The sequence below is a fragment of the Onychomys torridus genome, chromosome X (genome assembly GCF_903995425.1).
Source record: "Onychomys torridus chromosome X, mOncTor1.1, whole genome shotgun sequence".
NCBI lineage: Eukaryota > Metazoa > Chordata > Mammalia > Rodentia > Cricetidae > Onychomys > Onychomys torridus.
Genome location: NC_050466.1, coordinates 90,093,345 through 90,233,481, shown reverse-complemented (window position 1 = coordinate 90,233,481; position 140,137 = coordinate 90,093,345). Strand labels below are relative to the sequence as shown.

At 47.8% G+C, this 140,137-nt stretch overlaps 6 protein-coding genes across 11 annotated transcripts; 2 read left to right on the top strand and 4 right to left on the bottom strand.

Annotated features, from left to right (window-relative positions):
* Positions 1-5,011: 5,011 nt before the first annotated feature.
* Positions 5,012-6,979, bottom strand: Gjb1 (gap junction protein beta 1). Its single transcript, XM_036174744.1, has 2 exons — positions 6,850-6,979; positions 5,012-6,506 (listed from the first exon to the last, which is right to left on the bottom strand). Exon 2 carries the CDS (start codon positions 6,488-6,490, stop codon positions 5,639-5,641), a length of 852 nt encoding a protein of 283 aa, XP_036030637.1. The 5' UTR covers positions 6,491-6,506; positions 6,850-6,979; the 3' UTR covers positions 5,012-5,638.
* A 58,454-nt stretch (positions 6,980-65,433) lies between these two features.
* On the bottom strand, positions 65,434-87,446 carry Nlgn3 (neuroligin 3). Of its 3 annotated transcripts, XM_036174460.1 has the most exons (8): positions 87,296-87,446; positions 84,208-84,857; positions 83,514-83,573; positions 79,557-79,616; positions 77,735-77,884; positions 70,980-71,165; positions 67,858-68,647; positions 65,434-67,189 (listed from the first exon to the last, which is right to left on the bottom strand). In XM_036174460.1, exons 2-8 carry the CDS (start codon positions 84,662-84,664, stop codon positions 66,346-66,348), a joined length of 2,547 nt encoding a protein of 848 aa, XP_036030353.1. In that variant the 5' UTR covers positions 84,665-84,857; positions 87,296-87,446; the 3' UTR covers positions 65,434-66,345. The 3 variants fall into 3 exon arrangements, with proteins under 3 accessions (XP_036030353.1, XP_036030354.1, XP_036030355.1); XM_036174461.1 differs by lacking the exon at positions 83,514-83,573; XM_036174462.1 differs by lacking the exons at positions 79,557-79,616; positions 83,514-83,573 and having other exon boundaries at positions 87,296-87,445.
* A 422-nt stretch (positions 87,447-87,868) lies between these two features.
* On the bottom strand, positions 87,869-113,339 carry Med12 (mediator complex subunit 12). Of its 2 annotated transcripts, none has more exons than XM_036174463.1 (45): positions 113,028-113,339; positions 112,402-112,506; positions 112,008-112,199; positions 111,725-111,884; positions 111,109-111,290; positions 110,838-110,948; positions 110,472-110,726; positions 109,859-110,005; positions 109,441-109,540; positions 109,193-109,329; positions 108,841-108,972; positions 107,939-108,065; positions 106,673-106,902; positions 106,234-106,314; positions 105,961-106,131; positions 105,612-105,756; positions 105,395-105,445; positions 105,005-105,123; positions 104,684-104,827; positions 104,088-104,251; positions 103,734-103,865; positions 103,163-103,390; positions 102,869-103,013; positions 102,573-102,693; positions 102,032-102,133; positions 101,821-101,934; positions 101,425-101,603; positions 101,081-101,260; positions 99,527-99,598; positions 98,982-99,115; positions 98,692-98,853; positions 97,223-97,334; positions 96,966-97,055; positions 96,335-96,444; positions 96,050-96,185; positions 95,366-95,527; positions 93,619-93,996; positions 93,253-93,403; positions 92,912-93,117; positions 92,671-92,748; positions 92,359-92,576; positions 90,436-90,730; positions 89,800-89,964; positions 89,531-89,612; positions 87,869-89,346 (listed from the first exon to the last, which is right to left on the bottom strand). In XM_036174463.1, exons 1-45 carry the CDS (start codon positions 113,124-113,126, stop codon positions 89,303-89,305), a joined length of 6,648 nt encoding a protein of 2,215 aa, XP_036030356.1. In that variant the 5' UTR covers positions 113,127-113,339; the 3' UTR covers positions 87,869-89,302. The 2 variants fall into 2 exon arrangements, with proteins under 2 accessions (XP_036030356.1, XP_036030357.1); XM_036174464.1 differs by having other exon boundaries at positions 89,800-89,871; positions 92,921-93,117.
* A 3,310-nt stretch (positions 113,340-116,649) lies between these two features.
* Il2rg (interleukin 2 receptor subunit gamma) lies at positions 116,650-120,333 on the top strand. Of its 2 annotated transcripts, XM_036174969.1 has the most exons (8): positions 116,650-116,795; positions 116,999-117,137; positions 117,355-117,536; positions 117,740-117,879; positions 118,340-118,502; positions 118,975-119,071; positions 119,263-119,332; positions 119,641-120,333. In XM_036174969.1, the coding sequence occupies exons 1-8, from the start codon at positions 116,681-116,683 to the stop codon at positions 119,824-119,826; spliced, it is 1,092 nt and encodes a 363-aa protein (XP_036030862.1). In that variant the 5' UTR covers positions 116,650-116,680; the 3' UTR covers positions 119,827-120,333. The 2 variants fall into 2 exon arrangements, with proteins under 2 accessions (XP_036030862.1, XP_036030863.1); XM_036174970.1 differs by lacking the exon at positions 119,641-120,333 and having other exon boundaries at positions 118,340-118,398; positions 119,263-119,313.
* A 59-nt stretch (positions 120,334-120,392) lies between these two features.
* Positions 120,393-123,392, top strand: CXHXorf65 (chromosome X CXorf65 homolog). Of its 2 annotated transcripts, XM_036175448.1 has the most exons (7): positions 120,393-120,610; positions 120,699-120,888; positions 121,007-121,093; positions 121,293-121,433; positions 122,415-122,483; positions 122,935-123,098; positions 123,256-123,392. In XM_036175448.1, the coding sequence occupies exons 2-7, from the start codon at positions 120,864-120,866 to the stop codon at positions 123,346-123,348; spliced, it is 579 nt and encodes a 192-aa protein (XP_036031341.1). In that variant the 5' UTR covers positions 120,393-120,610; positions 120,699-120,863; the 3' UTR covers positions 123,349-123,392. The 2 variants fall into 2 exon arrangements, with proteins under 2 accessions (XP_036031341.1, XP_036031340.1); XM_036175447.1 differs by having other exon boundaries at positions 120,393-120,888.
* Positions 123,393-124,491: 1,099 nt separating this feature from the next.
* Foxo4 (forkhead box O4) lies at positions 124,492-130,789 on the bottom strand. Its single transcript, XM_036174491.1, has 3 exons — positions 129,958-130,789; positions 125,570-126,629; positions 124,492-125,294 (listed from the first exon to the last, which is right to left on the bottom strand). Exons 1-3 carry the CDS (start codon positions 130,408-130,410, stop codon positions 125,287-125,289), a joined length of 1,521 nt encoding a protein of 506 aa, XP_036030384.1. The 5' UTR covers positions 130,411-130,789; the 3' UTR covers positions 124,492-125,286.
* Positions 130,790-140,137: the final 9,348 nt, after the last annotated feature.

The window sequence follows — 140,137 nt, the reverse complement described above, 5'->3', positions numbered from 1 at the left end:
TTGTGTGTGTTTTGTTTTGTTTTGTTTTGAGACAGGGTTTCTCTGTGTAGCTTTGTGCCTTTCCTGGAACTCACTCTGTAGCCCAGGTTGGCCTCGAATTCACAGAGACCCGCCTGTCTCTGCCTTCCAAGTGCTGGGATTAAACGTGTGTGCCACCACCGCCCTTTTTTGGGGAATTTTTTGAGACAGGGTTTCTCCATGTAGCCATGGCTGTCCTGAAACTTACTCGGTAGATCAGGCTGGTCTCCAACTCTTAGTTTGAGGTTTCACTCCCCCACTACTTATAGATGGTCTTTCTTTCTTTCTCTTTTATTGTATATATATACACAATGTGTGTGTGTGTGTGCATCTATATGTGTGTGCATTTATGTGTGGGTGCACACACGTGACAGTATGATGATGGAGGTCAGAGGAGGACTCTGAGGCCTTGGCTCTCTTCCTTTACCACGTAGGTCCCAGGAATCAAACTCATGCCGTCAGGCTTGGCAGCAGGCACCTTTAGGCACCTTTACCTGCTAAGCCATCTCACCTGGCCTCTTTCTTTTTCTTTTCCTTTCCTTTTTGAGGCAGGGTATCAGAAAGCCTATGCCAGCCTCAAACTTAATTTGTAGATGAGGCATGATAGTACAGACATGTCCTAACATGCCCAGCTCTTGTAGATATTCTTAGTGTTTTTAGAAAAATTTGTTTTATGTGTTTTGCTTGAGTGTATGTCTGTGCACCACCACATGTGTTCCTGATGCCCATGGAAATCAGAAGAGGGTCTTGGATCTCTTTGAACTGGATGGTGTTATGGACACTTCTGAGCTGCCTCATGGGTGCTGGGAATTGAACCCAGGACCTCTGCAAGAACAAGTGCTCTTAACCACTGAGCATCTCTCCTGCTCTCTTTTTTTCCTTTTATTTATTTTTATTTTCTGTGCATTGGTGTTTCACCCACACGTATGTCTGTGTGAGGGTGTCAGGTCCCCTGGAACTGGAGTTACAGACAGTTGTGAGCCGCCATGTGGGTGCTGGGAATTGAGCCTGGGTCTTCTGGAAGAGCAACCAGTGCTCTTAACCACTGAGTCATCTCTCCAGCCCCCTCCTGATCTCTTATAGATATTGTTTTTGTTTTGAGACAGGGTCTCTTTACATAGTCATGACTGTCCTGGAACTCATTAGTAGACCAGGCTGTCCTTGAACTCACAGAGACCACATGCTTCTATCTCCCCAGTGCTAGGATTAAAGGGGTGCACCACCATGCCATCCTCGCTAAAAGATATTCTTAACCTCTTAAAGAGACACACAAGGCCTGTCACAATCTGGCCAGAGTCTGTCTTTCCCATCTCTGTTTCCGCCGTTCCATTTCTTGAATCCTCCAGGACAGATTGTTTATCTAACTCTGAAGACACCACGCCTTTAAGATGTCTGCCTCCCGCTTTATTCTCCCTCACTTCAATGCCCCAATCCTTTCTTTGCTTGCCCTTTTAGGTTCAGCCTAGCCTAGCCTGGGAATCAAAGGAAGTCCAGATCAGTAGAATTGTGTAGCCCCTGTATACTACAGGTCAGATCTGGCATTTAAATATTGTGGAATCGGTAAATTAAGTGAGCATCCCCCTCTAGCCCCCACTGTGAGCGCCCAGGCTATCTGATTGAGCATCTGAGCCAGTTTGCGGTTGCCATGCCAATTCTCTATGGATACTGCAGCTTGCTCTGCAATCTCAACTCAGTTAGCTGCTGCTTTGACTACTCTCTGTAGTTCAGCTAGCCTCCATCCAGGAATTGACTCTGTCTTTTCCCTGCAGCTGCTGGCACCTCTGCACACAGACACCTCTGAAAGATCATAGATCCCTGCCACCCAACAAACAGCAGATAGGGAGTGCATCACAACCATCTGCTCCTTGGCCTTTCCTGTCCCCAAGTTAGAGCCCTTGAATATTGACCCTTCCATGGGTCGTGACCAAGTTTGGAACATCTCTGGACTTTGTTGTTTGGACTGCTGCCTACTCCCTAGAGAAGCCTTATTTTTGCCAAGATTCTGTTTTGGTTTTCAGACAGGGTCCTTGGTAACTAGCCCAGTTTTGAGGCCTCACTCCTCTTTCCTCAGCCTCCAGAGTGCTGGGATTATAGATGTGTGCCAAACCTGGCCTTGTACCGTCCACTTCTTCTTCCTCTTCCTCCTTCTTTGACAGCATCTCTCTGTAGTCCTGGATGTTCTGGAAGTCACTCTGTAGACCAGGCTGGCCTTGAACTCACAGAGATCTGCCCGTCTTTGTCTCCCCAGAGCTGGGATTAAAGGTGTGTGCCACCACCCGGCTAACAGAGTCAAATTCTGTACATAAGATTCAACCCAGCTGAACTGAATTTGCTCCTTCCTGGTGCCTGGGGAGTTCTAATATGCTTTAAACCCTCCACCTGGGTGCCCTTGAAACTATCTTACTTTTATAATTTGACTTCTTTTAACTTTCTTATTGATTTTTTTTTTCTGACAGGGTCTCATATAGCCCAGGCTGGCCTCAAACTCCCTGTTTAGCTAAGGCTTAAACTTCTGTATCCTTCTTCTAAGATCTGAGATTACAGGTGTATGCCTAACCATTCCTAACTCAATACCCTTATAATTTTTAAAAATTTCTTTTAAATTATCTATTTTATTTTTATTTATGAGCATTGAGGTTTTGTCTGCATGGATGTCTGTGTGAGGGCATCCAATCCCCTGGAACTGGAGTTACAGACAGCTGTGAGCTACCATGTGGGTGCTGGGTATTGAACTCATGACCTCTGGAAGAGCAGCCAATGCTCTTAACCTCTGAGTCATCCCTCCAGTGCCCTCATTACCTTTATATCTATAATCAGTTTTTCAACGCAATTTGTTTAATTCTCAAAAAGAAAAGACCTCGTGAAAGACAGAGCAGTTATTACGCACCCTATATTGCAGGTACAAATACTGAGACCTACAGGTGTGGAAGGGGTCAAGCCCACCGGTGCAAAGCCAGGTCTCCTAACTCTAATACCTCTTCATTACCCAGCTCACTCAGCACATCATGCACTATGGTACATACTAAGCCCTCAGTGTGTTTCTCTCAAATGTAAACATCAGTCCTGGGGCGGTCTTTCCCACTACCTCTTTGAGACTTTGCCTCCACGGCGCTCCCTTCAAGATTCCTTCAGCCTGTTTCCCCCTGGTTAGCAGGACACAAGAATCATGTGTCTTAGCCTCTCTCTGGCCCCTAATGCCTGATGGCTTTGCCGTCCCCACCTTTACCCTGCAGAGGCAGCCTTGATCTAGAATTGGAATCTTCTTTTTCTTCCTTTTCTTTTTAGACAGGCGCTTTCTAGCTAGCCCTGGCTGTCCTGAAACTCTCTATATAGACTAGGCTGGCCTCGAACTCACAGAGATCCACCTGTCTCTGCTTCCCAACTGCTGGGTTAAAGGCGTTCACCTCTACACAGGGCTTGGTAGTAAATTTCTGACCTGATGAGCAGTTTATCATTTCTCACTTGGACGAGGGTATGAGGTCCCCTCAAGGACTAGGAATTGTGGTGTTGGGATGGAACCCAGGGCATATTAGGAACTCACTCTACCAACTGAGCCACATCTCCAACGCCCAGGATGGAATTTTGAGAAAGAAAATCTTTCCCTTGATGGTCTTTTGGACAAAGAGGAGATGGTCTATGCTTGTTGTATTGTGGGAAAAGGGGATGAATTTCCATCGGCAAAGGACTTCTGCAGCCCATATGTCAGTCACATAAGGACCTTCTGATAGAGTGTGATGTCGGTTTCAAAGGAGAAAGGAAATTTCTCCCAGGAAAGGAGTGGTTTTGCTTTTGTTATGAGGCAGGGCCTTACACTGTAGCCCAAGCAGACTTGGCACTATGTACCTCAGGCTGGCCTCTAATTTGCTGCAATCCTCCTGCCTCCACATCCTGAGTGCTAGGATTATAGACAAGTACCCCACTTGTTTCCTCTTTTTATATTTTATGCTTTCTCTTAGAAGGGAAAAATTGATTTCCAGAGGGCAGACGATTCTGGTGAGGTCACACCTGATTTTCTTCATTTCTGGTATTATTTCCTCCATGTTACTCTGAGAGGGAGTGGCCAGTGCTCTGTCCAGCTCAGAGATGGGAAGACTGAGGGGGGAACTTGGACCCTGAGGCACCCTTTGTGTGGGCAGTGGCAGTGGGGGAAAGCCCTGTGAGGGTGGGGAGGGGTCCTTGCGAAACGCGGACACATGTGGGAGGGAGCTGGGAGAGGTGTGGGCACCTCGTTTGCACACTTGCACACCAGTTTGCACACCGGGGAACAGGCTTGGGAAAGGGCACGCCTTGCACATAAGTGACACAGCTAGGATTTGAACTCTGCTTTGTCAAGTGTGAAGTCTGGGACTTTTCCTTCAGTGGTTGACAGGGGGCAGGGGTCCTGGCAAGGGAACTCCTGCTGGGCACACCTGACTTCTGATGGAGTGGGGGGGGGCATGGATTCAGAGAGTAACAAGGGAGGGCCACTGGGGAGATGGAGGAAATAAGGGGCTGTATCCAGAGGAGAGAGAGGTCGAGCGTTTGCAGGGGGTCAGATGCTGAACGCTGAAGGGTTTTAGAAGTACAGGGCAAGGCCTGGCTGAAGGAGCCAGGGAAAGTCTCTCTCTCTCTCTCTCTCTCTCTCTCTCTCTCTCTCTCTCTCCCTCCCTCCCCTCCCCTCCCCTCCCTCTCTCTCTCACCTGAGCCATTTCTGTAGCCTTTCCTGTCTCTCTAGAAGAGGCTTCCATTTATTCTTAAGACAAAAGAAAGGAGGTGTGTGAATTAGATAGCAATAGACCCTAACAATGACAAAGAAATAAGCAAACAAACAAGCCAGAAGAAGCAGAAGCAGACGGACAGACAGCTCTGGCTCCGAGGGTGGCTTTGCCAGGCTCCTTCTGCCCTTTCTTCTTCTCTCCATCAGCAAAATGCCAACCAAGGCCAGCTTATCCAGGGGGAGGTCAGAAAGGAGGGTGCGGGAGAAAGCACTTCAACGGAACACTCACAGCATCTCTTCATTTACTGTAAAATCCTGTTTAATGTGTAACATTTGCCGACAGAGAGGCCTTGGGAACTGGGGACTGGGGGCAGCCCTGAGCAAGCCCCCACTCCAATGTGACTGCCTGCTCCTCCCTCCACAGCGCCCTCCCTCTAGACATGTCCTCCTTTTCCTCAGTGGCAGCCAGCGGCAAGGCAAACGCTGCTTTTCCTTTTCCTGTGCTTGCTCCCCTCCCTCCTCCACCCACAATGCAGAGCCCCTCCTCCACTCAGCTTGCCCACATCCCTCCCCACTGGTGGGACTCTCCAAGTGGGGTACCTGACACCATGGGGGTTAAGATTAGCTTCATAATTGGAAACACCGACACAGCATCTCATCTCTCGTCTCAGGGAGAGGGAGAGGAAGGGGTATAGGCAGAAAGAGCTGCCCACATCCTCAGTAACCTTGAGATGGCTCCCCACTCCCCAGCCGGAGAGTTCGTAGGCAGAAGGCTCTCTGAGGAAGGGGAGTAGCGAGGGAAGGAAGGGTTTTGATGGAGTAATCCCTAGCAGGCAGAGGCCTGCTCACCGGCATAGGAGGAGGAAGGGCAGGCCTGGGCTGGGTGAGGGAGGGGTGGGATGGGAGGTTGCCTGGGACATGGCCTCAGCAGGCTGAGCATCGGTCGCTCTTCTCAGCTAGCCCGGCCCCGGTGCCAGGGCTGCGGCGCAGTATGTCTTTCAGAGAGCCATCCTGCTCGCTCAGCAGCTTGTTGATCTCATTCTGCTTGTATTCAGGTGAGAGGCGGTGGCCGAAGCCCGAACCCTTGCGGGAGGGCGGATTGGAGCGGCGCTGAGCACGGCGGGCACAGGCCCGGATGATGAGGTACACCACCTCCGCCACGTTGAGGATAATGCAGATGCCGGAGGCGGCGAGCATAAAGACAGTGAAGACGGTTTTCTCGGTGGGTCGGGACACGAAGCAGTCCACTGTGTTGGGGCAGGGGTAGGCCTCGCACTTGACCAGCCGCACCATGGCGTACCCGGGGTAGAGTAGATAGAAGACGTACATGAAGACTGCCTCAAACAGCAGCCGGAACACCACGCTGATGACATAGGTCCACCACAGTGTCCCTGAGATGTGCACCTTGTGCCTCTTCACTTCTTCCAGGTGGAGGGGGTCCCCGTGGCCCTCAAGCCTTAGCATTTTCTTTTCTATGTGCTGTTGGTGAGCCACGTGCATTGCAACGAGGAGAGCTGGGGTGGAAACCAAGATAAGCTGCAGGGACCACAGGCGCACGTGGGAGATGGGGAAAAACTGGTCATAGCAGACGCTGTTGCAGCCAGGCTGGAGGGTGTTGCAGATGAAAGAAGACTTCTCATCACCCCACACACTTTCTGCAGCCACCACCAGCACCATGATTCTGAAGATGAAGATGACGGACAGCCATACTCGGCCAATGGCGGTGGAATGCCGATTCACGCCACTGAGCAAGGTGTACAAACCTGTCCAGTTCATCCTGCCTCATTCACACCTGTGAAACAAGAGGCAGGAAGCAAGCTGTCAGGTTAGGGCAGGAAGCTGGGAATAGTTCTGCTGCCTCCCCTGCCCCCATCTCTTCCAAGAGCCGGAAAGCAAGGAGAGTCATAGCTTTCCTCATCAATCCCTCTCGGCACCGGCACCGGCCTTTCCTCCTCATTCGCTTGACTTGACCTCTCTGAGTCCTATCCCCTTTCTTCACATACATCCAGCATTCTTTCCTCTCGAGTCCCTCTCTTGACCAGGCCTATCTTGTTCTGCTATTAGCCAGCTCTTCTGGCTCCCCTCCCCCAGCTCCTTTGCACCTGACTTATGGCAAACCCAGAGAGCCCGGTTACCTCGGGGAGCGCCTATCCTTGAGGCCACCCAGACAGCTCCCCTATGGTCTCATGTCTGTGTAGGGGGAGTGGTCCCTGTGGTCGCGCCTGCGTCCCAATTCATCGCCTCCCGGTGCTGGAGAGTCATATGCTGCTTTATACCCAGTGTCTGTACAATGGGACCTTTGTGGGGCGCTGAACAACACCCTTTAGAATTCAGATCAAACGCCCTGACTTCCGCCCACCCTACACACAGAGCACTTGTGTCCCAGCGCCGGACACCCAGCCTGCACCCACCTGTTCTGTGCCCGCCCGGTCCATCGCCGCACCCGCCCCATGGTCCCACCAGAATAATGGCTCTGGGGGAGGGAGATAGAACACAGACAGGTGCATGTAAGCCAGGACCCCAGCGAGCCAGGAGCCTCTGGACTAAGGCCCTCCTACATATTTCTACCAGGAACAGAATCGGCAGGAGTTCTCCTAGGCTTAGGTCCCCTTCCGGGTATGGATGAGCTAGAAGGGAAGAAACTTAGAGCATGGTGTTTATCAATCCAAAAGTGACTAATCATTTCCCCCATGCACTCTTTCTTTTGACCCATTTAACAATCCTGTTATCCACTCAAGGTCTTATAGCCAACAAGATGAAGTACAAAAGACTCTGAGGCAGGTGACTAGGGTCTTAGGGCAGCAGACTCCTTGCCCTTTTGCAGACGGTGTCAGCCAAAGAAAGAGCTAGCCATTAAAAAAAGAAATGATGGCTAATTTGCTGGCACCTTGAAAAACACAAACCCCAAGGAAGCTGTCCACCAAACTGTGATGGTCTCTCCTTAAACTGCAGGAAAAGGACCCTCTCCAGGGGGTGGGCAGGTGAGCACATGGTGAGAACAAGAGAAAAAAATGATAAAGCCCCCAGGCAAGTAGCAGGTTAGACCGTGGATTATGCAAGGGTCGTGTAGCTTCTGTTTGTGTCCTGATTCTTCACCCAAAGTGACCTTGGGCTATTTACTGACTTTGGATGAGCCTGCTTACTCATCTGTTAATGGCACCCATGCCCAGGGTTGCAGTGGGAGTCAATGGAGATACCTGCTCCAGTTTCTCAAGTGGTTAGCAAGGGGTTAAGAGCTGTCTCTGGAAGAGGAAACAATACTGCCTTGGGCAGCCAAATGGTCTGCCAAGCCCACGATCTCTCCTTTTTCTCTCCAGTACTATGTGGTTGACCTAGAGCGTCTGACATAGAACAGACAGCTCAGCTGCTGCCCTGGCCCCAATGTCAAGTGCATATTGTAACCTCCTTCTTATGAGCATGCCAGTGACTCCAGGGAGGAAATTCTCCTCTCTCCCTCAGGCAGACAAAGAAGGCCTCTCCCCACCTCCCACCACTTCTGCCATTGACGTTGAAAGGAGACTGTGCTGGAAGCAGGGAGCTGGACGAGAGCACCTCCGGCCTGCACCTATAGAAATGCAGCAACATGCAGTGCATTTTCTGCCTTACCCAAGGCACCTCCACAACAGGGGTGGCAGGTGCAGGAAGAAGCCTTGTAATCACTCTGGGTGGCTCTCTGAATTAGAGAGGGAAGAGGTGGGGAAATAGTTACTGGTAATGTTAGGAGTGAGAGAAAAGAAACAGGAAACTGAGGCAGGTGGTCCACACCTGTCTTCCGGCTATCTAGGGTGTGGTGGCTTAGGGAGGAGGGCTCACTTGAGCTCAGAAGCTTTTGACCAAGGCCGGGCATGATGATGTACACCTGTAAGCTCAGCACTTTGAAAGTGGAGGATCAAGAAGTCAGGGCCAGCCTGAGCTACGTTGTGAGTCCAAGCGCGCGCGCGCACACACACACACACACACACACACACACACACACACACACACACACATTTATAAAAACAAACAAACAAAAAGAGTTCTAGATCTTTTAAAGTGCAACTTAGTGAGGTCCAGTCACAAACATAAAGCAGGAGTAGAGGAAGATGTCTACGGGACATTTGTTACTTGTCTACATGATGTTTCTTCATTTAGGTTTTTTTATTATTTAAAAAAAATTTTTTTTTAAGGTCCTGTCAGGCATGGTGACACACATCTTTAATCTCAGCACTCGGGGAGGTAAAGATGGGCAAATTGCTCTGAGTTCAAGGCCAATCTGGTCTACATAGTGAGTTTTAGGGGAGCAAGGGCCACAAAGTGAGACCTCCCCTGTCTCAAAAAACAAAAAGAGCTGGGTGGTGTGGTGGTGCACGCACGTAATCCCAGCACTTGGGAGGCAGAGGCAGGTGGATCTCTGTGAGTTCAAGGCCAGCCTGGTCTACAAAGTGAGTTCCAGGACAGCCTCCAAAGCTACAGAGAAACCCTGTCTCGAAAAAACAAAAACAAAAAACAAACAAAAAACAAAAAAGAGTGGGTTGTGGTGGTGCACACCTCTATTCCCAGCACTCAGGAAGCAGAGACAGGCAAGCTCTCTAATGAATTAGAGGTCTGCCTTGTCTACAGTAAGTTCCAGCACAGCTAGGGCTGCATAGAGAGGCCCTGTTTCAACCATCACCCTACCCCCCAAAAAAATAAAGAAAAGAAGGAGGGAGGGAGGAAAACGTTTTGCCAATAAGATGTTTAACACTTTACATACTAGACAGGGGGCATTTGGGTCAATAGTAAAGGGCTTGCTTTGCAGCCCTGGACATGAGGAGTAACATGGGCTAGCAAGATGGCTCAGTGGGTAAGGGTGCTTGCTGCCAAGCCTGATGACTTGAGTCTGATGCCAGAATCCACATGGTGAAAGGACAGAAGTGGCTTCTGCAAGTTGTCCTGTGACTTGTGCACACACAGGTAATAAAAAAAAAACAAACCAACTCCTGCAAGAATAAGCATTTGCCAAGGATATATTAAATATGTGCCAAGCCCTTGAACATGTACTCTTTCCTGTGAGCCGCAGAACAATCTTGGGGGGCCTTTGCGATGACTAAGCAGACCAAAGCATTTGTCATGCAATCCTGATGACCTGAGGAAAGTACCAACTCCTGAAAGTTGTCCTGTGACTTCCACATGTGCCATGACACTAACGCACCCACACTGACACCCATACACATGGAAATAGGCTAACAACATATAAAAGAAAAAAGTAAGGAACAGCTTTGGGAGGTAGGGTGTTAGACTTTGAGAGAGGGAAGGCTGACATGAGAACTCACATTCTGTTGATAAATTCTTTTTTTCTAACTTTTCAAGTTTTACCTTTCTTCCTCTCCATAAATTCTATGGCATCTTACAGAGTTACCACTTTTGTTCAGGGCTGAGGAGGTTCGAGGCTCCCTTCCCCTCTTTCCTTCCCAGGGTTTCTCTGGCCTCCTGATTTGGCCCATTTTCCTTTTCTCAGGCTGTTCCCATGAACTCCAAAGCAAACTTAGGTGTTCTCTCTCTCTCTCTCTCTCTCTCTCTCTCTCTCTCTCTCTTTTCCCCTCAGAGGTGCCCCATACACCTCCTGACCAACATCAAGTTTCTAGGTCCTTCTAAGAAATTCTCTGCCTCTTACTTTCTTGAATTTTCTGGGACCCTGCCAGTAGCCCCCTTTAGGACCTCTAAGAACCCTTGTGTGGGCACTGGGCTTTCCACTTTTGCTTTGTCAATGTCGACCTCAGTACCTCAAGGGTGCATTCTAAAAACATCCAGGGCAGTGACCTGATTTTGAAATCCAAATTGTTTTCCTGACTTTAGGTTAAAGTCCAGATATTGATATGGTTGGAGTTGCACCAGGCGTGTTCTGCTCTGTGTTTAATTAGACGGGGTTTCTGAGGCCTTGTCAGGCTTTGGATTCAGGTTTGCCCAGTACTTGAGCGTAGTACAAAAGCAGGAGCTCACGGACCATTTTTCAGACCAGGAAGTTGAGGCTCAGAGAGAGAGGTTCACTGGCAATTGCTCTACTGCCAACTAATGGAATCAAATTCCAAATTGATTTTCCTCTGACCCCAAAGCTTTTGAGCAGGGTACTGCTCCTGAGGGTCCCTCTTTGTAAGGAATGTTTGTTATGAGACAGGGCACACAACCCCAAAAGCTGTACTCCTGTGCATGCTGGCATGTGTGCGCATACATGGTACATTTGTTAAATACCTCAGTCTCCCTTCGTGTTCTGTCATCCCTTCCAACTCAGGCCCAGACACCGGGGTTGAGGCTGTGGCTCAATAGGTAGAATGCTTGCCTAGACAGCATGAAGCCCCGGGTTCAATCCCCAGAAGTGGTAGTACATGTAATTTGTTCCCAGCTCTCTGGAGGTGGAAGTAAGGAGGATCAGACGTTCAAAGTCATCCTCAGCTACATAGTAAGTCTAAGGCCAGCCTGGGCTGCCCAAGACTTTGTTTCAAAAACAAACAAACAATAAAAAGAAAAAAAATAACCCAAACTCTATGCTCCATTCCTATCTCACAGGCCACCCATGGTCAGGAAGGGACATGGGCTTTCTGGGAGACTTCCTTCTGAATTTTGGGTTGCTTTCGTCAGGTTGGTGTGGTCGAAGCCAATCTCACCTGGCTCCTTCCCTTTCCCTGCTATCTTCATGCCTCCACCCTGTGGTTCTATAGAATCTCAGGTACTGACTTGGGCTCCACCCTGTCATCCATCTGTTGTGGCTAGGCTTGCTCACCATGACCAGTCTAGTAACTCATTTCTCTCTCTTCCCTCCCTGCTGCAGCCTTTTCAGAAAGCCTCTGCTGACATTCCTTCTCTTGTCGCTGATCAGGTTATTGCTCCTTGCTCCTCCACCATCCACTTCACTTGCTGGTGTTATTTGGGCTCATTGTGGCAGCCATCATTTACAGAATTCGTCCTGTGTATCAGGAATTGCGTGTTCATGAACTCTCTCATCCTCCAAACAACCCCAATTCACACATGTAGCCAGATTAGTCTGGAACTCCCAGTCCTGATGCCTCAAACCTTCAGAGTACTGGGATTGTAGACATATGTCACTCTGCCTGGCAAAGGCTGTGACGTCGTACACAGGTGGTAGACAAGTATTAAAAGTCAGATTGCAAAGCATATTGACCCCTCTTCCCAGCCTGGATCCCTTACCAATGGCTTCTGCCTATTAAAACTTCTCTTGTGGCTGGGCTAGTTGGTACACTCTTTACATCCTAGTACTCACTCAGGAGACAGAGGCAGGAAGATCTGTGAGTTGAGCCCAGACTGGTTTATATAGCAAGTTCAAGGCCAGCTAAGGCTACATAGTGAGACCCTGTCTCAAAAAACAAAACAAAACTTTTGCATATATTCTATTTCCCCACATCTCACTTTCTAAGTCCTCCGGTTCTGACAGCTGGAATGATTTTTGAACAGCTGGGAGCCACCTTTCTAGTCTAATGTCCAACCATCAGTTACCATCAAGTTCAGCTTGAGCTTGCCTGCCCCCTCAAGCAAATGGAAAAGCATACTCCCACATCCTAGGCTCTGTTGGCAGGCCCGTGGCAGATACATGCCTGCTTTACCTTGTAGTCAAGAAAAGAAAGCAGCATGTGGCATTGTCTGACAGTCCTGGGGAACCCTGCATGCCAGAAAATGTCTCAGAAAGGCAAACTTGGCCACCTTATGTTTCCAGTTCTTCAGGTCTGTCTTCCCGGGAATCTAACCTTGTGGGCATGAGCAGAATCTTTGGCTGAGGAAAGCCAGTGAGAAAAGAAGGGACGTGGAGCCTGGAAAGAAGGTAAGAGTTTAAGCAGGCTGGGCACCTAGTGGGAGGACGTCACCCCAGCTCAGAGGAGAGCGCAGAAAGGCCCCGAGTGGCTGAAGTTAGGAGAAGTCAAGACCCAGGCCTCTTCCCAGCCAGCATTTCTACCCCAGCACCATATCAGCACACTGCGGTCCCCCTCCCTCAGTCCCCATACTCCTCACCTCCCTGGCACTACCACACTTGGTTGCAGCTGCCTTTTCCCAGGGAATGTATGCAGGCGTGTCTGCTCAGTGCCACTAGGTACTGTTAAAGCCCAGCCCAGGGGAGGGACAAGCCAGGGACCGGAGCTTGACATGGCCCATAGCCCAAGAGGAAGCAGAGAAACATTAACCAGCCCCACCCCTGTCCCACACACAATCATTAAACAAGATTGATCCCTGAGATCTCAATGGATTTAGACCTAGATATCATGTCCTGTTCCAGAGGAAGAGAAGCATCATTGTCACCAAAATGCCATGTTGGGCTCTATTTGAGGTACTGAACTGCGCTTCGCTGCTTTATACCCTTCAGCTGTGCCCAACTCTTGGCCTTCAGTAGATGCACTGTGTGGGCAAGCAGCAGAGAGAACTTGGTGCTGGATGCTATCTCTTCTAGATCCCAGCCTCTAAAACTATGGATAATTGAGAAGACAAAAACACCTGAGGTCAGAATGGAGGCTGACCTCACTCTCTCCCTATATAGCAAGACCAGGGCACCACTTGCTTACTGTCCATGTATTTAATAGCTGGAGACAGACTGCAGTATTTCCAGTTACATCCCCAAACCATAAAACCTATCTAGAAATTATCTTCTACTCTTGGGGCCAAGGCAGTTGATCCTCAAAGTGTGTCATTTGCAAGGAGGGACTCTTGGCAATCATTTAGGTAAACAGAGAGTGCCAACCATTAACCAAAGGATCCATTTTGTTTTGAGGTCTCTACACTTGAAGGCTCACCTGAGGATCCTGTTTATTCTGCAACCTGGGCCACTGAGGAAACAAGTGAAGAGACAATTTCCTGCCTTCTGGTTTCTGCTAGAAATCAAGCCAGGGCCCCAGCTTCCCTCAGCCAAATCTGAGTTATGCCAGAAATGTCAGCAGCTAAGTCTTTACTAGATACCCACAGGGAAGCCAGCAAAGGCAACATGCTGGGGTCAGGGGACAGAGGAAGAGAGAACATGCTGACTCTTAGAGCATTTATTGGGCTGGAGGTGTGGCCCAGTGTACAGTACTTAGCCTTGGGTTGAATGTCCAACACTGGGTACATCAATGAATAAGCTAACGGAATTTAATAATCTCTTGAGGCTACATGGCCAAGACCAAAATGATTGCTTTGTGTATTCTGGCAACATGGTTCTGAGTCTGACAGTGAGAGAATTCAAAAAGGAAAAGAAGAAGAAAGTAATATAGGGCTGGATGTGATGGCACACACCTTTAGTCCCAGCATTTTGGAGGCAGAGGCAGGCAGCTTGGTCTACAGAGTGAGTTCCATCCAGGACAGCCAAAGCTACACAGAGAAACACACCTGTCAGAATGGCTAAGATAAAAACACAAGTGACAGCTCATGGTGGAGAGGATGTGGAATAAGGGGAACTCTCCTCCACTGCTGGTGGGAGTGCAAACTTGTATAGTCACTATGGAAATCAATATGGAGGGGTCCTCAGAAAATTGGGAATCAGTTTACCTCAAGACCCAGCTATACCACTCTTGGGCATATACCTAAAAGACACTCTATCCTGCTATAAGGACACTTGCTCAACTATGTTCATAGAAGCTTATTCATAATATCCAGAACCTGGAAACAACCTAGATGTCCCTCAACCAAAGAATGGATAAAGGAAATGTGGTACATATACACAATGGAGTATTACTCAGTGGTAAAAAAAATTACAACATGAAATTCTTGGGCAAATGGATGGAACTAGAAAAAAATTATCCTGAGTGAGGTAACCCAGACCCATAAAGACAACATGTTATGTATTAACTCATAAGTGGATATTAGCTGTAAAGTAAAGGATAACTGTGCTACAGTCTACAGACCCAGAGAGGCTAAGTAATAAGGATTCAAGGAGGAAATGCATAGTTCTTCCTGGGAAGAGGAACTAGAAGAGATTTAGTGGGTAGAGTGGGGGTGGGTGGGGATGGGAACAGGAGGGATCAGGTGACAGTGGTGGGAGGTGGAGGGAGAGAATAGGAGGAGAGATGAGTGAATGGGGGGTTTGGGGGACTATGTGGAAACAGTGCAAGGGGAACTCCCTGGAATCTATAAGGTTGACCTTAGTGTGGACTTCTAGTAATGGAGGATACAGAGCCTGAACCAGCCACCTCCTGTAATTAGGCAAGGCTTCTAGTGATGGGACCGGGGCACCAAACCAGCCCCCAAATCTCTGACCTATAATTTGTCCTGCCTGTAAAATGTGCTGGGGTTAAAGGTGGTGCAGAACTTATGGGAGTGGCCAACCAATGACTAGTCTAACTTGAGACTCACCATTCCAGAGGGATCCCATGCCTGACACTGCCTGGATGGCCAGGAACCAAGGCTGGACAGCCCAGAGACCCAGGATAGAACCAAACATGACTGGAGAAAAAAAAGTCAATGAGTTGATTCCTAATAATAATGTTGTATACTCAAGCCGGGCGGTGGTGGCATATGCCTTTAATCCCAGCACTCAGGAGGCAGAGCCAGGTAGAGCTCTGTGAGTTCGAGGCCAGCCTGGGCTACCAAGTGAGTTCCAGAAAAGACACAAAGCTACACAGAGAAACCCTGTCTCAAAAAACCCAATCAATCAATCAATCAATCAATCAATAATAATAATAATAACAAAAATAATAATAATGTTGTATACTCACAGGTCAATTTCTAGCCTAATCGTCATCAGAGGGGCTTCCTCTGGGAGCTGATGGGAAGAACAGATGTACAGGCCCAAAGCCAAACATTATGCAGAGTTGGGGAACCCAAGGAAGAGGGGGGGGGGAGGATTGTAGGAGCCTAAGGGGTTGAGGACACCAGAAAAACATGGCCCACTAAATCAACTAAGCAGGACTCATAGGGGCTCACAGAGGCGGAAGCAACAATCATAAAGCCTGCATGGGTCTGAGCTAGGTCCTCTGTACATACGTTATAGTTGCATACTTGTGGGACTCCTGACAGTGGAAGCAGGGGCTGTATCTGACTCTTTTGCCTGATTTTGAGACCCTTTTCCCCTAACCAGCCTTGATATGAGGGTTTGTGCCTAGTCTTTTTTAAAAAAATTAATTAATTTATTATGTATAGAGTTCTGCCTGCATGTATGCCTGCAGGCCAGAAGAGGGCGCCAGATCTCATTACAGATGGTTGTGAGCCACCATGTGGTTGCTAGGAATTGAACTCAGGACTCTGGAAGAGCAGTCAGTGCTCTTAGCCTCTGAGCCATCTCTCCAGCCTGTGCCTAGTCTTACTGTAACTTGTTATGCCAACTTCAGTTGACGTCCCTGGGAGGCCCGCTCTTTTCTGAAGGCAAACGGAGGAGTGGATCTGGGGGTGAGGGGAGGTGTGTGTGGTGGACTGGGAGGATTGAAGGGGGGGAATCTGTGGTTGGGATGTAAACTATGAGAGAAGAACAAAAAAAGAAAACGAGTAAAAACTGATGTAGTCAGGGAAGGTTTCTTAGATGAGGCAAGGTTTGAGTAGAGACAGGAAAGATAGGAGGGGAAAGAAATGAGAAGATAGAGCTAGAATTCCAAGGAGGAGGAACTGTGTGAGAAAGGCAAAGAACAGAAAGGTGAGCTTTATGCTCACCTGTGGACAGGAAGGAGCTGTCAACCAGTCAGCCAGGGGATTCAGAGCACTGGCAGCATTTAAAGTCAGATAGGAAATTCTTTTAGTGAGTCTTTGCAGAAGCTGGTATATGACGTCTGACGCCAAGCCAGAGTCCTTGGGGCACGATGCCATTTTGATTCTTAGTGATTCTTGCTCAGTTTAGGCTGGAGTGGATGGAAAAAGGACTAAGCGTTTCTTGAGTACTTAGTGGCTGAATGGTAGTGTCCAAAGTGTTTTGCAAGTACTTTTTTTTTTAAGCTGAGGACCGAACCCAGGGCCTTGCACTTGCTAGGCAAGCGCTCTACCACTGAGCTAAATCCCCAACCCGCAAATACTATTTTGAGCCTTAAATTTATTCTATGAAGTAATATACCTATGTTATTGAGGAATTAAGGCTCAGAGAGGTTGAGTAACATATGTAAGCTCTCTTGGCTAGTAAGTAAGAAAGCTGGATTTGAACTCAGGTACTATACCAGAGTTGATGAGCTCTGCAGTTTCAGTTAAGAACTTGGCATTAAGCCGGGTGTCGGCGGCGGCGGCGGCGGCGGCTGCAGCTGTGCATGCCTTTAATCCCAGCACTCGGGAGGCAGAGGCAGGCGGATCTCTGTCAGTTCGAGGCCAGCATGGTCTACAGAGCTAGATCCAGGAAAGGCGCAAAGCTGCACAGAGAAACCCTGTCTCGAAAAATCAAAACAAAGAAACAAACAGAAAACAAAAACAAAAACAAAAAGAACTGGCATTAAGAGGCTAGGAAGATGGCTCAGAGTTTAAGATCACTGGATGGTCTTCTTGAGAACCTGGGTTTGATTCCAGCACCCACATTTTAGCTAACAACCACCTATAACTCTAGTTCCAGAGGATCCAATGTCTTCTTCTGACCTCCATGGGCATCTGGAACTCACATGCTGCACAGAGACATCCAGGCAAAATGCTTATCAATGTAAACTAGTTAACAACAACAACAACAACAACAACAACAACAACAACAACAACATAGATGCCCGTCAACTGAAGAATGGATTAAGAAAATGTGGTACATATACACAGTGGAGTACTACTCAGCAGAGAAAAACAATGATATCAGGAAATTTGCAGGCAAATGGATAGAACTAGAAAATATCATCCTGAGTGAGGTAACCCAAACCCAGAAGGACAAACATGGTATGTACTCACTCATAAGTAGATACTAGATATAAATCAAAGAACAATCCGACTGCAACCCACAGAACCAGGGAGGCTACATAGCAGGGGGGACCCTAGGATGACTGTGGCTTATAATAAGTTTTGGTTTTACTCAATTACTGGGCAAGCCTCAATGAAACATTTCACGATTAGGATAAGAATTTATACTGTATCAATCTGGTAATAGAAAAATAAATTAATAAAAAATAATAACAACAACAATATAATTGATGTAAGGGACTGGAGAGATGGCTCAATTGCTACTCTTCAGAGGACATAAGTTTGGTGCCCATCACCCACATTGGGTGGCTCACAACTCTCTGACACCTAGGCACACATGGCACACACTTCATAGACACACACTCATTAGTAAAATGTAATAACAAATTGAGGCCAGAGAGATGACTCTAAGGTTTAATTTCCAGCACCCACATGCATGCTTGTAGATCTCTGTACTTGGGGTTGGAAGCAGAAGAATCAGGAATCTCATCTCTGTAGTGATGTCCAGGCCTATTAGGGCTATATAGTGAGACTCTGTCTCAACACACACACACACACACACACACACACACACACACACACACACACCCCAAACATACAAAAAAGTGTGAGTAAGAAGCAGTCCCCGATAAGCTAGCAGGAGGGTGAGATAGGCAGAGCAATTCCTAGCCAGGGAATAGCTCCTAAGGGTAGGGTAGGTCTCACAAAAGAAGCAGACCTACTCGTGTTACAGGACACACAGGGGCTGGACATTTCAGGTGACAGGAAGCTCCTGTTAGAGGAGCAGGCAGAATCCCTGGGAAGGACACTCCAGGTCAATTATCAGCACACTCAAGGCTCCTGGGCGATCTGGTAGGGCTTCTTTGAGAGGTTGGTAGTTCTGGGCCACAGGAAGCCTGTTTGAGTAGTTTGTAGCTGTAGAAAAGATATTACTAAAAAACAAATGAGTGGGCCGTTGGTGGCGCACACCTTTAATCCCAGCACTGGGGAGGCAGAGGCAGGCGGATCTCTGTGAGTTCGAGGCCAGCCTGGTCTACAAAGCGAGTTCCAGGAAAGGTGCAAAGCTACACAGAGAAACCCTCTCTCAAAAAACCAAAACAAACAAAAGTACTTTTTTTTTTCCAATACAGGGTCTCTCTGTGTAGCCCTGGCTGTCCTGGAACTCACTCTTTAAACCAGGCTGGCCTGGAACTCAGAGATTCATCTGCCTCTGCTGGGATTAAAGGCATGCACCACCACCCAGTGTAAATAAATATTTTAAAAGATACTGCTATTAGAACAACTTGTCCAAGGCCTGTTAGCCCACGGCTCATTTCCTTACTGAAATGCTGTGCAAGAAAGGAAGGGAGGTGGGAGAAACGAGATGGGAGGAGAAGAACAGCTATGCAGTCTGTCTGTCAGCTCCCTATAAGCAGCTGAATGCAGCTGCTCCCTTGACTCCCCAGCAGAGTTCCTTCTCATAATGAATGTCAGCCTGGTGGTTTCCTGGAGTCCGCTCAAGGTGCTCCTCATTAGATCCTGACACATACAAGGTAAGAGGCCCTTAAGACGACACGCCTGCTGTCTCCAGCACAGCTCCATTGTCGGCCCAAACAAGGGCCCTCATTCCTGTTCCACCCAAGACTTAGACAAAGGATGGAGAAAACTGATCATAGTATATAGGGCATGTCTGACCAGCAACACTGTCATAGTTCAGAGTTCTGAGCTTCATGAACAGTATCAGCAGCCTGGTGAGAGAGATCTGCTCATGGTATCACAGGAGTGTGACCCACTGCCTCAGCAACAGCAATCTCAGATGGCAGGCAGCCACACTGCCTCACATATGGAGTCCATCATCTGGATGTCCCTGGGCTTCATTACCAAACAAAATGAGCCATTTGGGGTGGCTTTGATCAGTGAGATGGTGTTGTACTACAACTCAGGAGTCAAAGGGACAGTTTTCAGTACAAATGACAGTTTTCAATACGCATTGGCAAAAACTTCCTAAGTGGGTCCTATGAGATGAGGGAGATGGTTAACCCAGAAAAATCTACATACCATTTCAATAGTTCCCACCTCAACCCGGCTACTGGGGAAATTGGAAATGGTTGTGTAGTCCTAATTGCTATTGTTATTTATTTATTTATTTACTTGCTTATTTATTTACAAATCCTTTCAAAAGGCTACACAATCACATGGATGAATCTGTGCACCAGAAATTCATATTCTTAGGAGAGAGGCCAGCTGGAGGTAATTGTCAATATTTTTCCAAGGGTTTTTCTAGAGAACTGTGTTAGTCAGTTTCCCATGACTGTGACTAAATACATGAGGTAATCACCTGATAAGAAGGAAAGGTGTATTTTGGCTCTGAGCTGAGGGTCGCTGGGCACACACATGCACACACATACACACATGCAGTAGCACATATGCACACACTAAATCATCAAATAAAATGTACTAAGGAGGAAAGAAAAGACGGGAAATTTGGAACTTCTGAGCTCTTATCATATTATTGCTTAACATGGGCCCTACCAATTATTATCCATATCCTCTTCTTTACACCCATGGGGGAGGGGTGCGTAGAACATGGTAGAACCTGCGGGATGACCCAGCAGGTAGGAACACCGCCCAGATGAAATTCCATGCTAGATTTTCATCCAAGAGAATCAGAAGATAGAATTAGGTAATCAGAGAGAAGAACAAGTCTCAGACCTGGAAAAATGAGGCCAAGTGTCAAACCTGAAGGGTGAGGCCCAAATGACACAGAAGAATTAAGCTTGTTCTATGTTGGTCAACCAACTGATAAGCTGATGTCCTGCCCATGGAGTTGTTAGTAGTTAAAGTCCATTCCCTTCCATTTCCTGTCTTTATGTGACATTCGTTTAAACCTATCTACCTATCTATAAGAGGGGTCACCCCATAGGTTTCTCCCCCCAAAAAAATGTTCTAAGTAGGAATGTACTCATCCACCACCTGCACCTCAAACTAATGATGTAATAGAACATATGGGGCTGTAGAGATGACTTAGCGGTTAAGAGCACGTGTTGCTCTTGCAGAGGACCTGGGTTCGATTCCCAGCACCCATATCCAGCTCATAACCATTTGTAACACTAGTTCCATGGGTTCCAGCGGATCCAAAGCTCCCTTCTGGCCTCCATGGGCACCAGGAATGCATGTAGTAAATAGACTTACATGCAGACAAAACATTCATACGCATAAAAGTAATAAAATGATAATAAAGCATGTTTACTGTTGAAAGAAACTTTGGACTACCCTACTCCCCTCTCAATTAGCCAAGTATGCCAACAGTAACCCACAAATGCCTCATCCAGACTCCCCTAGCCTGAGGAAGAACAAGCCCCATCCCTGCTACTTCCGTGAATCACTCAGTACTTCCAGATCAATAGCCTGCGCAGTACCAACAGCGGCCGTTAGGCCCAGGCCTCCGCTGGCAAACACTGTTTGTGGGAGGGATGGTGTTATGTCCAGACAGAAAACGAGGACAGCCTTCTTCCTGTTCTACCTGCCACAGTCAAGACTGCTGCAAATCTAAGGACTGATTCATAGGGCCTTTCGAGCAACAGAATCTAGGAACTCCATTCCCCTCTGTGCGAAGCTCCCACCCCCTTTCCATACATGTCCATCAGTTATGTCAGGTACAGGGAGCTAGAGTACACTGATGCTGAGGCTTCAGGACAACTCCACCATGGAGGATTCCACCATCTGGTCCAGAGAAGCACCCATGATAGACTTCATCCAACCTCAACTTCCCTCTGTAACACCTTAGTGCCTTCCATAAAGCCAATTCAGCTCTGCCTGGCCTATACAGTGCATGATCACCTCAAAGGGAAATGGAGTATAGCTGTGTATGTCCTCTTTTAACATTCTATATTGGCTTTTTGAGACAGGATCTCACACAGCCCTAGCTGACATTGAACTCGCTGTTTAGTGGAGAGTGATCTAAAGCTCCTGGCCCACCCGCCTTCACCTCCCTAATGCTGGGATACAGGGGAATATTCATCACACCCATCTTCTGCATGCCTTCTTGGTGACGGCCTTGAATTCAGGATCCTTCTGCCTCAGCTTCCCAGGTGCTGGGTTACAGGCATATTCCATCATACCGCCTAGTTACACCTTTTTAGCCTATAGTCCTTATTCTGCTCAGTGCCCCTGACTGGGATAGTACTTCTCTCAGGCCTCCAGGCCATAGACTGTCTCCATCCTTCTACCCCAATCCTGGCCTCACTCTGTGACTAAAGACTGCTTCTCCTCAACGCCCCCTCAACTCTCCCCAGGTGAAAAGCTCTTCTGGTCAGATCCCTAAGGCTCCTGCCCCCTCTGCTCACCCTAGAAGCAGGCTTATCCAGCAGTCTGGTGGGGGGGCCATTTCAGGTATAAAGGGTTTCAGACTCTCTAAAGATACCTCCATTTGTGTAGCTTTTCTTCCACAAAAGACGAAGAAGACTGAGCTGCTCTATTGTCTCCTAAGAAAATGGGTGCTCAGTGGCACTTGGCCTGCCAGTGTGGGGGCGTTCTGCAGAATGTCAAGCAGTTATTGATTTCTGAAGCTTTGCAATAAACATTAACTGCTCTTTGTTGACATTTCACCCCACAGTGGCAGGGCAGGGCTGGGCTGAGCCACACAATGCACTGAGCTTTGGTTCATTCCTAGAGAAACAATATCACCTATGGGACTGGGCTTCGCATATTGACAAGGAAGCCCTCACTGATACCATATGAGTCACAAGCATTTCCGTAGCTACTTCACACCCATCACCAGCTTTTGGGCCTCTTTCTCCGAAGATTAGCTGACACTCTAAATTATGTGATTGTATATGCAGCGCAGAAGTGGGTTTTATGCTTTTTGTTTTGTTTTGTTTTTGTTTTACGAGACAAGGTTTCTCTGTGTAACAGCCTTGGCTGTCCTGGAACTCACTTTGTAGACCAAGGCTGGCCTCGAACTCACAGAGATCTGCCTGCCTCTGCCTCCCAAGTGCTGGCATTAAAGGTGTGCGCCACCACTCCCCCCCCCCCCCCCTCCCCCCCGCCTGTTTTTTTTTTTTTTTTCCCCCAAGGGAACTTCGTTCAGAAGCAAAGTGATGGTACCAATCAGATACAGGACAAGTGAGCAGGTAGCTGCTTGACTTCAAGTACTCGAGGGCAAGCATTGGACTATTTTCTGCAGTTTTTAACAATGACAGGTTTGTCTCTGAGTGTAGCAGAGCCGTTGCTGATGCTGGTGCCCTGAGCTGACACGGACAATCCACCATCAGAAAACCTTTATCACTTGTCTCTCTTCAGCGTCTCAAGGACACCATATGCCATTCCCAGTCTGGGTGGTAACTGAGGCTGGACATCTACCCTTTTTCTTTCCTTTTTGTGGTTCTCAGGCCCCAACTTGGTGTTGAAAAGGGATCCTGAGTCCTTGAGTGTGTTGGGCAAGCCTTCTACCATGGAGTTATTCCCAAGCCTTCTCAGTCACATATTTGAAAGACACTTCTATGCTTGATGTCTCTATTTCTTTTTTTATTATTAAATTTTTTTATTACATTTAGTGTGTGTGTGTGTGTGTGTGTGTGTGTGTGTGTGTGTGTGTGTACCACAGTGCACATGTGGAGGTCAGTGGACAATTTATGGGAGTCAGCTCTCTCTTTCCATTGTGTGGGTCCTGGGAATGAAACCGGCCACAAGGCTCTTTGGAAAGTGCCTTGGTCCACCGCACCATCTCACTGGCCTGAGATGTCTCTGTTTTTTCACCTCCCAGTCATTCTTCAGTTCTGCTCCCACGTGCCGTCTGCTCCCACTTCCGCACTCTACTGAAATCATTTTCGGCAGTCTCCTGCTCACGAGGTCCGATAGTATCTTGAGCATAGGAAACCTCCCAAAGGCCCCCAACCCCCATCCAGAGACACACTTTCTCTAACAAGGCCATAGGGACTCCAACAAAGCCACACCTAATAGTGGCACTCCTTATGAAATTATGGGGGCCAATTAAATTCAAACCACCACAAGGATGAAAATAAAAATAGTCTGTGATAATTCTCCTCCCCAGAGATACTAGGTGTGAAACCTTAAAGGCATTTTGTTTTTGTTTTTGTTTTTTGAGACAGGGTTTCTCTGTGTAGCTTTGCGCCTTTCCTGGAACTCACTTGGTAGCCCAGGCTGGCCTTGAACTCACAGAGATCCTCCTAACTCTGCCTCCCAAGTGCTGGGATTAAAGGCATGAGCCACCACCTCCCGGACCATTTTTTTTTTTCAATAAGAAATATACACACTTAAACTTTAGGGATAGGGATACAGCCCAGTGGTAGGGTACTTGCCTAGGCTCCACATAAGCACCAGTGTCAAAAAAGGAAGTTGTCGTCACATACTGTAAGTTACTCTGCATCTTACTTTTCTCACTTACCATTATATCTTAACCATATTAGAATGTTGTGCTGGCTCGTTTTGTGTCAATTTGACACAAACTAGAGTCATCTGAGAAGAGGGAACTTCAATTAAGAAAATGTCTCCATAAGATCAGCCTGTAGGCAAGCCTGTAGGGCTTTTTCTTAGTTACTTATTGATGGGGGAGGGCCCAGCCCATTGTGGGTGGTGCTATACCTGGGCAGATAGGTGGTCCTGGGTTCTATAAGAAAGCAGGCTGAGCAAGCCAGGGAAGCAATCCAGTAAGCAGCTCCCCTCCATGGCCTCTGCATCAGTTCCTGCCTTCAGGTTCCTGCTCTTTTTAAGTTCCTGTTCTGACTTCCCTAGAAGGCTATGTGGAAGTATAAGCTGAATAAACCCTTTCCACTCCAACTTATTTTTGGTCATGGTGTTTCACCACAGATGTCATTAAATATTTCTCTTAAGCAGGAATTTTAGTGGTTTCTTTTTTTTTTTGTTTTTATTTTTTTTTTTATTTTTGAGGCAGGGTTTCTCAGTATAACATCCCTATCTGTCATAGAACTTGCTTTGTAGACCAGGTTGGTCTTGAACTTGCAGAGATCTGCCTGCCTCTGTCTCCTGAGTATTGCAATTAAAGGTGTGCACAACCATGCCCAGCAATTGCATAGTTTGTTTGTTTCTTTCTTGCTTTTAAAGAGAGTCTTGTTATGTAGCAAAGGCTGGAACTTGTGTCCAGTCTTCCTGTCTCTGAGTGATGAGATTTCAGGTTTGCTGCATGACCAGCTAGTTCCCTATCTTTTTGTCTGGCTACATCTTTCTGATATCATGCTTTCCTTTCACTGTGACACATTGTGTGTGTGTGTGTGTGTGTGTGTGTGTGTGTGTGTGTGTGTGTGTTCGAGCGCGCGCATATGGTTTTTCGAGACAGAGTTTTTCTGTGTAACAGTCCTGGCTGTCCTGGGGGATGCTCACCAATCTAAGACAGAACGCCTGTGTGGCCTGGACAGGTGTCTTCATGATGGGTAATGTGACCTGCTAACGTCCCATGCAACCTAAGTCAGAAGCTCATTTTTTTAGTAAAAGGGGGGAACCTGTAGGGCCTTGAGTGGGCGGGCGGCGTTTTGGATAACTGTTGCGTTGCTTGCAGACCTTGACCTTGATATCCTCCCTATGTTAATTCCCTGCAAGATTCCACCCTCCTGAATGCTTAAGGGAAGCTCCTTGTTTGTGTATTTTGAATTTAGTGCATTAACAGCTTAGATGCAAGATTGTAAAACATCAGAAGCGGGGTTGGGGATTTAGCTCAGTGGTAGAGCGCTGGCCTAGCAAGCACAAGGCCCGGGGTTTGATCCTCAGCTTAAAAAAAAAACAAAAAAAACATCAGAAGCGAACTTCTGCCCTCCGGGGTTCTCCCATTGTGCTGTAAGCCTGTATTTAAGACCTCCCTCCTTCAATAAATGGCATTCGGCATTCAGAAGAAGAAGAAGGAGAAGGAGAAGGAGAAGGAGAAGGAGAAGGAGAAGGAGAAGGAGAAGGAGAAGGAGAAGGAGAAGGAGAAGGAGAAGTCAAGAACATGATGGGGAAACTCACAGAGACAGCTGACCCGTGCTAGTTGGAGGCCACTGACTCTGACAGACAGCTCCGGAACCTGCATGGGACCGACCTAGGCTCGCTGAATGTGGGTGACAGTTGTGTGGCTTGATCTGTTTGTGGGGTCCCTGGCAGCAGGACCAGGACTTATCCCAGGTGCATGAACTGACTTTTTGGAGCCCATTCCCTGTGGTGGGATACCTTGCTCAGCCTTGATACAATGGGGAGGGGCTAGGATCTCCTTCAACTTGGTATGCCAGACTTTGTTGACTACCATGGGAGGCCTTACCCACTCTGAGGAGTGGATGGGGGTAGAGTGGGAGGGAGGTGAGGAGGTGGGAGAAGGGGAGGGAGGGGAAACTGGGGTTGGTATGTAAAATGAAAAAAAATTAATAAATAAATATATTTTAAAAAAAAAACAGTCCTGGCTATCCTGGAACTCACTTTGTAGACCAGGCTGGTCTTGAACTCACTGAGATCCACCTGCCTCTGCCTTCCAAGTGCTGGGATTAAAGGTGTGCATCACCACCACCCGGCTTATGTGACACTTAAATGACAACATTCTGTAGAGTTCCAGTCTTTGTTCTTCCTTTTATACATTTAGGTGGTAGAGAGGATGTGCCAAGGGTTCCTTATTATATCACAGGCTGGAACTCTAATCCTCCTGCCTCAGTTTCCTGAGTGGTAGGATTGCAAGTATATACCACCATATCTAGGTCCTTTTCAACTCTTCCTGAGAGGTCCCATCCACTCTCAGGATTTCAGCTTTTTAAAATTTACTTTCTTTTTTTTATTACTTTTGGAGTGAGTTTTGCTATGTAACCTAGACTGACCTCAAGCCCTTGACCTTCCCCCAGCCTCTTGAATAGTTAGTATTCCAGGCAGACACCACTATTCCAGGTTCAACAAATTTGTGGGAGGGCAGGGAATGGGGCTGCCCATATGCTAGACAAACACTCTGCTATATCAACATCTCTTTTATTTATTATTTGGAGACAAGGGCTGCTTAATTAGCCCAGGCTGGCCTTGAACTCACTCTATAACCCAGGCAAGCCCTGCACATGCCATCTCTCTGCTTCTGCCTCTCAAGCAGCTAGGATTACAAGTCTGTGCCATCAGGTCCAGTTCTCAGATTTTTGTTTGAGACAGGGTCTCATACATCCCAGACTGACTTCCGGTTTGCTGTGTAGGGAAGGGTGGCCTTGAACCACTGATCCTTCTACCTCCACCTCCCAAGTGCTGGAAATATAGGCTTACACACCACCACACCTGGTCAATTCAGTGCTGGGGGTCAAACTCAGGGATGCCTGTATGCTAGGCAAGCCTACCAACTGAGACACATACATTTCCATCCTTTCAGGTCATTTTGAAAGAGAAAATGTCTTGTCATTTTACTTATTGATTTTTTTTCTCTGCTCATTTTTTCTTTACCCTTTAATTTTTTTCGTTTTAAGATTTATTTGTGTTATCTTTATTTATGTGTGTGTGTGTGCGTGTGTGAATACCTCACATGTGTGGGTGCCCTTGGTGGGCAGAGAGTGTTGGACCCCTTGGAGGTGGAGTTAGCAGGTTGCGATGAGATGCTCAATGCGGTGGTGGGAACCGTACTCATGTCCGCTAGAACAGCAGTACACACTCTCAACTGCTGAGCCTTTTCTCCAGCTCCTAAACATGACTGATTGTTTTTGAGACAGGATCTCACATAACTGAGGCCTCGAGCTCAGTATGTAGCTGATGATGGCCTTAGATTCCCGATCTTTCTACCTCTCCAACTCAATGTTAGGATTACAGGCGTGTTCCACTGAGCCTGCCTTGAATTTCACTTTGTTTTTACTAGATGCTGTGCTAGTTTTTCTTTTCTTTTCTTTCTTTCTTTCTTTCTTTCTTTCTTTCTTTCTTTCTTTCTTTCTTTCTTTCTTTCTTTCTTTTTCTTTTTTTTTAGCTGAGGACCAGGGTCTTGGCTTGCTAGGTAAATGCTCTACCACCGAGCTAAATCCCCAACTCCCCTACTTAGTTTTTCAACTCTTACTCTAACAAACACTTGAGGTAAATCAACTCTTTTTTTTTTGTTCTTTTCTTTGGGGGGGGTTGTTTTTGTTTGTTTTAGAAAGTCTCATACAGTTCAGGCTATCCTCAAACTTGTCATGTAGTCAAGGCTGGTTTTGAACTCCCGATCATCAGGTGAATTAGCTCTTAAAGAGGAAAGGTTGGTTTTGGTCTGCAGTTTTAGAAGGTTCAGTGTCACTCTCAGTCTCCAGGGGGCCCTTCACTGTTGTAGCTGGAAATAAGACAGAGAAAGGAGGAGAGGGAGGGAGGGAGGGAGGGAGAGAGAGAGAGAGAATAGGAGCCATCCCATTTCCCCTTTCAGGGCACACTCTCAACAACCGGAAGCCAGGCCTTCCCATGGATAAAGATCATACTACCTTTCAAGGGCACCAAGATGAGGGTCGAGCCTTTAACATACAGGCCTTTGGGAGTACTAAAGACCCAAACTGAAAGAAATATCCAAAAAGTATAGGAGACAAAGCAAAATTGTTCATGTTGATGGGATACAGCATGATGTTTTATTACATTACCCACTGTATGATAATTAAACAGGATATTGAACACATTCATCACTTCATACATTTATCATTTCTTTGCAGTAAAATTATTAATATTCCTGTCTTCTGGAAGTTTTGTTCTGGTTTTGAAATGGGTCTCACTGTGTTACCTAGGCTGGTCTGGAACACATGAACTCAAATATTGTTCCTGGTTCAGCCTCCTTAATAGCCAGGATTACCAGCACCAAGCAATTTTGAAATTTAAAATTTTTTTAAGACAAGGCATGGGGGCTCATGTCTTTAGTCCCAGCATGCAGAAGGCAGAGGCAGGTGGGCAGGTGGATTTCTGTTGAATTCGAGGCAAGCCTGGTCTACACAGAGAGTGTGAGGCCAGCCGAGTCTGAAGAGTAAGACCCTGTCTCACAAAACCAGTCTTTTGAAATGACAAACAAATGGTTGTCCGGAGGCCGGCTTAGCAGGAAGAGGCACTTGCTGAGGAGCCGAATTTGATTCTCAGAGCCACATGGTGGAAAGGGGGAACCCGTTTCCATAAGTTTCCTTCTGACTTCCACACATACAGCACAGCAGACAAATATTCACACACACACACACACACACACACACACACACACACACACACATTGTAAATGAATGTAAAACAAATAAGGGAAAAGAGAAGAAATAAAAACCACCATAACCACAATACTTCAAAGTCATATAAAATAAAAAATCTAATTATACTGTGCCCATTTTATCTTGAGGCAGGATAGGAGAATAGGAGAAAGGAGCCCTCACCCAGGAGTCCTGTGTGTGTGTGTGTGTGTGTGTGTGTGTGTGTGTGTGTGTGTGTGTGTGTATACACACATGCTTGCATATTCTTCTCTCTAACTGACAAACAAGAATTCCAACACAATTAGTGACATTTGCTTAAGGCCTTTCTCCCTTCCCAGTTCTAAACCGGATCTTACCAGAAACCCCACTACAGTAACAAATGTGTCCTAAACCCCTTGTGCAACCCTAGTGGCTTCTGTAATCCCATCCAAATCACCTCTGGAGCCACCCTGTAATATTACAGAAGAGAAAGAATAGAAGGGGAAAGTTTCCCAGCAATCATTTGAGATGTAACATGAGAGCAACCGAATGGTACATATGGCTACTGGTGAGACAATTCACTGACACTCTCCCAAAGAACATTATACCCATACCTGAGTGTCTCTCGGCTCTCCCCTGAGCATTTTGATTTCTTTCTTTTATATATATTTTTCATTTTATGTATGTTTTGCCTGCATGTGCACCATGTGTGTGCAGTACCCGTGGTGGCCAGAAGAGGGCATCAGATTCCCAGAACTGGAGTTCCTGATGGTTGTAAACTGTTAGGTGAGTACCAGAAACCATGTCCTCAAAAGCAGTCACTACTCTTAGCTATTGAACCATCTCTCTAGCATCCCACATCTCTCTTCCTTAATCCCTGTGTTCCAGCCAGTTTATCTGAAATGGGAGCTCCAGGTTCAGTGAGAGACCTTGTCTATGTGTGTGTGTGTGTGTGTGTGTGTGTGTGTGTGTGTGTGTGTGGTGTGTGTATGTATGTATGTATGTATGATGGAAAGTGATTGAAGAAGACAGCCAGTGTTATCCTCTGGCCTCCAATCCATGTATACATATGTGAAAGTGTACACACACACACACACACACACACCACATACTCGAGAACATACAAAGTCTTAGTAAAACTGTGACTCTCCTGTAAGACTTATTCTTTCCCCAAGTGCCTTTCTTTCCACTTTTAATACACCCCAACTTTGCTTCATACTGACTCATCCTGAAATTCCTGTTTGTGTTGAAGACAAGGATCCCTAATTCTAGGTCTCTAAAAGATTAAGGAAGTCCTCAGGCTGCTTCAGGTAACAGAGTATAGCTGTACTTCAGTCCCTGCTGCTGCTGACAATCCCCCCCCCATATGGTTTGCTTTTCATTGGTTTAAAATTTTAATTGTAGAGAGGTGAGGCTAAGGATGTAGTTCACTTGATAGAATATTTGACAGAATGTATGAGGCCCTGGTTTTGATCCCCAGCATTGCGTAAATCTGATGTAATGGTGCAATTTAAAACACTGGAGAGAAGTGGAGACAGGAGGATCAGAATTTCAAGGTCATCCTCAGTTACACAGGGAATTGTTATATAGCAAGTTCAAGGCCCGTCTGGTCTACATGAAACACTGACTCAAAACATCAATTTGGATTTAGGGAGGCTGTGAGGTGGCTCAGCAGGTGAAGGTGCCTGCCACCAAGCCAGACCTGAGTTCAATTTCCCAGACCCACGTGGTGGAAGGAGAAGTCCAGACCCCACAAGCTGTCCTCCAGCCTCAACATGTGCACTGTGACATACACACAAATAAAAATTTATAAAGAATTTTTTTAATTGTGTGTGTACATGTGTGATGGGGTGAATACGTGCTAAGCATTAACTATACAATGATTTTGTTATGTTCTTTTGAGACTGGGTCATATGTAGTCCAGGTTGGTCTCAAAACTAGCTGCATAGTGGATAGACCCTCATCCAGCATGTGCAAAGCCCTCCAGTACTGACAAACAACTCCCTTAAAACATCAAACCAAAGAGTAGATGTGGTGTCTTGTGCCTTTAGTCCTAATACTCAGGAGGCTAAGACAGGATGATCATAATAATTTTGATCTAGGGGCTGGAGAGATGGCTCAGCAGTTAAGGGCACTGGCTGCTCTTCCAGAGGTCCTGAGTTCAATTCCCAGCAACCACATGGTGGCTCACAACCATCAGTAATGAGATCTGGTGCCCTCTTCTGGCATGTAGGCAAAAATGCAGACAGAACACTGTATATACAATAAATAAATAAATCTTTTAAAAAAGTTTGATCTAGCTATCCCAGGCCAGCCAGGGCTACAGAATAAATACTGTCTGAAAAAGAAATAAGTGCTCAAAAAAAAAAAGTGGTCATGTCGCACGCATTTAATCCCAGCACTTAGGAGGCAGAGGCAGCCAAATCTCTGAGTTCCAGGCTAGCCTGGGCTACAGAGTTCCAGGACAGCCAGGGCTACACAGAGAAACCCTGTCTCAAAAAACTAAAACAACAACAACAAAACAAATAAGCAAACAATAGTGTATTTTCTCAAACATTAGCTTCTAAAACTTTGCTTGTCAAGTATATATACTCAAATTTCAATAAACCTACATCTGAGTCCCATTTCAGCAATATGTAAATATGTGATTTTTAAAATTACTTTATCTTTATTCCTCCCTCTATGGAGTGTGGTTTGTGATAGCAGAATATTCACGGTATTATTGAATTCTTTTTGAGACAGTCTCATGTAGCCCAGGAAGTCCTTGAGCTTGCTAAGTAAACGGGGATTATCTTGAATTTAAGTGTGAGGATTATAGGCATGAGATACCTGGTGTAGTCGAATTATTGCGAATTTTTAAAAAAAAATTATTGATGTATGAGTGCAGGCTTGTGTATGCTGTGGTCCATGTGTAGACATCAGAGGACAACTTTGGGGAGGTAGTTCCTGTCTCCCTTCCATGGGCTCTTGAACTCAGGTTATAGGGCAGGTGGGCATCACTGATACCTGCTGTGAACTGTAATGGCATAGTATCTGTAACGGTGAATCTCAGTTGTCAAGTTAAAGAGATGAGCCTCGGGGAATGTCTATATGAAATCAGGTTAAGTGAAGTAGGAAGATTGTGGGTGGCTCCATCCCCTGGGCCGGGACCCTGCACTGCATGAAAAAGGAGAAAGTGAGCTCAGCACATACATTGGTTGCTCTCTTCTTCTTTTCTTCCCCCAAACATTATTAGTTTTTTCATTTAGTTATGCTTTTAATATTCCATGTCTTTTTTTACATTAAAGACTCTTAAAGTTTTTTAGAGTTGCTTATCTAAAGTTCTTTTTTATGTTGCAATTATTTTATTTGTGTGTGTGCGCTCTAGTGTGCCCAAATGTAAAGGTCACTAATCGTGTTGGAATTCTTGCTTGTCAATTAGAGAGAGGAATATGAAAGCAGGTGTACACACACACACACACACACACACACACACACACAGGATTACTAGTTTTAAATATTTTACATTGGATTAGATTTTTGTATATTGTATACAAATTTTGTATACTGATAAAAATTTGAGATTATTTTTGATTATTTTTGTTAGAACATACTGTACATATATTTCTAATCTTGTTCAAGGTATTGTACCTATATAGTTCATTTAACAATGTAATGCAAATTTCTAGTTATTGAAAGTTATTATTACCAACTAATTAGGATATAAAGGAACGCAGGTTAGTTGATAGTCACCTATTACAATGGAACTTGTCAGGTTAGGTATGTTTTCGAGGTCAAACATATGTATTTTAGATAGGTCATCTTCAAACACTTCAGAGATCTACAGAATATGACATTTAAGATGTTTTAATAACAGATTTTTTATTATTTTTATGACAATGAGACATGTCTGTTCCTGGCAGTACCAATCTACTTCAGAGAAGAAGATGGACATCAAAGAAACTCCATATGGAATTTACTTTCTTTGTGGCAAAATTAGCCACCGGGCAAGAAATTGCCCTTACCTCAACTGCTGACAGAATGCTGTCCAAAAAGGACAAGCAGGACACAAAAGAAAGGACTGACCAAACCTTGCCAAGACAAGGTAGGAAGGCTCTTTAGAAAATCCTGCTTCACAGATGAGTCTGTCAGTTCTGCTAAGCCTGTAGGCCAAATATGGATGCCCCAATGTTGCAGAGGAACCTTAAGTGACTGTCCAGGCAGCCAGCTGTGTCTGTCATTTGTCACACTTTTTGGAAGTCACTTGCTTGCACTTCCTGCTTACTCAGGCAATATTATTTCCTTCTTGAGTCTCTGAGGGAGTTGAAGATTATAGTTATAGTTTTCCTTGTTAACAAATTCAGAAAAGAAACTCACTAAAGAAGTGTAAAGTGTGAAGTTTGAAAGACATCTAAAGATAGTTTTCAGTTGGTAGTACAAATTAGGATAGAAAGTGAATTAGGTACAACATTTTGGACTCTCCAAAATAGGATAGATAATGGAGTATTTTCTCTGAATTGGTCAAATGTTTATGGACTAGACATTGTTTTTTTTTTTTTCCAAAGCTGAGAACCGAACCCAGGGCTTTGTGCTTGCTAGGCAAGTGCTCTACCACTGAGCTAAATCCCCAACCCCTGAACTAGACATTGTTAATGTAATTCTTAACTGTATAAATTGTATATAGTTTTTCTTATATTAGTTATAACCTTTTATTGTTTTAGACAAAAAGGGGAAATGTGATATATTGTGTATCCTAATAAAATTTACCTGAAGATCAGAGAACAGAACAAGCCACTAGATTAAACATAGATGCCAGACAATGACGGCATACACCTTTAATCCTAGAATTCAGGAAGCAGAAATCCGTCTGCATCAAAGCCACCCTGGACTACCTGAGATTCACTCAGTCTAGGAGAGAAACAGAGCCAGGCAGTGGTGGCACACGCCTTTAATCCCAGCATTTGAGATCTCACACCTATAATCCCAGTATTTGGGAAGCACACACGACATTAATCCCAGCACTAGGAATGATGCCTGGGTGGAGAAAGGTATATAAAGTGTGAGGAGATAGGAACTAAAGGCTTTTCAGGCCGAGGAGTCGTAGAGGTAAGACATGGCAGTGGCTTATTCCTGTCTTTCTGATCTTTCAGCATTTACCCCAATATCTGGCTCTGGGATTTTTTTTAATTAGAAGACCATTTTAGGTTTTGTCTTACAGGGGTCTCCTAACTACCTTTGTATGATTGATGTTCACAGGGCCAGTCTTGTGCAGGCCTACTGCCTGCCATCTTGACTGTGGATACAGGTGACTAGGTACCATAAGCTCTTGCTGCTGTAACCTTTCCACTGTCATGGACCATAACTTTAAAATGGGGGCCAAAATAAACCCTTTGACCATAAATTGCTTCCCCCCCCCCACAGGGTTTCTCTGTGTAGCTTTGAACCTTTCTTGGAACTCACTCTGTAGACCAGGCTGGCCTCAAACTCACAGTGATCTGCCTGCCTCTGCCTCCCGAGTGCTGGGATTAAAGGTGTGCGCCATCACACCCGGCCATAAATTGCTTTTGTAGGAGCATTTTATCACAGTGAAATTGAAAAGTAACTGAGACAATGTCTGTGGCATGTAATGAGAGTATTCCACAACACTATAAGAAATATGTGCATTTATGCAACTTGAGTTTTGTTGCTGAGGATTGAGTCAGGACCTTATGCATGCTACATATGCCTTCCACCACTAGGCTGCATTTTCAGCCAGTCTCACAAATGTAGTCATTCATTCCTAAGCATTTTGGTAAGCAATTTTGCTTTATTACTTAATGGTATGATCAGGCTTCCAAGATATTATATGTAAACCAGGTCCAATATTTTATCTTTATTGATAAATTAGTACATTTGGACTGAGCTATAATATTTGTACTCTTATGGGATATAGTATGATGGTTTCAATTCTTTTTTTGTTACTCTTTTAAGTTTGTATACAAAATAATGGGTTTCTCAGTGGCACCTTCATACGTGTCTTAGGGTTACTGTTGCTGTGATGAAACCTGTGACCAAAGCCACTTAGGGAGGAAAAAGTTTATCTGGTGTATATATCCAAGTCACAGTCCACTGAAGGAAGTCAGGACAGGAACCCGAGCAGGCCAGGAACCTGGAGACAGGAGCTGATGCAGAGGCTATGGGAGAGTGCTGCTTACTGGCTTGCTCCCCTGGCTTGCTCAGCCTGCTTAATTATAGATCCTAGGACCACCATGGTGAGTGTGGATGGGGCCATCCCTGCCCTGCTTTTTCACAATTAGTGACTGATGTGGACAAAAGGACCACTCATATATGGATAAGTATTTCTATATTTGGCACATATTGGTGTTTAGAATAAGTTTGATGAGTGATAGTGAATCAAAGTGACCAAGGGAGAAAGCACTCATGGCCTTCAAGATGTCCTTAAGCTGTTACCATGAGATTAGAGACATCTTAATTTTTTTTGCTTAAGATTTACTTAATTTATTTTAATGTATAGGAGTATTTTGCCTATATGAATGTGCATCATGTGTGTGCCTGATGCCTGATAAAGTCAGAAGAAGGTGCCAGATTCCCTGGAACTAGAGTTATGGATGGTTGTGAGCCACCCTGTGGGTGTTGGGCAGGAACCCAGAGGCAGGAGCTGATGCAGAGGCCATGGAGGAGTGCTGCTTACTGGCTTGCTCCTCATGGCTCGCTCAGCAACAAGTGCTCTTAGCCAGAGTCATCTCTCCAGCTATTCATAGTCATCCTTTTATCTTGGTGTTATACCAAACAGTATTTCTAGAACTAGAATGGTCCACACTGCAGCTTGAGTGCAAAGCTGTGTCCGGAATGGCCTGAAACAGACCCTGCTACGCAGAGACCAGGAAGCTGCGCCACACACACGCCAAGCACTTGCCATCACCCATCACCATTAATCTTCTGAGGGAAATGATCCAGGCTCTCAGTCAGTATCCCCTTCCCAGGGGAGGATTCTTTTCTGGGTTCTGATAGACTTCTTTAAAGCTCCGGGGAGCTCTATTTCTATCTCCTTTCATGCTTAGTGCCAGTCCCCGCTCTCTCCAGCTACCCATGGTCCCCTGGATGAGGATGGTGGACATGACCACAGTATATGTGAACAAACATGTGGACAGGAATCTTATCTGAATGAAGCATCATAATGAAATGAAGCCCATAGTTTTGTTCAATCATTATACCCTAATGAAAGTTCTGACAGCAAACATTAGAAATTTGATCATAATTGGACCAGTAGATCAAATCGGCTCTAACATCATTCCAGTTTTGAGCTTTTCCATGCATGGAAAAAAAAAGGCCTTATCTGAGCTGTCACCCCTCCTACCTCATCACCCTCTAGCAAATTGTCAGGTTGGAAGTGATTGTGGCTGCTCGGAGGCACATTGTTGGAGATTTGCCAACAAGACTTCTTTCCTCGCAACATGTCGCTGGGTGATCAGCAACAGGAGTCGGTTTTCCTGCATTGCTAATGAGGTGATATTTCAAGATGTGGCTGCAGAGGGCTCATTCCAATAAATACTTGTTAAGTACCCTTTGTGTGCCGGGATCTCAGGGGCTGTGGAGGGTGCAAACACAAGTGAGACAAATCTCATTGGCAAGCAGTTACCCATGTGTGCTTGGGAACATGTGTGCAAAGGGGAGGGGAGAGGAAACACTGACTCACGGTGACTGGACCCCTAATTAGGATGGCGGGTCCTGTCACAAGTGTTATCACCAAAGCTAGTTTCTTTTTCTTTTCTCTTTTGGTGTGTATGGGTATGTGTGGATATTTGTGTTAGAGGACAGTGGTCACCCTTGGGTGCCATTCTTCAGGAGCCACCCCACTTACTTATTAATGTATTTGTGTATGTATTTTTATTTACAGCTTTTTTGAGACAGGGTATCACTATGTAGCTCCTCTGGCTGGCCTGGAACTCACAGAGATCCTCCTGCCTCTGCCTCCTAAGTGAATGCTGGGGTTAAAGGTGTGTGTACACCACTACACTCAGCTCTTGTTTTCATTGTTGTTTGGTTGGTTGGTTTTGGTTTTTTGAAACAGGGTTTTTCTATATAGCCCTGGCTGTCCTGGAACTCGCTCTGCAGGCCAGGCTGGCCTCGAACTCACAAAGATCTGCCTGCCTCTGCCTCCCGAGTGCTAAGATTAAAGTCATGCACCACCATTGCCCAGCTCTTTTTAAAAACATATCTTGGGTTGGGGATTTAGCTCAGTGGTAGAGCGCTTGCCTAGCAAGCGCAAGGCCCTGGGTTCGGTCCTCAGCTCAAAAAAAAAAAAAAAAAAAAAAAAACCAAACAAACAAAAACATATCTTTAAAGATTATTTATTTTAAATTTGTATGTGTGTGTGTGTGTGTGTGTGTGTGTGTGTGTGTGTGTGTGTGTACAGGTGTACATGGCATTAAATCTGCTGCAGCTGGATTATAGGCAGCCATAAGCCACCCTAAAAATGTGCTGGGAACTGAACTCAAGTCCTCTGGAAGAGTAGCAAATATGCCTAGCCACTGAGCTATCCCTCCAGCCCCTTACCTTATTTTTGAGACAAAAATCTCCTGCCTGAACCTGAGTCTCAAAAGTTACACTAAACTAGCCGGCCAGTGAATCAGTATTCCTGTCTCTACTAACCCAGACCTGGGATTACAAGTGAGCCATTACAGTCAGCTTGTTGTTGTCTTGTTTTGTTTGTTTGTTTGTTTTTTGAGACAGAGTTTCTCTGTGTGATAGCTCTGACTGTTCTGGAACTCAATTTGTAGACCAGGCTGGCCTGGAACTCACAGAGATCCATTTGCCTCTGTATCCATAGTACTGGGATTAAAGATGGTGTGCACCACCAGCTGGCTCTTGTTTGTTTTTTTTAAGAACATTTTTACATTTATTCTGTGATAATTTCATTCATATATGCAATCTCCTTGATCATACTGAACCCTAGTTTCCCTCTCAACACGCTCCTCCCACATTTATGTTCTCTTTTAAAAAAAACCTTTTACCTTTCAGGTGGTGACGATCTCCCTACGAGAACATGCCTCTCGCAAAGGATCTCCTTCATCCCTCTCCAGAAGAGGAAAAGAGGAAATACAAGAAAAAAGCACCTGGTGCAGAGCCCCAATTCCTACTTTATGGATGTGAAATGCCCAGGATGCTGTAAGATCACCATGGTCTTTAGCCATGCACAGACGGTAGTCTGATGTGTTGGCTACTCCACTGTCCTCTGTCAGCCCACAGGCGGAAAAGCAAGGCTGACAGAAGGAGGAAGCAGCATTGGAAAGCACCTGATTCAAGATGAGTGGGAACCAGCCCAATAAACACATTTTGGATATATATATATATATATATATTAAAGATGTATTTATTTATTTTATATATGTGTGTGTTCTGTCTTCATACACACCAGAAGAGGGATTCAGATCCCATTACAGATGGTTATGAGCCACCATATGTTTGCTGGGAATTGAACTTAGGACCTCTGGAAGAGCAGCCAGTGCTCTTAACAGCTGAGTCATCTCTCCAGCCCATATATGCTCTTTTTAAAATGACCCACTGAGTCTAATATGCATAGATGTAGGACCATCCACCAGAGCATGGGCAACCTATTAGTAGTCACCTAGCCAATGAAAACCTGCTCTGTCTTCTCCAGCAGACATCCACTGTCAATAGCTCCCCAGCTGGGCGTGAGCCTCATGAGCCCCTTTTTCATCTTGCTGGAAGGTGGACTCATGCCTGCCTCTTTGACTTAGGTTCTGGAGATCTAACATACGTCCTCATTCTTGTTTTGTTTTTGTTTTTGTTTTTTTTTTTAAGCTGAGGATCGAACCCAGGGCCTTGCGCTTGCTAGGCAAATGCTCTACCACTGAGCTAAATCCCTAACCCGGTCTTACACAACAAACACTTTACTGTCCCGGATTTGTTGTTTTGTCTTCATTTCTAAAGTTTCATTTTATCATTTTTACGTGTGTGTGTGTGTGTGTGTGTGTGTGTGTGTGTGTGTGTGTGTGTACTGTGTGCCTGTGGAGGCCAGAAGAGGTTGTCATATCCCTTGGAGCTGGAGTTATAGGCAGTTGTGAGCTGTGTGATGTAGGTGCTGGCAATTGGATTGCATTACTACTGGAAGAGCATCAAGTGTTCTGAACTGCACTGAGCCATCTCTCCAGTCCCTTGGGTTTGCTTTGTTTGTTCTAAAATATTTATTTATTATATGTGTGCCCGAGTGTATGTCTGGGCACCATGTGTGTGTAGAAACCCTTGGAGGTCAGAAGACTTGTTGGGTCCCCTGGAACTGGAGTTATACACAGTTATTAGCCACCATGTGAGTACTTGGAACTGAACCTGGGCCCTCTAGAAAAGCAGTAAATGCTTTCAAGTGCTGAGCCATCTCTCCAGCTCCTCGCCCAGTGTGGTCTCTTTGTTTTTTAAGTATTTGTGTATCTTTCTTTGATTTGCATGTGTGTGTGAGTGCATGTGTGTGAGTGCCTGTGTGGGTAGGACGGGTGCTCAGGAGCCTGTGGAAATCAGAAGAAGGCATTGGCTTTCCTGGAACTGGAATTACAGGGGAGCAGTAACAGGTGTACAGGTGAACCACCGCGTGGGTACTGGGAACTGAACCTTATGGTTCAGCCATCTCTCCTGCCCCCTGTTTTGATTTTGAGATGGAGTCTTACTGTATTGGAACTTAATATGTAGATCAGGCTGGCCTTGAATTTACAGCGATCTGCCTCCTAAGTGCTGGGCTTAAAAGCACACATTACCATGCCCATCTTGGTTTTTTTTTTTTTTTTTTTTTTTTTTTGTTGTTGTTGGTTGGTTGGTTGGTTGGTTTATTTTGTTTTGTTTTTAATATTTTTTTTTTCTTTTCTGAGACAGGGTCCCATGTATTCCAGGGTAACTTCAAATTAGCTGTGTAGCCAAGGATGATCTTGAATTCTTAATCCCGATGCCTCTATCTCCCAAGTGTTAGGATTACAGCCATGTGCCACAGCCATGACTCATTAATGCTGAGGACTGAGTCCAGGGTTTCATTCGTACTAGGCAAGCATTCTACCAACTGAGCTACATCCCAGACTCACACAGAAATTAATGTTGAGGAGCAGAATTAACTGAAGTCTATACCCTAGTTGTTTTTAGTTGGGCCTTGGGAGATAAGAACTTTGTAGAAGGAAAAAAAAAATCAAAGGAACATCACTCTGAGTTGAGAGAACAGTATGTGAAAAAGCAGTAGAGCATGAAAGTCCACGAGCTATTCAAGGAATACAGAGTGCTGGGCAAGGCTGCCCATAGGGTTTAGGAACATAAAAGGCAGTGGGGCTAATAAGGCATGAAAGGGTGGGTGGGCACCAGACTTTGGAGGAGTTGGAAAGCTTGGCTTGAAATTTGGAAAGTTTATTTAGTAGGCAGGAAGGAAGAGCTACAGTTTCTTATTGGGTAAATGATGCTCTAGGGAGAGTACCTTAGCAGGACAAGCTGGGCTTGGAGGAGGTGAGAGGAAGTCTAGGTAGGTAGGAGGTGGTGTCAGCAATCCAAGCACGAGGTTAGAAAGACCCCATCTAGGGGAGTGGCAACCAGATGGGAAAGAAGTGACAGGGCCAGGAGGATGGCAAGGGGCAATATGAAGCAGTCTGAGGGCAAAGGACACTAGGCTTACCAACACTTGGGAAGTGGACGCAGGAGGATCAGGAGTTTGGGGTCATCCTTGGCTATGTAGTGAGTTTGAGGCCAGCCTGGGTTATAAGAGACCTAGTCTCACCACCACCAGAAACCCCAAATACACCAGTTCTAATGACCCCAAATACACCAGTTCTAATGACCCCAAATACACCAGTTCTAATGACCCCAAATACACTAGTTCCAATGGTCCTAGATTCTAGTAGAGACTTCCAGTTGACAGGCTGTGTGCCTTTATCATCTGAAAAAAAAAAGTGAAGCTTGGGAGAATCCTTATCATTGAGGTCTCTTACAGCTTTCTCTGGATCTTGCTCTGTGTCTGTCTCTCTGTAGCTCAGACAGGTCTTGAACTCATGATCCTCTTGCCTCAACTTTACTAGTACTGAAATTACAGGCAAATTCCACGGCATGTGGCTTGCCATGGGCATTGCTTTTTTGTGGTGCTAGCATTGTGTATGCTAGGCAAGCACTCTATTACTGAGCCACATGCCCAGTCCTCATGTGTGGACACTCTTGTAGGATTAACCGACAAGATTTGACAAAGAATTAGCCAACTAGAAGAATAGAGTGGCAATAATAAGATAGTGGAGCAGCCGTGAGGAAAGCTTCACCCTGTGCCCTATGGGAAAAGATGCTTTCCAGCCATCCCGGTGTGAGGTGTTCAGGGACCACTTAGCTGGCTACAGCAAGGGTGACATAGCAGCTCTGAAGAGAGGTGGGTGGGAAACTTCCATTCGGCAATCAGAAGCTTAACAGCATGCAAACAGATGAGTTCCTAAGAGGCCAGGAGTGTGGAAAAACAAAGAGCAAAGGGTCACAGGCAATGAGAGGCGGTGGGAAGGACAAAGGAGGACGGGCTGCCTGTAAACCTCGGTACAGCTACTTCCATTTTCTGACTCTTCAGTCTCCACGTCTGTAAAATGAGGGGGTTGAAGGATGGAAGTGTTGGGAAGCTTTCAGCTGTGACATCTATGCATAATCAGTTAAGATCGAAGAGTGCTGAATACCATGGAAACCGTAGAAGGGTTTCTAAAAGCAGGCATGAAGAGGTCGCTTACATCCACCGCTGCAGAAGCGGCAGGGACCGAGCAATTAGAGGAAGCCACTGCACCGAACAGTCCTGTTCCCTCCTCATGACCCTGCGGTGGTGAACACTCGACGAAGTCCAGTCCTCCATCCTCCACAGAGGCTCAGCCACAATCTGTCATATCACTGTTATTTCTATAAGGTGATTCACAAATTCCTGGCCCATACTTTCCTCTTATAATTCAATACACATTTCCAACCATTCATTGGATGTGTGTAACAGCCACTGAAGTTTAGCTTACAGCAAAAAGAATGATTTTTTTTTTTTTGAGACAGCGTCTCACTGTACAATCCTGACCACCCTGGAATTCTCTATGTAGATGAGATCTGCCTGCCTCTGCCTCCTGAGTGCTGAGAATAAAGGCATGCACCACAATGCTTGGCAGACTTTTCCCCTCAGTGTGTGTGTGCGCACGCGCAAAAATAAGTACAGGTGCCTATGGAGGCATCAGATCTCTTGGAGCTGGAGTTATGGGTCTTTGTGAGCTGCCTGATACAGGCCCTGGGAACAAAACTCGGCTCCTTTGCCAGAGAAGTATCCATTCTTAACTGCTGCAGCATCTCTTCAGCCCAGATGTTGTTTTCATTTTTGTCATTTTTTTCTATGCCTGCATGCTGACCACTCTCACCTACCACTCCTGTCCACCCTACCCCTCCCTTTTCTTCATTTGGATTTTGTTTTTTAGACAAGGTTTTCCTGTGTGGCCGTGGCTGGCCTTGAACTTACTGAAATCCTCCTTCCTCAGCCTCTCAAGTGTTGGGGTTACAAATGTGTATCATCACTGTGCCCATCTTGTTTTCTTTATTGGTTTTCAGAAACAGTCTTGCTTTGTAGCTCACGCTGCTCTGGAACTTGTCACCTTCCCTTGTCACCATGCCCAGCTGTTTTTTGTTCACTAGGAGCAGCTGAACATGTGTTAAGACTGGTCGCAGGGTATATTTGCTAGACAGGGCGAGCCAGCAGGATTTCAAAAAGAGAGGTTTATTTTTTAAAACGATTTTATTTATTTTTAAAAAAATGTTTTTTGAGACAGGGTTTCTTTGTGTAGCCCTGACTGTCCTGGAACTCATTACACAGACCAGGCTGACCTCAAACTCACAGATCCACCTGCCTCTGCCTCCTGAGTGCTGGGATTAAAGGTGTGTGCTACCACCGCCTGGCTTTATTTTTATTTTATGTGTATGTGTGCTTTGCCTGCATATATGTCTGTGTACCATGTTCATGCCTGGTGCCCAGGGAGGCTAAAAGAAGGCATTAGATTCCCTGACACTAGAATTACAGATTCTTATGAGTCACCATATGGGTGCTGGGAACTGAACCTGTATCCTCTTCAAGACTTCAAGAGCAGCAAATGCTCGTAACTACTGAGCCCATTTCTCTACTACTTCCTTTCCCCCTCCTCCTCTTCCTTTTTTTTTTTTTTTTCTTTTTCGAGACAGGGTTTCTCTGTGTAGCTTTGCGCCTTTCCTGGAACTTGCTTTAGAGACCAGACTGGCCTTGAACTCACAGAGATCCGCCTGGCTCTGCCTCCTGAGTGCCGGGATTAAAGGCGTGCACCACGGCCCGGCTAAAAGTGAGATTTCTATGAACATAAAAGAAAAATAAGATTAATGATTTGGCCAAGGTGAGCCTAGTGGTGCAGACCTTTAATCTTAGTTGCTGAGGAGGCCAAAGAAGGAAGATGGACAGTTTAAAGTCAGACTGGACTATGGAGTTCAAGGTCAGTCATTGCAGCATAGTGTGGTGAGACCCTGTCTCAAAATTAAAGAGGGTGGTTAATATAGTTCAGAGGTAGAGAATTTGCCCAATGTGAGTGAGGCCCTGTATTCATATCCTGATAATATTTTAAAAAATGGTTGAGGGGTTGGGGATTTAGCTCAGTAGTAGAGTGCTTGCGCCCTGGGTTCGGTCCTCAGCTGGGGTGGGGGGGGAGGTTGAAAGCCAGGCATGCATATCTTTATTCCCAACATTGGGGAGGCAGAGGTAGGCAGATCTCTGGGTTTGAGGCCAGCCTGGCCTACAGAGTGAGTTCCAGGACAGCCAGGGCTACACAGGGAAACCCTGTCTTGAAAAAATAAAGAAAAAAAGATTAGTGCAGACAGACTACAAAACCAATTTGGGGCCAGCAGGTAACCTGTTGACATTTCTTTTTCTTTGTGGGACTGGTGATGAAATCCAGAGTCTCCCACAAGATAGGCAAATGTTTACTTACCCCTGAGCTACAACTGGAGCCTAATGTTTTCTTCCTTCCTTCCTTCCTTCCTTCCTTCCTTCCTTCCTTCCTTCCTTCCTTCCTCCCTCCCTCCCTCCCTCCCTCCCTCCCTCCCTCCCTCTCTCTCTCTCTCTTTTGTTTCTTGTTTTTTTTTTTTTCAATACAGGGTTTCTCTGTGTAGCCCTGACTGTCCTGGAACTCACTCTGTACACCAGACTGGCCTCGAACTCATAGAGATCCACCTACCTCTGCCTCCTCACTGCTGGGATTAAAGGTGTGTGCTACCACTGGGCATGAGATTTCTATACACTGGTCTTAAAGGATTGTGTGTGTGTGGGGGGGGGCAATTCTAACTGCTTTCTGCTTTGCAGTTTGCATGGCTGTTTGTCCCAGAGCAGCTTGGGAGATCTGGATGTGCTGGTAAAAGTGTGTGGCTGGGGCCTTCTCTGATGTTCACAGAGCAGCAGGCACTAGAGGTACCCAAATTTGATCTGCTGTGGCCACCAGCCCTTTGAAAACGTAGAGCAAGTCACCCTGCTTCTGCACATAGGACCTTCTTTAGATCCTGCTTTGGAAAAGCAAGGCAACCCAGAGACCCAGTCAGGGTCTGGGCAGTCAGGTTTTAGATCTCAGCGGTACCAAGTCAGGCGGGTGGTAACAATACAGGGAATATCAATTTGGAGAGTGGTAGCTAGATACTGAAGGAAGCAAACAAATGAAGAATTTGGTTAAGACCGACAAAGCGTACAGGACAGCAGGCCCTGGTCCAGCACAGGATGACAAGACTGAGGTAATAAAGTTTGCCAAGAGGCGAGAAAGCAAGCAAAGACTAGACTAGACTCCGGGACCCACAAGAGTGTGCTATAGTTTCCTAGAGAGACACAAGACTTCTCTCTACCGAGCCTGCCAGGCTTGGTGGTTCATACCTATTATCCCAGAATTTAGTAAGCTAAGACATGACCTCAAGTTCACAGCTAGCCTCAGCTACATACATATATCAACACCCTATTTCAAAAGCATCAGTAGGCTAGGGAGGTAGCTCAGTGGTTTTTTGTTGTTGTTTTTTTGTTTTGTTTTGTTTTGAAGACAGGGTCTCTCTATGTAGTTCTGGCTGTCCTGGAACTCACTATGAGACCAGGCTGGCCTTGAACTCATAGCTGAGATTAAAGGCATGCACCACCACACCCAGCGTTCTTTTATTTTTTGATACTATAATTATATTATTTCCCCTTCTCTTTCCTCCCTCCAAACCCTCCTATAAGCTTCCTTGCTCTCTTTTAAATTCGTGGCCTCTTCACATTAATTGTTGTTAGATACATATATGTATATACATATATATTCCTAAATAAATAAGTACAACCTGCTCAATCTAGATAATGTTACTTGTATGTTTTCAGGGATGACCATTTGGTATTGGATAACCAATTGGTGTGCTCTTCCTCAGGGAAGACTTCTTCTCCCACACGGAACATCCCTTAGTTGTCTGTAGTTTTTCGTATAGGATTGAGGCCTCATGGGATTTCTCCTGCCCACATTAGTGTGTCTATAGGTGTCATCCTTGTTCAGTTCACATTTGGGCAGTCATGTTTGTGAGACTTTAGGAGACACAGTTTCACATCAAATTCTTTGTTCCTCTGGCTCCTCTACAGTGATCCCTGAGCTTTAGGTGTGGGAGTTGTCTTGTAGATATATCTGTTAGTATTTGGGCTCAGTGGTTACAAGCACTTGCTGTTCTTCCAGAGAACCTGAGTTCAGTTCCCAGCACTCAGGACCACCTGTAACTCCAGCTCCAGGAGATCTGATGACACGCTCTTCTAGACTCCTGCACACCACCACCACCACCACCCCCCCCCCCCCCCCGTGTGCACATATCCATATAATTCAAAATAAAATAAATCAGCTAGGCAGTGGTGGCGCATGCCTTTAATCCCAGCACTCAGACAGGTGGATCTCTGTGAATTCAAGGCCAGCCTGGTCTACAGAGCGAGTTCCAGGACAGCCAGGACTACACAGAGAAATTCTGTCTTGAAAAACCAAAAAGAATATAATGTAGTAGCTGCGAGTACATGTGAGTAACTGAGTTCCTTAAACAGGAGTTCCTTAAACTCAGCAGCAGTAGTCCAATCAAAATCCCAATAATCCTTCACTGTTCATTCAGTCCCACATAGTTTTTGGTCCTATAGTGTTGGTGACTGAACCCAAGGTCTTGTGTATGCTAGACAAGCCTTCTGCAACTGAGCTACATTCCCAACTCCTCATGTAATTCTCCTTCTGCTTGATCTTCCTTAGTAATGTTGTGAACCCATCAGCTTCTCCATTGGTGTCCAGGAGTGTGGCTCCAAAGTTATTTAAGCAACATTATTAAAAGTTTGCATTATAAAGTACCTAAATCAGCCAGGCGGTAGTGGCGCACACTTTTAATCCCAGCACTCAGGAGGCAGAGGCAGGCGGATCTCTGTGAGTTCGAGGCCAGCCTGGGCTACAAAGCAAGTTCCAGAACAGCCTCCACAGCTACATTGAAACCTGTCTTGAAAAACCAAAAAAAAAAAAAAAAAAAAAAAAGTACTTAAATCAGTTCTATGTATAGGTCTCTGAGATTGTTAAAATTTTAAGAATTTTGTGTGTGGGTTCATGTCATATTAGTGGCATGAAACTGGTTATAGTGGAAGTCTTTAAATCACAGGAATATGTAAACGAAGGTTCCCCTCAGCACTTAGAGATAATAGTGGACCACTCACTGTGGTGGTTTGAAAGAAAATGGCCCCCATAGGGAGTGGCCCTATTAGGAGGTGTGGCTTGTTGGTGTGGGTGTGGCCTTGTCGAAGGAAGTGTGTCACTGTAGGAGTAGGCTTTGAGGTTTCTTTGGCTCAAGCTCCACCCAGTGTGGAACACAGTTCAATTCCTGTTGTCTTCAGGTCAAGATACAGGACGCTCAGCTCTTTCCTAAGCACTATGTCTGCCTGCATGCTGCCATACCCCAGCCATGCTGATAATGGATTAAACCTCTGAAACTGTAAACCAGCCCCAATTAAGTGTTTTCCTTTATAAGAGTCGCCATAGCCATGGTGTCTTTTCACAGTACTAGAAACCCTAACTAACACAACCACCTTTCAGCACACTCTGAGCATTTCCAGCTCCACACAGCACAAACTGCCTCCTCACCTCCCCATATAAAACCTGCTCCACATTCTAGAGTCCTGATCTTTGTGAAAGATGTCACTATATTAGCAGTTTCTCAAGGGGGAAAAATCTTTCAAATTGTTAATAACCCCTTTCTTGATCACTGATCACAGACATCAAGTTATACCCATACTCACTCAGAAATAGTTCCCTAAATGAATCTTCTCTTGTCAGGATCTTATTCTATTTTTGTATTTAGGAATGTGTGTGTATGTGCATGTGCTTGGGGACAACTTGCAAGAGTCTGTTTTCTCTTTCCAGTATGTGGGGTCTAGAGAGTGAACTTAGGTTGTCAGCTTGACAAGTGCTTGGCAGCACAGGCTGCGCCAGCTCACTAGACCTTTACAAAATGATTTCTTGGGTTGGGGATTTAGCTCAGTGGTAGAGCACTTGCCTAGCAAGTGCAAGGCCCTGGGTTCGATCCTCAGCTCAAAAGAAAAATGATTTCTTTATCTTCTTTGTATGGGTCACACCTGCATTGTGCCTGGACACCATGTGCATCCAGTGCCTATGGATGTCAAAGAAAGGAGTCAGAGTCCCTGGAACTAGGGTTACAGACAAGTGTGAATCACCACCTGTGAGCTGCCATGTGGATGTTGGGAATCAAACCTGGGTCTTCTGGAAAAGCAGCCAGCACTCTTAACCACTGAGCCGTCTCGCCTATCCCCACCCCGCTTGCCCCTGACTTTCACAGTTGCAGTAACAGCCTGAGAGACGTGCTTGGGGAGAGTGTTTCCTATATGGTCTTCCTGAAATGCTCAGATGGAATTCAATCACTTGCCAATATAAAGACCACACCTGGCTCTACTTCATGTTTGAGAGAAACCCAAGATCTTCAGCAGTACCCACAAAAGCCTTTCATAGGCTGGCCTCAGGTCTGTTTCAGATGCATGTGTCCCCACTCTTCCTCTCAAATACCGATTTCCCAGGATGAACTGTTCACTGCTCACCAAATAATTAACAGGCACTACTCTTTCACATTGCTGTGCCTTGGACCTTATTATTGCACACTTTGGGCCTAGAAAAAATGTTTCTTATTTAAAGTCCCAGAACAGCACACACACACACACACACACACACACACACACACACACACACACACACATGTGCACATACATTTGTCTATATTTTCTTTTTCAGTTTATTTTTATGAATGTGTGTGTATCTGTGAATGCTGTGTATGTGCCCAAGGAGGCCAGAAAAGGGTGTCAGATCTCCTGAAGTTGGAATTATAGAAGGTTGTGAACTGATTAACATGAGTGCTGGGAACCAAATTTAAGTCCTCTGGAAGAACAGTAAGTACTCTTTTTTTTTAAAGATTTATTTATTTATTATGTATACAATGTTCTGTCTGCATATATGGCTGCAGGCCAGAAGAGGCCACTAGAGCTCATTACAGATGGTTATGAGCCACCATGTGGTTGACTGGGTATTGAACTTAGGACCTTTGGAAGAGCAGTCAGTGCTCTTAACCACTGAGCCATCTCTCCAGCCCAACAGTAAGTACTCTTAAGAAACCCATATCTCAGACTGGAGAGATGGTTCAGCAGTTAAGAGCACTGGCTGCTCTTCCAAAAGTTCTGAGTTCAATTCCCAGTCAACTATATGGTGGCTCACAACCATCTGGAATTAGGTCTGGTTCCCTCTTCTGGCCTGCAGACATACATGTCAGGCAGAACACTGTTATAAACAAATAAAAGTAAACCCATATCTCCAGCCTGTTTTTTTCTTTTCTTACATATATGTATGTATGTAATTCTATTGAATCTTTGGCAATTTCACATCATGCACCCCAGTCCCACTCACCTCCCAGTCCTTCCACATCCTCCCCTCACCCCTGCAGCATTCCCTCAAAAGAAACCCCCCAAAATTAATCAAAAACTAAACAAAACAAAAAGAACACCTCGATCTTCCATCTTTCCAACACCTCTTCATTCATCCTAGTGGCATTGGGAACTGTGGTGTGTCATGAAGTATATACTCTTTTGTCCAATCAGCCCCACCCACACATGTTCATTTCAATGACATTGGTCAAGGCCTCTGGCCTCTGGCACATCATCATCACTAGACCCTCATGGAAACTCCTCTAGGATATCCTGATGTTGCCCTGAGTCAGAGATCCCGTGGTTATCGTTCAGCAGGACCAGTTCCTTCATGCGCTTCAGCAGGCCATAGGTGGGGTAGATGTTAGAGTGGGCCAATGTCTGGGTGGTAGCTGAGCTGGTCAGTCTGGGCCAATAGGACTGCCCCCCTCAGGTGAGGGGCAGAACCAGTTCTAGGTGCATGTCATCTGGGCCAGCTCTCTCACAACCATAGTGAGGGGTGGGGCCATCTCTCCCGAGTGTGGGAGGGGACAGCTCTCCCATCAGGGGTGGGGACAGCTCTCCTGCTGTAGTGTCCAGCAAGGGTCAAGGCCATCTCTCCCAGGGCCATTGAAGGTCAGGGATGGCTCAGCAAAGCTCTCAGATTTCAACACCAGTTATTCCTTTGATCCTCTGTGATAACATGGGCCAAGGACATCATCACAGACCCTAGTTCCAGCAGGAACATGGACCCAGACATGACTGACCTGAACCCCAGCAGAAGCTCGGCACGGACATCACTGTGACCCCAGTGGCAGCACAGGCCAGATCAGTATGGCCTTGGCAGCAGCTAAGCCTTTGGACAACAACATGGTCTCAGATGGCTGTCCAGACTCTGGGCATCCGCACAGTCCCAGGTAGCAACAGGAGCCATGGATGTCAACCTAGCCCCTGGTTGCTGGGCCCCGGACCCAGACATGTTTGTTCGTTCGTTTGTTCGTTTGTTTGTTTATTTGTGTGTGTGTGTGTGTGTGTGTGTGTGTGTGTGTGTGTGTGTCACAGAGCATGAGTGGAAGTCAGAGCACAACATGTAGAGTTGGTTTTCTTCTTCTGGGGATAGGAATCAAGTCTTCAGGGTTGGTGGCAAGTGTCTTTACCTGCCAAGCCATCTTACCACCTCTAGGCTCTCATCATGTAACCTAGGCTGGCCTCCAATTTGTGATCAATATAGTCTTTTTAAATTCTCTCAATACATGAATCTCCCTACCCTGTCCACGTCCCCCCGCCCCCCCCCCCCCCCCCCAGAACGTATCACACAGCATTGTACATGCCTGTTTTACAGGTTTTACTCCTTTACTGGAGTGTACCTTGGCCTGGCACCTGGCATCGAATTTGGAACCTCAGTGCCAAAAAACAGTGTTGAAAAAACAGCTGGAAAGGAGAAATAATGGAGCTGGTCCTTAACTCTAATAACGGGGCTATTTCTGGTCTATTGGATAAAATCCCCTACCTTAGGCACCTATTCTGATGTTCTCAACTCGAGTCCTACCTTGGTGTCTTGCAGAGTACCTCTGTCTTTACAGGAATAATGTATCATCTAGTTCTTGCTAGACTTGTTGACATCTGGCATCTTTTTCTGGAAGCCCAAACCCCATGGCTGGGCCTCTGTCACTGGCTGCCAGATACTGTGATTGCCAACCACCTGCCTGTCTGGGCTCCCTCTGGGCATTCTGCATACCTGAGTGCTTGTTCTACCTGTCAAAACAGCTAACTAGGGTCGCTGCTGCTACTTCTGGAATCTTCTGCTTTACTCTGGCCCAATCCATCTATGTGCTCTTAAATTTCTTTTTTCTTTTCTTTCTTTTTTTTTTTCCCGAGACAGGGTTTCTCTGTGTAGTTTTGGAGCCTGTCCTGGATCTCACTCTGTAGCCCAGGCTGGCCTCGAAACTCACAGAGATCCGCCTGCCTCTGCCTCCCGAGTGCTGGGATTACAGGCGTGAGCCACCACCACCGCCGCTGCCACCACCACCCCCCGGCTAAATTTCTAACTCTTGCTGAGTGATAGTGGTGCATGCCTTTAATCCCAGCATTTGGGAGACAGACGGGCAGATCTCTGTGAGTTTGAGGCCAGCCTGGGCTACAGAGTGAGTTCCAGGACAACCAAGGCTACACAGGGAGGCCCTGTCTTGAAAAAAAAAAAAAAATCTAACTCTGCCTGCTTTCTCTTGTCACAAAATGAGTTCTATTTCTATAACTGTCCAACTAGGAGACTGAGATGAGCATACTGGTTACATCCGTGGGCTCTACATTGTGAATGCCAGTGTTTGAATCTTAACTCTTCTGATTACAACCACTTGTGCGATCTTGGGACAAATCACTTCATCTCTTTGAATCAGAGCCTGGTTATCTGCAAAATGGGCAGGATAGGGCTGGAGAGATGGCTCAGCACCCACTGCAGGTGGCTCTCAACCACTCTACTAGCTCCAGGGCATCTAGTGCCCTCTTCTGGCCTCTACACACACACACACACACACACACACACACACACACACACACACACACACACGTGCATAGGCAGCATACACATACAATCTGACACATTAAAAATAATAAAATAAGTATTTTAAAAATAGGAAGGATAAGCTGGGCTTAGTGGTGCATGCCTTTAATTCCAACACTCAGGAGGCAGAGACAGGCCTGGTCATCTATAGAGTGAATTCCAGGACAGCCAGGGCTACACAGAGAAACTCTGTGTGGAAAAAAAAAGGGCAGGATATAAGCCGGGCAGTGGTGGTGCACACCTTTGATCCCAGTACTCGAGAAGCAGAGCTAGACCGATCTCTGTGAGTTTGAGGCCAGCCTGGGCTGCAGAATGAGTTCCAGGAAAGGCTCCAAAGCCACACAGAGAAACCCTGTCTCAGGAAAAAAAAGGGGGGAGGGACAGGATAATAATACCTATGCCATAAGATCACTGTGAGATTTTATTATTTTATTGTGGTGCTGAGAATTGAACCCAGGGCCTCACACATGCTAGAGCTAGGCAACTGCTATCCACCCAACTACATCCCTAGCTCCACCACGAGAATTGAGTGACACATAGCTAGGCATGGTGGCACAGCTCTGTAATCCCAACATTCAGAGCAGAAGCAGAAGGGTCACAAGGTCCAGGCCAGCCTTCTAAGTTGGCAATATCCTAGGTTGGAAATACTGAACCTACCAAATATCATGGTTCAATATACTATGGAATCCACTATACTGAGGAATGCTGTTCCCCCTGGAAATCACGATCATTCAGTTGATTGGGAGCTGGGCTTCTTCTGCTCACTTCTTCTGCTAACAGTCGTGTTTAGATAAAAGCCACAGCTCTGTCAGTCTCAACAGCTAGACTTAGCCGCTTGTCTCCCATACATCCAACTAGAGACAAGTCAACTGTGGCCACATTGAGAAGTGAAACAAATAAAGGATCCAATGACCCCCAAGTCCATTTTCTGGGGTGCTGACATGAAACTCAAATTTCAATGGAGGGCCTAAGTGGCCCTGTCAAGGTGTGCTCTGGGCTCAGTTTAGCCAACAAAGTGGTCTGATAAATTGCCAGAACTGTATGAAATCTCTTCCAGGTAAACAAGTTCCTCCTCTGGAGGCTATCAGGACTTGACTTTCCCCCTTCTCCCAGCATGGGATTCCCGGGAAATTCCTGTTCTTTCGTGTCCAATGTTTAAATAGTCTGACAACAGAAGAGAGGAGCACAAACATCTTAGTAGAATATTCCAGCTGCCAGGTGATTACACCACAGCCCAGCACCCTGAGAGGGTCACACAGCCTATCATTAGACTGGGAAAAGACAAATTTTATACCATATGTGGAGTGGTTTCTTCCCATTGGATTGTCCAAAAAGGTGTAAATTGAGTCAGCATAAGCTAAGGCTTTGTCCTTAAGGCATACAATACAGTCCCTAGCACGCAGAATAAATATCTCCAGTAACCATCTACTAGCATTGCTGTTTATACATTTCCGGTAGCGAGGACAGGATTAGCACTCAATAAGCATGTGTTGAGAAAGGTGAAGGAATAACAATTCCTGCTAATCCCATGCCCACCATAGGTTGCAAACACCGTAAGGCCTTTGGGTCTGTCATTGTCCTAGTTATTCTTTTCTTTTTTTTCTTTAAATTGCTTTTAGATTTATTTATGTTATGTTATGACTATTTTGCTTACATGCATGTCCGAGCACCACATACATGTCAGATGCCCTCGTAATTCAGAAGAAGGGAAGGTGTTGAATCCCCTGGAACTGGAGTTACAGACACCTGTGAGTGCTATGTGGGTGTTGGGAACTGAACCCTGATCCTCTGCAAAAACAAGTGTTCTTAATCGATGGTCTCTTCGCCACTAGCCCCTTTAAAATTTTTGTGTGAATTGGTGTTTTGCTTGCATGTGCATACAGATCCTGCAGAGGGCATCAGATTCCTTGGAACTGGAGTACCGGGTGACTGGAAGCTGCTATGTAGGTGCTGGGAATTGAACCCAGCTTTTAACCAATGAGTCATCTCTCTGGCCTCTGTTGGGCTATGTCTTCAATCCCACATCTTGAAAAGATGGCTCAGTGTCTAAAGGCACCTTCAACCAGGCCAGACAACCTGAGTTTTATCCTTGCACCCCACATGGTAAAAGGAAAGTACTCCCAAGTTGTCCTCTGACCTCCACACCTGTGCAATGGAACACACACACACACACACACACACACACACACACACACACACACACACAATTAGTAAATATGTAAAATGCATCCAACTCCCTCTAGGAGTTTGCTTGCAGTTGAAAGCTAACGGCTCTGCCGTTCCAATCTGCCTAGAAACATCTAAGAGCGACAACTGCCACACTCATTGTACTTACTGTGATTACCTGCCTCCCAAGGCAGGGCAGTGTTTGGAGAAATGCTTTCAGACCAAGATGAGAAACTGGAAGCAGAAGCTGAGGAGGGCTAGGATTTGTGTCTCCATTTCCTCTTCACCCCAGCAGGGGCAAAAAGCATGCTGCCTCTTTCCTGTTCATTGGCTACATTCCATTCAGAGGTCAGAGGCACAAGCCTGGACAATGCAAATGAGCTGTGGATGGGATTTAACCAAGGGGCTTCTGCAAGGAGAGCAGGGGAAGCTGGTTAAAAAGGAAGGTGCTGGTGCTAATATCTCTTACCACCTTCTCCATGTCCTGGAGCTGCAAAATAGTCTCCTCTCTGGGAGATACCAAAGTGCAAACTCACACACCCCCCCCCCCCACCACCACCACCACTGTATGCTCAAGGTCAGAGCACTTTGCCCACCTTGTGCTTCCAAAGTCTCCAGTCTTTGAGGTGATACTCAGGCTTAGGGGTGTTTACTGCACACCTACTGTGCACAGAGCCTATTGAAATGTAGCTTAAGACTGGTACATTCAGTGAGCTTTACCTGTGGGATATGAAACTTGGCAAAGTGATGAATGCATAAAGAGCAAATGAGACCACAGGAAGCAGCCCAAAGGAGACAAGTGTAGCCAGTCCTTTTACAGAGCTGGCTTCGTTTAACCCAGTCCTGGAAAACCTGCTGTGAGGGTGTGCAGGAACACAGCATGGCTAGGACTCCTGGCTCAGGTGACCATCCATTCTTTCACCTGGGTCCAGGATAGCTTCTTAGCTTGGCCTGGGTTCCCTATTTTCCCATTATTAACTGAAGGCTGCATTCCTCTTTAGGACTGCAATCTCTGTTACGTGCCTGTCACGCATGTCCCCAGAGATCTGCAGGATGCCAGATCAGTAAGCCTCCACCTAACTGCATCTTCCCAGGCTCCTCCCTCAGAGGCTAGCTGCTGGAGCAGGAAGCTGACCTGTCCTGGCAACTCAGTATCTCCCATGACCTGGGGCTGAACTGGAAGCTGAGGCAACCCCCCCCACCAATCTTTTCTCCCTCCCAGCCTCCAACATGTGCAAGAGAAACCTCAAAGGACAATAAGGGGTTAAGTTCCTTGTAAGGAAATGAGCCTCCTTCCGGTGCAGAAAAAGTGTTCTACACACACACACACACACACACACACACACACACACACACACACGTTTGCAATTGCCGAAGCTTCTCTTCAGCGGGGAGGTGGGGGTGAAGGAGGAGGGGGGTGGCGGATGGCGGATGGCGGATGGCGGATGGCGGATGGCGGACAGCAGGGGCGGGGCCGGGAAAGGCCACGGTGCGAAGACAGAGGGATGAGTCATCAAAATGACTGTGGGAAAGAGAGCGGAACTAGTCATCAGAGCTGGGAAAGAGCCGTTTAGTCATTAGACGCAGATCGTGTCAATCACACTTTCTCCACCAATAATCTGGGAGTCTCTTGGGCCTCGGAGACCGGAAAGGGGGTCTTGGGAGGCGGTCTAAAGCCGCTGAGATCCGAAAAGCTCGGGCGCCGGCGCTGGCTGAAGCTCCAGACGCGCGCAGGCCCCTTGGCAGGAAAATGGCGTTTGCCGTCAAGGTCACATGGCCACTTTAAGGCACTAAAACGACTAGCCGAGAACAGTAGGAACTGTTATCATGGGGTCAGATTTTCAGAAGCCGTCTGGATTCCAAGTGTTCTGTTTTTTTTTTTTTCCAGTTCGCAAGCACATTTGTCTTAGTTCCCACACATATTCTATAAACACATCATTCAGCTAGGTGAAGGGGCGGGGTTTTCTCTGCGTTCTTTTTCCTCAGCAAGCTTGAAAAGGGGTGGAGCGAAGCCCAGGCTAGGGTAGTTGCAGAAACTGCAGAAGGACCGCATGTGCCAGACAGAGACATCCACCCAGGTCTTGACAGTTGGGAGAACAGGAAGGGAAGCCAATTCTACCTAGTCCTCTGAATCCCAAAAGGCCCATGTAAGGCTTAATTCCAGGTAGTGAGGTCTAATGTCCGAGCCCTCTCCAGTTTGGAAAAGTTGCTATGATTTGGTGCCCATTTCATTGTATTAGGTAACTTCCTTGAATGGGCACAGTGCAGTTAATTCAAGGTCAGAAATCTTAAAACTTTTCAACTTACAAGATAAAATATGTCAATTTATATAATTTTTGTTGTTGGTCATCTGTTACTGTTTTATGTAATTGCTCGCAAATATTACTTTGGAAAAGTTTCCTCCCTACCCCCACTCCAGGCTGTGGTATTGCACACTTTTAATCCCAGCACCCAGAGGCTGAGGCTGATGGATCTCTGAGTTCGAGGCCAGCCTGATCTACAGAGTACCGGGACAGCCAGGGCTATATTGAGAAACCCCGTCTCAAAAAACAACAACAACAACAAAAATTAAGACGGAGTCTCTCTATTATGCAGCACTGGCTGTCCTGGAACTTTCTTTGTAATCCTTGCTGGCCTTGAACTCACAGAGATCCGCTTGTCTCTGCTAACTGAGTGTTGGGATTAAAGGTATGCACCACCACACAGGGCTCAAAAAGTATCTTAATTAAAGGATAAAAAGAGATTTGTTTACCTCTCGGCTAGTATGGTTAAGGGGCCATTACTCATGGACCCCCGTATTGTGGGGACCAGAAAAGAGTTGGAGCCTATACAAACAAACAAAAACAAAAAGCAGTTATCTAGGAATCAAAACAGTCTAAAGTAAAGATGATTGTTTTTCCTTTTTCTTTCTGCTGCTTTTCAGCACCCTCTGCAATTACATGCCCTCTCTCCATCAGTACTCTAAACTGAGAGCTGTCCCAGAATTCATAAGCAAACAGAAGAATCTGAAAAGCCTAAGCCTGGGATGGCTTATGCCAGAAACCAATTTCAAGAGTAACCGGGAACGGAGAGTGGGAGAGAGTAACGTCTTGCCTAACTTAATCTTGTCGTGCTCAACTCTAGCCATCCCAGTTCAAGCTATTACTCCTGTATGCTATCTAATACCACATTATGAGGCATCACCAAAACAATATGAGTAGTTGTTTTTTTTTTCTTTTTTAAACTGAGACAGGAGCTTTCTTTCTTGTCCAAGCTGGTCTTGAACTTGTGACCTTCCTGCTTCAGTCTCTTAAGTATCTGAGATTGCAGTTGAGCCCTAACGTTTCCGGGTTTCATTTCATTGCTCATTAGGAATCCATTCCGAAATGGGTTTGGAGAGAAAGCAGGGCTGCCATTTCTGTGAAGCTTCCTGAGGCGCTGCTTCTCTTCTCAACCTTTGGTGGGGCTGTAGGAAGTCTAAGTGTAAGTCTAACCCAATTAGGAGGCAACATCCCTTCAGCCTGAGTTCATGGAGAACCAGACCCTTTTGATCACTGTAAAGGCTCAGGGCAGTTTCTCTGGTCTGGCTGAGAGATTTACAGATACTCTTCATCATATGAGAGAGTGTATGTATGGCAAACTCAATCCTGTAGTGCTCCAGAAAAATACACATTCCCAGGGGCATTCTGAGGAAATGGAAACCCTGACAACATAGAAAAGAGCATGCTCGAGGCTCCAAGCAGCACTTGCCCTCTCTCCTTCTTCTGTTCCATTCCCACAGACCCCAAAGAGCATCATTAGGGAAGGAAGCAAGTCTTGTCCCCAGTGCTGGAAAAGCCAGAAAGGTGGCGGCGATATCCCATCTTGGACACCAGGTGGCACTAAATCACAGTAGTTCTGAAAAAAACCCGTCTGGAAAATGGACCTTGAGAGCCCTTGAACTATTTTTTCTACTCCTTGCTCCCCACATGGAACTGGAAAATGAGAAGCCTTTCAGGTGTGATGGATAACCATCCTTCAGGGAGCCACTTCCAGCTGAAGCTTCTTAAGCTCCTTCACCGGGAGTGCTGTATTTTCTCAGCCACCTCTGTCAGAGCTATCCAATTGTTGGAGCACTGATTGCCTGAAATACAGCCATAGTGCCTGCTCTTCCCGCAGACCTGTTTCTCAGCTGCAGGTAAAGACGGGCTGGAGAGATGGCTCAGTGGTTAAGAGCACTGACTGCTCTTCCAGAGGTCCTGAGTTCCATTCCCGGCGACCACATGGCAGCTCAGAATAGCCTGTTCTACCCCACATGAAAGTGAGGCACATACATGGAGACAAAATACTCATACAAATAAAATAATATTCACAATGTTTTTAAATAGAAGAAATGTGATCTTCTAGGAGTGTTTCTCGATGCCTTTGCCCCCTGGAAGGGTGCCAGAAAGTCAGTTGAAGAAACGCAACCATGAGAGCTAATTATTTCTGCTCAAATCCTGCCATTCTCTCCTGTGAAGGAAAGGCAGAATGCTCGTATCTTGGGCATGTTGAGAGTGGTCTAAAACACTGTGATGAGACTGACCGGCCCCACTGCCTCTTCCCATCAAACATGACTACTCCCAGTGCCTCAGTCCCAATTCAGAAACTATCACTTCCGTACTCTTCTACCTGGGATGCTGTCTTCCTCAACCATTCCCTTCCTTAGATCTGTCCTGGAAGCCTTTTTTTTTTTTTTTCCTGTCCCTGAGTCTGATGGACTCCCTACATATTTCTTCTTGTTTTTCTTTTTGAGACTTGCAACCCAGGCTGGGCTTCAACTCATGATCCTCCTGCCTTCTCCTCCAGAGCTTTGGGATTCCAGGTATGTGTCACCACACCCAGGTGGACCTTCCCTCTTCTTAGTGACTAGAACAATGTGTGCCGTGTGCCCTGTTCTTGTACTTTATCTGCTCCACAGAATTCTGAGTTCCCCCGGGGAGGGCAAGGAGCAGGTCTTGTTTATCTTTTTGTACCCTATTCTGATGAAAACAGTGGGGCCCGCTGCACCATCAGAACAGTATGTTATATTTGCGTAGTGCTTACACTTCACAGAGCGAGCACATCCACATACAGTTTCACGTTTAAACCTCCTGACAGTCCTGTGAGGTAGGTGTTATCTTGTTTCGTTTACAGATGAGCAAACAGACAAGTTAAGCAACTTGCCCAGGGTTACCCCTCTGGGAGGAGGCAGAGGCAGCTCTGCATGCATGGTTTCTAAGTTCTGTCTAGTTCTTCCAACTGCCTGTGCCTGAGTTCTTGGCTGGAATTCCTTCTTGGAGTCTGAAACCGTGAGAGCTCATCCTGAGACCTGGGGAGGAGGAGGACATCTAAAGGCCACACGCTGATTTCCTTTCCTTCCTGCTCCCCTGTCCTTCCTCTGCCTATATCCAAAGGTGTTTCAGTGAAATCCTATTTTGATTAAGAATGATTGGCATGAGATGTCCTTGTGGATAAGAAGGGGAAATGTGGGGGTAGAGCAGGCAAGAATGTGAATTCACAGCTGGTGACTAGAGAATTTCCCTCAGCTTGGACAGTAGCAGCTCACCCTATTTTGGTGGTGGTGGTGGTAGTGGGTGGGATAGCATCTCATCTCACTGTGTCACCCAGGCTGACCTTAAACTCAAGATTTTCCTGTCCCAGTCCCCCAAGTCCTGGGTTTGGAAGCATGATCTACCACGCTGGTTCTGCTTGATAATTTTATTTTTTGTAAGATGTATGTGCATGGGTGTGTGCATGTATGTCTGTGCGCTTCTGTTAGGGCATCAGATCCCCTGGAACTGGAGTTACAGATGGTCATGAACCATCATGTGAGTGCTGGGAACCAAACCAGGGAAACTAGTGGGTTGTTTTTATTTTATTTTATTTTGAGCCGAGGACCGAACCCAGGGCCTTGTGCTTGCTAGGCAAGCGCTCTACCACCGAGCTAAATCCCCAACCCGAAACTAGTGCTCTTAATCAGCCCTCACCCCTTTTTAAAGATTTATTTTTATTTGTGTGTGAGAATCTGTTCAGCGGTTGCGAGCCATCTGATGTGGGTGCTGGGAACTGAACTTGGCTTCTCTGTAAGAGCAGTACTCACTTATAACCGCTAGGCCAGCTCTCCACCTCTGCTCAGTAATTTAGTGACTTGAATGAGGTATTGATGGCATACTGTTCAAATTTTAAAAATGAGGGATGTGCCTCAGAGGTAGGGCCCTTGCCTAGCAGTTGCAAAACCCATGGCTCAATCCCCAGCAACTGTAAATGCCATGAAGCTCCTTTCAGAAAACTCCCCAAAGGCCATCATGAAACGAAATGTAAATGTTTAGAACCAAGTTCTAGCTCCAACACTTGGTAGGAGGGCAGTGACTTCTCATCCATCTACGTGCATGCTTTCAAGTGTTGGAGGTGACTGTGTCTCCTCAGTTTTGGGCATTAGCTCCCCAGAGGCTGATCAATTCAGCTCTCCAAGGGGGGAGGGTGCAGCTCTGCTTTCTGTTGTGCACAGTAGGCCATCGAGGATCATTTCTGAGTTTGATCTGGACACTACAGAGAGACATTAGCAACCTGGAGCAAAGTACAGAAAAGAGAGCACAGGGGTGTGAGAGGACTGTGTACCAACTGCTAAAACTGTTTATCCTAAAGAAGAGACGGACAGACTGACAGTGTATTGGTTCCAGGACCAGTTTGCAAATATGCACAGCAGAAGGATTGACCTTGTTTTGCTTGAGAAGAAGGCATCATCCTTAAGAGCGGAGAGTGGGTAATATGGGAAATGGACTTGGACTCATTCCAGTAAAGGACTCCAGAATAGTTTGGGAAGATCCAGTCTGCAATGGTCTGACTTGAGAGAATGAGACTTTCCCTTCCCTGGAATTACTTAAGCAGGGGCAAGATCAGTACTTGGTGAAGAGTTTGGCTCAACTCACAGCATGAACTTGAAATTCAAATAGAGAGACTAAAGGTGAAGGCTACTGTAGCCCTCAGAGAAGGTACCTCTGAACCAGCTGCTTCTTCTGCTTCCAATCTCTCTGCCTCTGGCCCACACAGCCCCTCTGCTCCAGAAATATTTTCCTAAATACTCTCTCATGAGACCTTCCAGATCACATATCACAAGATCTCAGTGAGCCTAGAGGTTATGGGTCAGCTGTTTAATCAGATATTTCACCAGGCTTGCATCAGCCCCATGCAGTGCTAGCTCACTCATGGCCTGACTATCTCTACTGATAGGGACTATTGCCCTTTGAGCAATCCGCTCTAATTGCTCATATTAATATCTTAGGGCACTTGTTTTTCCCCCCATTTTCCCCCCCGAAACCATTGACAATAAATTTCAAAAGACTCTGAGGGGTTGCAATCATGAACTGAAACTTTTATCACAGTTTTTCTTTATTGAAAAAAGGAAAGAGCAGGGCTGCCAATGGAGCTCCCTGGGTATAGAGCTCAGTGAGCATGTATAAGGCCTTGGGTTCCATTCCCAGTGCTGCAGAATCTGGGCACGATGGCGCACACCTGCGTCCCAGGACTCAGGAGGCGGAAGCTGGAGGATCAGAAACTGGAGTCAAATTCCCTACACAGTGAATTTGAAGCCAGCCTGGGCTACATGAAATCCTGTCTCAAAAAGCAAAGAAAAAAAAAAGAAAGAAAGAAAAGGAAAAGAAAGAAAGAAAATGAAAAAAAAACAACCCACAAAACAATACACAGGTAAATAAATATTTTTTAAAAGGCAAAAAGAGCAGCTTTTTAATGCTGAATCCAAATCTGCTAAATCTGCCTTCCTAGAATTCCCACCCATCAGCTCTTGGAGCAGTTGGAGTTGGATCCACAAAACAAATCTACGGTTTCAAGCCAGCACTCAGGAAGCAGAGGCAGGTGGATCTCTGTGAGTTTAAAGCCAGCCTGATCTACATAGAAAATTCCAGGCTACATAGTAAGATCCTGTCTCAAACAAAACAAACCTCCGAGCTGAGCCACCCCCCCCCCCCCCTCCCCCCCCCCCCCCCGCCACCGCTCTCCCATAATGATTTGCCCACATTAGACACATTTTTCCAGGCACTCTCCAGGCTTCTTGCTGTCTGCTCCCCCCCCCCAACTCTTCTCTAAGCACATTTTGTGAGCATCTCTGTTGAAGTCTGGTGCCTCACACTGATAAGGACAAGACAGCACGTGCAAGATGGTCCTCTCATTTTGACAGATATACTCTTATTAATACCGCTGGCATGCTGCCCTTGTGCTGTTATACCTTGGACTTCAGAAAAGGGAATTCACCTCTAAGAAACTTGGTTTGGTAAAACTGACCTAGTGACCGAAGCAGAATCTTTTTGTATACGATCACTTGAGCAGTTAAGAGCCCTCTACATCTACCTTTGCCCACTCCAAAATTTTCTGTCTTGTCCTGAGAATGCTTTGTCTAATTTCAGGCAACCGTGGCCATGACCTTCTCTTCATGGACTTTTCCAGCCTCCCCATTTAAAGGGGATGAGCTGGATGGGGGAATGATCTGTTTTTCCTGACTCTGTACAGGGATGAGCCATCTTTAGCTTTGTGAGTGGTCCCCAAGGAGCCTTGCATTCATTTGCCCTCCACTGGCTCCACATTTGTTGATCTGTAGCTGTGGGGTTCATCTTTCCTCATCCATAACAGGTCGTCCTGAGGCTGAAGAATACATCCATTCCATTTTCTGTGGGGCTTAAAAAAAACACTGCCAGGTGCTCTGCAAATATGCTGTGTGGGCTGTTACTAAGCAGACATGGAGCCCTTCTGAGCGGCCAGAGGCTCCCTGGGGCTAGACTGCTTGCCTGACACTATGTGCTCGCTCAGGTAAGTGTCTTCACCCCTGCTATAGTTATAGAAGATAGCACAGGGACAGCCCTCCAGTCATGGTTACCATTCTTGCATGGGGATTGCAAACCTCTGACCCTTCTCACAAATACAGATCCTAAGACAGTTCTGACCAGCACCCTATACTCAGACACTAATAATTTGTGAGATGTGGGCTCAGGGCTGCTGCTCAGCCATGAGGCCCAGACCATGAAAAAACATGGGTCTAGGATGGCTGTCAGTCATCTTGAAATCCTGTCTGTCTTGGAGATCACCTTGTCCCTTCAGGCCTTTGAAAGGTGTGAGGAGCAACTGAAGCTTCTCACCGGTTGGTCCCTGACTTTGTTCTGGCATCTTGAGTGTGTGAGAAGAAATACCTCTGAATCACCTCCATGAGACAGTCTTCTAATTTAGAGTCTTTCTACTACCAGAGGTCCCAGTGGGAATATCTGAAATGGAGCAACTAAAGGTTAAAGATGAAATACAGACAAAGTGGCCCCAAAAGGTGACGTTATCCATGTTCTCAGAGTGTGAAAGCCACAGCACAGTCCTTCTATTTGGCAGCTGCTGTTTATGGTTTTCGGGGTACCTAGAGCACCCCCTGACTGTACCTCTATCACTTTTTGGTTTTCCCTTCATCTTGTTTCCACTCAGGAGTGCAGCACACAGGCCATGAGAGAACACAGCTCACTCTTTATTCAGAAGTGACATTTTAAAGATGGTCATAGCACACTTGTTACATAGTAGGCATGGCAAACCATCGAATGTTCCTTATCAGCTTCCTTCTTTCTATATTAAAAACACAAAAAAGCAACCTACATTTGGGCATAATGGTACACACCTTCAATGCCAGCACTCGGGAAGCAGAGGCAGGCAGATCTCTGTGAGTTCAAGACCAGCCTAGTCTACGTAGCAAGTTCCAGGATAACCAGGACTACATAGAGAGACCTTGTCTCAAACAAAACAAAACAAACATAAAAAAACAACCTGGGGTTGGAGAGATAGCTCAGTGGTTAAGAGCATGTACTATGATTGCAGAGGACTTGAGTTCAGTTCCTAGCACACTTGACCTATGATTGATAGCTTATAACTACTGCTCCAGGGGATCTGATCTGCACACACACATACACATAAAAATAAAATCTGGGGCTGCAGAGATGGCTCAATAGTTAAGAGCACCTGTTACTCTTGCAGAGGACCTGGGTTCAGTTCTTAGTACCCACATGGTGGCTCACAACCATCCATAACTCCAGTTCCAAGGGATCTGACCCCTTCTTCTGACCTCCATGGGCATCAATCAGGCACACACACGGTGCACATACATACCTATATATATATAGGCAAAACATTCAAACATATAAAATAAAATAAATAAATCTAAAAAATTAAATCTTTAAAAAGAGAACAATTTGCTGGATGTGGTAGTACACACCTTTAATGCCAGCTCTCCAGAGACAAAGACAGGTGGATGGATATCTGTGAGTTCCAGGCCAGCCTGGTCTATACACAGCAAGTTTCAGGCCAGCCAGGGCTACTTAGTAAGATCCTGTCTCAAAAAAAAAAAAAAAAAAAGAAACAAACAAATAAATCAAAATCAAACCAAACAAAGTAAGCCATTCTCAGAGCCTTTGCACTAAAGATCCCACTTTTCTTCAGAGCCTCCCTGCTTTCCCACCAACTTGAAGTATGCCCACCAAAGCTAGGGCTGCTGCTGCTTTGGGATGCTGAACCAGTGCAGGATTAGAGTCCAAGAGGGGATGGCAGGGTCATAAACTATTGGGTCACATTCTAGCTCTCTTTTCTGTTCATTTTTTGTTTTTTTTCTTGACAGTCTTAGGGCTGGAAGGATGGCTTAATGGTTAGCACCTCCCACTCTTGTAGAGAACCTGAGTTAGGTTTCTAGCATCCGTGTCTGGCAGCTTGTAAACACTTGTAACTCCAGCTCTCAGGAATTGGATACCCTCTTCTGGTCTCCAGGGCACCTGCATATGTATGCCATGTGAGCATGCACACACACACACACACACACACACAAAGACAGAGCCTCAAGCATTCCAGGATTGCCTCAAGCTCACTATGTAGCTGAGGATAACCTTGAACTCCTGGTCTTCCCTTTCCTGTTCCTCCTCCTAGGTGGAGGTGGATTGGACTATACGCCACTGGGGTGACTTCTGTTTTAACAGTCACTCTGTGATTACTTCCCAGGTCCTCCCTGATGTTTGTGTTACTATGTGCTAGTGTCTTTGTTTCAGAAAGAATAAAAGAAAGAAGGAAGAGAGGGCCTGAAGCCATCTCCAGTCATGAAATGATTCAAAATGCACCCCCCTCTCATGGCCCTCTGTCCTGTTCCCGTGTGTTGAAGCAGCCATCACCCCGCTCTTGTCCCAGGCAGCACATCAGTGTATTAGTTCTGGGTGTGGATCTTTGTGTACACTACCTTGCACTTGTTCCCTCTGCACACCATCCTGCCTTGTGATGGCTCATCTCCCTATTCTGTCAGGGTCACTTGGAACAATTCTATTCCTGGCTTCTGAGGTATCAGCAACCCTGCCCAGCTGTCACACTTGATGGACAGATTTCAAGTTCAGCCCTTCAAGACACAGAGGACAATAGGAAACCCCACAACGCTAGCTCTACAGGGCCCCTTCTTGAATCCATCCCCTAGAGTTGTCAGGGAGTCACTAGTGACAGTCCCCAAGAGAAATTGATCTCTAATGACTTCTGCTATACCGATTCACATAAAAGAAAACCTGCACCCCTTGAGGGAAGGAGATTGGCCCTTCAGTAAATCAATGGAGGCAGAGGAGGTCACAGGCTGATGCCATGTGTACTGCATTTCCAAAGGAGAAAGAATTTTAGCAGGTCAGAGGTCAAGCCTCCCCCTAGCCACCAGTCCAAGTTGGGGGCAGGTGATGAGCATGGTAGTGATGGCATTGGAGGAGGTGGTGGCAGCAGTGGTGGTGGCCTGGTGGCAGAGGAGGAAGGAAGGATTATTTTTGCTGTTTCATTACAAGGCCCGAGGCGATGACAGGTTTCAGAGCACTGGAGCAGGAGGATGGTACAGCAACATGATTAAGATCAGAGAGGCTTTATGCAGGGGGGCCCAGGGCAAGCAGAGCACAGCCCAGACTTGTAGGAGCTACAAGGCAGGAGGCCCCAGGCTGCTGGAGAATTGTGCTCCTGGGGCTGTTGGGGCAGGCCTGTGCACGGAGGCAGGTTGGGAGTGCTAACTGGATTTTTTTTATTTTTATATCAAGACACTGTGTTTAAAATTTTTACAAAGGACAAACTCCATGGGTTTCCGTTAGTGTTTTAAGAACTTTTCTTAAAAAAAAAAATAGAAGAAAGAAAAGAAAAGAAAAAGCCAACAACAACCAAAAACCAAACCAAAACAAAACCAAAACAAAAACCCAAAACACCGCTGTTTTGAAAGAGAAATGACAGACACCAAGAGACTGTAAATAAAATGGGGCAAACTTCTGATATCATTTCCCCAAGGGCAGAGGCAGAACCCAGATTATATACCCAGAGGCCCAATAAGGTCCTGGCCTCCACAGTACTTAGTTTACCAAACCTAGGCTCCCCTGGTCTAGCCAGGGTGATGCTGCAGTCGTCTATGGGGACACAGAGCCAGTTGGTGCTCTGTCCTTGATGGCCCTCCAACCCCATCCATTGCTAGCCTCTTCCTCCCCATAGTCTTGTTCCCATCTGTTACTGTCTTGGAGGGTCCTTTTCCTTGGTCTGGTTGTATGAACACTGGGAGTCCCCAAACCAGAGAATCCTGATCTTAGAACCCTCCCTTCCAGAGCTGCTTAGCATTCAATGGGCTGGAAAAACATTGGTTCCATTAAAAAAAAAATCAACAAAACAAGACCCAGAGAAAAGACCAAGTCTGGGGGAGGAAGAGCTATCTTGCTCTTTAAAGCTCCCGAGTCTGCAGCTGGTAGAAGGTGCAGTTCCGAGAAGGCAAGCACCAAGGGGGTGTCCGGCTGTGGCTTCCAGGGCCCCAGGAGTGTCTGTCTGGTCACGGTCAGGGAGCTGGCTCCAAGCTGCTGTTCCATAGGCCCTTGGTACCAAGGACTCATATGTGTCCCCCATTTGAAGGGCCTGTTCAGGTTTACTTCTGGATTTGTGTTTTTGTACATGCGGGTGCATGTCCACATCTGTCTGTGTTTGTGCAGATGGGTCTGCTGTAGGGTGTGGGTGCGTGCGTGTACATATATGTGTATGTGTGCATGTGTGTTTGTAGGTCTGGGAGGGAGGGAGGGAGCTGGGAGATGGGTTGTGCTCTGGGCTAGAGCTATACGCGGGTAGTGGAGTGTGAGTGGGGCAGCCCAGTACTGTTGAACCCTGCGGCAAAGGTGTTATAGGGGTGCAAGGTCTGCAGCCCAACCAGGGAGTTGGGAATCATAGTGATGGTGTTGGGGGTCATGAGTGGGATGTCATCAGGGGAGCGCCGCAGGGTCAAGGTGTAGTCGGGCAATGCTGTGAGGCGCAACGTGTCATGGGGTGGGCCAGCCTCACATTCATGGTGAGTGGGACCCAACTGTAATGCTGCCAGCTCCTCTTCTGGAGCAGTTCCCAATTCAGGGGCACCAGTTCCCCTCTGGGGACTAGGCTGCCGCAGGGGCTCCTGGCGCCGTTTGTCCTTACGGTAATAAAGGGCAGCAAAGGCCAACACATTGAGAAACAGGAGGGAGGCCCCCACAGCAATGGTGACACTTAGTTCCGTGGAGTAGTCTCGAGGGTTCTCGACCAGGAGTGGCCCTGCATCCTGGTCCCCGTTCCAGGACCCAGGGGCATTCTCATTGCTGTAGGCAGGTGAGATGGCTGGCCTCTTGGTGCTCCAGGTCTTGCCATTGGGTCTGCGAGTGATATGAGAGCTGTGGGTGGTGTCCGGGGGCGGCACTTTGGTGGTCGTGGATGTATAGTGGAACATGTCATGCAGGTTGTACAGGTGGGGCACCAGGTGTTTCCAAAATGCTACCTTGGTGGCTCGGTAATGATCACGAACCCTTGGTTTCAGCCCGATGTGAAGGTAGAGCTGGTCCCGGGGATTGTATTTGGACCAGGCCACTTCCTCAAAGCGGTTGGCCTTGGTGTGAATGAACTTGGTATCCTGGGGTACCGGCTTGTTGGGATCCCTGAAATACCACATTGAAACCTGGGGTCACCATGCTACCTAGAGAAAGAAAAAGCCTAGCCTCCTTCCTCTCACTCCCACTAGTCTAAAATTTCCCACCGCTTCCATGTTTTTCAGGGTCCCGTCACCTCCCCCACCCCTTTCTTCCCCAGGGCTTGAACTAGTTCCCATGGCAGGCAGCATGAAAACATCCCATTCTTCGCTGAGCTCATCCGCTGCCATCAGGCTATGCTAATGCTTTGTCTTCCCACATGCGATTGAGTATCTATCAGTCCTTTCAGCCCTGTGGAGACTCTTTCCAAACACACGCTCTTCCTCTTTCATATTGCTTTTGACCAGCTAACCTTGAATCCCACAATTCTACCAGTAACGCCTTCCTGCTCAGTCCTGATGCTAACAGAGTTCTGAGCCTCAACACAATTACTGTTTGGTGGTGCTGGGTACCAGAGCCTGGGGTCTGTTAAGCAAGAGTTCTACTATCTCCTTCAACAAAAAAAAAAATTGAAGGAAAATAGCATAGAACCATAACAAGAAGGGGAATAAAGGGGTTAACATGCAAGATTTAGGGAACTGCACAGGAAGGAAGATAATGGAAGAGGTTAGGTAGGAGGAGCAAAGGGGAGAGCATGCTGGGGTCCCAAAGAAGAAGACACCCCATTTTCTCCTTACCCGGTCTTGGCAAAGTTGGTCCAATAGGTCATAACAACAGCGCTGAGCATAACATCATTCTTGGAGAAGTTGCAGGGGAAAAGGTCAGTGGGACCTACCATAGGGACACCAAAAACATAGGGCACTTCATCCCCATGAGCTGCATCTGACCACGCGGGCTTCATGAGGCTCTGGCAGTGATGGTAGAAGGCGTAGAAGTAGGTAGGCGAGCCATATCGGGCGTGCAGATCAGCTGTCACCACTGAAGGTTCCACCCACTGGTGGTCAGTGAAGAGTGCCACCAGTGTTTTACGGCGGGTCTCAGGGTTGTCACGATCTGCCCAGTCTGTGTACATAAACTTGATGGTCTCCCGCAAGGTGTCCTTACCCTCAGGATAGCCATACAGATTGTCCACAAAATTGGAGACAGAGTAGTCAAAGTCAGTGCCAGAGACACCATCCTCAGGGTCCACCACCCCTTCTACAAACTTGAGACCCTCACCCTGGTTGACACCTAGCATGATATCATAATTGAGGAACTCTCCCTGTTCCATAAGGATCTCAGGGTCATCAGGAATGACATCACCATCAATCACAGGGCCAAAGGCCACATGGTAGCGGGCTGGCTGAATGTCCTGTTCTACCAGCTCCTTGGCGCTCTTTTGTCGAAGACAATCCACCATATCCACGGTGTCCAGCACGTTACAGCCCACTTTGTCTGCCAGCAAACTGGTGTACTTCACTGGTTGGTAGTTCACAGCCCAGCTAGATAGAGCAGAGCCACTTTGGATGATGGCCCTCTGGAAAAGCCCTACAGAATATAGGTGGCACCGGGTCAGAGTTGTCATGTCACATATGATCAGAAAACACCCATTATCCTTTGTCACTGAGGTCACCCTGTGCTGTGGATTGGCTAAGAATGAGGAGCTAATCTTTTAGCAAGAAATGACAGGGCAGGGCCATAGTGGGACTGCTGAGCTTTCTTTGATCGCTGAGCCCCATGGAGCCCCCTCCCCACTGTTTCCCAGTCTTGGTACAGGGGCTGGTAACTTGGGGGTTAAGGGAAATGCCAGGGAGAATTAACCCCTTGGGTCCCAGAAATGGGCTTCCTTATGCTCCTTCCTCTCTTTATCACTCGTTGTCTCTCCCTCTTGCTTCCTGCCCAGCTGGGCCCAGTTCTGTGCCAACGTACCACCAGAGAGCTGGCGCTTACACCACAAAGGGGTCTTTTTCATGAGAGATGAGAAATGCAGGCAGGAGAGAGCCCCACATTCTGGGAGTTTAGGGATGAATCCCAAAAGCAAAGGCCCTGGGGTCTGAGAGTCTCCTGGCACGTGCCCTGGCAGTGTGGACCCTGCACAGATCCTCTTTTGCTGAAGCTATGGACATATCACATCCAGATTCCCCATGGCTAGAGGGATTCCCATCCTCCCCCCAATTCAAAAAGAAGACGATTCTTCCAGCTCTCAGAAGAAAGAACTATCTTTCTCTGGCCCCAATGCTCCCAAGGGAGAATTTAGTTCTCAGGTGCGCAGAGCCAATGGAAGGATGCTTTTGCATGAGCAGAGAGAGGGGAAGAAGTATAGATTACTGCTTAAGGGAGAGCCATTTTCCCAGATACTCTCCATGATACATGTATTAGTGCTGGGAATGGAACCCAGAGCATCCCACAGGGTAGGCAAATGCTTTGTCACTGAGCCATACCTCTACCCAGGGGAGCAAATCTTTAAAGAAGCCAGGTCTCTAGAGTCACAGTCCCCCTTAAGATACACAGCACAGTCATTCCAGGAAAGAGTTCCAGTCAGAAGAGGTGCCAGGCCTCTCTTCAGACACAGGCACCCTTACAGCCAGTCATCTCGCCCTCCTCTAGAGGGAAAAAGAGGATTCTTGTTCTCTCTACTGTCACCTAGAAACAGATATTCTTTCTGGTGGTGCTGGAGATGTTACTCAGACCTCCTTCCCTTCATTCATTCACTCATTTGCCCATTCATACTCTCTCTCTCCCTCCCTCTGTGTATGTGTGTGTGTGTGTGTGTGTGTGTGTGTGTGTGTGTGTGTGTGCGTGCGCGCGCGCACACCTCCTTTTTCTAATAAAGTCTTGCTGGAAGCCCTAGCTGGCTTCAAACTCATGGCAATTCTCCTGCCTTAGCCTCCTAGGCCCTGGGCTTGCAGGTATGCACCACCATGCCTGGCTCCTATTCCCTCTCTTTACAGATTCAAGCGGCACATTTTAGTCTTCCTCCAGTGCTGTTTCTGGAGGGGCACAGGGACAGAGCTTCTGACAAAGTGAAGAAGCTTCCTGGTGTTCAGAGACAAGCCTTTTTCATAAGGTCAATCTCAACTATAAAAATGTCTTCTCGCTCACATTTCTCCTCACTTTAGAGAAGGGCACTTATTTCAAGGACAATTTTTCTCCATAGGAAGCTCAGCTTTGCCTTTCAGAGATATACTGTTCTCTATAGTCTAGATAGAAAGAATATTCTCCTGCCTAGCAAAATAGGGTCTATGCAAGCCCTTCAGAAACTCACTGGCAGAGGAACCCACACCAGAAACAGGGGGAAAATGAGGGTTTTTTTCAGTGAGGTGTATAGCCCAGGAGGGAGTCTGTGGTCCAACAACAGTCTGCCTCCCTCAGAGCAGCCCATGTCCCAGGCCAGAGAGTCTCACTTCAGACCCACGTCTCATGCTAGATCACTTCTCCTCCTGTACAGACTTTTTTGCCCCAAGAAAGATAGACAATGAGTGTTTCTTACACCTAGAAACCAATTTTCACCTCAGATTTTGAATCTGAAGTAACAGGCCCTTCATACTGAAAGATTTCCTCACCTACAAGGAACTATTGTCCCTTCAGAGAGAGGCATTCTATTTCCACTCTCTCAAATAAGACTCCTATGTGAGCCGAGCATCATTCTCAGGGTGTGAATGGGGATTCTTTCACATGAGGAGAAGCAGTTCTTCCTGCACAGAATGATTTCCTCTCCACCCCCTCACCCCCTAGGGACACAGAACTGGTGGGAGAGGGTGGGCTGATTCCTCTGGGCATGTCTGGGATATGGAGCCAGGCATTCTGGAGCCTGGGCTACCTGGAGCTCAAGGTGTACCAGCATTAAACTGTTCTATATTGGTCCTCAAGAGCTACTCACCCTCAGAATGATGAGACAGTGTGAGGAGGCTAACACAGGATGCACCAATGCCCGAGCCAAAGACAGTGATTCGACGGGGGTCTCCTCCAAAGAAGGCAATATTCTCACTCACCCAGCGCAGGGCCTGGATTTGGTCAAGGAGCCCATAGTTGCCCTTAGCAGCCTGATCCCCAGTGCTCAGGAAACCTAGATTTAACAAAAGGCATGAGGATAATGAAGGTGAAGGGATGCAGGATTTGGGTTAGGATGGCAGAAATGAATTTGGGAAGATATCACACAAAGAATAAGCATGCAGCCATGTAGTACTTCCCACTTCACTAATGCTAACATAAACCACTGCTTCTTTTTGCAAGGCCCAGCATCACCACTATAGGCAGGGTTAAACCCCCTGCTGCCTGCCCAAGATCCTGTTTGGAAGGAGGGGGCAGAACAGTTGAAGTGGTTGTTTCCTCTAGGCAGAAGAGTTAAACTGCAGGGCTTGCAAATGGCTAGAACTCAGCATTCTCTGCCCTGATGTAGTATCTGGGGATGTGACCCTAACGTCAGGCAAGATACAGTGGAGAAAGGAAGGACCCTGGAGCCAAACAGCCCTTGGTTAAATCCAGCATCTTAGACATGTGGCCTTCGGCAAGTTATTTAAAATCTCTGGGCTGTAGTTTCCTCTTCTGTAAAATGGGGATAAAAATACCTCAAAGGGTTGTAACGAGGATAAAATGAGCATAAGCCAAGCACATGGTAGATCTACAGTTACATTTCTCCATTCGTTCTCTCTCTGGAATGAAGAACCCACAGGCAGCAGTCCCTATGCTCGCCTTGCCCTTCCTGCGCGAATCTGTCCACCTCCAGTTTTTTCCAGGGCTTTGGTATGGCCCCTTCTCCTCACTCTCAGGGCTGCTCTCTCTCATTTCCCTTCCTCCAACACCTAGGCAATCAAAAACTCTAGGGGATGCAGCCCAGCAATCTGTGTTGTTAACAAGCTCTCCAGGTGATGCTGATGCCTGCTAAAGTTGAGAAGCCACTGGGTCAGATCATCTTTTTCATCTGGTGGAGAAATGAGGAAGTCAGTGCGCTGCGTTACCACAGAAACAGGTCTTCCCGCCCACCCACTGGGATTTGCTGCTGAGGAGACTACATGTCACCATGGAGACTACCTTCCCACCCACCTGCTGGGATTTGCTGCTGTGGAGACTTGTTACCATGGAGACTACCTTCCCGCCCACCCGCTGGCTATCCCACAGAGATGTCCTATATCACCCCCTTCCATTTTAGACTGATCCTGCTGTCTCGTCCCTCTATCTCCTCCTTGATCCCTGGGTTCCTTGGAAGGCTTCATCTATCTTCTGCCCTACACTTCTGGAAGGGTCCTTTCCAGGTGGGTGTAATTGCTGTGCTCCTACACCCTGGAAACCCACACTTGGAGCAGTCTTCTTTGAGTGCACAGTTTAAAAGCCTGTTCGCAGCACCTGGAATCAGCTTGGTTCAGGGCCATGCTGGAGGAGCCCACAGCTCACAGAGAGCTGGCTGGCAGTCCTGGCAGTCTGCAGGCAGAAGCTTAATTCAAATAGAGCCAAGCAGGCAGAAACCACATCACTATCTTTCTCAGGTCTTTCTGTACCTAGCTTCTGCAAAAGAAGTCATCTAACCATCTTCAAGGCTGTTATTAATTTCCTTTGGTAAAATTAAGTATGTAGGTAGTTCTTTATTTCCCCCCAGAACCTTGGCGCATGTCTTCCATAACCCCAGGTTCCAGGTGAGGAAAGGAGAGAGGATGAGAGTAAGCTTGAGAACCATGAATGGAAGAACTCTATTCCTTCACATGTGTGTGTGTGTGTGCGGGGTGGGGGGTGGGGGGGGGGGGTGGGAGGATGCAGTGTTTCTGTAGGGGAAGGTCTCATTCAGAAATGCAAGTGACTCCTGTGACTCTTAAAACCTATACTGGGCTGGGGGTGGTGGCAAAAAAAAAAACAAAAACAAAAAACAAACAACCTATGCCAGCCAACGCCCAACTCAGCTTCCTAAGCCTTGAGATCTGTAGCAAAACCTCGCATGTGTCTGTCTTCTCTCCTCCCCCTCCCCTTTATTCTTTCTTCCCTTCCTCTCACTTAGACAATAGCTGATTTGCCTTCAATCTTTGTCAAGGCATTGTTCAGTGAGATATGTTCAAGTTGTCTGCCCTAGTTCTTTCGACATGGTTGGCACACTTCCACGGCACTCAGAAGGCAGAGGCAGGAGACCTTTGAGTTCAAGGCCACATAGAGTGAGTTCAAGGCCAGCCTGGACTACAGGACAAGGCCCTAGGGAGAAAGGGGTGTGGGGGAGACAGAGAGAGAGAGAGACAGAGAGAGAGAGAGAGAGAGAGAGAGAGAGAGAGAGAGAGAGAGAGAGACAGAGAGACAGAGAGACAGAGAGAGACAGAGAGAGACAGAGAGAGATCTGCCTGAAAAAACTGAGTAGAGAGAGGGTTTGGCCATACCTCTGCTCCCTCAAACCTCATGAGCTTCCAGATAAGGAACAGTGAAGTATGTGGCTGGGGCCATGCCATTGATCCTCACTACACAGAGAGTTCTTCTTCAAGTACTATAGCCATGGGCTCAGAAGGTGATGAGTTAAGCATGACTGACCAGGAGTGCACAAAGCCTTTGCAGCCTAGGAGAGAAGCCACTCATTGATAGCTTCCTAGGAATGTGGCCATTCACGGAAACTACGTGAAAATGAAGACTCAAATACCCGACTCCACATGTTGTCAAAATAAATGTGAGTCAGCCTCCTTGAACCCAAGTTTATACTGCAGTATACAGAAGCGGCTTGTCAACAGAAGATGGAGGGATCTGGCAGATGGCATCAAAACTAGGTATTTGTGTCGCTTCAGGACTGTCACTCACCATGTTTTCAGCTTGCCTGGAAGATCCCTGAGCAGTGGTGTGGAATTAACTTCATTCTGAAACCCAGAGCAAAACCTGGCAAGCCATTACATTCTCGGTATATCTATTACTTCTAGGTATATCGGCATCCTCTGTCCTGCTGGGCCCCTTTTTGTTGTGTTGGCTCCAAGCCCAGTGGGAGTGTCTCAAGTATTAGCTACCCCTCTGCTTTGGTGGGTCGGGGGTTGGGGGAGATCTCTATGAATTAACTTGCCCACATTCTCAAGATTCTTAGAGAAGCTTCTTACACGGGCTGGCTGCACTCCGTGCTCAGGAGATGCTGGTGGTGAGAAGGCACGCGGATGTAATAACTGGAGTCCTAAACTGGCCACCTGTTTTTTTTTTTTTTAAACATACTTTGAAAAACAAAACAACAGAGCCTCAGCTACACAGCAAACTCCCCAAGCGGCAGGAACAAACTCATGTTCTACATCTAGTGCCAAGAGACAAAAACATCTTGTATGTACCCAGAAGGCAATCAGTGGCTTATTGATTATAGTTGTGTTCCAGAATAGGCATTGAAGAGTATGTAGGGAGGGGTCAGAAACTCCTGACCAAATCTCAGCTTATAACTCTTTCTAAGTGTAGAGTAATGTTATTTGTATCATTAATTGCTTAAGCTCAAAGATATACTTTTCTGATTATCCAAATGAGATGAGGCTGTAAAGTCAATGATCTTAGTCTGAGTTTCATGGCTGAGCTTCAGGGGGGCGTTGTGAAGTTCTCCTTTTAACTATTTGTGGGCTGAGTGTGGTGATGTATGCCTATAATCCCAGTACTTGGATGCATAGACAGGAGGATCTCAAGTTGAAAGCTGCCTGGGCTACATGTTGGGAGTCTTTTGTTTGTTTGGTTGTTGCTTTTTGTTTTTGAGACAGGGTTTCTCTGTGTAGCCTTGGCTGTCCTGGAACTCTCTCTGTAGATCAGGATGGACTCCAACTCACAGATATCTGCCTGCCTCTTAAAGGTGTGTGCCACCACCATGTGGCAAGACTAGTCTTTAAAAACAAAAAATTATGTGTGTGTGTGTCTGTATTGTTTTGATGAAGAATCCATGGCGCTCATCATAATCTCAGAAGAGTGCAAGGCCTCCTCAAAAGATTACAAATTTCTCACAGAGAAGCCGAAAACAGAGTGACTGAAGAGATGAGGGGTAACCATTAAGAGCAGGACATGACACAGAGTGCTCCCAACCAGCTGCCTTTTATGCAGCCCACAGCTCCTGACTGATACCATGGAGCCCTTGAATCCTGCTGAAATCTAGTGTTTCCTCTCTGCCTCATGTCCCAGTGGTCCCCCAGCCTCTGTTCCTGCATCAGCCACTGTATTCTTTTCCTTCCTTCCACCTGGCTTGCTTTCTTCTCCAGGCTTTCCTTTCTTCCATTCCTCGCTGCTCTGATCATATAGTATTGGCTCATAGTCTTAGTATTCTCTGCACATTCAGGCAGTACAGGAAGACAGGGGAACAGGGAAGAATCACGAAGTCTAAAGCCCATCAGACCATGAAGAGACCAGGGAGGTGCCCTACATGTTCCATAACTAGGGTCCCAGGGAGCCACTGAAGGAGACACAGTCTAAAACATTTTTTCAGGCGTATCATTTTTCCAGAGGTTTGGTATTTTTGTTTTTGTTTTGTTTTGTTTTTGAGACAGAGTATCACTATGTAGCCCTGGCTACACTAGAACTCGATATGTAGACCAGGCTGACTTTGAACTCACAGATCTACCTATCTCTGCCTTCTAAGTGCTGGAATTAAAGGCACACATCACCACACCTAGCCTCATTTCTCCAGATTGACCCCAAACAGGTGTATATCCCATACAGAATTGTGGGTAAGTCAAGAGGAGACTGCCATTGTGTGCATATAACCCTGCCCAGAAGCAAAATGCAGCACCAGGGCTGCTGGGACTGGGACTGGCAAACAATGACGTAGCCAGGAGCAAATTCAAACAAGCTCCTGCCCAGCAACCAGATGCATTACTGATTCAACATCTGGGCCCACAGACCCCCACAGAAACCCTGAGGACATAATCATCCTCCAGGGAAGAAGGTGGCTTCTTCATGCCACTACCAGAATGTGGAACCTGGATGAGCATCTAAAAGACTCACAAACAGGTTGGGGATTTAGCTCAGTGGTAGAGCAGCTTGCCTAGCAAGTGCAAGGCCCTGGGTTCGATCCTCAGCTCTGGCAAGGGGGGGGAGATCTACAAACAGCCTACATCACCCAAACAGCCAGAGTATGTGATGGGTAGGATACATGGTGGTACATGGGGGGATGCTTTGGGAAATACATGTGTATGAGTATGAATAGGTACACATCATGAGGAATAGTGAAGGGATGAATATGAATGTATACATGAGGGAACATGAATGTGGATAGGACAGATATAGGTGTGTGTGTGTGTGTGTGTGTGTGTGTGTGTGTGTGTGTGTGTGTGTGCAGCTCTAGGTACAAGGATGTATGTGTATTTGAGAGGGAAGAGGATGAGCACATGCATATGTATTGGGAATATATTATATGTGGGAAAACTGTGTACATGTGTATCCATCTAGGTAAATGGAGGGAGTTTATTTGGTGTGCATGGGTGAGGGGATATATGTCCAGTGAATGGAATTGTTACCAGTGTGGAAGTAGAGGGTGTGTGTGTGTATGTGTGTGTGTGTGTGTGTGTTTGTAAATTTGTGAGGTAGGGTGTAGTGGACATATAGGAAGTTAAATGCATGCAAGGAGAAAGAATATTGGTTTGTGTTATGTAGAGCAGGAATGAGATAAATGTATGCATATGTGAAGTACATCATGTGTGAAGCGAATGCACAGGTGGGACATGGAGGAGGACACGAGAGTGTGTGTGTGTGTGTGTGTGTGTGTGTGTGTGTGTGTGTGTGTGTAGATGTGTAGGGGTAGTGGAAAGTATATTTATGTATTCCTAAGGTATGTGGAATTTGGGTGTGGATGTACAGAGTCTAGGTGTCTGTGTAAGGTGTCAATATAGGGGCAGCAAACATTGGGACTCTGAGAGTATGTGGTATGTATGGTGTAGCTGTGGATAAAAGATGTGGAGCACAGTAAAGAATGTGTGTGTGTGTATATATATATATATGGAAGGTGAGAAAAATCTGTGTGGGGTGTGGATGTAGAGCATATAGTGTGTGGGTATGTGGATATGTGTGTGAGCGAGACTGTATGAGTCTCGCTCGGTGAGGGTGTGTGTAGGAGTGGATTGGAGCTGTGTGCACATGTGCCTCGGGGAGTGAAAAGTATTTGTATGTGTGGGAGTGGGTGGATGGACGTGATGTGTGTGTGTGTATAAGGGTATGTGGTTAAGGGTGGGTTAGAAGGAATATCTGTGTATGCATAGGTACTTAGGACTGTGTGGCTGGGTGGGTATCCATGAAGATAAGACTCTAGAAAATTAACAGGGCCTACAAAATCCAGCCAAGCAGAGATCTGGTAAAAGAGGCCTGGCTTGAGACTTGGTGTGAAGTTTGAGCCATACGTGATGACCCATGCCCATCATCTCAGCGCTTGAGAGGTGGAAACAGGAAGACCGGGAGTTCAAGACCAGCCTAAGCTACCCAGTCTAATCCCTCCTTTAAAAAAATGTATAAAATTTGAACTGTATCTCCACTGGCATCTAATTATTCTGAAAAAGAAGCTGGTGGGGATGAGATGAGAGAAACCCGCTGGTATTTTGGGCAAGGGTAACAGAACATTACGACTCTGGTTATTAACACCAGCTAGAGCTCCAAGACTGCCTGAGTTAACTTCCCCAGGATTCTTTCCCCTCCCTTCAAAGCCAGCTTTCCTTCTAGGCACCTGGCAGAGAACCATACCTAGCACCCCGACCCGATAGTTGAGGGTGATGACGATAACGTTGCCATAACTTGCAAGAACGCTGCCATCAATCATGTTGCCTGTCCCTTCCATGTAAGAACCTCCGTGGATGTAGACCATGACAGGCTTAGCTCCACTGTCCCGGATGTCTGTAAGGAGAAGGGGTGAGACACAGGCTAGGTAGGATGCCCTTGCTCCCCTACCCCCGCCAGCCCTGGGGGGGGGGGTGCGGGCAGCAAAGCTATTCCAGGTGCCAGGACACCACTGCCATCCCTGAGGGCAGGACTCATGGGGCTGCTAGGCCCAGAGTTGAAGTATTGGCCAGAGAGAGCTGAACTTGTATAATGTTTGTAAAGATTTGGGTTTCTAGCACCTCCCAACTGAAGATGACCATATGGGCATAATTCATCTGGGCCTGGGTGGCCACGGCTGGCTTCTGGAATAACAAGGAATAAAGGGCTTGGTGGTTCCTTAGCAGCATCAGGTGAGTTCCTGCCCTGCACACCCAGGAGTCCTGGGACCTGACATGGCTTTAGAAAGCAGGAGCTGGGGAGCCCTGAAAACCCCCAGGACTAGACCAGTTACATGGAAAAACGGCCATTGGCAGCAGCTGGATCCCCCCCAAGTGCAGACAGAGACAAGAAGGGTGGGGGAAGGGGGTGGCACAGGGAGAGAACAGGAAGGTGGGGAAGGGGGCATAGTGAATGGTAGAGATGGGGTGGGGGAACCTTATAGACAGGGTTTCTTAACCACGTGCCCATATCCCCCATTCTTCCTGGGCAAACTTAGCTGGAAACACTGGGGTGGAGCAGAACTTGGCATGAGAAAGCCTCCCCAGCCAGAGTTAAGATGTAGGAGAAGTCTCCACCCAGGCCAGTGCCGGGGTGGGGGTGGGGAGCTCACCGAGGGGTGCTTCCAAACCCAGTCAGCATGGTGTTGGGTTGGAGCAGTCAAGAGAAGGCTCCAGGCCCGACCTTGACTTGCCTGTCACCTGTCAGTCTGTGAGCTGGCCCACTCTCTGCCACACCGGCACAGCCCTGCCGGTCACCAGTGGATCCCCTGAACTGCCTGGCCCCTCCAGGGCCTCCAAAGGGGTGGGCCCAGAGCATGGGTGGAGAAGGGGATGCTCTCTGCTGCAGCACAAACAATCTCGTTATCCCAAGGAGGAAGGCTGGTCCCATTACTACCCGAGATACTTAGTTCATCTACTGATGGCTGTGGTATCTGGGCCTCAGTCTGGCTGGTTAAGTCACAGTTTTTCTGGTTCTGTTCCCAACCTACTGCAACCTCTGGCTCTGTGGCTGTCTTTCTTTTGGGGGAGAAAGCTCAGGAAGTGTTAGCCTTGAATGTCCCTGTCTTGCCCTTTGGTGTGCCCTACAGGGCCACTCTCCCAGGAGCTAGGCTCCTCATGAGACCCAGAAGTCTCCTTAGTGAATCCCAGGCATCCTCTCACCATCCAGCTTACTTTGTGCCTATTCCCACCCTGCCTGGCCCTGCTTGCTCTTCACCATTTCTGATGCCACATATGGGCAGGTGCCCATGGATCATAGAAGATGGGAGAGGGTCAGGGGCCAGGGCCAGGAAGACACCCTCCCTATGGATCTACTTATGGCCAGTCCCCTGCTCCTGCCAGCCGTGTCCATTACCCCAGAAGTCCCAGTGGCCAATGAGGCCAAAGACGAAGGAACAGCCCAGCGGCCTTGTACAGGAACGGAAACACACCAACGGACGGACAGACAGACAGACGGGGCTTCTCCCCATTGAGAAGGGGAGGGGCTCTGTGCCATGCACCAGCCGCCGCGCCCTGCAGCCCCCAAATACCTTCATCTTCATCCCCGTCATTATCCGCTAAGTCCTCGCCCTGTTTCTTAGCGCCGGATCCTGGGGACCAGACACGGGGAGACACAACAGCACAGAACAGAGAACAAAACAGAGAGAGAATTCAAAAACAGCATGACTGCAGTGCGGCCCAGCAAGCCAGCTCTGGGCCTGGGCCCAGCACAGGCAGGAGGGATGGCAAGAACTGAGGGAATGGGTGGGCTGAGGCCCAGACCTTCATCAGGATGATGGTGTTGCAGGCCTCTGCTGTGCTGACCGCCCTGCACCTCCCTGCCCCGCCTCCCTGTCCCCAACCAAGTTCATTCAGTTAGGAAGGAGGTAGCAGCAGGTGGGCTGGGGAAGTGAGCCAGAGGCCCACTTGCAGAAACTTCATTCTGGATGGAAGGGCTGCATGTATAGACACAGGCAGGCTGAGCTGGAGGGCAGGGATAGGTACTGAAGGTGAAAGGTGACAATGCCAGCATCCGCGGATATCTATGTAACATACTTAAGGCAGAGGTGATTACCAGAGACCCCAGGTCTGAGCTCCCAAGTCCCAGTGGGCAGATTCGAGCCGGGCCTCAGCTGACCCTGATTCCCACAGGAAAAGAGGGGAGATGAAATTTTTCCTCGGGCCTTGTTCACTGGGCGCCCCCCCCCTGCTCTTGATAATGGCAAATAGGGCTTCTGCCCACAGGAACCAGCTTTAAGAGCAGCAAGTGTTGCTCTAGGAGAGAGCCAGAGGGGGAGGGAAGGAGAAGGGAATGGAGGGAGAGAGGGAGAGAGAGAGAGAGAGAAAGAGAGAAATGGTTCCTACCATATACTGAGTATCTACCACATGCCAGACATTCTACTTCTGCTGTACTGTTTGATCCTTACATCCCAATGAGGTAGGCATCATCTTTATTCCTCTTTCACTGATGGGGAAACTGAGGTTCAGAGAGGTAAAGTGACTTGCTCAGGATCACACAGCTAGGAAATACTAGAAGTGTGAATCAAACCCAGGTCCGCTTGACTCCAAAGCCTTATGGTCTTTCCACTGCATCATGCCACCTTTTGGGGGGAGGGAAAGGGAAGGAAGAAGTAGATGGGAGAAGAGCTGGAGGGTGAAAGGAGGGGAGAGAAAAGAGACCAGAGGAGGAAGGAAGGTATTTTGGATCTAGGGGGTAGGTTGGCATCCCTTCTCCTTCCTGCTCTGAGGAGACTAGAAGGACATTTTGGATCGATCTGCCACCCAGTTGCTGGTCACTGTCAAAATGGAAGTAATCGTGCTGACATCCCACACCTTACCCTCTTGCTTCCATGATCACAGATCCCTTGAACCTGGAGCAAGCAAATGGCCCTCTTTCTCTGTTGGTCTGCACTCTGGTAACTGAATATCCTTATAGTTATTGATCAAAACAGGAGCTGCTCTCATACTACAAGGTGGTCTTTCAACTTGGGCAAAAGCCCAGCTGTAAGAGAGACAGCCTCTGGCTTCCTGAACTTTCAGGGGTGCCTACTGTCTTAACATGTTAGCTCGACACCTCCCAGTCTTGCCCTCAGAATCTCAATGAGACATGGCCACACAGTGGATCCGCCACCAAACAGAATCACTCATTCCTAAACATAAATTCCTTTCCTCTCCACGGAGGTAGAGCTGGGGAAGATCCTTCCCAGGACATCCTTCACTTCTGGGGGCTCCTTCTATGTTGCTCTGAGGGTACTTGGCTTGATACATCACCTCAGCCTTGTCCCAGCCTCCCCTGAACAGATCCCTCTGCACCTTCAGCATGTCCTTGATGAACAATTCCTTGCTACCATGGGCTTTACCAGGCACCACCCACAGACATGGTGCCATGTAGGATCCCACATAGGCCACCCCAGCTGACCTGTACATTAAACACACACACACACACACACACACACACACACACACACACACACACACACACACTGTGTATCCAAAGAGGCAAGATTCATAACGTTTTCAAATGGCTAACAGGCCAGGATGGGGAACTAATTTGAACAGTTAAACAAATGCTCCCTCCTATCCTATCTCAAGCCCACTTCCCAGAGGGGCCTATGGACTTAAGGAACCCAGTAGAACTGTAGTGCCAGCCTAGAAGCTTCTTCTGAACAATGATTAGATTCCATTCACAGCCTAACAGCACCTTGCCCATCATCCACAATTACAGTTGGCAAAATAGTCACACTGCATGGTGGCTCCCAGTCAGCAATCTGGCCAAAATCTCAGCATGAGCTTGGCCTGCCCTAAGCTCTTACTGGAGCCCTGAAAGATCTTTCTTCCTAAGCAGTGGCTTATACCAATGTATCTCTTCCTCACCCCACTGCATCCCACTAAGTAGTAACTCATGAGAGCAGCTTTGAAACCCTTTCCCTGAATACACAGATAGGTTAATGGAAGGCTACAGCCAGGATGGTCTTTCTGCCTTCCCATGTGGAAATGGAGGTTCTTAGAAGAAGAAAAAAAAAAAGACTGACCTCTGAGTCTGAACTATATAAGGAGTTCATGGCCAGCCCAAGCTGCATAGCAAGACCCTAGTTCCAAAACCAAAACAAAACACAGCAAAGCAAGGAAAAATGAAAGAGAATCAAAAGAGTGGCATATGAGTTGGCAGCAGAGGCCAGGAGTCAGTCAAGGGTTGTGCTCCCTAGACAAGTAAGTGTTCTTGCTCAGGCTGTACTACTGAAATCCTTCATTTGCATGAGAGCCTGTGCGTGCTTCCTACTGCATGTGAGGGCCTGGGCTGGACGTGAAGAGAGGTAAAAACAGTAAAAACTGTTCGCAAGCCTGACTCCATGCTCCAGCATGCAGCAAAAGCCCTCCACATACGAGCTTTTGAATGTGCTGATTCTGCGGCAGTCCTTAGAGATTCTCATTCAGTAAGGATCGTTCCATCCCAGGAATTCTGATGACATGGGAGAAACCCTGCCCTAGAGTATCAAAGGAAAAGAAAGGCCGAGCTTGCCAAAGGCTTGTAAGGGTCGAGTTATGGTTGTCCTTGTCCCTTAGGCTGTTACCAGAGCCGAGTGGCCCAACCCAGCTGCATCGGATCTATGTTTTAGGGAGGTGGGATTGGCCAGGCGGCAGTTGCCTCCATGGGCTACAGTGGAAAGAACATTTCCTGAGGGTCAAGAGCCCCAGGTTTTGGCCCCAGATCTGCTCTAGACCAGCAACTGGGCCTTGTGCAGCAAGTCACTCCCCTGGGCTCGGTTCCTCATCTGTAAAATCGGAATACCTCTTCCTGCCTTGCTTGCCCCCTAGTTGTGGAGAGGCCTTTACGAGGTAAATATGAGAACCCTTGCAGAAAACATAAAGTGGTGTGCAAACAGGAAACATTGCTATATGGAGAAACAAATTCCTCTCAGGAGGCTGAATTTAAAATTGCCTTTCTTTAGAATCGACAGTTTCCAGAGATTTCCAATTTCTGCCACAGAAGAGCCTGGGTCTTTCAGCTATGCTCTGGCCAGAGGTGGTGTGTGCTGCACAAGAGCAAATAAATCTGTGTGCCCGGGTTTCCCTTAAGCTTCAGTAACCTTCAACCCAGGGCTGAGGACTGGAGGGAGAGATGGTCCTTGTATCTGTACCGGCTGCAGGGGAAGGTGGAGCTTCTGGCTCCACCTTGAAAGCCTGCTTTCTTGGGGGGGGGGGGGGGGGAGTGTTACCAAAAGAACCACCAGCTCTATCTTTGGTACAGTCCTTAGGGAAGCTGGGAAGATTGGAAGTGATGGGCTTTCTGCTTCTGCTCTGAACCTGCCTTAGGCCACTGGATCCCCTCTGCAAAGCAGCCAGGGCCCCTTGGAGGAGGTAGGGCTGTAAGCCTGGGCCCTTAAGTCTGCTCACAGCCCTCTCAACCTGGGCTACTTGAAGGAAGGCTGGGTCCTCAGGGGCAGGGGCAGGTGGGCCAGCAGCCCTCCCTCTCTCTCTCTCTCCCTCCCCGCCGGCTCGCTACCTACCTCCTTTCCTACAAATTTTCTTGTTGGGCTTTCGGGCGCATTCCTTGGAAATCCGCTTTACTGTAAAATGAATAAAAAACTAAAAAATAACAGGAGGCCTCTGCCCAGGGGCATGCATCCCCCCCCCCCAGGCCCCAAGAGCTGAGCTGCTCTGCAGCGGCACATGGCAGAGAGCCTGTCCTACCATCTCCTTATTTCTGTCACTTACCTTAATGTGACCCCCGCGGGAGGAGGCGTCAGCTAGTGGAAGAGGAGGCACCTAAGCATTGCCAACCAGGCTTGCCCCCCGCCCCCCACACACACCCAGCTCCCTCAGCCACACACACCTACCACCTTTCGAAGCAGGTGGGATGGCAACAGGGGGGCCTGGTGGAGCCAGCATCCTCCCGCGGGCAGCTGCCAGCAGTCACCCATACTCCCCCAGGGTAGCCCCATCCAGCACTGGACCTAGACCTGTCAAAGCTCTCAGGCCTGGCCAGCCCCATTCTGGCATCAGTATCACTCACACATGGGAGCTCGGACAATGCTCGGAGAGGGAAGAACAGGGAGGGGAAAGGCCAAGCGGAGTGATGGTTAGAAGCATTTTCACAGACAGACAGACGCATGCTGCAGGGCACACAACCACATGCAAGCCACAAACACAACAGGGCAGGCGGGAGGCAAGGAGGGCACAATGCCTGGCCGCAGCACTCACCATCTTCCGTGGGCACATAGACATTCAAGTAGAGACAGTCTTCATTGGGCTCCTGGATGTAAGTAGCGACGATATCCAAGTTGGCAGTGAACCAGACTGGCAGCATAACTTCGGGGACAGCTGTGTGGATGTTCTGGGGGCACACTGGAGGAAAGTGTGTGGCGTTCCGGATGCCCGACCAGGATGGGGGTGGTTCCGGGGGCAGGAAACGTTTCTCGCCGATCGGGGGAGCTGCGTAGGGTACCCCCAGGTACTGGTCCACAGGACCCAGGATCTCACTGGGCAATGGTACTCTGGCACCCCTTAGCTTCCCAAAGTGAGTATTGACTGTGGGTGCTGGGGCCTGGGTACTGGCCCTCAGCACCAAACTGAGGAACCACAGCGTGAGGCACAGACTCCGGCCAACTGTGGGCGTGGGGCTCAGGGACAGCGAGGGCAGGCCAAGCTGCAGCCACATGTTCCGGGCAGGGGTACTGGCAGGAGAGGCAGACTCCGGGGTCACAGCATCAGCCCAATAGGCAGCCCCTTCATGGCCACACTGACTTGAACCTCAAAACTGAGCTCTCGAGGGACACCTACAGGTGCCCAGCAATGCAGAGAGCGAGTCGTCCAAGCACTTCGAGAGAGGGCTCCCTTAGGGCCAGACAGGCCTGTGGAAAGAGGGAAGCATGTGTCATCTAAGATGGTCTGTGAGGGCTGGAGAGTCAGTCTTTGGGCCTCTGGTGGGTTTGGTCTATTTTCCCACAAGAGGTTTCACATGCCCAGGGTTCTAGGGACTCGCAGGTGATCCATTGCTTTTCAGAACTATTTGATGTGCCTGGCCATGGTTGGAAAAAACTCTAAGGGGATGAAGAGTGACAGTCGCGAATTCACAGTCCCCCAACTCCAACTCCATCATCAGCGGAGTTCACCAGGGTCTTCTGGAGTCAGAGCATGTAGTGATAGGGACAGCTGGAAGTGAGGGTGCCAGTATGGCTGCCAACTTCATTCCGGGACTCAAAGGTATAAGAAAAGAAAAGCCGCAGACAGGGGGTCCCACAGAGAGATGCCCTTAACCCTCAGGCAGTGCAGGGAGCCCAAGAGCCATTCCTCCAAGTCCAAAGACCCTTCCATGCCCTCCTTGACACTTCTCCCCAGCCTTCACGGCTGCCAAGTGCTTAAACCTTTGTCATTCCCATCAAATGCCAGAACCAAAGGCAAACATCGTTCTGCTGAGCACGCTAGGCATTGTGGATGCTAGTCCAGTGTAAAATCAACAACAGGGTGTAGGGACATACACTTGGAACTCATGAAATAAACTCACAAAGACTCAAAGAGGGAGTGAGAGACCAAGCCAGGATCACAGACACTGCAATATTCACTGGTAGAGACATACATTCCAAACCCACAGAGATCCTCTCATTTAGTCCCACATTCCAAAACAGACTGCCTCACACAGCCAGAGGCTCACAGTGACACATTCAGACACACACAGAGACCTACTGAAACCAAATCACACATACCCGCATAGGTAAATATCCAGACACAGGCGGCATAATGGTGACACATAGGTGGAGACAAACAGAAATAGCAACACACTCAGACACACAGGCCTTCTGACAATTACAGTCAACACATATACACAGGCACACAGACATGTGTGTCCCGCATGGATACACATGCACACAATGAGCATGTACTCGTGTACACACACACACACACACACACACACACACACACACACACAGGGGCACATTTAGTTTTTCCCCATTTCTCCCGCCTTCCGAGATTGCAGGCATGTTCCTTTAAGAAGTGGCTGAAGGGGTGGGGGAGGGAGATTGGGAACGACCGGCAATCGGCCACCAAGGGAGGGGAATGAGAATGTGTGTGTGTGTGTGTGTGTGTGTGTGTGTGTGTGTGTGAGAGAGAGAGAGAGAGAGAGAGAGAGAGAGAGAGAAAAGCAGGCAGGCGGGTAAAGTGACTAAAAGGATGGGGGCTCAGAGGAAATGGGGAGCAAAGTATTAGGGTGGGGAGATCCCAGACACTGCCCAGAATGCACCCGGGTGGAGAGGAGGAAAGGAGGAGGGGAAGGGGAAGGAAGGGGTAGAGGGAGGTGGGGCAGGAGGGAGTGGGTGGGTGTGTATATGGGGGGGGTAGTCCGCAGCTGAGTTCACACAATCCCCCCATTCACCGTCTCCATGGCAACTCTGGGGCACAGACCGCTCATTCACACGGCTTCCCTGCCAGCACCCCCCCCATTAACCCCCTCGATGCTGCCCCCACCTCATAAATTCCATTAACCCTTTTTAGAGGGAGGCCTTCCTCTCCAGCAACCCTTCGCCAAATGCCAAATTCCCCTGTTGAGTCAGTTCGCTGCAGCCCCTCCCTCTGGTGAACACCTAGACAAACCAACCGACCCCCAAATGCCCTCTGTACCCTAGGACCCACTGTGAGTTCCCAAGGCCAAGATCTCCATTCTGGTCCAACTTGCAATTTGGGAGAAGACAAGGGGAGGCAGCAATGCTGGGATGAGAATGGCATCTAAGGGGACTTTGGGGGCTGGAGCGGTATTGGGTAAGGGTCATTGTGTTGGAATGGACCAGTATTGAGAACTGCAGAATCAGGGGCTATGTGGGTCCGGAATGGTATTGGGAGGATGAAATTGCCCTAGAATGGGGAGGATAGAATAAAGGCCTCCATTGGGTGGGGGGGCTGCAGAGAGTGGGGGAGGGAACCTGGCTATAAGATGCTATGATGGAAGGAGGGTGGGGGGTGCACTGCAGGGGAGGGGGTATTGGCAATATGCAATACTAGAATGGGGCTGGGGGCTCTACTTAGGGGTATTTTGGTGAGCATGCAGACTGGACCATAGAAAAAGAGGGACCATGGGCGGGAGGATGATAGGGATGCAGGATTTAGGGAGGAGGTAGAGGAGAAAAGCAAAGCGAGGAGGGAGGGTAGGGAGGTCAGGGGTACCTATGGAGAACACGGGGTTGAAAAGGATGGGAGCCACTGCTGGGGAGGTAGAGGAACCCAGGATTGGGAGGGGACAGGATTGGGGAAAGGTATGGGCAGCTAGAGGATGAGAGACCGGAGCAGGCGGCCTCACCTGTTCCCCAGGCGGCTGCAAACGACTGAACCCGGCCACGGACCACCCATATCGCCTCCAGGCCAAGGGCTCCGCACCCGAATCCCCGAGATCAGCTCTCCGGCAGCCTTGCTGCTGTGCCCGCGCACCGAGGGGGCGCGCTGCGCGTGCCCGGACACGGGGGGCGCGGTCCCTGGCATTAACTCCTTTTGTGCCAGTGATGGCTCAAGTCCTGGGGCATGGCCCAATACCCCCACCTCATGTTCAAGCAAGCTCTGCTCCAGCTCTCCCCACTCCCTCCACACCTCACATTGCCAGCTATCAGACAGGTAGGTGATCTTCCAGAACAGCAAATCCAAACTTAATCTGCGAAGCTTGAGACCTTGACACACAGGGAGAAACTGAGGCACTGTATGCCGAACACCCCAGTTTCTTGCCACAGAGCCTCACTTGGCAACCATCACCTCTCCTCAGCCCCAGCACCACCTGAGCAGCAATCACCAGTGGGGCCCGCTTTGCCCTCATCCTGTTATCCTCCCAAAGGTCAATGTCATACACTTCTGCTTCTTCTAGTAAGGCAGATCATATTCAGACTGTTAGCACACTAGTTGTCTGACCTTTGTAGCTTCTACCCACACCCCAATAGCCAATGTTTCTGTATGTAATGCACCTGTCCACTTGCCCTAGCACACATACACACCCAAATCCCTGCTGAATGTCCCTTATCCTACCAAACTTCTATCCACTGGGGCTCCTGGAGTGTATATGCCAGGATAGTCAGGAAAAGTCTTCAGATGTATTGGCTTACCATCCCTGGGAACCCCAATCCTTACTCATGACTTGGGCAAATCCCATGTGTAGGAGAGCTTTGTGGGTTCAGAGGGACTTTTCAAAATAACTTGGGTATTGATTGATTGACTGGCACTCCTGTTTTTATCAGCATACTGAACACTTCCCAGCAACAGGGTACAACTACAGCTTGGAGGGTCCCTTCCAGTGATCACCCAACCACCAGCCTAGTGTAGTCCTCTCCCAGCCCAGAGATCACCACTGTCATAAAGCAATTGGGGTCTCCAGCACAGCCCTGGGTCAAAGGCCCAAGGCAGATAGGCCACAAGGGGAGAATGGTCCAGCCCCTGTTCCAAAAGTGACTTGGAAGGAAGTTTTAAATTGGGAGTGAGCAACAGTTACCCTGGGAAACTGCCAAGGTGGGTCGTATGAAAACATGAAGTTGCAGCAGTGGGCCAGAGAAGCAGGTGAGGCTTTCTGCTGGCCTCTCTTCCTGCTAGAGCCAACCTGGACTTCTGTCCCTACCTCTTCTTTGACATCACATGCCCTTGCAGAAATGTTACTTTCAGGGAGGTTCTCTAGCTAGCACGGTGTAGGATGGGGCCACGTGAGACGAGAAAAGGAAAGCTATGTTCTGGCATCTGCCCCTACTCTCAGCTTGTTTGAGACCAAGTATGTGGGGTGTTGTGGAAGGATGATGGGCTTCCACTGATTTCTCTCTGGCCTAATGAGCCCCCTCTTCTAGTGGTACATCCCCAGTGGAAGCTGCACTGTAAAGAAACTGCACTATTTGGTTGAGGGGGTAAGCCGCCCTGAAAGGACTGAGGGCTTGGAGTTCACTGCACGTTACTTTTGAGCAGGAAGAAAGGAGAGCAGTTAGAATTCCCAAATGGAGAGGGTAGAGGGGGAGCGGGGGAATAATATGGAAGGCATGAAGGCTCTGAGTTGTTCATCCTCTCCCTGGTACTCTCAGAGGAGAGCTCTCCATGTGCAGATTCACACACTTCTTTTGCAAAGAAGCTCTATGTATTGGGCGCAACAGCTCTGGGGTCTCTATATAAATAATATACAAAATCCAACAGTTCAATGCTTCACATTAACAAAAATACTAAAAATTCATTAAAAATGGAGCCTGAGGGAAGGACCCCAACCACTACTGGAGCTCGCCCAGGAAGGGGACTGAGAATTAAGCAGAAAGGCTGGGCCACATCCAGTGTACAAGCAGTTCCTCCAGGTGACTCAGTAGCGTCCAAATATGTTGGTACTGGGTTGTGGCTGGGTATCTGTGAAAAATGAGAGATTGTCAGAGATGGAAGACCAATCAGGGCTCATTAATGAGGAAGGGAAAGGGGGAAGGGGAGAGGACCTCCATAATCTGGGCCTGAAGCTAGCTAGCACCTCGGCCACCTCTTCCTACCCCATCCCCGCTTCTTCCCCAGGTTCTTCTTGGGAAGGAGGCAGGCTTACTGGAGAGCTGTTGTTGAAGCTGCCGGACCAAAGCTGCCGTCTGTTGCTGTTGCTGGGTCTGCTGAAGCCCCTGGCGCTGGAACTGGGTGGAAATGGAAAGTGGAAGATAGAACTCCAACCTTCCACCTCCTTCTTCACCCATCCCCCTACCCTAGTGTTGTGCCTGGCCTCCCAACACTACCCGATCACACACTGTTCCTAGCACAGGCTGCCCGTGTGCCCATCCTTTGCCGCCATCCCTGAGTCTGCAGCTATAGTTCAGCAGCTACCTGGGGCTGGGACTGGGGCTGGGGCTGGGGAGGGGCTGCCTGTTGCGGCTGCTGCTGCTGCTGGTGTGGCTGCTGTGGCGGCTGTGGCTGCTGCTGCTGCTGTGGCGGCTGCGGCTGCTGCTGCTGCGGTGGCGGCGGTGGCTGCTGCTGCTGCTGCTGCTGCTGCTACAAGCATACAAGAGAGAATTTGAGGGAGAGCAGGAGAGCTATGACTTTGTACTGAAAAGATGGGAGCAGGACGGGAAAAGGGAGTTGGGGCCAAGGAACAGTGAGGGAACTCTGGGTCCACATCTGAAAGAAACCAAACAGTGTATTTGGCAGACAGTGTCCAATTTTTCCCTCACTATGATCCTCAGGAAATGAAAAGGGGAAAGGAAGCCACTTAAGCACCATGATTAAATCCAATATGATGGGTGTAGGCCTGTAATTGCAGCATTCAGGAAGCTTGAGGCAGGAGGGTTGCCATGAGTATGAGACCCTGCTGAAAGAAGGGTCCTGAAGAAACCAAAGAAAACATGACCCATTCTGCTGGGTGCCTAGCACATTACATCATGTTTCCTCTTGGGGACAGTGTGGGAAGAATATGCCCTTTCCTTCTTGGGCTCCTAAGTCTCAGACACGATCCTGGGGCCTTACCCGTAGGATCTGCTGCTGCTGCTGCTGCTGCTGCTGCTGCTGCTGTCGAATGTGGTACTGCTGCTGCTGCTGTTGCTGCTGTTGCTGTTGCTGCTGCTGCTGCTGCTGCTGTTGCTGCTGCTGCTGCTGCTGCTGCTGCTGTTGATGCTGTTGTTGTTGCTGCTGCTGCTGCTGTTGCTGCTGCTGTTGCTCAGGCAGGATGGAAGTTGAACGGACGCCTGCCTGGACACCCTGGGCACTCAATGGAGTCATAGTACCCATCATGGGTGTCTGCTGCAATGTCTGATGTGAAAACCTCCAAAGACAAGAGGTCCAGAGGTCAAAGCACAGGGCAGAGAAAGGGGGTGGTACAAACCCTGGGTCCCTGACCTGAAAGAAACTAACAAGTCATTGTATTCATTCCTCTTGGCACTAACTAGAGGAGCCCTTCTGGAGTCTGACAGATTTCTAGGTCAGGGAATAAAACACAAAGACAATACTCCATTTTACTGTCTCATAACCTTAATGCTTAGGAATTTTTCAATTCTCTTTCAGCTATTTTTTCTTATGAAAAAGTCTACACACGATAAGCATTCTATAAACACCTATCCAGGGTTTTGTGGCTGCTATTGTGCCCCAGAAACACTCCCAGCTGTTCTGCTACTCCACATGCCCGATCTACCCAAATCTGCCCAGCCCTGACAATCTGCAGCTGGGCTCCCTTGCCCATCTTCTCCCATCTTCCCTCCACTCTGTCCACTCTGTCCACAGTGATCGCTTGCCATGCCCAGTGCCTCCCATCAGTCTCCTGAGCAAAGCAGTCCTTTCTAGGGTTGTGTCTCAATGCTGTAGCTCACTGTTTGATGTCATACGTCTAACCTAGCCCCTGCTCCTTCCCTAGCACAAGTTCCATACTACATTTAGGAGCTGCTCCTTTCTGTCTCCAGACACTCAATCCAGTCCCCCGGTTTCACTCATGCTGCTTCCTTTGAAACCTGGAATGCCCTCCCTTTTCCCTTCTCTACAAATCCCAGTCCTTGGACGGCCAGCCCAAATCCATGAATCTTTCTCCAGTGAATCTCCTCTACATCTTTTCTCAAGTCCCATTTTATTTCTTGGTACCTAACTCAACAGCTGAGCATGTCTTTGTAGCATTCTCTAAACATTCTTCTGCATGGTTTCTTCTTCTCTACTTCTCAAGTAGGGTAAAATCTTTGTGGTGAGGAACCTTGGACCTTTCTTCACTATCTTTCTTTACTCTAGTCGTAACATAACGTTGGCTACACAGCAGGCAATTAATCAGCCCACTCTTATTCTGAATCCTAAGTCACAGAGCCTCATGACAGTTACCCAGGTCTTAACTAAGAGTCAACTAAAATTAACCATGACATTCATTTGTTAGTCCATTCTAGAGTTCAACTGCTTTTTATTCCCTTGAGACGGGTGTCTCATGTAGCTCAGGCTGGCCTCAAACTCATTATGTAGCTAAGGATGATCTTGAACTTCTGATCTTCCTCTTTTTGGTACTGCAGGTGTGCACCAACCCACCAGGTTTTATGTGGTCCTTGGGATCAAACTCCAGACTTCATGTATGCTATCAACTAAACCACATCCTCAGGCCTACAAGTTAACTGTTTAATACTAGATTTAGGACTCCTTATTATTTACTATGTCTAAAAACCCTAGATCCCTTCTTATCAAAGTTAGCTATATTTGTTTCTTCTCTCTGGTCCTCAAGGAAGTGCCAGGGTTGTAAATGTGAGACTATTGGTCTCTATGGTCCGCTCCAACTCAGGTTGTCTGTGGTAATGCTTATGTGACAAGATTAGTGTTCCTAATGTTTCCTAAAGTTCAGGTCCATCTACTACCTCGAGTATAGGATTTCCCCAGTCAGATGCTTGCTTCTCCCTGTGTCCCTTCCAAGCTCACCACCGCTTTGGGTACCTTTGAGTGGAAGGCAGTCCGTGCCCATAGGTTGGGGCCTGCTGATGCACATAGCCACTGGGCCGCTGTTGCAGGTGGCGGGTAGGATCTACAAGAGTAGGATTGGTAGAAGGGTGGGTGCTCTGATAAGGCTGGCTGGAGTAGCTGGGGGGCACCATGGTACCTGCAGGGCCTGTGTGTTGCTGCAATCCCACATGAGAAACATAAGAAGTATAGCCCTGGGGAAAGGGGGGAGAGAGAGAGAAGGGGCATGAGGGTGTACAGCAGCAGCCTGCTAACCTCTCCCTGATGGTCATAGTCCCAGGCACTTACCTGGGAAGTCTGCAAACCATAGGAAGAACTAGGAGTCATCTGATGGACAGATGACTGTCCCAACATCCCCTGACTCTGCTAAAGGGAAAAGGGAGAAGTCAGATTCAGGAAGTGCTTTCTGCCATGTCTCTTTTATACCGCCTAGCTATACTGTATGTTCTGGTGACGGTCCCAAGTGTCTCCTCAGTCCTGTGGCCCACCAAACCCCTCTCCCTGACAGTCCTCCCTCTACCCCTCTCACTATCTTTGCCTGGAGCTGTTGGCGAAGGCGCTGTCCCTGGGGCACTGTGGGTTGCTGCTGCCGGTACACAGAGGTCTTATAAGATGAGGGTTCTAGGCCCATGACAGTAGTCATAGTTGTGGGCAGCACACCAGGGTAAGTTGGTCGAGTTGGCAGTTTCTGCATCGGTAATCGCACAGGGCGGTACGGGTCCACACGAGGGCCACCTGGCATGGAGAGCAAATGGACCTCTCTGGCATCCTCATCCCTTCAGCCTTTTGAAAAAACAGTTCCAGCCATCCACATCTCTCCTGGGGAGGGAGAAATGCTCGACTCCACCACTCCTAGTGACCAGCACTTACCAGCAGGTAGTGGTTGATTCTGGGTATACAGGCCTAGGGAGTTCTGCCTATAGTTAAGGTGGGATATGGAACCAGGATTTGCATGGTGCAGAAGGTCTGGAGGCACTGTCACACCATAGGGGCCACTCCGACCTGGGCCTATGCCATAGTCCTGCATGGGTGCAGAGGACAAAGGTTAAGTGGGTTACAGCAGTTCTGGGTGGGGAGGTGGGGGAGGGGAGGGAGAAGGAGTAGCACTGATTATCACTGTTATCACCATTCTAATGGCGCCCCTTCCCCATGCACCCCACACCTCCCTTAAAGCAGGCACTTTAACTCCTTGCTACACAACATCAGGAGGAGGGCTAGGTAAGGCTGGGGACTAGCCTCAGTCTTGGTGGCTGGCTGGCTGCGCTTTTTGCCCTTGGTGGACTTCTTCTTGCGCTCCTCGGTGCTGGGAGGAGCAGCCCCTGCTTTGTCAGTCTTGGGGGGCTCAGGAGCCTTTTTCTCAGGCTCTAGTAGGGCAGGGGCTGGTGGCTCCTCGTCTTCTGGGGGCAGCGGCAGCGGCTCCAGGTAGTAGGCTCTGGGCCGAGGCCTCAGGTGTGTGTGGTAGAGGAGCAGCCGTTGCTGCTCCTCCCCTCGAGTTACCCGGCGGTCCACTCGGACTGTGCCAAACCAGGCCCAGGACAGCGGTGCTGTGGATGGCTTCAAGCCCTCAAAAAGATCCCAGGGAGAGATCTTTTGTTTGGTGGAAACTTGTAGACCCTGCTCCAGAAAACGAGAAACAGAAAGCTGTTGGGGCTTGGAAAACACGAGACAGGGCTGGAGAACCCACAGAAAGGGGGAAGATATCCGTTGACAGGGTTTCAAACAAGGGAAGAGAGCCGGGCCGCGGCGAGGAGAGGAAAGGCCACCGCTGCCACGGACGCTGCCACAGATGCTGCCACGGACGCTGCCACGGACGCTGCCACAGACGTATGCAGAAGGGACAGAGTTGAACTGCAGGGGGAAGGTGTGAAGGAGGAAGGTGGGGGCCAGACAGGGAACAGAGACGATGGGGAGGAGAGGAGGGGGGCCGACAGAAGATGAGAGAGATAGAGAGAAGCCCCTCCCCTCCGCCCAAAGGGCAGTGGCAGTGAGAGACAGAGACACACACACACACACACACACACACACACACACACACAGAGAGAGAGAGAGAGAGAGAGAGAGAGAGAGAGAGAGGGAGAGAGACAAGGGGAAGACAGTGTAGGGACAGGGAGGACAAGAGGAGGACAGAACAGACTGATGAAGGAATCAAGAGAATGTGTACACTAACTAAAGGCTTCCACTTCGCATTTTCAACTTTGCATTCTCTTTTCTCCCTCTTACTTCTATGCAGAAAAATATGGTTAATTAAGAAAATACTGAAACTAAAGGCTGCAGAGATGGTTAAGAGCCCTTGATGCTCTTGCATAGGACCCAGGCTTGTTTCCCAGAATCCACATCAGGTAGCTCACAATCACTTATAAGTCCAGCTCCAGGAAATCTAACTTCTGACCTCCATGGGCACCTACCTGCACATGCAAGTGGCATACATACAGGTATGTACATAAACTCTTTTAATCCAAATATGGAAACTAACATGGAAAGGAGGGACCAGGTGGTGGTGGCGCACGCCTGTAATCTCAGCAGTCAGGAGGCAGAGGCAGGTGGATCTTTGTGAGTTCGAGGCCAGCCTGGGCTACAGAGTGAGTTCCAGGAAAGGCGCAAAGCTACACAGAGAAACCCTGTCTCGAAAAACCAAAAAAAAAAAAAAAAAAAAAAGGAAGCTGAGTTGGGCAAGTGAGAGACACAGAGAAAAGAGATGGGTGTCAGCAGAACGGTGAGGGGACCAAAACCAGGTGGGGCAGAGAGGGGGACAAGTGGGAGAGAGTCGGTGAGAGACAGGCAGAAGTAAAGCAGAGTCCAAGAAAAGGGTGAGACTCCAAAGGCGGCAAAGCTAAGTAATTTGCTCAAAGCCCCAGATGCTTTGTACGTTTTATTGGGGAGAAGCTAACAGGCTCCTGAGCTTGGTGTGTTAGCTGGAATTGTGAGATCAGAAATTAACATGGGGTGCTGGGGATGGAGGACATGGGAAGAAAACAGAACATGCCTCCTTCTTGAAGATGGAATCGAAGCCAGCAATCTTGTTGCCCTTGGTGTCGATAAGGGAGCCCTGTGGCTCACAGGTAATGACATCTCGGTTCTGCTTCGGTAGTGGCAACAGTTGGTGAACCTTTTCCAGACTGTCAGACTGGCGCTCTCCCAAGTCCTTCTGCAGGGACAGGGAGATAGGTCATGAGTTCAAAGAGACAGAACAAGAGGGACAGGAAGTCTCAAGAGGTAGCAGAGCACACACACAATAAGTATGAAGAAGACACTCAGAGCTGGGCATGGTGGTGCACATCCATAATCACAGCACCTGGGAGGCTGAGGCAAGAGTGTTTTGAGTTTGAGGGTCAGCCTTAGCTATAGAAAAAGCCACCCATCTCAAAACACAAAAATCATCTCAGCACTCATAAGGGTGAAGCAGGAGGATTGCTGCGGGTTCAAGTGCAGTACAGGTTATGTAGTGAGTTACAGGACTACCTGGACTACTAGATGAGATCCTGTCTCAACAGAACAAACAAAAAGCGCAAGTTCAAGTCCCCATTGCACACATCAAAAAGAACAGGCAGGAAATGGGGAAGAAGAGGGCTCAGACCAAAACAAGTCATCTCGCTCTCCACTCCCAGGCCACAGTCAAGGGTCAGGGTAGAAGGAGCTGAGTTTCCTTGTTCTTGACTCCCTTGCTCACCTGAAGCTTCTTCACCAAGTTCATATATGCACGTTTGTTTTCCTCCATGCTGCCTTGTGAGATGCTAGACATGTCTGCAGCCAGTGTTCCATTGATAAGCACACTCAGCATGTCCAACACAGTAGTGAAAAGCTCACTGTGGCAGGCAGGGAGAAAACCAGAGAAGCAAGAAATTAAGGGAAAAAATGGCCCAAGAGGTCCCAGGCAGGAATGGAGTCAGTGGTTCCTGTAGCTGGTATACGGTAGGGACTCCAGGTCATGGCCTGCAGGGGTGAGGATGCTCACTTGTTAGACTGCATGTCCACAGTGCCGCTGATGATGATCTCCAGGAGGAGCTGGGCCCACTCTGTAGTCTGCTGAGTACTACGCTGCACTGTGTCAAACATGCCCCCCACCTGCCAGGACCACAAATCAGTCAGATGGTTCAAGGAGGTAAGTGTTTAAGAAAAGCTTAGGTTGAATCTGGTTGGGTAGGAGCTGAGACCCCTGAGGCCCTATCCCATCATTTGTACTTATGATTTACTATTCAATCTTGGGTTAGTGGGGCTGAATTTGATATATCAGGATCTGTTTCCTTACTTATAAAGAGATGGGACCTGTACTAAACAAATTCCATAATTACATTCACCATTCCAAAATAGGTTTCTAGTATTTCTAGGGCTCAGTCAGAACACTGAATACTGAGGCAGGGTCCCTGCAAACATACAGAGTATTCAGTATATTGGATTCTGGCCACAGGGATTCAGTTCCTCTAGCCATTTTAAGGTTCTGCATCCCTTAGGAAAGCAGGTTTGATATTGGAAGACATCAAGGGACCTAGGGCCTCCATTTCTCAAACCTGTCCTCCCCAACCTGGGGCTTTTTAACTATATTTCCAGCCCCACCCCTTCTTCCTTCAGCCCAGATTCCCCTTTACCAGGTTGAGCCGCAGTTTGAGTGCCTCATGCATTAGCTGCTTTGGTTTGCAATCATCCAAGTACTGGTTTTCTCGCCAATTAATCACAATCTAGGATAGAAGCAAGTTTAACACGTACGTGCTCAGGGATCTTCTCCTTTCTAGTCCAAGTCACCAAATTTTTGATCAGGAAATAATGAGGGGTCCGAGCACGGAGTGGCCTCTGAGGTGCACCCTTCCCCACCCTGATGCCACTTCTATGGCCCAGATACCCGTACCTGGTGCACCTGGCTGTGGAGGGAGGCAAGGAGTCCCTCACGCTGCTCATCCTGTCCTTTCAGACATGTCAGCACCAGTGATAAGAAAGGCTGCTGGCTCAACAGGGACATGCTAAAGCCATGAGGAGGGGAAGGGCAGAGAGAGGAGACGGAGGCTCCAGCAACTTCCAACTTTCTTGTCCCAGAGTCTACTCTTAAAGCATTCTTGAACCATTTCATTTCTGTTTCCTTTTCTTTTCTTTTAGACAGGGTTTCTCTGTGTAGCTTTGGAGCCTGTCCTGGAACTCAGGCTCTATAGCCCAGGATGGCCTCGAACTCACAGAGATCTGCCTGCCTCTGCCTCCCGAGTGCTGGGATTAAGGTGTGCGCCACCACCACCCGGCCATTTCTGTTTTCTATGTATTGATTTTATTGTGAGCGCATACATGTGCACATGACATGTTGCACATTTGGAGGTCAAAGGAAAACTTGGTTCTCTCCTTCTGAATTGGATTGAACTCAGGGCTGGCAGCAAGCATTTTTTACCCATGGAGCCATCTTGCTGAACCCTAGATTCTACCCTAAGATGTGACCTTCTGCTTAGCCATTCTACTCAGCTCTTGTCTTACACTTTCTTTTTTCCCTTCCTTCCTTCCTTCCTTCCTTCCTTCCTTCCTTCCTTCCTTCCTTCCTTCCTTCCTGTTGTGGAATATGAGTTTAAAAGGTGTTACACTTGTTTATGCTCTGGAACATTTGTTTAATGATGCAAAGATGTGTTGCATTCTTTATGTTGCATTTGTTTAACTCTGTCAAGCTGTGTTACTGTGCCTGTCTAAAATACCTGATGGTCTAATAAAGAGCTCAACAGCCAATAGCAAGGCAGGAGAAAGGAGAGGCGGGGCTGGCAGGCAGAGAATAAATAGGAGGAGGAGTGAGAGAGAAGGACTTCAGGGCTAGCCACTCATCTACACAGGAAGCCATGGAGTAAGAAGTAAAGAAAGGGCCGGGCAGTGGTGGCGCACGCCTGTAATCCCAGCACTCGGGAGGCAGAGCCAGGCGGATCTCTGTGAGTTCGAGGCCAGCCTAGTCTACAAAGTGAGTTCCAGGAAAGGCACAAAGCTACACAGAGAAACCCTGTCTCGAAAAACCAAAAAAAAAAAAAAAAAAAAAAGTAAAGAAAGAAAGGTATTCAGAAATAGAGAAAGATAAAAAGCCCTGAGGAAAAAAAAGGGGGGGCGGGGGAGTTGGGGATTTAGCTCAGTGGTAGAAAGCTTGCCTAGCAAGCGCAAGGCCCTGGGTTCAATCCTCAGCTCAAAAAAAAAAAAAAAAAGAGTTCATACAAAGATCTGTTTGCTACCACACCCCACGCAGCTGCCACTTTCTCCTGAGGCCTATTCTCTACCCTGAGCCCCAAAGTTTATTCTTCCCTGGGCCTGCAGCCTCCTCTCCTTTCTACTACTCTTCAGTCCATACCCATAGAGCCCTCTTACCTCTTCTGTTTTTGTCGATCTCGTTCTTTTCGGGAAGAGGAACCCAGATGCTGACCCTTCTCCAATTCCTCCCCAGCAGCTTTTAATACATGGCCCTGGACTGAGGTAGGCAGTTTGGCAATAAGAGGAGCTACCAGCCACACACCAGAACGTTCTAGAGAGCTAGAAGACAGAGGGCATGGGTTTCAGGGGAGCCAGGTAGACAAGGCTGAACAATCTATCATTTCTTTTCCCTGCACATATGTCCAGCATCACCATTTCGAGACAAATCCCAACATGTTTCTCCCCACCTGAGCACAGGTTTGGTCTTGCTGCTGCTGGGCATGTTGCTTGCTGTACTTCCAGAAGACGACCCTGTCTCTGCTGACTGTTGGAAAACCTCAATTGTGGCTTTGGCAATGTTCTCCAAGAGGGAGTTCATCTCCTGGGGAGGATAAAAGGCAGCTAGTAGTGCAGGGAAATAGGAGATGTGGGAGATGAGGTTGAAGGAGAGCATCGTGGAGGTCGACAGTAGGACAGAACCGTCAGAAGCTGTGCCCTCCTGTACCTCTGTATTTTTACAGTTCCCCGCTCTCTTCTCCTTTGCAAACATCCTTACATCTGTGGCCACAGAAGCAGGCTCTGTTCCTACCATAGCCATACTTAGCTGAAAGCTTCAATACTCTCAAGCCATTTCCCTTATCAACAGCTCCACGAGTCTGCCATTCTCGCATGCTCTCTTATCTCTTTTAGGCAGAGGCTTGAGGGTAGGGCCTCAGTTCTATGATGGCTGATATCCCTGACCTGGGAACTGGAAGTGGGCCTGAGAAAGGGAGGGCCTGGGAGTATTACTTACATTGTTGGGGGTCTGCTTGATCATCAGCTGGAGCTCCAAGGACGACTGGCGCATGGTCCATTGGTCCAAGTTCTGATGGTTAAAAACCCCATTCCCAAACTAGTCACCATTGTGTCAGCCTTAGCTACCTACTGTTTTAGAGCTAATTCCTAATACCCCAGAAGAGATTCTTAGAAGTTGGAAAGAGACCTCTATGCCTCTCTCTGTAGTAAAGACTACATTTAGATAATAATCCAAAATCACTGAAAGCTAGCATATTTTACATATGCTTAAAAAATTAGCCAGGTGGTGGTGGCGCACACCTGTAATCCCAGCACTTGGGAGGCAGAGCCAGGCGATCTCTGTGAGTTCGAGGCCAGCCTGGTCTACCAAGCGAGTTCCAGGAAAGGCGCAAAGCTATACAGAGAAACCCTGTCTTAAAAAAAAAAAAATTCCATGCCCAGCAGTGGTGGCGCATGCCTTTAATGCCTTTAACCCCAGCATTAGGGAGGCAGAGGCAAGCAGATCTCCGTGAGTTTGAGGCCAGCCTGGGCTACAGAGTGAGATGCAGGAAAGGTGCCAAAGCTACACAGAGAAACCCTGTCTTTGAAAAAAAAAAAAAAAAGAAAAAGAAAAAAGAAAAAAGATTCCATATCCCCCTAGACCCCTGTTCCAGTGCCTCACAAATTTCTGCTCCATGCCTAACCTTTAAATGCCTAAAGTTAAGGTTGAACTCTGCCTCTGTTGTTTCAGCTGCTCAAAGTCCTATAGAGACTGGAAATTACTGTTAGGTAATCTCCCTCTGGCATTATCTCCTCCAGGCTACATAGATCTCATTCCTTTAGTTATTTCTCCATGGCCTTATTTTTCTACCCCCCAGGTCAGCCATATGTCTGAAGCAAGCAGTATGATAAGGTGAAAGGGCACAGGCACACCTGGGTCCTCAGAATGGCCCTAAACATCCTTGGACAAGTTAAATAGCCCCACAAGCCTCAATTTCTTCACTGGTCAAATAAGAATATTCCTATTCATTGCACAAGGTCATAAAGATCAAATTAAAAAAATGAACATGTCGGGTGGTGGTGGCAGTGCACGCCGTAATCCCAGCACTCGGGAGGCAGAGGCAGGTGAATCTCTGTGAGTTCAAGGCCAGCCTGGTCTACAGAGCTAGTCTAGGACAGGCTCCAAAGCTACAGAGAAACCCTGTCTTGAAAAACCAAAAAAAAAAAACAAAACCCATAAATAAATAAATAAATAAAAACAAAAAACGCACAATGCCATGCATATAAGTACTTGTACAAGAAATACATTTTCAACCACAGTAGCTATTACCATTTACTTACTGAATCACAACCAAAGTGCCATATATTCAAAGCAGGATCTAGGCCTCCCAGAGGCAATTCTTCCCATGAGCTATACTCACTGCAGACAGCTGTGCAGTCACCTAACAGCCTAACTCTTGAGTCTAGACCAGACCACTAGACCTGCACGTCAAGCCCATCCTAGAGCTATTTTCTTGCTAGCACCACGTAGGGGTCCTGCTGCTTCTCCCAGCAACCCAGCACCTCGGCCTACCTTGAGAATACGCTTAATGCGCTGCCGCTGGGGGTTTTCTCCATCTTCATTGTCCAGCAGGCGATGTGGGTAGCAGATGAGTTGCATGAGGCGCTGGGCCTGGGCACTACTCAACACAGGGTCTTGTAGATCATTGCTATCCTCACACAGTGACTTAAGGCAACGTTCTCCTACCCATTCCTAAGGAGACTGATAATTAGAAGACTGCAGGCAACCCTGGCAAGTGGTGCCAGGGGCAGGTAAAGGACCCAATGTATAGCAGGGAGGCAGTGTGGTCATGGGCTAGAAACAAGACTGTATTACACAGAAGCATTTAGGTGGTGTGGGGGGAAGGTGAGACTGACCTGTTGGCAGATGCTTCGAAGCACGTACTTGGCATAGACATCCAGACTTGCTGTCTCCACAGAGATGTTGCGGCCACCCTGCCTCCGACCACCACCACCACCACCTCCTCCCTCCTCTTCTGGAAGTTCTTCTGTTCCTCCCGTCACAGTAAAGCCTGACCCTTTCAGCTCCGCATCCCCTGTGGTTCATGGGTGGGAGATAGGGAGGGCAGAGTGTGATCAGAACACTCTGTGGAGACCTGCCCTGGCCCACAGAGGCAGAAATTCCCCCAACACGGCCCTCTGAAACAGAAATATACAGAACTCTATTTCTTTCCCTCCCCTTCTCTCCAAAGGTCAGAGAGACCACCTTTGGGAGGGAGAAAGACATGTCTCTCTTCCTACCCGCTTGCATACCCAGTACAAACACAGCCTTGAGAACAGCAAACACGGCTCCGTCCACGATGCGGTTCTGGGAGGCAGCCAGCAGGTGGCGGTCACAGGAGGACCGGATTCCAACGGTAGGTTTGTCTGCAAGGGAGCCGGAGTAAGGGAAGCAAAAGTAAAAGCAGTGGGTTGGGAGGGCCACAGTTTCTATAGCCACCTGGCTCCAATCAGAGTCACTTACTTCCATCAGATTGGCAAGGATTGAGTTGTGGTGTCTTGAACAGGTGGAGGAGGATGCGGCACGTAAGCCGGGCCCCTGGCTCAGAATCCTGCTCGCTACAAGCTAAAAGGAAGACAGAGCAGGTCTGAAAAGAACGAAGCCAAACTCTCTGCATGTGTGTATGTGTGCTGGGACGGGGAGTAAGGGGAAATACAAATGAGGTGAAAGGGGAGGAGACAAGAAAATCCTGAAGGAGAAGGGGAGCACAGGAACGGTACACAGCTGAAGGGTAAAACCCAAAAAGGTCGAAAGGCTGGGCTGAAGCTCATGCTCAAACATGACGGAGGTATTGGGTTCCATCCCCAGATATACACACACAGTGCAGGGCTCTTTTCAGGGCTGCGGTTTCAAAACAGGCCCTTGGAGCCTTTCAGCCTGGACTGCAACAGAGCACGGGCCCAGGAACTGCGGCAGGGTGTTCCACAGTAAGAGCACGGCTCTGGAGTCCGCATTCGCACATAGGGAGAGCTGACATTCTAGGCATTATGGGCTGGGACTTTACCAGCATTGAGGAGGGAAGGGATGGCGGCACAGCGAATCAGGTCTTCCAGGAGCAAACACTGTCGGGCAATGAGGATGGCAACAAAAGTAGCCAGGGAATCATGAAAAGACAAGTCACTGACCTGAAAAAAGCAGACGGACACACACTGTGACTCAGTGTGGAGGGAGGAGACCTCGCCAGTGCGCCATGCCTCCAGTCTACTCAACTCTGACCCTCTATGGTCCTGAAGGTGGCCAGATGTCCATCAAATAGGTAACTGTCTCATTCTCCAGCAAGACCCCGCCCATAAAGCTTACGTCTACATTGCACAGGAGATCGTTGAAACCGCAAGTGCCGTTGTTAGAGGAGCAGCACAAGGCCTTAAGTACTCCTAACCACTCTGCACTCAGTGACTTGCAATAGCCGGTCAGCTCCGCACATAGGATTGCGATGTCATTCACCCTGGGGAAAAGCAGAAAAGCCCTCAGACTCACAACTTTCTGTCTCTGCCCCAGTAACAGTTAAAGGGTTAGCACCGCTCAGGTAAGCCATCCCTCCCAATGTCAGGTGGAGGCATGGTGCCCATTCTTCAACTCAAGTGTGGCCCGTACCTATCAGGATCATGATGCCCCACACAGACGTGCATAAGAGCATTGCAGACAAAGCTGTAACGGTTAGCAGGGTTCTCACTAAGACTCTTGCCTAGCCCCGTGTAGGTGAACGTGTGAGCAGCAGGGTTCTCCAGAGTGTCAATCATGAACTCCGGGGCCCAGCGCATATTGGATTCTGATGGCTCCACGTTGCAGTAGATGGTGTTTTTCACTTTTGAGCAAAAGTCACTGCAGGGGTAGAGAAAAAACAGCAATACTGAAGGAGGTCTGGAAGGGTACAGGGATGGGCAGGAAAGGGGAGAAAAGAAAAAGGAGTGAAGGATGGAGGACCTTGGGAGAAGAAAAAGGGAGCTGGGCCACAGCAGACATGGCAGGAAGGGAACCACATGTGATTAAGAAAGAGTGGCCTGTGAAGGCAAGGAGGAAGAAGGTTCACTTTCAGCAATGAAGTAACAGATAAAGGACACAGTCCATAAGTGATTGATCCCGTATAGGCAGCTGGGTGCTGAGGTGCACGGCAATGGGAGGACGTAGAACTAGCCCCATTCTCCTACTCCATCCCCTCTCTTACCTGAAGAGCTCCCCAAATTTGCTCTTTAAATGGCTACAGGAAGTATACAGATCATAGAGATAAGCAAGGATACAGCGCTCTGCGGAGGAGCCATCTGAACGGTTCATCCCATGCTTCACTACACCACAGAGCCTGTCACAGAAGCAGGGTAGGGAGAATCAATAGGCGTGCGTCTACAGGGCCCAGGGCACAAAGGCCTTGGAAGCACATTCAAGTGTCTCGGTAAAGCTATTCCTACCCCTCCCTTAGTAGCAGACTCTGCCCACCATGTGGAGCCACATGTCCTTCCTAGGCCATTTCTATCTGGCCTTCACTAGACCCTGTCCATTTCAGTTACTTTGAAGGCCTGCTTACCCCTCAAACACTTGTGCCATCTGGTCCTGGTTGAGGATGAGACAGGCGTGATAGTGACGAAGGACAGCCACGATACACAAGCACAAGCTGGTTGTGTAGCTGCCCACCAGATCAGATGATTTGAGAAGGAGCTCGGCCTCAACCACGCTCAGCTCATTCAGCAGCTACCAGAGAAATGGAGGTGAAACATGAGGCCCATTTCACTGTACAAAACCCCACTTTCTGTGAGGCACTTGACATGGCCAAGCCTGAGCCCCTTCCTGCTGGAGCCACTTCAGCAGAGAAGGGTCAGGTTACCACGTACCAGTGTCCTGCAATCTACCAGCAGTATCTCTAAGCAGTCGCCAGGACAGCATGCTATAAACTCCACAGGGGGAGGATGGTCTGTACCCAAAGCTCTAATCTGTCTCTTGGGCCTCCCCAGGGAGCACTTAAGTCTCTATTCCGGCGGTCTTAGCTCATGTTCCACTCCCACTGTGCTAGTCTTTCGGCCATCCAAACAGCCTGGGAAACTGGCTGAAGCCTCTACTCTTGTCTTCGTGACCCTATATAGCATGAATTCCTTCTTCCGCCCTTATCTGCCCCAACTTCCCCACCTGAATGGCAAAGTCGATGAGGCCACTGATGCTCAGTGAATATTCCATGAGGTCGAAGATGAACTGCACATGCTGCACCAGAGGCAAGTGGTATGACATGCCAAGGGCAAAGCTCGTGATCTGCTCCAGAACATTCCGGGAGACCTGATAAGGGCAGTGCGAGTGAGACGGGAATGGAAGGAAAGAAGATCTAGGGAAGCAGGAAAGGATGATGGTGGAAGGGGATGAGACCAGCAGGTTTAGCCTGCTCAGTGAGGGGAAGATAAAACGAAAACAGGACAGGAGCCAGAATGTGGGAAGGGGGCTGACTTAGGCCCACACCTGAGCCGTGACCTGGTGTTGGTCATAATGAGAAAGGTGCTGGAACTTAGCAAAAATATCTTCAGCAGTGGGGAAGGCTTCCGGCCGGTTGCGGCGCCGCTTCTGCCCATCTTCCCCACCTGAGGGGACAGTTGAAAGCAATGAGTCAGGACAATAAAGAAAACTAGTTGACTAGGGGTCTGGTAGGGGTGTGGAGAAGGGACTATGGTAGAGAGGGAGGAGGGGCAAAGGGGAGAGAAGGAAGAGGGAAAGGTGGTCACCGAAGGGCTGGGGTAGGGATACATGGGACAGGGAAGCACAGGTTTAAAGGACCACAGACTATGTGTACAGGGAGGTGCTAGGTTAAGGAGGGGGAGGGGGAAGTGCAGTAAGGGGCTTACTGTGAGGTACCTAAGAATGTCAGGTCTCCAGGATTCAGAGGCACAATAGGAGCAAGCTGGTCTGTAGAGGGGGGAATGAGGGGCAAGTTTCAAAAGGACTAGAGCTCTCAGGAGACCCCAAGAGACAGGACATTGGGGCATGACTGGGGAGTGCCCTACACTGGGCATGGGAAGACTGACTAGGGCATCCTTTGGGGAGACTTCTGTTTGAGGAGCCTCAAACCCACCAGTTTCTGCTGTCCCCTTGCGGTTCAGAACCTTCAGGATATCCTTGGTGATCTTCTTGATGGCATGGCGGGCATCATCTCGCTGCTTGCCCACCCCAAACAGTACGACCAGCCGCTGGTTGCACTCATGGCTGCACGACTCCTCCTGCACCCCAGCAGCACTATCAGACTCCATCACAGGCCTCCTGCCCTCCTCTTAAGAGCATGCTCTGTGTCTCTCCACACTGCCACGTTCAAGCCCCTTCTCCAACACACCCACACCCATGGGAACAGCTCTAGCCCCTCGGCAAATTCCTTGGATGAAAGTCTGGGCTCAAAAGAGGCCATGGCAATTGTTGGAGAACAGTACCTGTGGGATGGGAAAGTGTGTGGCATACTGCACATGTCGTGGTTGGTCATAAAGAATCCCAAGTGTCCCCTCGGTCTTCTCTTTGGGTGGGGGTTTCACTTCCTTTTCGACATCTGGTTTCTCAGGGGATGGGCTTCCCTTCCCCTCACAAGGCATAGTAGGGGAGAACAGCTAAGAGGGTGAGAGGGCAGAACATTCAGGAGAAGCAAAATTTCCAAACGGAGGCATAAGGGAGAACCGGGGTGCTGCACTCGTCCATGCTCAGGTTCTTACTGAGAAATCGGGTTTCTCCATGTCTTCAAAGAGCACACTGGAACTAGGGTCGATGTCCATAGATTCAGAGAGCCCCGGATCCTGCAGGCACACAACAAAGCAAGAGTTGCCTTAGTCCCAGGGTGTGCTTCCCTGATGTCCAGGAAAGTTCACTGAGAACTGGATCCAGGAGGCATGAGAAAGCCCAAGTTCTGGATTCAAACCTTGTGCAGTTACTTAACCAGTAAGGCAAGCCTCAGTTTCCATCAGGGGTACCTCACAAACCTTTTGTGCAGACCAAGTGAAAACTGACATGGGGCTAGTCTATAAACCATGAAATGCTGAGAAAATACTATTTGGGGTAAAAAGAGATACTCAGAGGCTTCCAGAAGCTCACTTCGCTGCCAGAAGTGAAATGGGCACGTCAAAAGTAATCAAGTGCAGGGAAAAGGACACACACCTCTAGCTTGCTACTGCTGCTGCCTTCAGCCTCCTTGCGCTCTGGGTCATCTGCAGGATCATCAAAGGGAGAGGGAGGCCGAGGACCAGGGGCTCCAAATGCAAGATCCCCCCGAGAGATGAGAGTGCAAGTGTACATATTATGGGAGAAAACATCGTGTCGGATCAGTTCACAGAACAGCAGCACTAAGTTAAAGAATTCCACTCGCTCACTCTCACTTCGGGGATCAGCTGGAGAAAGGGAATGAGGAAAGAGAAGTTAAGCAGAACCCAGACAGGACAAAAAGAGATAGGGACATATCTCAGTAATGGTGCTCTCAGAATACTGCAGACATCGAGACATCTCTGAGGCAGTAATAGGAAAACCAGCAAAAGAAAAATCCAGACACTGCCTAGAGATACAAAGTATGGTTGGTGGGGCCGGAAAAATGCCTCAGCAGTTAAGAGCATTCACTGGCTGTTCTTCCAGAAGATCTGGGATTTGATTCCCAGCACCCACATGGCAGCTCATAATTGTCTATAAACTCCATCCAGTTCCAGGGCATCCGAAGCCCTCCACTGGCCTCTGTGGGCACCAGACATGCACTTGGTGCACAGACATACATGCAGGAGAAATACCCACACACAAATATTTTTAAAAGGATTGGCTACACCACTTAATGCTATCCATCACCACCTCAAAACAAACAAGTATCCTTGTTCCTATGTATGTAGTAAAAATGCTTTGCTCGAAAGTTCTTGTGTTTAGTCTCTGCATTTCTCTATTCAATTAAAATTGTGAGACCGTCAAGGAGTAGAATTACGCCTAAAATGAATTCTGCACAGAGCCCAAGACAGAAATATAGACCAGAGGTCCTTTTTTGTTTGTTTGGTTGGTTGGTTTTTCGAGACTAGGTTTCTTTGTGTAGCCTTAGCGCTCCTGGAACCAGTTCTATAGACAATACTGACCTCGAACTCACAGAGATCCGCCTGCCTCTGCCTCCTGAGTGCTGGGATTAAAGGTGTGCACCACCACTGCCCAGCTTCTGTTTTGGTTTGTTTTTCGAGACAGGGTTTCTCTGTGTAGTCCTGGCTGTCCTGAAACTCGATCTGCTGAGTAGGCTGGCCTTGAACTTAGAGATCCACCTGCCTCTGCCTCCTGACTGCTGGGATTAAAGGCGTGCACCACCACCGCCACCACCCGACGATGAACAGAAGGTCTTTATGTTTTCTGATGACTGAGTCTAGGCAGAGTAACTTATAACTAGAAGATTATAGGAGTCCATACTCAGCATGGGAGCCTGTGTATCCAAAAACTGCAGGAGGACATCCTGGAAAATAGGTGCACTAGGAGCAGAAAGGGAACCAGAGGCGACGGATCCCTTCTCATCAGCTGCTTCAGATTCTCCACAACGCTGCAAGAAGACAGAACAAGCTGAGGAGTGACTTTCTCCTGCTTCTTCCCTCTTCAAATATGTAACCTTGGAAGTGTCACCTGTCTTGCCTCCATCCCACACTTTTCACTTCCTATGCCACCTCCCAACTACAGCCTTGATCTCTTCTCTAACCTATTAATCCATCAGCTCCTTTCTATTTGTGCCTTTTGGCCTTAAAATTCCTGGTAAGTTCTCTACCACTTTTCTCTACTTATTTGGTTATTTGGTTTTGTGAGGCAAGGTCTCACTATGCAGCTCTGGCTGGTCTGGAAGTCACTATGTAGACCAGGCTAGTCTCAAACTCATATAGAGATCGGTCTGCCTTTGCCTCCCAATTGAGTGCTGGGATTAAAGTCATGTATCACTTTTCTTGAGATAGAGCCTCTCTACATGGTCCTAGCTGTTCTTCAATGCCAAAGGTAGACCAGGCTGGCCTCAAACTCAGAGATCTGCATTCCTCAGGGTCCTGGGTGCTGGGATTAAAGGTATGCAGTACCACGCTCAGCTTTTTTTAAACTTTTGAGACAGTCTCTCTGGCTAGTCCTAGTTGGCTTTGTAACCATGATCCTCCCATACATGCCTTTCAAGCATCGGAGTTACAAGTATGTGTCAAGACAAGAGCTCTCTGTGGTTTCTTTCCAATCCCTCAGGTCAGTCCCAAACCCACTACCACCTCAATCACTCACTCCAATATGTCCAAACCCAGTCAGATTCCTTCCATTGGGCAACTCACTCCCTTTTCTTAGCCTCTAACCTCAGCCTCAATTTCGGCTTGTCTCTTCTCCAGGAGCTTGGCTACTACCATAGCACGGTGCCGACCAGAACGCTTGCAGCTAACAGCCCATTCACATAACAATGATACCACAGCATCATCATCTGAAGAAATCTGTAACCAAAGGATTTAATGAAGAGAGTAAGGGAAGGCTGGAGACAAAAGAACTGAGTTCCTCTTTCTTCAAGAATAGACCCCACCTAAAAACATCCTGGGCCCAGGATCCAGGAAGATCCGCACTTCAGGAACTCCTGCTTTCAATGAGTTACTGACCTTACCCTTAGACTGTTTCTCCTGCAATGTTTTTGCTCTTTCTGTTTCTCTTCTTACTCACCTCATGACCATCCTTACTAGGCCCCAATCCAAAGATTCGATTACAAAGGGAGTCAAGAGAATTACTAAAGTCAGAGCGCTCAAAACTATGGCTGTCCAGCACTTCTAAAGTATGGAGCACCCGGCCAATGGTAAAACCTGAGGATAAACAGTAAAGGAGACTTAACTAGAGCTTCAATGCATTCAGATTCTCAGATATCTATGAGCCCATCACCCATCCTTTCTTAGCGTCTGCCCGCTGACACCCACCTGCAGTGGCTTCCTGGCACTTATCAAAAGACCAGCGAACCTCAACTGCTTGTCCTCGCTCCTTGATCTGCTGTTCAATCTCTCGCAATTTTGCACGGACCTGCAATTTAAAAAAAAAAAAAACCTTTAAGGAAACACCCAGATACATAAAATGCTAAAAGAAGACTAGCCAAAAGCTGGGCATGGTAGTATATGCCTGCCTGTAATCTAGCACTTGGGAGGCAGAGGCAGAAGGATCACCATTAAGTTTGAGGCCTGCCTGGTCAACTTTCAGGTCGGCGAAGGCTACTTAGCAAGATTCTGTCTCAAAAACAAAACAAAAACATAAAACAGTAGCAGACTCCAAATCACTGTTTCCGGAAAAATAATTTAGCATCACATCTCAACTTTGAAGTACCAAGGTAGTTTTTAAGCTTACCTGCTGAGTGAAGGCACTGTTACCCTCTGGCATGGGCAAGTTGGAAGGAGCAATGGGCAGGTGGTCAAGTGGTGAGCCAGTCTTAATTCGGCTATCAGTCAATGAGTAGTGCCAAACTAGGGCACTAGGACAACACAGGAGGATGGTCTGCCAGGCAAATAGAAATATCAAACCCAATCATCATGGCTACCTCTCTAGAATCCCCATGCTAGAGCCCTTTCGTGTGAATTAGGTTTAGTATGACTGAGTCTTGGGGCAAGTATCATTCCTGATCCCCCTCCTCCTTACTTTCCTATTATTTTTATATTATTTTCTGACAAGGTTTCATTTGGCTATACAGCTCAAGCTAACTTTAAACTTAATCCTCCTGCCTCTTCTTTCCAAGTTCTAGGACAATGACCCAGATTCTCAGGTACTTTCTTAAGAAGCCTTGGACCTACTTAGTCTGGGAGAGAATGTCCAAACCCTCTAAAAGGGAACATCCTATTCCAGAGAAAACACTAACTCCTGAACAGGTACTCAGTGCCTGCTCCCACCTCTGAGTTGGACTCACCCCCATTCTCCAGGATGAGCAGTCAGTTCTTTACACTTTCTTGGGCCCTCTAGTACCTACCTGAAGGATACAGCTGAGGCCAAAAACCAGGGGCCGGTGCTGAGGGCACATAAGCAGGTCACTAAAGGGAGTCGAGGGTGTACTGCTAGTTGGGGGTTGAGGTGCAGGGGTAGTGGGCAGAGAGCTTGTTGACTGAGCAGATATAACATGAGATGAGTGGCTGCTCACGCCATCCAGCTGTAGAGCCAGTCTTCGGGTACAGAAGTAGGCAAGGCGGCGGGACAGATAGGCAGACTGAACAAATTCCCCTGAGTACTGCGAAGACATGACCAACAGAGCCCCTAGTTTTCTCCAAGAGACACTGTCCTGATGTCTAATTCTTCCTCCATTCCCCTCAAACACTCCCTCCCTGGGTCTAGGTCTTACTCGAAGCAGTAGAGGAAGCAGCAGTTTAAGCAATTCATCCTCTCCAGGGCGTATTTTCTCAAAACACTCAAGCACCCAAGTCAGGAACTCATGTCTGTCCAGCATTCCATCCTATGGATAGCAGGGAACTATTAGAGGTAAGGCAGATAAAGTAAATGGATGGATGAAGAGCGCCGCAGCAGGGGCAAGGTAACAGGCAAATTCCATTCTATACTGACAGCACAGGATAAGGTGTAATTCAACGCCATGCACAACATGCCCTTGCTCCTACCTGAAACATGAACATGGCAAGCTTCTCATTGTAGTCCCACTGCCTGATGGCCACCTCTACATCGTGGGGCAAGGGTCCTATAGTAGAACCACAGCCTCCACTTCCTGCGGGCCCTGGCCGGTAGTATTCAGCCATCTTCTGTAGCTGTTCCCATAAGTACTTTGTAATGATCTGAGTCCATTCTAAAGAAAACATGGAAAGGGAGCTATTTAACACTATTCTTAGGCTGTGAATACTTTGTATCTCCTACCTCCACCCACAATCACCACAGTTCTGAGCGCGCCACCTCCTTAAAGCAAGTAATCATTATGGCCACTGAAGTCCCAAAGAATCTTCTGTCTACTCTTTTGGCATTTACCACTTTCTATATTTAATTACATTCCATATGCCTTCGCATCTCCCCTAAGTTCCACAGAACAGAGATTATATGTTGGTCGTTTTTACAGCCCAGTACCTGAACACAGCAAATAAGCAAATTCCATCGTGCTTACCAATTGAGTGGAGTGCAAAATTCAGGCAGAAGCAAGGAATACAGATTAGGAAGAAGAATTTCCCTAAGGCTCGACCACTCCCTAAAGCCATCAAGGTGTGGTGCACCAGGTGTGCAGTTACTTACCAGTGAAGGGGTCAGCGGTATTTTTCTTCTTAACCTTGGTCTCAGACATCGCTGCATAGTAGGCACACGTCATCTTAATGAGCCAAGCAGCCCGCATCACGGGCACTGTGTATTTAGCTAAGTACCCAAACACTTCTTCCTTCTTACTGAAAATGGGGACCTGGATAGACATCATCACAAACAGTAAGGTCTCTATTACCCCAGGAGCTGATACCATGTAGCTTACTCTCAGAATCTGACACATTCCCCACCTTGACCTTAAGAACAGGAAACAGCACCTCACCTTTTTGGCTAGGTGTGTGAGTGGTTTGGTGCCAGCCAGGTCAGTGAACCAGGTGTTAATAGCACTCTGAGATCGTGCTGTCACCAGCCAGAAGTTGTCCTTCTGGTTCATGAGGGACTTTCTGCGACCAGTGTCAGAGAGAGTATTGCAGCGTAACTTCTCTGCAATAATGCTGCTGAAGTTGGAGCTGATCTAAAGTGAGAAAAGTATACCTCAGGGTAGTAAGAAGTGGTAGACAGGTGGTCCTGCTTTTCATGTGAAACTGCCAACATGGTAGCACTGGGTTATGAACTCTGCCATTTAGGTTATTCCTTTTAAGTTTTCCCAACCCAGAGCCTTTGCTCCTTCTCAGATTCTTCCAGCCTTTTCCTTCAGCCTGGCAGGGTTGTCTCACCTTGGCAGGATTGAAGTTGACGTTCTTGGCACTGCCATGTTCATCCCCAGAGACAGCAGGCTGGTTATTGAAACCTTGTTTTACATTCAAAGCCGTCAGTTCATCCTGAGGCAGAAAAACAGCATTTTAGCTCACCCCCATTCGCCTTGTAGAAGAGGTTGTTAGAAAGGTTAAAAAGCAAGGTAACAAGGGAGAAAGGTGGGGGGGGGGGGAGGATTCCGAGTAGAAGAGGTTGTTATTTAAAGCCCAGCCCTTATGTTCATTTGGACCCCACCCTCATCCCCACAGTCAATGAGATTCCCACATCCCTCAGAGCGACCTCAACATCACTCTTCCCTTGCAGGCACCCCACCAAGCTGGCCCTAACAACTTTCTGAGGTTTGTGTGTGAGCGCCCGCGTGAGTGTGGAGGGGGGCACCTCCGGCGTGGCTCATGAGCCATTGCCTGCTCATCAACCGGAACTGCCGGCAGACCCTACTCTCCGGCACCAGTCCACTCTACTCTTCCCCCTTTTGGGACTTTTGCTCTCACCTAATCGCCCCGCCCCCCCCTCCCCTCAACTGTCAGTGTCTTTCAATACTAATCACCTGCCCGGACCCCGAGGGAACCGGGATTTGTGAACGCACCTCCTTCTGTTTGGGATCTTGAGGGTACACATCGGGAGGCCCCAGCCGTAGCCGCTTCAGGGGTCGGTGCTCGTAGCTCAAGATCCCGAAAGCCGCCATCTTGCCCAGCCCGTACCGCCGGAGGCGCCTGCAGGGCCAGGCGAGGTGGGGAGGGAAGGGGCGGAGGGCCGAGGACGGGAGGGAACGCGGGGACAGCCAGCCGGGCGGCGGTTGAGAGGACTTAGGCCGAGAGAAGGGGGGTGGCGGAGGCGGGGCACGTTAGAAACTCTCGATTACTGCCGGAAACTGCCGAGGGACGCTGGGTACCGTCGGACAATACTGACTGCAGAAGGGGTGGGGCCTCGCCAGCGCGGGGCGGAGCCCCACGGCCCGGGAGCTTTGGGCCCTAGGAGGGAAAGTCAATTTCACCTACTAAAAATGCACCCGCATGGCCTGTGCCGCAGGCGCAGACCTGAGATGGAGGGAGACTGCCGTGCGACTGAGTTCTAGCTGGAACTGCGTTCCCGTCACCTCACTCAGTTCTTGGCCTAAAATAAGTGCTCAGGAATGTTTACTTTGGTTAATAACTGCATCTTTTACTAAGTACTGAGTTTCTTAGTTCCTGCATCTTGATAATGGGTATGCTAATATTTCCTTTAAAAGGCAGTTGTAAAGATTAGAGACTACTATTGTTTAAGAAATCACCTATAGCTGGGCGGTGGTGACTCATGCCTTTAATCCCAGCAGTTGGGAGGCAGAGGCAGGGGGATCTCTGTGAGTTCGAGGCCAGCCTGGTCTACAGAGCGAGATTCAGGAAAGGCGCAAAGCTACACAGAGAAACCCTGTCTCGGAAAACCAAAAAAAAAAAAAAAAGAAAAGAAAAAAAAGAAAAGAAAAGAAAAAAGAAAGCACCTATGGGCTGAAATACAAGTGATCTTATAAAAAAGAAAGCACCTGTATAAACCTCTCCAGGCAGTTACAGCCCCTCTGCACCAAAACTTTCTAATCGTGTTGTTGCTGTTATTAACCCTTACTCAGGCTTGGTGGTGCACATCTTTAGTCCCAGCAGAAGAAAACAGATCTCTGAGAGTTTGAGGCCAGCCTGATATACACAGTGACTTTCAGGGCAGCCAAGTTACACACTGTGACCCTGTCTCAAAAAAGCAAAACGAGGGGATTTAGCTCAGTGGTAGAGCGCTTGCCTAGCAAGCACAAGGTACTGGGTTCGATCCTCAGCTCCAAATAAAATATAATAAAATAAATTTAAAAAAAAAAAAAGCCAGGTTGGTGGCACACACCTTTAATCCCAGCACTTGGGAGGCAGAAGCAAGAGAATCTCTGTGAGTTCAAGGCCAGCCTGGTCTACACAGTGAGCTCCAGGACAACCAGGGCTACATAGAGAGACCCTGTCTCAAAAACCAAAGTCCAAACCAACCAAACAAACAAACAAAAGATGCCAATGAAGAGACAGATGTGGTGAGACAGATGTGGTGAGGTAAGCAGGTCACCCAGAGCAACATAGTGATACCATGTCTCAAAAAGGCCAAAGGGTGTAGGGGAAACCATTGAAGCTTAGTATGTGTGTTGCACACCTATAATTCCCACAACTCAATAGACTCACTTCCAGCTGTCCTGAAACTCGCTTTGTAGACCAGGCTGGCCGTGGTGGCACACGCCTTTAATCCCAGCACTCGGGAGTCAGAGGCAGGCCGATCTCTGTGAGTTTGAGTCCACTCTAGTCTACAAAGCAAGTTCCAGGACAGTCAGGGGTACACAGAGAAACCCTGTCTTAAAAAAATAAAACCAAACCACGAAGGGGGAATTAACCTAGAGTCTTCCATTCCCACTAGCCCTGAATGAGAGTTCTTATTGCTTCACATTGATTCCCTTGGCAATTCAGGTTAGGTGGGATCAAAATTCTTGATTTTAGCCATTCTAAGAGGGGATCCTTCTCTAAGTTAGGCAGTGGCTAAATCATTCAAAGAGTAAGCAAACATGTATCCAATGTGGCTAGCATAGATTAATGGATTCTTAATCCTAAAGGTAAATGGATAGCATTTGAAGGCTTTAAAGGTGAATAACCCCTTCTGTAGTAGGCCAAATGGTGGCCTCCAAAAAGATATGTGCACTCAGAATTTGTGATTTTCTTTGGCAAAAAGGGTTTTAGAAGGTATAGTTAAGGTAAGGTTCACAATCCAAGCATGCTGCTCACTTCCTTGTAATTTTGGCACTTTAGGAGGTGGAGACAGAGGGATCAGGAGCTCAGGCCAGCCTCACAGCATACCAAGTTTGGGGTCAGCTGGAGTTCATGAGACCGAGTCTCAACATCACCACTACCACCTCTCCCAGAAAGCGGAAGTAACTAAATTGACCAAGATGGAAAGAGGATAGTTCAAGGGCACTTTACTGAAGAGATGCTTTTAAAGCAGAATCTGAAAAAATGAGTGTAATTTTACCAGAGAGAAAATGGAGTAGCAAATCAGGCTTAGGAAAAGAGCAGCTGGCTCGTTCCTACCTTTGTACAACTGTGTTTTGGAGAATCTCCACATCTACGCTGTAGAACTCATTAGAGTATATTGTATTATTTATATGTTCCCCACTTATCTATGAGCTTCTAAAATGATGACATCTTATTTGTCTTATGTTCTCAGAACATAAACACTGTACCTAGCACATATTAAAGACTCAATAAATGCTGGCTGGATAAACAATTTCAGTAAATGGCTTCTCTAATCAACCCTGTGCTTTGAGGAAAGGTAAATCCAGCCACAGAATGAAGAATGGACTGGAGAGCAGGGTCCCTTTAGAAAGGGGACCAGTTTGTGGGTTACAGGAATAATCAGGACTAGAGGTAATGAGAGGCTGATTTAGCATGGTGGCTGTGGTAACAGAAAAGAGGAAACTGCTGGGAGAAATATCATAGAAACAGGGCTGATTGGATTCTCAGCATGACAGAGAAGGGAGACATGAAGAGGATCCTGAGGTTTCAAGTCTGGCAGGTGATGATACTATTAACCAGGACAAGGAAGGCAGGAAGAGAAGCAGATTTGCCGGGAGCTGGGGAGCCTGAAGCTAGTACAGCTGTTCTTTCATTTTAGAAGCCATCTCTCACCAGCGTCAATGGGGACCAAGTTCAGGCAGGAGCTAGAGGTGGCTATTCTAGCTCAGATTAGGTCAGAGGAAAGACAGCTATATATGCGCCCACATGAATCAAGTCAGTATTTTCCACCCTCCCCAGACTGCAGGGCTTTGATAGAGGTTTAAGGGTGATTTAGTCAAGGAAGGATCACAACCCAGGGTGACGGTGTTCAGACTTTCTACTTTAAAGATATCTTAGAAGAGAAGGTCATTGGGAATGATGGTGTATAGTGGGGGTGGGTGGTGAGCAGATCCTTCCTGGACCAAGGTGGCCTGAAGATTCTTGACTCTGTGATACCGTTGTTGCTCAAGTATTAATCTTGACCTAACATCACCTTACAGCAGAACCCAATCTCCCAGAGGACTTAGCCTGTGTCACTGAACCCAATTACCAACCCCGCCTCTACAGCCGTGGTTTCTAAGGTTCTTTCCACCGGAAGTTACGACAAAAGGAAATGTATGGGTGGGGAGGGGTTGTTGGAGAGTGGTTCAGGCTTCTGACACAGACTACACCCAGAGAAAGAAGAGCAAGCGCCATGTTGAAACCATTATTGCCATCTAGATCCTTCTCACTCCTTCAGCTGCTCCTACTAGGGGTAGGATGCAGCTCCAAGGTCCTCATGCCCAGAGCGAATGAAGAGAGCAAAGCTGGTAGGCAATCTAGGGCGGGGAGGGGTGTTGTTGAGAGGAAAAAGGCTATGGGGAAAGGGCTGTATAGAAGAAATCTGGAGCCTGATAGTGGCCATGATAATGAGTGGGAAGGACACGGGGAAAGGGCTCTGTCCCGCTACTGCTTCTTCTGACCAAGATTTCTTTTCTTCCATCCCAATACCTCATTTTGTTCCCAAACTCAGATTTCTTCCTTGGACACATCAGTGTTCCTACTCCCCCCCTCCCAGAGGTTCAATGCTTTGTGTTCAATGTCGAGTATATGAATTGTACTTGGAATAGCAGTTCTGAGCCCCAGCTGACCAACCTGACTCTGCACTATAGGTATGAGAAGGGAGAGTGGGTAGCACAGGAAAGAAAAGAAAGTAGACTAGCTGAGAGAGACCATGCTGGAATGTAAAAAAGAGGGTAGCCAGCTTCTTGGGCACCCTACTAGTTTCTCATGGATAAGTTGGCAGTTCAGACGAGATGAGGCTAGTCTATGGACATATGTAGTACCCATGTTTGCCCCACCATTCTTCTTCCTGTGACTCTTCTCTAGGTACCAAAGATCTGATAATAAATTCCGGGAGTGTGGCCACTATTTGTTCTCAGGAGACATTACTTCTGGCTGTCAGATACAAAAAGAGGAGATCCAGCTCTACCAGACATTTGTCGTCCAGCTCCAGGACCCCCGGAGACCCCAAAGGCAGGCTGAACAGAAGCTAAACCTGCAGAATCTTGGTAATCAGGACAGAAATGCCCAAGAGGCCAGGGAGCTTAAGGGCATTGGACTTTCAAGATTTTTCTTTCCTCATTGTTGGCCATGAGCAGAAGGGAGAAGATAGAGGTTTGGGATGGGGAAGGGAGGAGGGATAAGGGGAATTACCTCCAAGATCCTGACTTGTCTAGGCCAGGGCAATGACCACACGCACACATATCTCCAGTGATCCCATGGGCTCCGGAGAATCTAACACTTTACAACCTGAGTGAATCCCAGCTAGAGCTGAGCTGGAAAAGCAGATACAAAGAACACTGTTTACAACACTTGGTACAGTACCGGAGCGACAGAGACCGAAGCTGGACGGTGAGTGACTTGGGGGGTGTAGATGCCATAGTTAAGGCCAAGAAAGAGAAGAGAAAGGGTTCAGCTATCCAGGTAGAAGGACCTAATACCAAGGCCCAGTTCTCGGCCTCCCAGCCCCTCCATCCATACTTGCATTCTATCTTTTTCTATCATCACCAGTAAGTGTTCACTCTGGCTCTCCTACCCATCCTCTTCCTGATGCAGACATGAAGGAAGACAGTGAGTGGATCTGGAGGGGAGAGCCACTTCTGAGTCAAGTTAGAGAAGGGAGCGGTGCATTGTGAGTAGTCAGGAAAAGAGCAAAGTAGAACTGGGAGGAACCAGAACCAGTTTCTGGGTTTGTTCTTCCGAAGAACAAGAAATTGGAAGAATCAGAAGATGACATTGAGGTATAGGCAAGAATGTTTCCAATCTCTTCCTTTGTCTATAACCATCTTTCCCTCACCCTTCTTCTCACCAGGAACAAATAGTGGATCAGAACCCTAGATTCTCCTTGCCTAGTGTGGATGGGCAGAAACTGTACACATTCCGGGTTCGGAGCCGCTTTAACCCACTTTGTGGAAGTGCTCAACACTGGAGTAAATGGAGCCAACCTATTCACTGGGGGAGCCATACTGCAAAGGGTAAAGTGGCCCGAATACATGACCCCTAAATCATGAACTCAAGACCACAACCTTTGTAACACACTGCTACTATAGTTTGCTTTATTGCTCTATCCCCAAGCCTCCACCTCCACCCACTGTTCAAAGTCAATCACTATGAAGCAGGGTTTTCTATGTAGGGATGGGAAGGGCTGCAGCCAGAATAAGAGAGTGGATCCCCAAAGATGCCACAGGGTGCTCAAGGGTAATAGGGAATGTGTAGGACGCCTCTACAGCATTCCACAGAGTCTGCATAGTGGAGATGACCTTGGATCTGGGCTATCCTCTTTGATTTGGTCTTATTCATCTGTAAAATGTAGATAAACATTGTTCCTCCCTCTCAGGAGCTGTGTGGAAAGTAAGCATAAGGAGTGTGTTTGGCATGGTGCCTGGCATCCATGTCTTATGAGTGCCACAAATGCAAGGCTCATTTTCCTTTCCTTTTTTGCTGCAGAGAATCCTTCCGTGTTTGCACTGGAAGCTGTGCTCATCCCCGTTGGCTCCATGGGATTGATTATTACCCTGATCTTCGTGTATTGTTGGCTGGAACGGTGAGATTTCAGGAAGCCCTTAGAAAGAGGTGGGGGTGGTGGGGTTATTTCAGGATCTCAAGAGGTAGATCATAAAGAGCTACGATGAGGGTGTTGAGAGGAAGCTATAGGTTCCACGCTGGCCAGTTGGATGATGGGGAATAAAGGGGCTTTCATTGAATGCTGCTGCTCCTCTCTTTCTCTCTGCTCAGGGCAATGCCTCGAATTCCCACCATCAAGAATCTAGAGGATCTGGTTACTGAATACCACGGGAACTTTTCGGTGAGAACACTGCCATCCGCATATTGCAGTCTATCAACTGCCAACTGCCAGCTAGCAAGACAGACTGTGAGGGAGGAGTGCATCATCAGGATGTGGCTGACCAAATGGAGGGTGGGCTAGGCAGAGAGAGGGAGCAAGAGAGATTGTGTGATGCACATGGAAACTGTGTTATTAGGGGCCCTGGAGCCTGGCTATTCCTTCTGTAAATCGCAATGGTTACAGAGTTGTGAGAGCTCCTTTGGCCCCGAGCCTGGGTCTTTTGCTTCCTGCCCCTAATTGACCTCTGACCTGGCGATATCTGTCTTTAGGCCTGGAGTGGTGTGTCTAAAGGGCTGACTGAGAGTCTGCAGCCAGACTACAGTGAACGGTTCTGCCACGTCAGTGAGATTCCTCCCAAAGGAGGGGCCCCAGGAGAGGGGTCTGGAGGATCTCCTAGCAGTCTGCATAGCCCCTACTGGCCTCCTCCATGTTATTCTCTGAAGCCTGAAGCCTGAGCCTCAATCCCTTGATGGAATCTCAGGGTCCTTACAGCTCTAAGTGACGCTAGCTTCCCTGTTATTTTGCCAATCTGGATCCAATGCCTATCGCACGCCCTACCCCCACCCACCCTCCTCCCCTCCCACCCCACCCCTTGGCTAATTTTCGATTTCCTGCCCCATGTAACTGCTCCTCCATTCAATATGCCCTACTTGAGAAATACCCCTTGTCCCTTTTCCCTGCACAAGCCCCATCCCCACACCCAAGTCTGGCACCTTCCCTTGTTTGGGGAGACAGTCTTACCCAGTAGCCCTGGGTGGCTGGGAACTCACTAGGTAGGCTAGGTTGGCCTAAAACTCCCAGGTACTCCTCCCTTCTCAGCCTCCAGAGTGTTTGGGTTATCAGTATGCACCACCATGCCCTGCGCAGCCCTTCTTCTCTTTTACAGGCTCCTCCCTCCCTTTTTCCACCTTCCATTTAATTGTTCCTGAATCAACGAGAAATAAAGTTTCTACCAATGATCATCAAGAATGTCTGTTGTAGGGCTGGGGAGCAGGGGAAACACGGAGTGGGGAGGAATGGTGTGAGGGTAGGAAAATGAAGTAGTACAGTCATGCTGCCGAAGAAGCAAGAGCACTCCAAAGGAACTAAAGGGAGTATCTGGTAACTTACTTTTCTCTGGCAAATTTCTGTGCTCACTCCAGGGGCCAGTGTATTTGCTGTGCTGACCCAATCCCTAGAAGCTCTTTTACAGATCCCATCCAGTGTCTTCTGTCCCTGGCCTTACTCTACCTTCTACTTGTAAGTACCATTTCTGACCTCACAATCCTTCAGCTGCAGCCTCAGGCCCCACCCCCTACAGATGCTGACCATACTTAACTGCCAAAAGTGCTCTCCTGTCTGCCCAGGCTGGGCCTCCTTCAACTTATGAGCTACACCTGGCTCTTTGGTCATCCAACCCTATGGGCAACCTCAGGCCCCTAGGGCCTCCAGAATACCTTCCTTCTTCATGATTCACCAGGGGAACTTTGAAGAGTGAGATGATCCTGATAGCATGTTTATCTACATTAAACATGGAGGTGAGGGGCAGCACAGAGCAAGTCTGGGCATGGACGTGGAGAGGGCTAAGGACAGCAGAGGTCACAGAGGGAACAGAACCAGAGAAGGGCCTGCATATCTCCATCCATCTCTTCTCAGATAATCAAGAGTTTCTAGTCAACACCAATTGCTCTGTTCTCCTGTTGCTACATTACATCCGAAGGAAAATGGGGTTGCGTAAAACAGGTAAGTAGTTTGGAGAGAAGCAGAGACTGAAGGTCAGAAGCAATAAGCTGCTTCTGGCCTCTGAACTTTCCTCCCATCAAGAAGGGTTACCCTCCTATCCCTGAACCTTCCTCAGACCCATTCTGTAGAGGAGCCCTGGCCCTTTTTACTTAGGTTCTCTAGTCTTTCTTGTTTCAATTACCCTGCGGCCTTCCTGCAGACACCATTGATTTGTGCGATGAAACTGGGACCATGAAGTTACTTTTCTTGTCAAAGACACCTGGAGACTATGCCAGCAAGTTCCTTACAGCTCGAAATATCTACTACATTTGTAAAGTAGAGCGTGGAGCACCAGGTAGAGGTACGCTTCATAAGTCCCTCAAGATGGATTAGGAAACTTGTCCTTAAAGTAAGGCAACTTGCTCTCGTAATGCCAGCACTCAGGGAACTAAGGCAGGGGGATTGTAAATTTAAGGGCAGCCTGGGCTTCATAGCAAGCTCTCATCCCAAATATAAACACCACATACATAACACCAACAAACAGAAAGCAGGGCTGGGATGTAGCTCAGATGGCAGGATGCTCGCCTAGCACACATGAAGTTCTCTGGGTCCCATCCCTAGCACTGCATAAAATTGGGTGTGGTGGAGCAAGCCTATAATCCTAGTACTTGGGAGGTGGAGTCAGGAGGATCAGAAGTTTGAGGTCATCTTTAACTGTACAGCAACTCTGAGGACAGCCTGGGTTACATAAGACCCTATCTCAAAATAAATAAATACATTTAACAGCTCTGGCTGTTCTGGAACTCACTCTGTATTCCAGATTGGGCCTTGAACTCACAGAGATCCCCGCCTGCCTCTGCCTCCTAAATGCTGGGGTTAAAGGCATGTGCCACCACCTTCCAACATAAGTACATACTTTAGAAACTGAGGTAAGGAGGATTGAGAGTTGGAGGCCAGCTTGGGCTACATAGCAAGATACTGCCTCAGAAAACACCCACAAGGTGGAGCCAGGAACATTAGGAGTTCAAAGTGAACTTGGGCTATATGAGAACCTATCTGAAGACTGCCCAAAACAAATTAGTAAGTAAAATAGGGTATCCTTAACCAGATCCAAATTGACCATGTCTAGTCAGCTCAAAGAAACTGCCCTGCTTTGATGGCAGTAGGTTAGGTTCATATAGACCATGTCACCCTACTTCATCCTAGGGTTCAGGTAGGTCCATGCCAAAGGGGAGGGGAAAAGAACATGAGCTCTATTAGTTCTGAAATCTTGGGCTTTGAAAAGGTATGTATGACTTGGTATGTATCAGAGGCTGGAAACAGCACAATGCTATGTTTACAGGTATGAGGATCGAGAATTCCTACAAAGCTGTCGTGCCTCTGTTGAAGAATCCAGAACCTGAACTAGTTGGTAAGGCATGTAATGGGGGAGGGAGGGCATAGGAAGTTGTGTACATAGCTGTGTACTGGGCATAGTGCCATACACTGGTAACCCCAATACTCCAGAGGAGGATTTTGAGTTAAAGGCAGCCTACGCTGAATGTGGAGGAAAATGTCAGAGAAGGGAAGGTTTGAATGTAGGGGTGGGACTAGCATAGTGGGGTAGGTGGGATCAGAGGAGTCTAGACAAAGGGGGACAAGGGTCTAGCTCAACTCTAGAGGGGTGTCTAGTTTAAACTATGTGAGCCGTACATGTCACCCACACACACACACTTTCATGCCGTCTTTTCGGTTTCCCAATCACTCTCGCATCATTTCTGTCTCAGGCCAAGTTCCTCTGACGGATCAATTGAATGATGGAAGGTCATGATGGGTTCCATCTCTGTTCCTCAGAGGTGATGGTGCTTTTTCTTGTTTTCTAGAGTCACTGCGCACACAATGTGACTTCCTGGAGAGAAGCCGAATAAAGATGCTTCGAACTCTAGAAGCCAAGAGACTGGCAGCCATGGAATCCTCTACAAATATCACAGCAAGATCATCCAAGAGTAGTGCCCAGCAGAGCACTAGTCCAAGTAGCCAAATGAAGGTTTGTGCACTGCTGACCCCTGAGAATTTCCTTTCTAAATCTGATGTCTATGTTCACCACCTGACTCTGATTGCCTCTTTTCTCCTTCATTTGGCCCTAGACAGTAGAAACTTCCCTGCAGAGCCTCTACATTAATAGATTGCTTTCTCTTTTCTAGTCTAAAGCTGGACGATCAGATGAAGATGGACCACCTCCCACCCGCAGACCATTCTATAAGACTAGAGCAGACTTTCTCAAGAGACATCGTTAACTCAATAAAGAGACCAACTGAGAGCAGCAACAACCGAGGGAGAGCATGACGTTACTGGAATTTAACGTGAGCCGAAAGACTCCATCTCCCAGTCTCTGCACAAAGGCTTCCCTAGGCTGCAGGCACCAGGGAGGCTGAGGGTGGACCCGAGCAACAACAGAGGGCTGGAGTGAGCACTTGGGTGGGGGGTGGTGGTGGTGAGGAAAGACTGTGAAGTCTGGTTACTAGACTTTTAGTACAATGAGCCTTTGAGGGCCAGAGAAGGGGGTGGGGTCTTCTCAAACCAGACTACCTCCCCTCGGGGGAGGCCTATCTTGCAGCCGCCTACTCCTGCTGGGGTTAGGTGTCCCTCCCCCACCACACTCCATTACCTCCCAGGCTGAAATTCCCCCACCTCCCAGCCTGTGGGCAGTCCCTCCCACCCGCCCTTCAACTAACTGCCCTTCGCCTTTCCGTCTCCCTCCCTTCCCAATATAGGAGGGGGGCAGCAAGGCAGCAGAAACCAGAAACCAGATCTGATTATAGACATTTATTGAACTCATTTATTGATTTGACACACTTCCCCACTCCAATCTAGCACATGATACAATCTGGGTAGGCCAGGCGCTGACACAGGAAATGATGGGAACCCACAGCAGGGGTGGGGGAGGGGACAATGCAAAGGGCGCTGGGGGAGGGGCTGCTTGGGGGCTGGGGTGGAGGAGCCCCAGATGGCCTCTCTGGCAGGTGCTAGTAAACCTGATCCACATTCCCCCCATCCCTGCTCATTTCCCAGACCCTCAGCCAAACTCCCCAAGCTCCCCCTTCCCTGTTCCTCTCCACAGCCCTGTCTGCCACCACATAGCCCTGGCAGTCCACGACTAGGAAGAAGGGCAGGGACAGCTGTCCCGTGCCTTGAACAGGGAGGTCTCTGTACCTAACTTTACTCCCCTAAATCCTTCCTTCTTTCACGCCCCTCCTAGGCCCCAAGCCAGTTCCAGGCCTGGGATGTTCTCTGGTAGCACTAACAACCCACACTGGTCAAACAAGCAACAGCACCCTCTTCTAGGCACAAGTGGACATAATGTAGGGGCCTGGCTTAGGTTTCTTTCCTTAAACTCTAACCTAACTATGCACAGAGATTTTTCTAGACCTGGTCCAAAAAAAAAAAAAAAAAAAAAAGGGTGGGCTTCCCTGTGGTCACTTTTGCTACCCACCCGTGCCCAGCTTCCTGGATCCCCTCCTAGAATATGTAGTGTTTGTGTCATGCCACTGTGACAAAGTCTTCAGAAAGAAACAAAGCACTCTCGCCATTACTAGCACCTCATCACTGTTAAAAATCTCTATATTCGTGTTTATAGTTCTTTAAAAGTTTATAAAAAGCCTGTCTCTTATCTGCATCCTTCCAAAAGTGATTTGGCCTGCTGAGCCACTCCAGTGCTCAAAACTTGGCCCTTCTAGGTCCCCTAGCCCCCCCCCCCCCCCCCCCACCCCACTGCATAAAAATCCAGGCCCAACCTAGCCTGGGCCAGCTCTAGTAAGACTCTCTACAAAAAAAAAATAATAATCATCATTATCATCCTGCTCCCAAAGGCAGGATTAATAAGGCCACTGGTGACTTCACATTTCCAACAGCATTGCTGGCCCCTGCTACAAGGCCTAGGAGGTGGGAAGGGGAAATCAATGATGGCTCCTGAGACAGGGCCATAATTACCCCCTAATTGGCACAGTGAGAATAAGCCCTCTTTCCTCCTTCCTCCCATCACCCTCCTCCATAATCCCCACATGGCACAGCTTTATCTTTAGAATCTCCTCAATAGTCATGTGTGTGACCACCTAACCCTAGCTCCAAAGCAGGGTCCCAACCTCCTGAGGAGGGCTCCAGGGGAAAAAGTAGATAAGGACAGGCCTGGCTCCACCTCTGAGTCTGAAGCAGGGGACGAGGCTTCTGGCTGTGACTCAGGGATCTGTAGGGAAAAAGAAATGGAGGGCGAGATAAAATTCATTTGGAGCACTATCCAGATTCATTCCAAGCAGAGGCGCCCCCTCCCCTCCACACAGCTCCCCCTTCTGTGATGAGGAGCCCGGAAGTTCCACTTGAAGTGATGCTATTCTGATATGACATCCACCCTCCAACTCCCCAGGAGCTCCTGTTACCAGAGATATGGCTCTCTGGCTCAGATCATAGCATTAGCTGAGCACTCAAGAACAGAGATGCTGGAGTGATCAGGGGGTGCTATACCTGGCTCAAAGTTGAAGTCCAGTCCCTCGCCGCCATCCATGAGGTCACTGATGATGTTATCCATGTCACACTCCAGGTTCTCCATGTACATATCAAGATCGAGATCCTGAGGCATTCTGTCATGGCTGGTCGCTTCAGTAGGAGATGGGAGCACAGGGGTTCCCAGAACCTTAGGGATGGGAGCACCTCCCATGATTGGAGGTGGTGCCATCACAGAAAGGGTGGGAACCAGATTGCTGGGACCTGGACCCTCTAGCGGCTTAGGACATAGGCTAGCTCCAGTAGCCAGCTTGCTAGAGGAAGGCATTCCTCCCAGTAACAGAAGTGTGGGAGCCTGAGACAGAATAGGATCTACCTGGGTCATGAGAACATCAGCAGGAGGTGGTGGTGTATCAGAGGTGAGCAAGGCCTCTAGAGACTGGGAGCTTGAAAAGCACCCTTCTGCTGCTGATAGAGGCCCATCTAGTGGGCCAAAGAGGGAGGCACCATAGCTATGTAAGGGGCCAGCAAGCCCTGGATGCTGTACAGAGAAGCCAGAGAGACTGCTCCTAGACAGCAGGGAATGGGGAGATGCAAGATTGAGCCCATCCAGCAGCTCCAGATCTTCACTGAGGGTGGGAGGGACACCCCCTGAGTAGTTGCTGGCTGAGGCTGGCATTTCCTCTTCTGCTAGCACCTCAGACTCTGGCCTTATTGGGGACAGCCGGGTGCTGACAGTGCTAGCATTTGAACTGCTTCGTGGACGGAAAGTGGTCCACACATCAGCTTCTTCCCGATTTCGAGAACAAGGGTTGCTCGACCACTTGGCAAAGTGGCCTAGAGGGCTCCTTGGAGTGGCACCTTCAGGTGGAGCTGGCAGGACAGATGGTTTCTTCTTGGGGCCTTTGGTGCGGCCCCGGAGCAACTTGCTGCTGCTATCCATGGAGGCAGCCCTGCGGCGGGGTGCCTTGCCACCCTTGCCACCCTCGGGGTTCAGCATCCACCAAGAGCTCTTGCCGGTGGCCTCGTTGTGAACCTTGATGAACTTGCTGTGCAAGGACAGGTTGTGACGGATGGAATTCTGGATGGGACAGAGGTGTAGAAAAGGGGCATGAGATACATGTAAGGGAGGTGGGTGGCCAGCAGTCTAATCTAAGGGGAGGCTGGGAAACAGCAAAAGTCAAATCTGGGAAGGAAAACTAGAGCGTGGTGGTGGTGCGGGGGGAGAAGAAACTATACACAGTGCCTAAGCTCAGTGTCTCCTCCGGACTTCTCACGAGAGACAACGTACTTTCCAGGAAGAGCCACTGTCTACCCCAGAAAAGCTCCTCCCAAATCTCTGGGTGCAGTGTTGGGTTGGTGGGCATGGGGAAGTACTCGACCTAGAAAACCTAGGCTCAGATGGGAAAAAGCATTCCAGAGCACCACTCCTTTCCTGACGTGCAGTCTTGGGTGGAGAATACAGGATGGCCGCCATACCAGCTCAGGAATGTCCTGACCTGGGCCAATTCTCTGAAGAGAGAGGGCTAGAAGCTCAGTACAGCTGCTACTCCATTCTCCACTAGGCCTTTAGGTCAGCCAGATAGCTCCTAAGATTGGATCCCAAGCCAGGCCCGTAATCCCAGCACTCAGGAGGCAGAGGCAGGTGGATCTCTGTGTGTTCGAGGTCAGCCTGGGCTACAGAGTGAGTTCCGGGACAACCAGAGCTATATAGAGACCCCCTGTTCTCAAAACATGGGGAAAAAAAAGGATCTCAGCCCAGCCTTATTTCTGCCAATTGGAACACACTCAATACTTTCATGAGGTGTAATTTCTCTGTCCCCTTTTCTTAGGGAGATATTTCCCTCTCTAAATTCTCCTGGAGGCCAAGCCTTAAATCCTATGCCTTTTAATAAAGTGTTTGCTTATCTTCCATAGGCAAATTTCTTGTATAGTATTTTTTGAGTCTCTGGCAGCTCTTGGGTGCCTTGGGTATTGGAACCCACCTATTATGCATTCTTCTTCACTGGTGACCTATAGATTAATAGACCTTTTTTCCTCTAGTAGTCCAGGGTACAAGATGGAGGGTGACACTTCTTGAGCCTCTGGTGCTGCTTGTTTTTTACTGGTTGGTATACGCTGTCTGCCCCCACCTCCCGTCACTCCTTACCTCCTTCCCAGTTTCCCCCCCTGGAAGTCTGCTACGAATTTGAGCATAAATCTCTATCCTAAAGGTCATTGACCTCCCACACAGAGCTCTTTAGTTTAGAAATAAATTCAGGAGGAAGCTGAGACATGATAGGAACCACCAAGAAGCCGAGGCTCTAGACAGTGAGAAACCATTTCTACCAGAATGGCAAAAAGGCAACCCTTGTCTTGAAGAGCATGGTTTGATCGGCTCTTGTACCAGGGTTCTTTAGCGAAAGACTTCCTTGCCGTCTTGAGCCCATCTACTCACCTCGGGCTCTTAGTAAACGAGAAGTATTTATTATGTCTTCTAGCTCTGTGATTTCTTCCCTTCTTTTTCTCTAATTCTGGGTCTACTGGAGTGTGTGTGTGTGTGTGTGTGTGTGTGTGTGTGTGCGCGCGCGCGCGCGCGCGCATGCTTTCTCCCCCCCCCCCCTACCATGTGTATGTGGTGCTGGGAGGGGGAGGTGTCAAGCCCAGAGATTCACATAGGCTGTGCAAGGGATTAACTACTGAGCTACACTTCCATCCACATCCCTTCTCCCTCAGGCCTTGGAAAAAGCCAAGTAGGAGAGGTCAGTTCCCAGGTGCTCAGAACTGTTTGAGGTCTGTGTGTGTGTGTGACCAGGGGTGGGGGTGGGGGTGGTGGTGGTGGATAAACTGCTCACTAAGCCACCTAACTTAAGCGCTCTTGTTCAAGTGAGTGCCGCCCCCTGGTGGGGTGGGAGTGACCTTGGCACAACACCAGGGAAGTGTGAAGCTTCCTGCTGGGGGGCTTTGGAAGCTCTAGACCCCCGTCTGACTAGGTTTGGCAATGAAAGCAGGCCATGCTTTCCTTAGAGAAACAGGGTCTGTCGCAAACCTTGCATTCAAGTCCTCATCCTGATAGTAGGCCAAGTACCTAACCTCCGGTGCCTTCATTCCTCACATGCAAAATGTTGACTCCCAGGACTGCCACAAAGACCAACAAAAAGAAAAACAAATCTTCAAATTATTTCACGGGTTATAGATTCAGCTTAATGGCAACTTCACTGCCCTGGTTCCCAGAACCAAAAGAAAAAAAAAGAAGATTTCACAAACTATAAAGGCCGTGTTGAGCGTAAATCATAAGGAGGGACTACTCCCACAGTCTACCAAGCAACTCGTGGTCATTCTACCCTGGAAAATCAACTTAAGAGAAAAGGAAAACAGCTGTGCGGGCTGGGTCCAAGGAGGGGAGCTCTCTGTGAGCTTGAGATTGTGGCATGGCAGTCTACCCAGAAATAGTGCCAAGGGTCTCAGTCAGCTGTCCTATCTTCTGTTCTGTCTGTCCCCTACGCATACTGCAGATTTGTTCCCACACTCTCAACATCTATGGGAAGCTCCTCTGTTCATTCTGTCCTTTGTACTTGGCACACTGATCCTCACCACCTACAGAGGTTGATACGGGCCGAATTCTGACTCCTTAATTTTGTGATTAGAGCCTGTATTTGTCTGGCAATTTTTTCAGCTATTGTTTGAGATCTTCCCAGTTTCTTCAAGGAAGACCAAGAGAACTCTCAACCTGAGCTCTAAAATCAGTGTTATATGATACCTGCTTTCTCGTGAGTAGTATTCCTCACCAACAAAGACTTTCCTAAGAGTTTGGATAGCTCCTTAGGAGGAAGAATTCTCGATAGCAGAAGGTAAATCGAGGTAGATAGCGGTTCACTGCCTTTTTCCTTAGTGCACAATATCAGCTACCTTTCCTCATGGATACCAACCACATTTCCCCCTCTTCCCCACCGACTCCCTCCTGGGCAGAGCAATCCTCTAACAGTTCCTGTTCACTGAGGTATTGGGAGGCGAGCAGGGAATCCGAGTAATCCCGCAGGAATGGGCCAAAAGGTGTTGGGGTGGGAGGTGAGGGAGGAGGGAAGGCTAGGTGCGGGAGGAGAATCCACACAGTTCCCGCTGTACATAGGATAAAGACTTCTCTGTGGGAATAAATGTTTGGAGCGGCTCAAACCAAAGTGCTGAGTAGCGAGTAGAGAATTTGATTTTCCTCAGAGCAGGGACAGTGTCTTATTCATCGCTGATCCTCCCGCTTCAAGCTCAGAGTGTGGCATATACTATGTACTAAGTAAATGTTTGTCTAACTGAAGATTGAAGGTGGATCTTTGGGCTTCCCAACAGAGTGGAGAGGCAGTAACGGGGCCCCCCCGGAGTGAGTAATCAGAGGGGTCCAAGGGTGGATGGTGTGGAGGTAAGGGAGTCATACTTACTTTCCATCCTGCCGAGCTGTTGCTGTCACCCTTGTCCTTGAAGTAGGGCACCGTGCGGACCATCCATTCGTAGATCTGGGCGAGTGTCAGCCGCTTCTCCGGGGCGCTTTCAATGGCCTGGCTGATGAGTTCTGCATATGACTGATTCCCCCAGGCATTCCGGCGGGAGCCTCCCTTCCGAGGACCTGTTACAGCCCCCAGGATTCCCGGCTGGGGGCCCCCTGCCGGCTCTGGGAGCCGAGAGGGCAACAGGATTGGTTCGGAGTGTCCCTCCGGGTGTACCTTCTGTCCCAGACCTGGCTCCACCTCGGACGGTTCTGGTGGCTCCGTAGCGAGCTCTGGTCGAGGAAGGGGCCAGGTGCAGGATCGTGGACGGCTCTGCGGTTCGAAGTCGGGATCGAGGTCTATGATAGCGGCAGCCTCTGTGGCTGACTTCTTATTCTCTGGATCCATACGTAGAGTTGAACCTCTGCAGCTCAGTGTTCAGTGGAGCCTGCCACAATCCCTCACCATGCCTCCCCTCAGAGGGGAAGCAACGAGGGCCAGGAGGCACATTCCTGCCAGTTCTCAGAAAGTCACGAACTTCTCCCTCCTCTCAAGATTCTAGACCCCAAACTGTCCCTTCCACTCAGTTCTCCGATCTCCCTCCCGACTACAGGCTGCAGCCTCAGAGCGCTACTCTGAGGCACCACCTGTAACCTCCGCCAAGCGAAGGCACTTTCTGCACCCTCTCACTCAGCTTCCTGCTCTTTTAAACCTGAGGCACCATATCCCCTCATACATTGCGCTCCCATCACCGAACGTCTCAGCGAAGTTCCCTCCCCCTTTCAAGTTGCTGCCCCCCGGACACTCCTCCCAAATTTCCTCCACCCGGATCGCTGCCCTCCCCCACGCCCCGCTCGCGGCGTCACTTGTCCCTCCCCTGGCTCCCCTTCCCCCCGCCTCTTCCCTCCAGGTCACTCTTGATAGGGTCAAGGTTCCCGCGGCCCCAGACTCCCCTTTTCCAGTACTGAATCCCCTATCGGACCCCCCCCCCCCCCCCCCCCCGGGTTTCCCTTTTGTTTTGCTCCAAGCAGCAGCCCCCGCCTGACGTCTCTGTTTACCACTCGCCAGGGCAGCCATCTGCGCACGCGCCTCGAGAGCCACTTGGGAAACCGAGTTCTTCGGTCGTGCCACCCAGGTTGGTCTCGAGGACTACATCTCCCGTCCTACCATGCGACCAGGAGTCCGATATCGGCAGTGGGACCGCGGCGCGTGGCAGGATATGGGGAGGTGGAACTTTAAAGATTAGAGGTCGTCCCGGACTCTTTTTCTTTTCTTAAAAATAATCTTCCTCATTCCTTCCCTTACCACCCGCTCCCTCGAGTTTCGGGGTCGCCCAAGTGACGGTTTTGAGAGACGCTAGACTTTCCCGTTTTCAGTTAAGAATGCAAAATGAAAAGTATTGTCCCTATAAAAAGCAGGGAGAGCATCAACAAGTAGGGAGCTGATTAGAAAATAAGATACATTCACGCTAGGGAGTTGAGTGGGGAACTTGTATAACATGACAAATGGTGTTAACTGGTGGTGGTACTCTCCATGTGCAGTACACAGACACACATCTCTAGCCAGTTTCCTCCGTCGGCCTCCTCAGAAATATTGATATTCTCCTTTTTCCAATCTTCAACAGCTTCTCATTCAACAGATCCCCAACTGAACTTTTTCAGAAATTTCCTGCACTCACACTCCTACCTACCCTCTAGCTACTCTTAACCTCTGAGCTTGGTTAGCAGCTGTCCCGGGTCTACCTAACCCTCCTAATCACACCTGCCGGTCACCTTTCCATTTCTGTAACTTGCTGCTTCCAGATTCCAAATGGAGACATTATGACTGCGTTTAAGGGCCTTGGCATGGTGGGGCTCGCCTTTAATTGCAGCACTCAGGAGGCAGAGACGGGCAGATCACTGAGAGTTAGAGGGCAGCCTGGTCTACATAGTGAGTTCCAGGACAGCCTGAGCTCTTGAAGAAACAAACAAAACCCCCAAACAACAATTTCTGCATTTAAGTGGCATTATCATCTTAACTGGACCTCCTTTCACTCATCACCCCCACTACCTCCACCACAGTTTGTTTTCTGTTACCAACAAGATTACCTTTCTAAGAAACACCTGGTAATTAACAGCTAAAATATGTGCCATCACTGTTCTAATCGCTTTACCAATTGCCTTAGTCACTGTTCTATTGCCGTGAAGAGACACCATGACCAAGGCAACTCATAAAAATTGGAGGCTTACTTACAGTTACGGAGGAGTCCATTATTATCGTGGCTGGGAGCATGGTGGCACATGTCCTTCTGGAACAGTAACTGAAAGCTACATCCTGGTCTGCAGATCTAGGGAGAGAAAGTGTGTGACACTGGCATAGCTTGGGCTCAAAGTGACATCCTCAGTGACACACTTCCTCCAACATGACACACTTTCTAATCCTTCTAATGAAACAGTCTCCAATAGTACAATTCCTTGGTGACTAAGCATTCAAATATATGAGCCCATGGGAGGGGGGCATTCATATTCAAACCGCCATACAAATGTTAGCTCACTGTTCACATAACCCTGCAAGGTAGATTTTTACATTTTACAGATGAAAATGCTGGTGGTCTCAGAGATCAAGTGATTTACTCAAGGAAACTGATTGTTCTCATCATCCCTCCCTCAAGTCTCCATTTGGGGAAAAAAATCCCAGCCATTGTTTCATGTTTTCCTCTGGTGCAGCTTCTTGTTCCCTTCGTGCCTTAAAGCATCTCTGGTGAGCTCATGATATATAGCTGCAGGGCATGTTTGTGTGCTGGTCTGTTTTTCTTCATAAACTGTGAGCCCCTGGGGGGCAGAAACAAGTTTTGTGAATCTGTGATCTCAGTTCTGGGTCACAGTTAATGTTGGCCAAATGAATGAATGAATGAATAGGATCAAGAGTTACATATTGGGGTTGGGGATTTAGCTCAGTGGTAGAGTGCTTGCCTAGCAAGCGAGAGGCCCTGGGTTTGATACTCAGCTCCAAAAAAAAAAAAAAGAGTTACATATTACACTTAGATAGTTAACAATTTTTAAATAAATACCTGTTTCTTGGCCTGGTAATATTGCAATTTTTCTGCTAGACAGCAAGATTAGAGAGACTCTAATTTATTTACCGCTTGAATTGTTGCGGTATATATTTTTTTCTACCGCTACTTCCTCTTTTGCTTTTTGGAAACAGAATCTCATGTAACAAAACCAGGCTGGCCTTGAACTGCTGATCATCCTGCTTCCACCTCTCAAGTCCTAGTATAACAGGCAATTTTTTCCAGAACTTATACAGTTAACTAAAAAAAATAAGTTTTCTTTTCTTTTCTTTCTTTCTTTTTTTTTCTGAGACAGAGTTTTTCTGCATATAGCCTTTGCTGTCCTGGAACTTGCTCTGTAGACCAGGCAGGACTTGAACTCGCAGAGATCCTCCTGCTCTGCCTCCCAAGTGCTGGGATCAGAGGCATGTACCACCAATGCCTGGCGAAAAGAAAATCAGTTGTTCTTTAAACAATGTGCGTGTGTGTGTGTGTGTGTGTGTGTGTGTGTGTGTGTGTGTGTGTAACTTGTGAATATGCTGTAGAGCCAGATGTTTGAGGAGGGTGAGTAAAAGGATTGGTGGAATGATAAAGAAAAAAAACAAAACATGACTTCGAGGCAATGAAGGTCAGGGTAACTTATTGCTGTGGAGTGTTAAAAGAAATGTTAGTCAAGCCGACATGTCTGCAACCTCAGTGCTTATGAGGCTGAAGCAAAAAAGATCACTTACTGCAAGTTCAAGGCTAAGCTGGTCTACATAGCTAGCTCCAGACCCACCAGAGCTACACAGGGAGATTCTGCCTCAAATACAGAACCAAACCAAACCAAACCAAACTAACCAACCGAGCAAAATCCAACCAGCCAAACACAAACACACACATAGTCATGGAGAGTCAGCAAGGTGGCAGTGGAAAATGGAGGAGGTGGAGGGGAGGAGAGAGGACCAACAGGAGGACTTGGGAGTCCAAGGCTTTTGTCTTGTAATCTGTGTTCTCGAATGGATCTCATTTGTTACATTTTTCTCTCGTTCTCTTGAAGGTCACAGGGGTTTGGCTATCTTGCCTCTGTCACTGCTGCCACTGCCCACTCTTCTACTTGGGTGCCACCCCCAAGCCTGCAGCCAAACTGGCTGGATTAATTTTAATGAAGACAGACATTTCTCTACTTCTCTGTTACCTTATTCAGCTCTGAAAACCTCACTTGAATTTCTAAAGGATTTTACTAATAACCACAGGGAAAGTTGTCATCCTTATCATGTTAAGAGCCAGTTCAGTAATAATACAAGTTATGCAGGGCAGCGTTGGCGCACGCCTTTAATCCCAGCACTCGGGAGGCAGAGGCAGGTGGATCTCTGTGAGTTCGAGGCCAGCCTGGTCTACAGAGTGAGTTCCAGGACAGGTTCCAAAAACTACACAGAGAAACCCTGTCTTGAAAAAAACAAAACAAACAAAAAACATAATGCAAGTTACACTAATATTAATAAGTAATATTTACTGGATTATATTAAGTATTGAGACTTTGCTAAGTGTATTACAAATTACCTAACTTAAGATATGCAACTACGTAATAAGCTAAATGCTGTTACTAATTTTTTTGTGCTTTCCTTTTTTCCTTCCTTCTGTTTCCTTTTCCTTTTGTTAAAAAATTTCATCTATTAATTTTATGTGTGAGTATTTTGCCTATACATATGTATATGTGCTTGGGGCCTATAGAGGTAAGAAAAGGGACAGGAGTTATTAGTGGTTGTGAAGCTCCCTGTGGGTGCTGGGAATGGGACCTGGGTCCTTTACAACAGCAACAAGTGCTCTTAATGCTTGAGCCATCTCTCTAGCCCCAGGGTGGGTTTTCTTTTCTTTTTGAGACTCAGGCTGGCCTGCAACTCAGTAGGTAGCTGAGGAAGACCTTAAACTGGTGATCCCCTGCCTCTACCTCCCAAGTTCTATGATTATAGGTAGGAGCCACAACACTAGCTGGTTTTTTTTCTATTTGTTTATTTTTCCTTCTATTTAAAACTGGAGGTAGTTGTGGGCACACACACACACACACAAATAGGAAAAAGAAAAACTGAGTTCCATAGCTTAGTTGGAGAGTGCTTGCTCAGCATGTGTGAGGCCTATGGATTTTATGTGTACTATAGAAAAAATGACAGGAAGAGTTTACAGAACATGAACACAAGCTCATACTTTAAACTTACAGGAAAAGACCTGGATATGATAGGATACTAGTTTACTGTTATATGTTCATAACTTTGGTTAAGATACATTGGAAATGATAGGCAGAAAAAAAGATTTTTCCTTTGAGACAGGGTTTCTCTGTGTAACAGCCCTGGCTGTCTTGGAACTCTCTCTGTAGACCAAGCTGGCCTCGAACTCACAGAGATCCACCTGTCTCTGCCTCCAGAGTGCTCAGATTAAAGGCATGCACCACCACACCCGGCTCAGAATTTTTTTTTCCGGAGCTGAGGACCGAACCCAGGGCCTTGCGCTTGCTAGGCAAGCGCTCTACCACTGAGCTAAATCCCCAACCCCTCAGAATATTTTTAAATTAAAAAATAATTGCTTTTAGGCACGGATCTCTGTGAGTTATTAGAGGCTAGCCTGGACTACATAGAGAGTTTCAGGACAGCCAGGGCTACACAGAGAAGCCCTGTCTCAAAAAAGAAAAAAACAACCAACCCATCAAACAAACAAACAAAGGGTCTCACTGGCTTCTGTATAGCTTTTAAACTGGGGGAACTGCTTTGAATTCTGCCTCTTTGTAGAGGCAAAATGTTCAAGGGATTCCAAGAAGAGTACACAGTTCTCACTTAGCCTCTCCACAGAAAATCCGAGGCATGGGAGCAGGAACCCATTGTGCAATGATTAAACACTAAATTCACCTTCTGGGGTGGTTAAGGGAAGGAGGTATGCAGCGAACTGCACAAGTCTCGTCAGGAAGAAAGACGATAAGCATTCCTTAACCGGTGGGGAGATGAGAGGGAGAGAGAAGGCAAGTGCGGGGGGGGGGGGGGAGAGTTGTCTGTCACCATCGTCTTTTCCCCCCAATTGGGAAGACAGAGCGAGAGCGAACAAAATTGTTTTAGAAAACAAAAATACTTACAATCCCATCGCCCCTGTATAATTTTGTCTTTGCCTATCAGCTTTCAGTCTTTGTCCACAGGCACATATAATTTTACATGGCTGCAATTAGAGTCTATATACCAGTTTGTGTCCTGCTTTTTTCTATGACTATATCATAAACAGGTTTTCACGTTTAGTCTTCCATAATTAGAATTCCTAACAGCTACATAATGGTCCATTGCTGGCACTAAATTCTATAAGAAATATCTCTTGTGGGATTAACATAGGGGACAATATCATAAGTAGTAGTTTACTAATGCACAGAAGAGATTTCCATATTACTTTCTCATAACTACCCTGGTTGAAAGCCAGGGCAGAGCATAAAAACACTTCTGCTGGGACTACACTCAGATGGCTCAGGCATGCAACCTTCTGGTGCTCTAACTTGATCTGAGGACACAACTTAAAATGCCACCTACAGGAGTGGATGGATAGAATGTCCCTTACAATATATTCCATAAATATCTCTTCTCAGAGGCAGGCATTTGACAGGACTCTACAGAAGCCAACTTCCATTTATTCTCTGTTGAAGGCCAGACGTGGTGGTGCTCTCCGTTGTTGACCGAGTCAGGATCCATATGCTTTGGAAGTCAGATGAACAGGTGGTCTGGTGACAGGGTTACCATTCTGGCTTGAAAGTTGAGAAGCCCAACTAGTGTTGTTGCCTGCATGGAAGTTTACCTCATGTCCCCATGGAGGTAGGGTGCAGGTAAAGCCAGATTTTTTTTTTTTTTTTTTTTTTTTTTTTTTAGGGAGTAGCTTTTAAAACTGAGTTTCACGCCACAAAGGAGAGATTTTATTTTTTATCTGAATGGTTTGCAAAGCCCGTAATCAGTCACATGGTCTGTGTCTAAAAGGGAAGTCTCAAAATGTTCCAATGGAAGCTCTGGTTTTAGGAGCGGTAGTGTTCCACTGTGCCTGCCAGTACGGATTAGCTACAGAGTGGGTTTTCTATCTACCAATTGAATTTTGGAGCCTGTCACCAAGGACGATACAGATTGTTTTACTTGAATGATGTTGAGTTGTTCTTTCTAGCACTAACCGAGTGCCAGAGCCGATCTCTTCTTTAACAACTGTACCTAAGGCCAGTGAGACGGCTCAACAGTTCAAGCTCTTGAAGTTCAATTCCCGGAACCCACATAAAGGTGGAGGGAGAGAAGTCCTTCACAGAGTTGTTCTCTGGGTCTCTTCGCATCCCCCAAACAGTAATAATAATTAAAGATGAACAGAACTGTACCTCTTATGCAGTGAGATAACTATGTTAGTAGCAGAAAGCCAGGTTGACTTTCTTCTTTAACTGTTTTTATTATATAAACATTACAGTGCAAAGTGCAAAGGTTTTTTTCTTTTTAAGAATCTAACTACAATCCTGCATTTTAACACAAGATCACTAAGGTTAGCGAGCTTCCCTTGTTTTTCTCATTATACTTTTACATATTTCTGCTCACACCAATTTGTGTCCCGTTTTGATAATTGTAATCACACAAGTACGCACGAATGTGATCGTTATAGAAGAAAACTAAACGCCCCTTGGGCCCTGTAGCACACAGACCTTTCCATCAATCCCCTCCTCCCTGAAGTAACTCCTGTCACAGGTTTACCTGGTTTTATTTTTAGCTCTGTCAATGTGCTTCTAGAACCTCATGCACACGGGACAGTGTTCAGCCCTTCTACGTCTACTCTCACACAGAGAAACGTGTGGGAATGTTCTCAGTACATTCTCTACCGCTTGGATCAGAACATCACAGTGTCAGTCATTTCTAAATAGTAGAAGGTTTTTTTTTTTTTTTCTTTTCTTTTTTTTTTTTTTTGCCTCACCATTCTGAAGGCTAAAACATCCAAGATCAAAGACTGGAGAGGGCCTTTGTGTTGTACCATAAGGCAGCAGAAGGGGTCACAAGGCAAGAGGGCACTCAGGAGGGACAGGGAAGGCACTCAGCCTTTGTAAGGTCGCCACTCCCATAATATGAAAGAGACTGTGATGATGATGGTTTTAGTCCATTCGTGAAGGCAGAGGCCTCCCAACCTGTTTGTTTCCCAAAGGTCTCATCTTTGAAAACTATCAATACGTTTCCAATACCTTCAAACTACAGCTATTTTGTGTTTTTCTTTGCAACAATGATTACATTTAGCAACTTGTTCCCCCTCCCATACAGATACTTTTGAAGTCTATTTGTATTGATGCATCTAGCTTGTTCCCTTTAACCTTGGTTATATTCCATTTAGTGAATGTGCCGTATTTTATTCAGCCATCCCAAATGAATTCTTGCTTTTTCCATTATGGCAAGAGGGCTCATCTGTCAAGTTGCCGGGCTTGCCTCCTTACCACTCTGCACACACCAGTGCAGAGAGACATCTTCATGCAGATGTACAGACTTGGTCCTGAGATGATGATCTTGAACGTCTATATTCACAGTGCTTTTCAGGGGAAGTGTCTGTGAAGCTGGAAATGCGCCATATCTTTAGTGTCCAAGAAGCTAGCCGAGTGAGCACATGTCACCAGTGGATACTTAAAATGTGGTCAGTGCAACTGAGAGGCTGCAGGCTTTTTTCTGTGATATAGGATCTTCTGTAGCACAGGCTGGCCTCAAACTCACTACGTGGCTGAGGGTGACTTCAAACTTCTGATCCCCCTGCCCATATCTCAGTACCAGGATTACAGGCAGGTATCAACACACCTGGCTGGCGATTTTTAAAATCTAAATTAGGCCACTTGTAGCTATCTTGCTGGATGGTAAAGGTAAAATTCTTTTATAAGTCACGTCATCCGAACTCTGAGACAATTGCAATACCATCTAAAGGTCAGGGCGATGTCATTAAGATCTTGTCTTCGTCCTTGTACGTGCTGGATTTTTAGGATTGTCTCTATTTTCCTGGCTTCTCTATGGGTCAAAAGATGTGTTATCTATGGAAAAGACAAGGTTCCTGGAACATCTGTCTTTCTGGGAAATAACTATACTCTGTGTAGAAATTCACCCCAACACCTTCACTTGACATTTACTCAATGTTCAACCCTCAGCAGTTATTCCATTAGCTCACTAAAAGTTTTGAGGATGACAGAGTCTGTCCCAAAGTCAACAGAAAAGTATAAACATCTTACAGAAATGGTCTTGGCTGAGAGTCAGCATTGTTCAGCTAGTTTGGTTGTGTGTCATAAATGGGGTTCAGATCCAAAGAGAACGGATGTACGTTTTTGTCTCCTATAAATGCCTCTGGGGCTCCCTGAGTCCTCATCTAGAGCTCCTTTATCACCAGAAGTTTCCAGGCTCTTCCACATTGCCTGCAAAAGCTATAGCTCACACGCACAGGCTTGTGCTTATGCAATTTGCTCCCAGAGCAGGCTCAGGAATGTCCAGATCTACTGTCCAGTTGGTCTTTGCTGGTAGTATCAGGCAGATATGACAGCTCACGTGGGCTGAAGAAACACACAGCCTGCTCCTGGGAGGAACAGGGAGAGGCTTAAAGGCATAGATACATGCAGTCTTAATACAGACAATAAAAGAACATGGAACTTGCTGGCTACGCCTGTAATAAACAGCCATTACTGGCACCTCTCATATGGGCATTGATCTATGAAAGTGTACCTATATTTTTCTCTTTCCAACCCACCCCCAGTTCCTGTTCTTTCATGTTTACCTTCTCTGATCTCTCCTTAGTCCTTTTCTCCCTCTGCTTTTGGCAGTTTCCACTGCTGATCCCTGTTCTTTTTTCCCCCTGGGACAAGCTTTACAGCATCCTTCAATAAAATCATGCACTCGCTTAACCTGTAAGTGGTACCAGGCCATTAAGATATAAGTTAAGGGGGCTGGAGAGATGGCTCAGTAGTTCCCAGGTTCAATTCCCAACACCCACATGGCAACTCACAACTGTCTGTAGCTCCAGGTCCAGGGGACCAGACACCCATGGCAGAACACCAATGCACATAAAAAAAATAAGAATAAATAAAATTTGAAACAGATGTAAGTTAAAGAGAAAGGCATAAAC

What these genes read in the sequence shown, in the direction of transcription:
- Nlgn3 (XM_036174460.1), bottom strand. Translation starts at nt 84,664, where the DNA reads ATGTGGCTGCAGCTTGGCCTGCCCTCGCTGTCCCTGAGCCCCACGCCC. An exon ending in CTATCGGGTCGGGGTGCTAG is followed by an intron (nt 71,166 to 77,734) that starts GTATGGTTCTCT and finishes TGTTAAATCTAG; the next exon opens with GTTTCCTGAGCACTGGGGAT. An exon ending in ACTGTCTCATCATTCTGAGG is followed by an intron (nt 68,648 to 70,979) that starts GTGAGTAGCTCT and finishes TATATTCTGTAG; the next exon opens with GGCTTTTCCAGAGGGCCATC.
- Foxo4 (XM_036174491.1), bottom strand. Translation starts at nt 130,410, where the DNA reads ATGGATCCAGAGAATAAGAAGTCAGCCACAGAGGCTGCCGCTATCATA. An exon ending in ACAGCTCGGCAGGATGGAAA is followed by an intron (nt 126,630 to 129,957) that starts GTAAGTATGACT and finishes TGTCCCATCCAG; the next exon opens with AATTCCATCCGTCACAACCT.
- Med12 (XM_036174463.1), bottom strand. Translation starts at nt 113,126, where the DNA reads ATGGCGGCTTTCGGGATCTTGAGCTACGAGCACCGACCCCTGAAGCGG. An exon ending in GTGCCAGGAAGCCACTGCAG is followed by an intron (nt 109,330 to 109,440) that starts GTGGGTGTCAGC and finishes GTTTATCCTCAG; the next exon opens with GTTTTACCATTGGCCGGGTG. An exon ending in CCCTTCCCTCCTCAATGCTG is followed by an intron (nt 102,134 to 102,572) that starts GTAAAGTCCCAG and finishes TCTTCCTTTTAG; the next exon opens with CTTGTAGCGAGCAGGATTCT.
- Gjb1 (XM_036174744.1), bottom strand. Translation starts at nt 6,490, where the DNA reads ATGAACTGGACAGGTTTGTACACCTTGCTCAGTGGCGTGAATCGGCAT.
- Il2rg (XM_036174969.1), top strand. Translation starts at nt 116,681, where the DNA reads ATGTTGAAACCATTATTGCCATCTAGATCCTTCTCACTCCTTCAGCTG. An exon ending in GGGGAGCCATACTGCAAAGG is followed by an intron (nt 118,503 to 118,974) that starts GTAAAGTGGCCC and finishes TTTTTGCTGCAG; the next exon opens with AGAATCCTTCCGTGTTTGCA. An exon ending in GTGTATTGTTGGCTGGAACG is followed by an intron (nt 119,072 to 119,262) that starts GTGAGATTTCAG and finishes CTCTCTGCTCAG; the next exon opens with GGCAATGCCTCGAATTCCCA.
- CXHXorf65 (XM_036175448.1), top strand. Translation starts at nt 120,864, where the DNA reads ATGTTTATCTACATTAAACATGGAG. An exon ending in AATGGGGTTGCGTAAAACAG is followed by an intron (nt 121,094 to 121,292) that starts GTAAGTAGTTTG and finishes GCCTTCCTGCAG; the next exon opens with ACACCATTGATTTGTGCGAT. An exon ending in GCGTGGAGCACCAGGTAGAG is followed by an intron (nt 121,434 to 122,414) that starts GTACGCTTCATA and finishes CTATGTTTACAG; the next exon opens with GTATGAGGATCGAGAATTCC.